At 42.7% G+C, this 120,000-nt stretch overlaps 2 protein-coding genes across 3 annotated transcripts in view; one reads left to right on the top strand and one right to left on the bottom strand.

The window, feature by feature from the left end:
* Positions 1–38,883: 38,883 nt before the first annotated feature.
* On the top strand, positions 38,884–107,561 carry Col4a6 (collagen type IV alpha 6 chain). The gene is given in 52 exon segments (XM_042054343.1): positions 38,884–38,940; positions 40,134–40,268; positions 43,874–43,918; positions 50,440–50,556; positions 53,325–53,393; positions 55,364–55,399; positions 58,158–58,220; positions 59,467–59,502; positions 59,686–59,727; positions 60,702–60,794; positions 61,816–61,869; positions 68,746–68,805; positions 69,900–69,944; positions 70,425–70,478; positions 71,196–71,265; positions 72,324–72,431; positions 73,539–73,688; positions 74,711–74,815; positions 76,033–76,193; positions 76,899–77,078; positions 77,610–77,651; positions 77,653–77,775; positions 81,292–81,296; positions 83,352–83,365; positions 83,428–83,499; positions 83,753–83,860; positions 84,882–84,895; positions 84,897–85,104; positions 85,472–85,525; positions 85,528–85,636; positions 87,255–87,348; positions 87,350–87,434; positions 88,246–88,295; positions 88,297–88,341; positions 88,343–88,372; positions 88,374–88,398; positions 89,253–89,378; positions 89,745–89,926; positions 91,749–91,812; positions 92,441–92,515; positions 92,862–92,969; positions 93,069–93,176; positions 95,423–95,494; positions 95,758–95,883; positions 100,146–100,262; positions 100,572–100,733; positions 100,883–100,981; positions 101,242–101,388; positions 102,392–102,508; positions 104,158–104,349; positions 105,036–105,322; positions 106,041–107,561. Coding segments are annotated over 52 exon segments (5,001 nt in total). The 3' UTR covers positions 106,302–107,561.
* A 1,448-nt stretch (positions 107,562–109,009) lies between these two features.
* Atg4a (autophagy related 4A cysteine peptidase) overlaps positions 109,010–120,000 on the bottom strand; it is a 52,070-nt gene continuing 41,079 nt past the window's right edge. For both annotated transcript variants that reach the window (XM_038316640.1, XM_038316641.1), the window contains 7 exons: positions 119,839–119,918; positions 119,066–119,253; positions 118,864–118,942; positions 114,567–114,712; positions 113,250–113,306; positions 110,652–110,760; positions 109,010–109,989 (listed from right to left, as the gene is read on the bottom strand). In XM_038316640.1, coding sequence (XP_038172568.1) covers positions 109,919–109,989; positions 110,652–110,760; positions 113,250–113,306; positions 114,567–114,712; positions 118,864–118,942; positions 119,066–119,253; positions 119,839–119,918 — 730 coding nt within the window. In that variant the 3' untranslated portion in view covers positions 109,010–109,918. The remainder of the gene's footprint in view (positions 109,990–110,651; positions 110,761–113,249; positions 113,307–114,566; positions 114,713–118,863; positions 118,943–119,065; positions 119,254–119,838; positions 119,919–120,000) is intronic.

Genomic DNA, 120,000 nt, shown 5'->3' with positions numbered 1-120,000 from the left:
CTTTACAGACCCAGTGAGCCCCTTCCTGATGCAATGCCTTCAACGTACACTTAGAACAGAGCATTGTGTTTTTGCCAGGTGTCAGCTACCCAGGGAGTAATGTGTTCCTATACATTTATACTCACAGTCAAATAGCCTGGGATGTGTTTATCATCCAGAAAGGTTAATATTAACATTGTCAAGGAATTAATCCACTTTAATTGTAAATGCCAAGAAGAAACCTGCTTCTTTGGGGCCCAGATGTATGCCTTTGGTTAAATATTTATAGATCAGTTGGAATGTTTACTCTTAATTCCGGAGCTAGATATTTACTTGCATAATTGCATATTCTACCCCATCTCTGGCCCTATTCAATGTCCTCCTGGTGTTTCTGTCTCTAACATACTGGCATGTTGGGAGAGGGATGATGGGAACATCTGGTCACTGTTCTAGAGCTATTGATACCAGTGAAAGATGATCACAAGCTAATGAAGCACACAGTAAAATTATTGTGGCCTCAAAATCAGGAAGCCTGTGTTCTAATCTCTAGTCTGCTACAAATAAGCTATGTGACTATCTCTAAACCTCAATTTCCTCATCCATAAATTTAAAGTAATGAAATTGAATTTTCAGAGCTTTTTCTAGCTATGAATTATCACAGCAGTTTATGAACCTCTGAACCATTTGGGAATCCATATCAATATGAGGCATAATTCTTAAACCTTCTAGAAGGTCATCATATAGTACAGCTTTCTGCAGTAAAGCAAAGGTTCTACATTGGTGATGTCCTACCAAGTAGTCTCCTGCCATATATAATCATTGACCACTCAAGATACATGGTTGAGGATTTGAATTTTTTTTATTTTTTGTTCCATTATAGCCACATACAACTAGCAACTATCACATAGGGCAACAGAACACCATTGTCCATTTTGATGGTGACTTCTAATTTGGGGAAGAGTTAGTTGACAAAAACTGCTTGGGTATGATCACTTTCTCCATTGTGGAAGGTAGAGTAAAGTCACATATTCTGGATGCACTGAGATTTTCAAGATACACAGACATAGGGCAAAAGAACACCATTGTTCATGTTGATGGTGGCTCCTAATTTGGGGAAGAGTTAGTTGACAAAAACTGCTTGGGTATGATCACTTTCTCCATTGTGGAAGGTAGAGTAAAATCACATATTCTGGTTGTACTGAGATTTTCAAGATACACAGCACCCAAGTTCTTAGTAGTTCCACTAAGAAGAGGAAGAGGTTAGCGAACCATTAAACTAATTTTCCTTTTCCTTTCCTGTCTTAAATAGTAATCCACTTTTAGTCACATTGTGTTAAGCATCATTGTAGGACATTTTGAGGCATATACAGCAGATTGCACAAAATCAAATTCCATCTTTCCACATTAATTAATAAACATTCTCCAAACAAAAAAATAATTTGCTTACCTAATTTGCCAAATGTTTCCTTTCATTTAATTGTTTATTGATCTGTATCTTTATGCATTGGCTGCATGAAGTTATTAATCCATCTGAAATAAAAAGTGACAGATCCATATTATACAACTCATTGAGTTGAAAATCAGCTATGCCAGATCAGATAGACCAGCAGATGCGTGGTCTCCCTTGACTTAGCCAAGAGTTTCTATCATAAGCTGTAGAGCAGTGGGTCTCAACCTTCCTGATGCTCGACCCTTTAATACAGTTCCTCGTGCTGTGGTGACCCCCAACCATAAACTTATTTCATTGCTACTTCATAATTTTAATTTTGCTACTGCTATGAATCATAAAGTAAATAAATCTGTGTTTACCAATGGTCTTAGGAGACCCCTTTGAAAGGGCTGTTTGACCCCAAGGGGCTGTGACCCACAGGTTGAGAACTGCTTTTTGAGAGTTTGCAGCATCCTTAGGTAATGATTAGAGCATTTGAAAAATAATACTAAAGTCCAGTTCCATAAACTGAGACAAGCTGTTGATTTGTGGAATGGTCACATCCAAAGCCAATATTTGACATGCTTTCTCATGAGTAGGACTTGAATATTTTGTAGACACATGTGTCCATCTGATTAGAAGGAAGACATAGCACCCCATTTGTTGAAACAATTTGTTCTAGATTAGCAGGGTCTTCTGAGAATATAGACCTGGTTAAGAAATACAGTCCTTGCTCTTAGCCTTAGGAAATCCCTGTGTGTTTGTGTTTGTTAATGTTCTGCTCTTCCTTTAATGGCTTGTTGTTTAGACTCATGGCTAAAACTCTTACTAGAGTTTCTATTCCATACCAAGACTATGTTGATTCCACATGGTAACACTGAAAGCATTGTCAGACAGTCTCTAATTCCTCGCAGTTTCAATAGGGAGGAGAGGAGTCTATTTCCTTGTTCTCTTAGAGCAGCAAGAGTCTTCGTTACTGGTTCTTTGGGTCATGTTTATGACCTAAAATTTACTTCCAAATTGATTCTTTGGATTTTCAGTGCTAAATGATTTGTGAGGTGAGAAATATTATTATTTATTAAACAGTATAATTATTACAAATGAACAATCAGGAGAAGGGTATATTTGTGCTCAATGACATTATCATTTTCCCGCCAGCTGCATCTCATCTACTTCTGAGCAAGCAGTGCTTCTGTTTATAAAACGTGTTTACATCCTGCTGTTGAACATTCCTATTAAGTTCTATTAGGGAGGATTACTAGCAACTAATGGTTGCTTTTTCTTTTTTTCCCTCCTTCCTCTCTCTCTCTTTTTTTAAGTTAGAGTTCTCACTATGTAGTATTGGCTCTCCTGGCACTCACTATGTAGACCAGGTTGGTCTTGAATTCAGAGAGATCAACCTACCTCTGCTGGGATTAAAGGCATGGACACCATTTCCATACTGCTCTCTCTCTCTCTCTCTCTCTCTCTCTCTCTCTCTCTCTCTCTCTCTCTCTCTCTCTCTCTCTCTCTCTCTCCCTCATTCCCCTCTCTCTTTCTTTCTTTTTTTAAAGACATAATAGTCTCTCTATGTAGCACCTGCTCTCCTGGACCTCACTATGCAAACCAGATTAGCCTTGAATTCAAAGAGATCAAACTGCCTTTGCTGGGATTAAAGGCTTGCACCCCATGTCTGGCTCGCTCTTCCTTCCTTCATCCCTTCCTTCCTTTCCTTTCCTTTCCTTTCAAAAATTACCTTGTGTCTTAAAGACAGTATTTGTTCTTGAAAATGGTTCTTTATGCTGCTGTAAATCATCTAAATCTCAGTGTGTTTAAAGCATTTCAGCTCCACTGAAGGCACCAGTCAGAAGTCTGGTCTCCAGGTTCTGCTGGAAGAGTTACTCTTCAGCTAGAGATATATACCTGTAATTTCCTTCACAAAACTGCCTTATCTCCTTCCATAACCTGGGGCCTTGACAGAAGTAGGCCTCACACACACCCCATCTCACTACTAGACCACGAATTGAACCTTGTCCTGTAGAATCCACACACAAAACGTATAGTATAAAGTGAGTCTTCCAAATGCTAACTTCATAGAAACATGATTTTTGTCTCTGAATTACCAAGGGAATCTGAATGAAGTGGATCCTCTGTTTAAAGCATCTGCAGTTCAGCCTCTGACAATCTCTCCTTTTACCTCCCCTCCCATTCTTTTCCTAAAGTTTCATCTCAAATCATTCAAACATGAAATAGTTTCAGAGTCTCCAGTTTCATAATTGAAAATCATAATTGAGAAAGAGTATTTTATTAGTTTGAGACTTTTGTGTTTCAGAGTTCTCACAGAACTATGATATGGAGAGAGGACAAGAAGGAACTTGTAAATGCTGTCTTGTAGTGGGCCTTTGGCAGTCCAGGCAAAGGTGCATTTTTCTACCTACTATCTTAAGGGAATCTCACCCTCTCCCTCTTTCTCATCTTCCCTCCCTCTATCCTGGGCTTCCCTTTGAGAAATGCTGCTTTACTTTTCAGAGTTACAAAGGTGCTAACAGGCCCTTCCAGATAATGGAGACCCACGCCTTGGTCCAATTCAGAGCAGAAATTTGTGGCCAACTCTCTTCAGGTATAAACATCCATCTTTCAGGGTTGCTGTTCTTCTTTCTTTTCCCTAGTGTGATTTAGTGGTTTGACTAAACAGCAAAGCTAACACTGGGGATTTCGTGTAAGTGTGCAGCTTCTGAAAGGCTTCCCTGGCATATCTAGAGAAAAATGTATACAAAACTTGGTCAGAGTTTGATTTTTACCCCTAAGACACCATTTTCCATTGTTGCTTTAAAAATCCACAAGAGTTAAGAAGGCCAGATTTTCCTAGATAAGGCAAAGTAAACAAAATGCTGCACTCCATCTTTGGTTTCTCCAAGCTTAACGTTCCCTTTTCCTAACCACTCCTATTCCCCCAGCCCAGCACCACCCCCTGGCTTATACCTAATATCTGAACCCTCTTTTACGCTACACAATTCCCCTGGATAAGGAAAGCTCTTAGGTATATATGTGTTCACAGTGCCCAGCAGTGGTACCACACCAGTTGAGGGAAGATTTAGAGACGTCTGAACTGTGTGATGTGGACGATCCAGACTGAAAGTTCTTTCTTAAGAAGGACTCACTATTCTCCTTGTAGATGAGAAAATTGCTTTCTCACAATATTAGGACTAGAATTTGTGCTAGTTTATACCAAGCATCAAGAGTTTCCTGATGTCTTGCAACTATGTAGGAATTCTAGCTCTAAAGTAGCTAGTCTGGCTTCTGACTACCTTAGAGAATAGTGAAAGTGATTTAATAAGATTATAGACATCCCTCTGAAATGCTAGTGAAAACTTGATGCACCGGTACTAATGCTACCTGGATTTTGTGGCATTATTCTTTTAGGAAGAACTATATATGATCAGGAAAATTATCTGTAAAGAAGTCAGGGATATAAGTCTGGAAGAAAACTAAGCAACATATAGGCAATGGAAAATTGTCTACTAGGAAATCACTCAGAGGCCCATGTAGTCCTCAAACAACCAAGAAAGATTTTGTGTCATCTCTGCTTAACTGTGTCTTATGAGGCAGGAAGGTTGCCTCTAACTATTTGGAAGGTCTTCTTTTTTAATAAATGTTTTCCCTTTAGGCTTTACTGAATCAAACAATTCTGTAAACTTCCACAGTCTATTCTGCAAGAGTCCTCATTAGATTTGTTATAATCTCCAATAACTGCCATGAGCAAATAAACGATAGGGCTCACAGAAACTCACAAATCGTTGAATAAAACTCCCGGGGGGCAGAGAGAGAGCTTATGGATCTATCCCAGCTTGGCCTGGACCGTACTGGGAAGCGTACATCATCACCATCTGTTCTTCCTGGGCTTTGCATGCAAATCACTGAGTGGCCTCAGCACGGGTGGTAGGGATCTGGGATTTTCATTTCAACAAATAGTTCTTGAACATCTGACTGGGTTCTAGGAATGCAAAGATGAGTCAGGCATAGCCCTTCCCTTCAAGTGGCTAACTACTGGGTGACATGAGGCCAGGATATTAATCATCACAATTCAGAAAAGGTAAATGTTATTATAAAGGTGTAAACAGTGCAATGTTTGGATCCCTGGCGCAACAACGAAAAAAAATAAAAACAGTGTTATGTGACTGTGTTTTGTTGACTGAACAGTGAAGATAGATTAAAGATAATTCTTTTGCTAATGACCATTTTGCTGTTATTGGCTAATATCAGATTTATTTAAACTAGAAAAAAGAAGAAATATTTAGCATTTAGTGAACATTATAGAATATTATTTGATCAACATAAAGCTTGTTGAAAAAAGTAGAGGCATAAAATTTCCCAGTTGAACTTTAATTCACTATGTCACTGTCCTTTGATCTCTCCTACTGTGATGACGGGGAACTTTGTCAGTTTCATTCACCGAGTTTGGAGCTGAGTTAGTAAACGCAAAATAAAGATCTGCCGATCAGATGGATAGATTAAACATAGACAAATTCTAATAACACTAAAGACCATACCAAGAGGGTCTGATAGGGGATAGTTGTCCCCAGGGAAGACACATGGGAACAGATGCATGAGTTTAACATGAGGAGTAAGCTAAGACAGGCGTGTCACCCTGCAGGCAGCTGAAATGATCCGGCTGGAAAATGACTCACCTTCCCAGAATAACCAGTTGGCGTGTTACAGCCAGTGGCCTTTCTTGTTTAAACGATATGCTCAGTCTGCTACCTCCCCATAAATCATAAGGCTTAAATCCAAGGAAGAAAAGTTGAGATTCCAGTTATCTTCTTGCATCAGTGCCCACTCCCCTGGGTAGAATCCTGGGTAGACCACACTCTGGTGCATTCTGCTTCTTGAAACTCTCTGGTAGAAGCTTGGCTCAGGAGGCCCTTCCTTCTTAGCTCGCCTGGCAAAAGATGGGCCCACCATATGGAGTGGGAAAAATAGCCTGCCATTCCCTACACACTACAGCCTGGGCTCTGAACAATGAGAATCAGGCAAAAGCCAATTCCCTTCTTTGCAATTTGCTGATTATCACACCCCAGAGTGTGGGACTGAACAGCCCGGACTGCTTTGCTCTGGCTCTCATCAAGGCAGAATGAACACAGACCCTGACAGGTCAAATCTTCCCCCAGACCTCAGAGGTTGCCTCACAAAAGACCAGGCTTAATCTCTGCCCAAGGGTGTAATTCATTCATCTGCATGGTCATGAATTCTGAGCTCTCAAGCCAGGAAGTGTGGGCATTGTGAGGGGTTCTACAGGTCCAGGGAGTCACTTAAGCCCTGATTGGACTACAGAGGGAAGGATTTTCTAGACAAAGGCCCCTGTCCTCCAGAGAATGGGCAGACTGGAAGGGGAGACTATGTGCACAAAGAAATGGTGCTTAAGGGAGGGTGACTGCCTTGTCATCAATGCCCAGGAATTTCTTTCGATCCTGGGAGTAACAAGGGGGTTGGAATTAATCATTTCATAAACTGTAGCCAAGAGCAACTGAGATGAACGAACAGCTCATCTCAGGGTGTTTGCCTGATGCTCGCCCACCACTTGGTAGGAAAGGAAAGATTTAAACACCTACAGGCCTTCTTCTCCTACTGTGTCCCTCTCAGGGAGTTGTTGGTAGTCCTTAGGCTTTGCCTGTAGCTCCCGGAGCCCCTTCGCCACCACCCAGAAGACTGAGCAAACTGCAGCGCGCTGCAGCGAGCCAATATGAAAGGTAATTGGAAATTGCTTGGAACTGTAGGATTTCCTGGCCTGCCCATTTGGCTTTCCCCCTGATTCTCAGGACAGAGCTGGCAAGGGACCGACTTCCCTGAAGTTTCCTTTGCACACCTCTCTTCTCCCAGTCCTGGGGTCTCGACCCACTGCGGCACATCTAGCTTCCAATTTAGAGTTCTTTGGGGTTTGAAATGCTGTATTTCAAGCTTCATGTCTTTCAGGACACTGCAAACCGCATAGAGCTTTGCAAGGAAGGATATCCTAGTCACAGATTGTGTTTTATACAACTGCGGGCTCCTGGGAAGGAGGCAACTGTCATGGGGAGGTAAATAGCGCCGGAGAGAAACGGAGACAATAGGGTTGCCGCGGCCGCTCTGATGAAATGTCCCCTGGTGTGGTGAGAAATTCCGGATGCCCTACTTACCTTTTGATACTCTTCATTTTTGGGATGTGATGGGAGGCACACGAGGAAGCACCAAGCCCAGTTTCCCCACCCCCCTCATATCTTGTCAGTGCCTACACTGATAATTCTCCATCACTCCAGTGAAGGGCTCCATTATGGTTTTCCAGCCATTATCTGGAAGGAGGTCATGCATTAAATACATTATCAGTCATTAATACTTTCCCCTGAAACACATTTATCGAATTAGTCTTAACAGAAAATTGAGACCCCTGGAGAAATAGACTGGAAGCACAAAGTTCTATAAGGTGACAGGATTTTGTTTACTCGGATTTTTTTTTTTTTTTTTTTTTTTTCTCTTTGACACCTGGTTTCTAGATCATCAGCGCTACTTCGCGTGAGTTCATTCACCTGCCAACCAATAGCCTTATAATTGGTAGAAACATGGGAGGACTCCAGCCCATTGCATAGCAAGCAGCAGCTTATTGCTTTGCCTCCATTCAGGGAGTCTTTGTTGAGCCCTAATTCAAGCTCTGTGGTAGGTCCTTCGGAGGATATGGAAAGTATTTCACAGTCTTTTTTAATGAGTGTTCTTCCTCCCCCCTTCTTTCCCACACTTTTCTGCTGTCCTAGCCTCTCTTTACAGGTTTCAAATGTTCTCCTCCTGCTCTCTCAGGGAAAGAACATATTTCTTTTGATCTTCACTCTTCTGTACTGGGTCACACGGAGGCAGCGTCTAATCATCTGAGCTTCCATCTTACCCAACACTCCACAAGTATACTTTCTAGTGGTAGGACATAAGTGTGTAAAGCACACAACATACACAGTTAAGAGCTGTCTGTCTGTATAGCACACAACATACACAGTTAAGAGCTGTCTGTCTGTAAAGCACACAACATACACAGTAAAGAGCTGTCTGTCTAAGTGACGTGGCGAGTGCTGCAGGGTTTTGCACTGGTGTTTCAGACGGAGCAGTCACACTGAGCGTTTTTATAGAGGTGGAACTTTTCCTAAAACTTTAAAAAATGAATATAATTCTGATGTTATAGAGAAGAGAACGGCTGTACACAGCACACAAAACACAATTTAGACCTGGGAATGAACCTATAATATATGTGGAAGACTCAAAAAAGAGATAAGGGTAGAAGCTGGAGAGGAATTGGCAGGTAAGTTTTCTGGGTGTATTTCTAAGGGACTGTGTTTGATTACAGTCCCCATATGACTGCTCCCAATTTTCTGTAACTCCAGTCCCAGGGAGGAATCTAACACCCTCTCCTGGCCTCCCTGGGCACCAGGCACACAGTGGTGCACAGACATATATGCAGACAAAACACTCATACATATAAAATAAATTTAATTTTTGTAAAGCTAAGGGTAGAAAAATACTTCATACCAGAGAGTGAAAAGGAGAGGAATTTTCATTTGATCCTTTATAGTATTCCCAAAACATTTTTATCAAAATAAGCATGCCCCAATTAATGTGTACTTATTTATGAACTAAATACTTATTCTAATACACTAGTACATTATAAAATTAATAGATTATCGAACATGCGCAAAAGTTATACCACCACCTTAGGTAATCAGTTAAATATGTGGTACCACAAGTTCCTTTGAGAGTCTGGTTAAAAACTATATATCCTGTCCTGTCACCAAAAATCTACACATGGATGCTCCTCTCCTTCATACAGTTTCCAGGGAGGTATCATAGGTTTTAAAGCATCTGAAGGCCACTTTCAGATCTCAGTCTAAGTTGCTCTGAGTTGACAAAGGCACCAAAGGTTTCTGAGCTGCTTTTTTGGCCTGGATAGTTGATGTAGGAGGGTCTTCTATCTATCTGTTGCTTTTATTGGTTAATTAATAAAGAAAACTGCTTGGCCTGATAGGTCAGAACATAGGTAGGCAAGGAAGACAGAACAGAATGCTGGGAGAAAGAAAGCAGAGTCAGGCAGATGCCATGAAGCTCCAGCCCAAGATGGACATAGGTTAGAATCTTCCCAGTAAGCCACCACCTCGTGGTGCTACACAGATTATTAGAAATGGGTTAGTCAAGATGTGAGAATTAGCCAATAAGAGGCTGGAACTAATGGGCCAGGCAGTGTTTAAATGAATACGGTTTCTGTGTTATTATTTCCGGGGCTAAGCTAGCCATGTGGGAGCTGGGCAGGACAAAAAGCAGGCCTGCTTGCCTCATCACTACAGACAGTTTTCTTTGGGGAATCTGAATCTGAATCTGGTCACTGTGTACAAAGTGTATTGGCAACAATAGGGGATAAGAGCAACAGAAAGCAGGAACAAGGAGATAATATTGTAAACTATTTCCACACCTTATGCCAGAAATACAATGTAATGGAAGTGCCATGTATAAGGCCTCAAGTTTTATGTCAGCATAGAAGAGCAATGATTATTTGAGATTGTGAACTGGTTCAAGTGACAGTCTATCATCCCTACAGAAATGGTCTGGAGGCAAGGAGAAGTGTCACGATAAAATTTAAGGGAATAATTGGTTTTGAAACACAGATTGGAAACTGGGAGTAGGGTAGTTATGAGAAGGAATAACCACAGTAGGCACTTGGGTACCAGGCACCCACATGAATCAGGCACTGTGCCAGTTCTCCAATTGCTAATAATCAGCTTTGTCATTACCACTGTTATAATCACCAAGAACTTTCTGTGTGGAAGATAATATGCCAAGAACTTTGTGGTGCATGCTAGATATTTGTCATTTGTAATTGCTTAGCATCCAAGTGTCTTTCAGCTTTGGAAAGATTCTCCAATTTTGTGACATTTCGTGGAAAATTGGATTCCGCATCTCACAGTAAAAGCCAGATACTCCCCATCTCTGTTTTTGGGTAATGAGGACGTGGGCACAGGATTTATACTGAGTCAACAGGATGTATTCCATAGAACTTTCAATCTGGAGCAACTGAAACCAAGACGATGAGGTGAAATTCAATCACAGGGATATCCGTTATCTGTAGTGCCAGTACTCTGGCCAGATTCTTCCTATCAAGCTCCAGAGTTTGCCCCATGCATTCAGCCGTTCTGGAAGTCTTGATCTTGCAGGTGGACAACTGCAAATCTAGCCTATTGCCTGTTTTTACCAAAATAAAGGGTTTTTTTTTTTTTTTGAAAAAAATACAGATTCATTTGATCGTTGTCTCTGGATGCTTTGGTGCTACAATGACAGAGTTGAATAATTGCAACAGATACAGTATGGTCCACAGGGCTGGAAATGTTTGCTATTTGGCCATTAACAGGAAAAGGTTTGGCCACCTCTTCTGTGAACCCTTTTGGGTGAATGTATTCTGGCTGAATACATGCAGAGTTTATTTCTGTTGCTTACGGTCAAGAACTTTAGCTGATATAAATAAAGTAGCTCATCCAGTCCTTTAAATAATGTTGACTAGTCCATGCTCCCACTATCTGCAAGCAGAAGGTTAGAAAACTGAGATGGGGAGAGCCTGTCCTTCCATGGTCATATTATCTAGGAAATGCTACTAATCGGAACTCTGAAGTGCTAATACAAATGAGACACTATCAAACATGAAAGAAATAGAGATGACAGTTGGTGGCTCCAGGTGTCTTTTGAGACAGTAGGAAAGACAATCCTTTCTCTCCCCTGCCCAAGTTTTTCAGAGAGACACTCAAACCATCAGCACTTCAGAATCAGGGGGAAAGAAAGAATAGAGACAGTAGTGGCATGGGTCTAAAAAGTTTATCTCCTTGGCTGTTTTCATACAGCTAATTGGCATGTTGGTTAGAGCCTCTGTCAAAAAAAAGTTACACTGACCTCTCAATTCTTAGGTCCTCGGCCAGGCTTTGGTTTGCTAAAAAAACTAGAATGTGTTTGGATTGTGGCCCAGACTATGCAATAGGCTGTGGTGGTTTTTTTTAAGGTCTTTGGGACATACAGAATTCAGATGACAGTAGCCAATACTAAAAGGTGCACCCTATGAGGACAAGGTAAAAGGCTTGCCCTTTAATTGCACCTATAAGTTGAAATGTGGAGCCTGTGCCTTCTTCTGAGGAGGCTCTTGTGCATATGCATCAAATATTTCACAGGCAGCCACGTGTTTTCACAGTGTGACTGTGGTGGATGATTGCCTTCATGGTATGTGCCGGGCTGTAATATTTTTGTTAAATGCAAAGATACTGGCCAATGAGCCACAGCTTTGGGGTAGTGGGGTGGGATCTATCTAGCACATGTAGCAGACCCAGAATTCCTTGAGTGTGATTCTTGCAAAATGCTGGCCATGGTATGTTCTCTGCACCATTTAGTTGACATCATTAATGACAAAAGCTGTTGGAAATGTCTGTGAGGAGAGAGAATCTGAATTCCGACTGAAGTAGGAAGCGTCTTAGAGAAGGGAGATTGGAAAGTTTTTGGACTAGTCTCATGTGTCTGCACACTCATAGACATGCACTCTTAGTGAAAATCAAATACCTCTTCTGTAAGAAAGGTGATACGTTTTGGAAGTTTTTTGTCTTATCTTATAATGATGTATTTTTCTTTGTGATTTCTGCTCCCAGTAACTTACTGCTGTCCCTGCTAAGGAAAATATCCTAACATTGTTGGTTGGGATCTCAGAATTTATGGGGGTCTTGCAATTTTGTTGCATGTGACAGTTCATCCTGGAATATCTTCTTTAACCGTCTCTTGATGCAGCCAGAATATATTAAAGGTATCTGAAAGTAGACATGCCTTTGCTCTGGGTCAAGCCAAGCTCTGTGACCATGTAAGCTGGATCTTTTTTTAGACGAGTGCCTGGGGCTATCTACCAAAGCATGAGCCCAAGAAATTTTATAAGAAAAATTGATAAGAATTTTCATTCTTGTTTCTTGATTATCTGCAGGCAGGAAAAAAAAAACATTTGTTTCAAATACTTGGGCCAGTTGAGGCTTACAAATCTGAACCACTTCAATAGCTTCCAACAATTTTGTGACTAATCACTATCCTCTTATCATATATAGCAAGTGTTGAACGCTTTTCCAAAGCGAAACTTCTGGACCTTCTCAGCATTTAAAAAATTCTATGATTAGGGTTACTTTGTAGCTCAGTTGTTCCGAAGCTGTGCCTTTCAGCACGTCAAGTGTATAGGTGTATAAGTTCAGATACCCTGAGCCTGAAATTTGAGGCAATGTGGTATTATTTGCCAGCCCAAGAATAAGCATAGCCTGAAGAAACAGTGCCCAGTAGCATATTTTTATGATTTGTGCCCAATAGTATATAGTAAATGACTGACGAGAGATTTGAACTCATTTGCTCTAATCCTTCACTTTGCTGTAGAAGTCTTTCAAATCAAGTCTATTCTTTCCTGACCATTCTCAATATTGATCCTGAATCCCTCATGTCAGATGCTCCTTGAAAGTGAACACATGCATGGGTAGTCATACATGTTACGGTAATACAGTGATGCCTGATGTGATCCGAGAATAGTGGGAAATAGCTCTCTCATTGTTCTCCTGGAAAGGGAGCAAAAATGTTAGCAAAATTTATGAGAACGGTTCATTCTCTGCAAGATTCCCACATGCTGAGTGGAAAAGGGATCCCGTCCAGAGTTAAGCCCACAAGCAGAAGATGCAAATCATAACACTGCCCACAGGCTTTCTCCTGAAGAGAACTAAAAGATAAATATGAGAGCTATCGCTTCATAGACATCGCATGAAATGTCAGAGTTGGGGAAGAGACTCATTTCCTTGGTGGATATGACTCCACTGTTTGAACAGGAAAGGGGGTTACTTATGTCTATCCTGGAATTAATCAGCGATGTGATTCCAGGCATGATAGTGCACCCTGCAGTCCCAGCACTTGGAAGGAGGAGGCAGGAGGATCAGGAAGGAGTTTAAGGTCATCCTTGACTACAACAGCTTGATGGGGGCAGCTTAGACTGCATGAGTCCCTGTCTCAGATACAAATTGGTGCTACAGATTGATGTTTCCCCAAGCATATTCATTAACTTTTATGTTAATGCGTGTGGGTGCATAAGTGAGTGTGCCTTTGAGAGTTCATTCACTTGGACTATTATTTAGAGTGGCGCTCTGGATGCTCTAATTACATTAGACTCACCAGGAGACCTTTGACGACTTCTAGGTCATAGCCTACCTTAGCTAAATACTATATGATTTAAACAATGGAAGTTAGTTTTCTCATAATCCTGAAGACAGTCTGTCCAAGACCAGCGCCAGCATGGCCAGACTCTGGTGAGCTCTCTCTTCCTGGCTTTGTAAGATGACTATCTTCCTGCTGTGTTCTCATGAACACAGCATGAGACAGGTCTGCTGCCTATTATTGTAAGGGCAGCAACACAATTGGATCAAGGTTCTGCCTTATGACCTCATTTTACCTGAATCACTTCGGTAAAGGTCCTGTCTTTTATATAGTCGCATTCAGGATTAAAAGCCTTAACATATGAACTTGCAGAAAACATCATTCAGTCCATAACACGGCTTAAGTGAGAAAATTAAATCGGAACCTCTAGAAATGAAACCAGGAATTTTTTTTTCAGGCTTCTAGGTGATTCAAGTATGAATCCAAGTTTTAAAATACCAGTTTCTTTCTTTGCTACTAGAGTGCAATCTATTGATCAGTAATGTCACCATCGCCTGGGAGCTTGTTAGAAGTACAGAATCGTGGGTATCACCCTCAACTTATTGAATCAGAACCTTGCTTTAATAGGATCCCTAGGTTATTCATGGGTACAGTACAACCTGAAAAGCACCAACTGAGAATATCTAACATGTCCCTACACTAAATCATCTTTCTCCTTCTTTATGTAGTCAAATACTTACAGCAACAGCTATATGATCCCATTAGACGCCAAAAGATTGTCCCCAGTACCAGGTAACTGAGAGGACAGTTCTCTGATGGTTACTCAATGAAATAGAATACATCAATTGGTATGCTGATAGGCTCATGCAGACCGCTAGAGACATCCATGCCAGGTGACTGATCACGCACTCAACTGCCGTACACATTGCTGGGTAACTTCCAGACGATATGTCAAATAAAAGCTGTAGGCTCTCTTCTAAAAACGGGTATCTTCTCCATGTTCTTCCTGGTGAATCTTTTTCTTTTGAATTAGTTTGACCAAAAAAATTGTCTTCGCTGAAAAACCATTTGCAGCTTCTTGTTTAGGTTGTGGATTCCACTCAAATGGTTTGCTTAGTTTATTGTTGCCAAAGACTTCTTTTTTTTTAGGACAGTTTGTCATTAAACGAATCTAGATGTTTCCACATGAACCACTCATATTTAGCTGTTTCCATGGTTCCCATATGAATCAATTTCTTTGTCTGGTCTTGTAGCAACTTAGTTGTTAACTGCATGGCAGTGTTTCTCTTTGGCTCCTGCTGCACTGGACTACATATTTTCTTTGTTGTTATAAAAATGCATTTTACTAGGTTCAGTTGGAGAACATTAAAAATGTGATGAATGGTCGTGATGGCTGCACAATATAAACGGGCTTAATGACACACAGCTATGCGCTTACGCATAGCTACGAGGATGTTCTGTATGTTTCCACAATTTTAAAGTGTAAAAGCTTTTTACTCATTGTGATGCAGAGTCCTTGTTTGGAACTTATAGGTCAGAAAGCGTTAATGTAAAACTGTTAAAAATCTAAATAGAGTAGAGTGTGCTGGTAATGGGATTATACCAGGGTTAACTTCTTAGATTTAGGAAATGTATAATGGTTATGCAAAGTTATGTCAAATGAGGTGATGGGTATGAGTCTGGTACCGGGGCTGTGTTTTCTGCATTTTTTTCTATAAGTCTAACATTCCTCTAAAATAAAAGCTTAAAAGGTGGACTCCATTTTGACTCATGATTTTAGAAAGACTGTAGGAACGATCTGCCTGAAAGACAGGAGGAGCCTAATTCTTTTCTTCTGCAGAGCTTCCACTTGAACACCCTTGGAAATGATGGCCACTGAAGTGAGACAAAACACCCCTCTCACACAGAGTCTCTCTAAAAAAGGAATAAACATGAGGATACTTTACTTACAGGCTTCTAAGCCTCTCTCTCTCTCTCTCTCTCTCTCTCTCTCTCTCTCTCTCTCTCTCTCTCTCTCTCTCTCTCACGCACGCACGCACGCACACACACACACAATAGTCCTGTTTACTAGAAGGTAGCTCAGCATGTCGATTGAGAATGCAGAATCTGTGACTGGAGAGGGTTCTGTGGTTAAGAGCACAGGATGCTCTCACAGAAGACTCAGAGTAAGTTTCCAGAATCCAACCAATAGCTTACAGCCAACTGTAACTCCAGTTCCAGGGGTTTCAGCTCCCTTTCCTGACCTTCATGATCACTATGTACATGTAGTACACATGCATACACTCAGGTATACACACACATAAAACAAACAAATAATATCTTTTTAAATGCAGACTCAGCAGTCAGCTCCCTTAGCTGGGGAAATGTTTCTACCACTTTCCAAATATATGAAGATGGATTTATCTAACCTTCTTTGCATCATTTCCTTCATAAAGTACAGAAAATAATAGTACTTATGTCATGAGGTATTTTTCAAACATTTAATAAAGCCTTCCTTGTGGATACTTAGTATCAACCTGATACACAATTAGTACTAGGCGTTATTGTTACCAGCCAGGAGACTATATCTGTATCTATATCTATATATACATCTATAACCTTTCTCTCTCTCTCACACACACACACATACATACATATTTGTGTGTGTGGGTGTGGGTGTGGGTGTGGGTGTGGGTGTGTGCTGGTAACCTCCAATAAGTCTCTTTCAAAAAACTTCTAAATTATATGACACTACAGATACAATTAACCAAAGTCATAAGTGTACAGCATAAAGAATTTTTATAGTAAACACCCATATAATCCCAACCAAATCTAAGAACATTCCCTTCATATATCTCATCCCAGTTGGTGTCTATCAGAGCTTACACCATTTGTTGCTGTTTCTACTCTTGCAGTGATCCTTCTGTCTCCATCCTTCATGATTTAAGCTACTTTAGAGGTTAAATAAAGGGTTAGCATGCTTTAAAAACAAAAATCATGCATTAATTAATAATTTAAAATTTGTTTTCCCCAATATTTAATTTGAAAAAAGGTAGGTAATTTAGCTTAAATGGAAATTACATGCCATTGTTGCTAGGAAGTTACATCAAAAATTATTTCAAAACATTCTGAAGTCCTTCCCAGTCCCCTCAATTCAATTAAGCCAATGTTTATAAAGTGTCCTCAACCAACATTAAATGAACAATTACTCTGTCAAAGCACTTTCTTTGCAAAGAAAAGTGCACTAGACAAAAGACCATCTTCAGATGCTCCAAGCTTTACTTGAAAAACAGACATTTTGAATTTTAGTCCAAAATACATTTTTAATGTACCTACATGTTCTACATGTGGAATGGCCATTCACAATAATGACAGAAAAGAAAACCTTTAACATATTTCTTTGTAACTAATTTTCCAGCAAATAGAACATTAGATATTTTACAGATACAGTTTGTAAATACCCCTAACGATAAATGTAAATGACCTGAATTATGGTAGAATATACCTTATTAACAAGTGGAATGATTTATCATGAAAAGTTGTCAAAAATCATAAATTAAATGTCATTGCAATACAAATAACAATACTGTATGCATACATATATGTGGAGGGTAATTTGGGGATTGGGGGAGTGGATGTGGGTTTAGTGTATCTATGGATACTTAAATTAGTTTTAAAATAAGAATAGATGGGTGCCTTACTCTTCCTTTCGTTTTAAAGATGATACAGAAATGAGGGGACACAGTGGGGACAAGGAGAAGAAGAGATGCTGCTAAGGGGTGGTGCAATAAAAGGCCAGTAAACCAAAAAAACGTATAAGAAACAGCCCTTACCTGTCAGGAGGAGGCAAAGGGGGTAAGAAGAGGGGCGGGAGGGAGAAGTGTGGTTGCAATGTAAAATAAAGAAAAATAAATAAATAAAAATAAAAAAGAAATAGATAATGATAATGATAAAATAAATAAAATTTCAAAACAACTTAGGTATGGGTTTGTATTAGAAAGAGTGGTTTAAGAAAAGACCAGTCTATGTCGCATTACAAGATGTAAATTGATTATAGTTGTGTGAAATTGTTGACCTTTTCGAGCTTTGAGATATCCAAGCAGGACCTGATGTGGCTGCTGCCCCAAGCCTGATGGCCTCCACTTCTGGCTAGAAGCAGCACAACCCAACCTTGCCAGACTTCTGCTAAGCATCTCCTGCTATATTAGCTTTAGTTATTTGTTTGTTTGTTTGTTGTTTGTTGTTGAGATGGTGTTTCTCTCTGTAGCACTGGCTGTTCCGGAACTAGCTCTTGTAGACTAGGCTGTCCTCAAACTCATAGAGATCTGCTTGCTTCTGCCTCCCAAGTGCTGAGATTAAAGGCATGTGCCACCACTGCCTGACCTGTCATATTATCTTGGTATCATGAACTGAAAAAATAGTAAGATACAGTAGTCTCTAGAGAAAAATAAAGTCAGATTGTCAATCCATATCACATTTTAGGTGAACTATCAGTGTATCAAAACATGAGTGTGGAATATAAAATTGTAAATATAAGGGTTTCTTTATCATCAGGACCAAGACAAAGCTGTCCACTCTCTCCATATCTATTTAATATAGTTCTTGAAGTTCTAGACAGAACAATAAGACAACTAAACAATATCAAGGGGATACATATTGAAAAGGAAGAAGTCAAAGTTTCATTATTTGCAGATAATATAATAGTATACATAAGTGACCCCAAAAATTCTACCAGAGAACTCCTACTACTGATAAGCACCCTCAGTGAAGTGACTGAATACAAGATTGTCTCCAAAAATTCAGTAGCAGTCATATACAAATGACAAATGGGCTGAGAAAGAAATCAGGGAAACAATACCTTTCACAATAGCCACAAATAATATAAAATTTCTTGGAATAACTCTAACTAAGCAAGTAAAAGATCTGTATGATAAAATTTCAGGAAAATAAATAAAATTTTGAAGAAGAAAATTGAGGAAGATGTCAGAAGATGAAAACATCTCCCATGCTCATAGTAGGATTAACATAGTTAAAATGGCTTTCCTACCAAAAGCAACTCCCATCAAAATCACAACAAAATTGTCTACAGACTTTGAAAGAAAAAAACAGGACAGCTAAAATAATCCTATATAATAAAAGAACTTCTGGGGGTATCAGCAACCCTTATTTCAGTTTGTGTAGAAGGACGGTGGACTGTGTCCTGCCACCCAGCTAGCTTTACCCAAAATAATTACATGGAAACTGCATTCATTTAAACACTGCTTGGCCCATTAGTTTCAGCCTCTTATTGGCTAATTCTCATATCTTGCTTTAACCCATATTTAGTAATCTGTGTAGATCCACGAGGTGGTATCTTACCAGGAAGGATCTTAGCCTGCGTCCATCATGGAGAGGAGATGCATGGCGACTGCCTGAGGCTTCTGCCTGACTCTGCTTTCTTTCTCCCACAATTCTGTTCTGTCTAGTGTGCCTACCTAATTTTCTGTCCTATTAAAGGGCCAAGGTAGTTTCTTTATTAACCAATGAATGTAACACATAGACAGATGACCCTCCCCCATGAAGTTTGCATGACAGAGCTACAGTGAAAAAACCCATGATGTTGACATAAAAACAGTCATGTCAATCAATGGAACTGAATCGAAGACCCATACATAAATTCACACACCTATAGACACTTGATTTTCTGATAAAGAAACTAGAAATATATAATGGAAAAAAGAAAATATTTTCAACAAGATGATGCTGGTCTAACTGGATGTCTGCATATAGAAGAATGTACATACTATATATATATATATATATATATATATATATATATATATATATATATATATATATCACCCTGCAAAAAACTCAAGTCCAACTGGATCAAGGACCTCAACATAAATCCAGATACACTGAACCTGATAGAAGAGAAAGTGGGAATTAGCCTTGAACACATTGCCACAGGAGACAGCTTCCTGCACAAAACACCAATAGTGCAGGCACTAAGATAAACAATTAATAATTGAGACCTCATGAAACTGAAAAGCTTCTGTAAGGTAAAGGACACCATCAAAGGACAAAATAGTAGCCTACAGAATGGGAAAAATCTTCACCAAGCCCACATTTGACAGAGGGCTGATATCAAAAATATATTTTAAAAACCCAAAAAACTAAATATCAGCAAGCCAAATAATCTAATTTTAAAAGGGGTACAGATCTAAACAGAGAATTCTCAACAGAAAAATCTCAATTCGCTAAAAAGCAGCACTTAAATAAATGTTCAATAGCCTTAGCCATTAGGGAAATGCAAACCAAAATGATTCTGAGATTCCATCTTAGATGTCTAAGATCAAAAACACAAGTGACAGTTTATGCTGGTGAGGATGTGAAGCAAAGGGAACACTCCTGCAGTGCTAGTGGAAGTGTGAATATAACCACTTTGGAAATCAACATGTTGATTTCTCAGAAAATAGGGAATCAGTCTACTTCAAGGCCCAGCTATACCACTCCTGGTCATATACCCAAAGAGTACTCTATCCTATCACAAGGATACTTGTTCAACTATGTTCATAGCAGCTTTGTTCATAATAGTCAACAACAGGAAACAACCTAGATGTCCCTCAATGGAAGAATGGATAAAGAAAACATGGTACATTTACACAATGGGCTATTACTCGGCTGTTCAAAAATAACACATAAATTTTTCAGGTGAATGGATGGAGCCTGAAAATAATCATTCTAAATGAGGTAATACAGACCCATAAAGACAAACATGGCATGTACTCACTCATAGGTGGATATTAGCTGTAAAATAAAGGATAACCATGCTACAATCCATAGACCTGGATAGACTAGGTAACAAGGAGGGTCTGGGGAATGGGAAAAGCTTGGATCTCCCTGGGAAGGGGAAATATGTAGATGGAACAGCAGGCTGTGTCCCACCACCCGGCTAGCTTTACCCAAAATAATTACACGGAAATTGTATTCATTTGAACACTGCCTGGCCCATGAGTTTCAGCCTCTTATTGGTTAATTCTCTCATCTTGCTTTAACCCATATTTAGTAATCTGTGTAGCACCACGAGGTGGTCGCTTACCAGGAGAGATCTTAACCTGCGTCCATCTCAGAGAGGAGAAGCATGGCGACTGCCTATGGTGACTGCCTGAAGCATCTGCCTTCTCTCTCCCAGCATCCTGTTCTGTCTACTCCACCCACCTATGTTCTGACCTATTGGGCCAAGCAGTTTCTTTATTAATTAACCAATGAAAGTCCTCCATCAGAAATAGAATAGATTTCATGTGTGGGCTGAGGCCAAATGGGATTGGGAACAGGAGGGATCAGGTTGTGGGGAGGGAGTAAAGACTGGAAGAAACTAATGGAATTGGGGGCATTTCAGCATGAGGTTGAAACCTTGTGCAAGGGAAACTCCACAGAATCTATGAAAGTAACCATAGCAAAGAGTAAGGGGAGACACAGAGCCTGAACCAGCCATCTTCTGTAACCAGGCAAGGCTTCAATTGGAGGGATTGGGACACCAACTCAGCCACAAAACCTTCAACCTACAGCTTTTACTGCCTGCATAGCAAGGCACCAAAGCCTAGCAGAACTGTCATCAAAGAGACAGGAGAGACCTCATCCAGAAATTGATGGGAACTGATGCAGAGTCCTGTCGTGAGGAGGCAAGCAGGTCTGCTTTTTGTCCCGCCCGGGTCCCACACGGCTAGCTTTACACCCGAAATAACAACACACAAATTGCATTTTTTTAAACACTGCTTGGCCCACTAGTTTCAGCCTCTTATTGGCTAATTCTCCCATCTTACTTTAACCCATATTTAGTAATCTGTGAAGCACCACGAGGTGGTCACTTACCAGGAGAGATCTTAACCTGTGTTTGTCTCAGAGAGGAGAGTCATGATGACTGCCTGAGGCATCTGCCTGACTCTGCTTTCTTTCTCCCACAATTCTGTTCTGTCTACTCTGCCTACCTAATTTTCTGCCCTATTAAAGGGCCAAGGCAGTTTCTTTATTAACCAATGAAAGTAGCACATAGACAGATGACCCTCCTCCATTAGAGTCCCACAGCCAAACATTAGCCAGAGCTTAGGGAATCCTGCCCAGGAGGGCAAGGAAAGATCATAGAAACCAGAGTTCATGTACACCATGAGAACACAGCCCTCAGAATCAATTAATCAGGACTCATAGGGGTCTCACAGAGATCAGAAAGACTATATGGGTCTGAGCTAGGTCCTCTGCATATATGTTATGGCTAAGTAGCTTGGTGTTCCTATAGGATTCTTAACAGTGGAAGTTGGGGCAGTTGCTGACTCTTTTGCTTACTTATGGGACCATAAAGGGATGATTTTCTTTTACTGGTATTTAAAGGAATAAAATTAAAACGACAGTGAGATGTTTATCTGTACTCTTAAGATTGACAACAGTGAAGAAGTTAGTGTTTATGAGCATGCAGGAAGAGAAAAGAAATCTCCACATATAGCTTGTGGAAATTTAAGCAGATACAGCTTTTGAAGAGAAATTTGACTGTATATATTGATAGAAATGATGAAAATATTCTTAAAGCCACACGTATATATATATATATATACGTGTGGCTTTAAGAATATATATATATATATATATATATATATATATATATCACTGGCTGTATATTTAGAGAAATTCTCCATTTGTTTAAAACAATGAGACACTTTCAATGATATTTGTTACGGAACCATTTTTTCAATCACAGAATTATCTGTAGCCAAACTAGTTATCTATTAGCATGAGTGAAGTATAGAAAATGGAATGAAATATAATACATATATCAGAAGCAGTGAAGTAGTTGTATAAATATCAATATAGATATTTAAGATATTCTTATAAAAATAAGAACGAGAATATAAGTAGCTCAAAGACATCTATCTTGATTTGAGCACTCACACATACAAAGATTATAAGTAGATACCTTGAAAGAAAGAATGAATCATAGCATTAGAAAAGGTACCTGAGAGGGAGCAGGAATGGAGATGAGGATGAAGGGGTATAACAGGGTTGATAAGATTTTGCCTAAAGGTCTGATTAATTTTGGTCTCTATTGCTTATTTCCTCCAAAAACAATCTTTTAAGTGATATGGTAGGGAAGACTCTACTCAGAGAAATCTGTTTGGAAGAAGTCACATTTGAGATGAATTTCTAAGGATGGATATAATATTGGTAGAGAGTTCTGGAAGGGAAAAGTATCTTTAGCCAAAAAAAACCCACTTGCTTTAAAGCCAGGCCATGGGAGAGTATGGTACAGGTCTAAATTATTATTAAAGAGTTATGTCTAAACTCCAATAGATAGAATAAGGCAATAAGGTAGATTATTGTATTTACTTGCAAACTAAAATAGCAACTATCAGTTTTAGATAATTTGCAATGATATGGATCCTTGTATATTGGTACAAATGTAAAATTATTTTTCTATTCCTGTTTAAGATAATTTGTATATTGTTACAAATTCAAAATTATATTTGTCATATTGTATATATGTTTCTACTTCTGTTTAAATTATTTTGTATATTCTTACAAATGTAAGATTATTGTCATGTTTTATATATGTTTATACTTCTGTAATGTAGGAAGTTCTTCTCTATATGTGTTGCTATTATTGGTTATTGGATAAAGAATCTGGATTGGCCTGTGATAGTACAGAGTAGAGCTATGAGGGGAAAACTAAACTGAATGCTTGGAGAAAGAAGGTGGAGTTAAGAGACTCCATGGAGATACCACGGGAGACAGATGCAAACTGCCATCCAGAACCTTGCTGGTAGGCCATGAGCCTCATGGTAAAATATAAAATAATAGAAATAGGTTAATTTAATATGTAAGGGCTTGCTAGGAATATGCTACAGTCATTGACCAAACAGTGTTTCAAATAATATAGTTTTTGTGTGATTATTTTGGTTCTGGGCAGCTGGGAACAAACAAGCAGCCTCCTACTACACTTATGTTTAGGATATTTTGTATATTGATGAATATTAGGGATATTTTTGTCATATTTCACTATACATTTCTACCTCTGATTAAGGTATTTTTGTATATTGTCACAATTTCAAGGTCATTGTCCTTAAACTGTACATCTGCTTACAGATGGTTTTTTTTTTATTTTTGTAATGTGAAACTTTAGTCTTTGAAGCTATATAGATTATTAAGAATTACAGGTTAATAGTCACCCACATTTGTCATACTTATGTTAGTTAGGTTTTCTAGATGCTCAAAGATGTGTTCCATATAGATAGGTAATCTTCAAACATTTCAAAGACCTACAGAATATGGCATTTAAATATTTTAATAACTTAGAATTCTGTTGACATGAGTTATGACTGTTCCTGGCAGCACTGCTCAGCTCCCTAGAGGATGATGGGCACCAAAGACACGCCATATAGAACTTTCTTTTTCCTGGAGGAACTGGCCTACTGGGCAAAGAACTTCCTTTGCCTCAACTTCTGACAGTACCACTATCTTATCTGGACAAGCAGGATACAAGGAAAGATGACTACTGAACCTTGCCCAAGACAGGATAGGACAGTCTTTCAAATTTTCCTGCTTCTGAAAATGGTCTGTCAGATATTCTAGGCCTATAGACAAGCTGGATGTCCCAACATTACAGAGAAACTTTGGCTGACTGTCCAGAAGCATGTACTAGCATATGACATTTCTTGCATCTTACAGAAGTTGCTTGCTTGTACTTCCTGCTTACTCGGGCAATGTTATTTTTCTTCTTAGGTCTTGGATGGAGTTGAAGACTAGATAGTCATAGTTGCAGTATTCTTGTATCTCAGCTAAGGGCATATTCAGTACAAAACTTGGATTCTTCAAGATAGAACAGCTTTTGGAGTGTTGCCTATGGTCTGAACATTTAAAATATGTTTATTGATTGATGTTGTTCTTGTCATAGTTTCAGTTTTGTTTATGTTATTACCTTTTCTTTCTTATGGAAAATACTTGATAGTTCTTATTGCATATAGTTTGTGTTAGGATTAGAACCTTCTTTATTAGAAAAAGGAGAAATGTGGGAGCTTGATCCATTTAGCCAATAACATTTGGAGGTGACTTTCCATGGGCAACGTTTTCTCTGATATAGGACTGGATAAGAACTGAAGTTGGGAGAGGGGTCATGCTCTCTCTCTCACTTGGATTTGGAAGGCTTCTGACATGCCATTTGGTGACCTGGTCCAGAGTTTTCTCTATCCTTCCATAGTGGACAAAGAGGCAATGGCATTATTTCCCACTGGATTTGTGAGTGTGTATGTTCCTTATTTCATCCTTTAATAAATAAGTTTTCTTCCCAAGCATCCATGGATTTCTTGCAATAGTGGTTAGTAGAAAATAAGCCTGGGAAGACAGGTGAAAGCTGAAGGATGAAGGGCTTTCAATGCCTGACAAAAGAGCCCAGGGTTTTTTGGAAGTAATAGGTGTGATTTGCAGTTTTGAACAAGACTACAATAGGATTATAACTAGGAAGGTGATTGTCCAGAGATGATAGAAGAATTACAGCTCTGGTTGGATAGTCTATTGCCACTCTCTGTGTGTGATCTAATTATGGACAAAGATAAGCTCTGATTATTGGTTCCTAATGGGATAATAAGGAAGAAGTTGACATTGGGAATTGACAATGCTTGAGAAACAAATGAGTATGGGGTCTTGTTTGTATAGTAGAGGTGGTAGAGTCTGAAGGCAGTGGATGAAATCAGAAGAGGGTGGCAAGATCTATTGAGCAGAATGGTGGGGGCCAAAGAAGAGGGCTATGAGAACCTAGCAGCCTGAAGGCATTGAAAGCTGTGGAGAAGATTTCAGAAAGGAAAGGTATTGACAAATACTGCAAACAAGGTCTATAACATAATGATTTAGCATAGTTTACTGCTTACTTATTCAGGAAGATTCTCAAGATAGAGGTGTTTGTCAACCTAGACTACCAGGAGTTGGAAGAATAAAAAAAAAAGGGGGAAAGCAGAGGTATGGACCTTTTACTAGTCCATCAAAAAGTTTGTTCTAGGAATGTGGTAGAGAGATGATGTGGTAGCTTATGAGGGGTAGGTAGTCAGAGACAGGGTTTTGTTTCTCCATTTTGTTTGTTGGTTTGTTTTAGTAACAAACAGATCAGAATATGTTTAAAGATGAACAGCAGGTAAAATACAAGGAGAAGAAATGCAATCCCTCCACTACCATCCTAAGAGGTTAAGAGCCATAGAGCAGCCTTAGAGGTAAGAGTCATAATAGAGCAGCCTTCCTGGTAAAAGGTCACTGGGAGCTAGCCCTGGTGTATCTCAGTGTACACCTTTCTCCTCCTTGTGCCCCTTGGCCTATTCTTCCCTTCCTGATGGACTCACAATAGCACCCGCCCCAACCCAATCCACTGCCTACACTTGTTTAGACTGGTTGAAACCAGACTAACAAAGAAGCCTGTCTTTGTCAGTCAGCAAGTCAAGGAGTGATTTAGCTGCTTGGTTTTCAGTCCAGAAGACCTGAAGCACTCAGAGCCTGGGAGGGGAAAGTACCTGAGGTCTGTTTTCCACTCAGCTGGAGGGGACAACTGTTGCTACTCTTGGCTAAGGCTGGCTTCACTGGGGACTTTATATGTACGGAATTCTCTGTTAACTTTTTCTGAAAGATTGCCAGCACCAGATCTAGAGGCTTTTAAAAATCCTCATAAAAACAGAGAATAAAAAAGGTAGATGTGAAGGGAGAGGGTGAAATAGTGGGGCCTCCCGACCAGTGAACCCTCCCAGGCCAAGCTCCTGAATAGCCAGCCCCCTTTGGTAATCTTTTTCTTCTAGAAGTCCCAGACTTCTGCCAGTTTTGCTTCCTTTCTTGCCTTCTTTAGCTTCCTGTTCTGGTCTTTCTGCTTACACCTTCCTTTGGCAATTTCCTTCCATGTTCTCTTGGAGTAGTTTCTACATTACCCCTAGCTCTGCTTACCTGGAAAGTAAATGACAAACAAATTGTTTGAGCATCTTTACTGCTCCTTACTCCTCAACAGTCAGGACACGGTGAGTTCTAACCAAAATCAATGACAGAGTGGAAGTGGGAATACACAGACCAAGAAGATCTCTGACAAAATCTGATCGTTTGATGAGCTTTTAGTATGTAAGCTGTTTTTCTACTGATACGGGCCATTGATCCTGACCTGGAAGTCAGAATCACTATTTCTACAGTAGCGAAAAGACTTCTCTTTGAGTGGACTGTTAAACTAAGCATCAGGTTCTTCAGCCTGGTTAGATGTGGCGTGGTATCAAACACAGTCTGGTAGATTGTCTCCAGCTACACATCCCTACAGTGCTCTCTCTGGCTCAAGATTCACTCAAATAAAAAAGTTGACTGAAATACTAAATACTGCACATAACTTTTATCTACAGATAGTTCAGACTTCTCACTTTTGGGGAGGCTAAAATTTCTAGTAAATTGTCATTTACCAGGAACTGCTAGCTCCCCTCTAGTTTACTCTTCAACCTGGGGCCCAATTCTAACTGCTTCCACAATGCTCCTATAACCCTCCTTTTGAGTATGTCCTCCCATTCAACTTCATCCTCCCCTCTGGGACTCCTGATGCATCTTGGGATCCCCAACTCCAGAAATCCCCATCACCTGCTTCATCTATTCTTCTTCTTGTTTGCCAGCTACTGTTTGAAGAACACATGCACACACACACATCCCCTAGAGCAATGCTCCTCAACCCTCCTAATGCTGTGACCCATTAATACAGTTCCTCATGTGGTGGTGACCCCAACCATAAAATTATTTTGCTGCTACTTCAAAGCTGTAATTTTGATACTGTTGTGAATCATAATGTAAATATCTGTGTTTTTCAATGATCTAGGTGACGCCTGTGAAAGGAGCATTCAAAGGGGTGGAGACCCACAGGTTGAGAACCACTGCTCTAGAATCAATGGTACTCAGTGCTTCTTGGCAAGCTTTAACACTGCTCACAGACATTTGTGTCATGTCTTCTGCAGCATCTCCTTGGCACTTTAGTCACCCTTGATTTAATTACTTCCAGTCTCTGCCTGTAGCCTGGATTCTTATGGTCACTAAGAAAATTTAGATGAATTTGAAACCAATTTCTTCACTTCCTTCTTAGTTACACAAAATTGTCCTGAATCTTTTCTTTACACATCTCTTTTCAGTCTACAACATGGAGGACTTAAGGATGCTGTTTCCAAGACAAATCAATCAACACTGCTTGGCCCTCTTTGGCCTTTGTGTATATAGTTTATCTTTCTGATTTGGACAAAGAGTTGTGTCTCAGTTAAGTTTCCATTGATGCAATAAGAAACCATGACCAAGGTAACTTATGAAAAGAAGTGTTTAACGAGGGGTTTGCTTACAGTATTAGGAGGTTAGAGACCATGTTTGTTATTGCATGGAACAAGGGAACAAGAAGACAAGAAGGCACTGGAGCAATAGCTGAGAGCTTACATCTGATCTGCACCCACAGGGCAAAGAGAAAAAGTCCAAACATCACCTATAGATAATTCAGAATTCTCACTTTTGGTGAGGCTAAAATTTCTAGGAAGTCATCATTTACCAGGAATTGCTAGCTCACTTCTAGATTACTTTCAACTACGGGCACACTTTTACCTATTTATCTAGGGATGGCATGGATTTTTAAAACCTCAAAGCTTATCCCCAGTGACACACAACCTCCAAAAAAGCTACAACCTGTTGTCAGAGGCCACTAGTTCATTTCTTGACCACCCTGACTCGAAAAAAAATCACACAGAAACTATATTATTTGCAATACTGTTTGACCAATAGCTTAAGCATAATTTTAGCTAGCTCTTAGATCCTAAACTAACCCATCTCCATTAATCTGTGTATTGCCACAGATTGTGGCTTTGGCTTACCAGCAAGGTTCTGTTGCATCTGTCTCTTGCAGGCAGCTACATGGCTTCTCTCTGACTCTGCAGCCTGGCTATATTCTGTTAAGCCATTGGCTGAAAGCAGCTTCTTTATTAACCAATAAAAGCAACATATATACTTAGGACAAGATCATTTTGACCATTAGATGGAGTCCTGAATATGAAAATACTTTTTGAAATCCAAAACTTCTCCAATACAGGCACATAGCTTTTATTCCCAATATTATGAATAGCTCTGGACCTTCTATGTGTCACATCTACTGTAGCTTCTGCCTTAATTTTCTTGTGCATACAGATCTCAATTTCAACTGTCTATCAAGTAAAGTGAAAATAAATCAAAATGTGAAGTCTTTTCCCTTCAGATTCCCCCTTCCTGTCTCCTCTTTGACCTATGTGTGTCTATGTGGATGCTTTTACTAGCCCACAGGAATAATTGCATACAGTAGGAACAAGGAAAGGCAAGAAGAGCTGTAAGTTATCCCAGTTTCTTGAATTTAAATTCACTGCTGGCTAGGAAGTATAATGTAAACTAAGCCAGAGTACCACCCAGCCTAATTGCTTTAGAAGACTCCTGTGCCCGTGGGGATATGTGTTTGGGTTAGAACATGCATCTTTTCATCTGTATGAGTGTGGATATGAATGCTGCTCTGGTTCTAAATGAACACAGGGCATTCATTTGCATGAGAACACCGAGATTATGTGACTACATCGTTGCTATCCTTTTCTTGCCTGTTCCCCCTGAGAGATCCCTGAGTTTTATAATAAGTGAGTCCTGGTAGAGAATTCCTTTCATCCCATCATATTCCTGTTTAAGAAGCAGTAGTTAATTGCTCTCTGTTACCTCTCAATTGCCCAAACTTGGTGGAGTCTCACAAGAGAATGCAGGAAGCCAACATTGGTCCAGACGCAATCATCTCACACCAGCTCAGTATTAGACCAAAGATTGTGTAGTACAGCAATGAAGGATAATTTATTATGTCAGAAAAAAGTGCTGCAAATATCCCTTATCTAATGGAATAGACACACTAGAGCAAAAATTATTCTAAAGTGAATCTCTGGCAGGTTATATTCTGCTGTGATTTTTATTATAAAACCATGGCTGTTTTGATAGGAAAACTGAAAGAAAAACGCTGGCTTTCAATGGTAATTAAACTATATGATTAAAAATAAACCACATATTTTAGCAGTAAGTCTAATCACTCTAACATTATAATGAAAATCCCGTGCCAGATCATTTGCCCTCACCTTTCACTACTTCAAATTCTGCTCCTAGTTTCACTCAATCTTTTTCTGATGAAACCTCTTCCTTGTGAATCTTTGTTCAAGGGCTTATTGCCTTAGGAGTCTAATAAATGAGAGTTTTGCTTTAAAATTGGAGTTTACTTATTCACTTTTCCCCCAAGGCAAAGCTTGGCAAATGGAATGAGTGCATAGCTCCTTTTCCCGTGTGTCTTTAGTAATGATCAAAGCACTCCAGGAACCAGGACAGATAAGAAGCCCATTTTGTTGACGAGAAGACAAAGGCCTAGAGATTAATCACCTTTCTCCAAATCCTACAGCAGGAAATTGAGAGTGAGGAGTTGAACTCAAATTTTAAAATCTGATACTGTGTAGAACAGGATTTTCAGAGAGGCAAAGGCAACACCAGTTCACGTGTGCAGGAAATTGTAAAGAGGACTGCACGATTGAATCATTCTCAACATCTAAGCAGGAAAAGAAAATTAGAACAAATTAAATATTCCAAATTTTTGCAACAGATATACTGGCTGTAGATTAAGTTGATGCCAAATAGAGCCATATGTATTTTCTCATAAACACTGGGACTCTTTGTATAGACTATGCATTCACATTCCAAGGAATGAACAAGCTCATTCAGCCATTTATAGTACTTCCAGAGGTGTTTATTTTGTTTCTATTTATATGGTCAAGTATTGCCTATATTTCCAATTTTACTTAACTTTTAGTTCTCATAATGTTCAATTATTGGAAAGTTGCTTCTGGTTAGGTTTCTGATATAGGACTTAGGAACTTGTCACGGAGAAGACTAACCTGCAGATTCTCTAATTATTTGCTGCTCTCCAGACATTCCTCCAGAAAGGAGAGAAAATGTGAAATTTAAAAGCTAAATCTTCCCATTTCTGCTTTACATAATGATTATAAAACAAGCATATCACATCAATAGTCCCTCATCCACTGACAAATTAATATGTGATCATTGGAACACTTAGAGCATCAAAATATGTCTACCAGAGCCAGGAAAACTATCCATTACCCATTGGCCTATTAAAGAAGACATTTTGATTACAGAACAAGAAGAAATCCTTTATATTTGTAAGTTTTAAGCAGTGCCATTGCTTGAAGTACATTTTCTTACTTTATTAAATTCTATTAGCATATTTGTGGTTCTTAGTGCTAGTTTCAGTGAAAAGTTTTGGTGATGTGAGATAAAATTCTTTCATATCAATAAAAATTAACGTTTTTCTGTCCAGAAGAGCTCTTATTATGGCTTTCTATTTCTCTATTTAGAGCATTGTTCAAGGCAGAGAAGTGGTACAAGGAAGTCATCACTACATTTAGAAAGAGAACTGTGAGTCTCGAGGTAGAAGAGAGTGATGGAAAGAGTTGCCTAGCAAGAGTTAAAATTATCATTCTGGGATTTGTCTCTCCCAGAGTTCCAACATGCTGACAACAGCCGATGGAACGGGTATATGTGTGTCGGCAAACAAAACTTGTAGATACATGTCTTCCTGCCAAGCTGGCTCTTTCAAACACTGATTACAGCTAAAGAACTAGAATAGAAATGTTTTCATCTATGCACAGAGAGCCAGATTATGATACTTGTCCTTAGCGGTGACACAGACAATTTGGAAGATTGAGTCTTTGAAAGATGCCCATAGCTATCTTTCTACACAATCCTTGTTATGTTGTTTCTTTGTTTGTTTAGATAGGAAGGGTTCTTCCTCTTGATGGCTGACAAAATGTGGATGATGCTAAAATTATCAAATCAAACTAGAGCTTTGTGGGTTGTAAAATTCTGTATGTCTTCATTAGGAGATTTTTGTTTATGTTGTTATTATTTGAAACTTTTAATTTTTTCATGGTTTTTGTCTTCTTATCTGTTTGAGTCACGGTCTCTTGTAGCCCACACTGGCCCCACATGACCTGTATAGCCAAGAACAGCATTGAACCCTGATCTTTCTGCCTCTAACTCTCAAGGGTTAGCATTACCAGGTGTATACTACCAAGCCCAGCTAAAGTCTTTAGTTGCCAAATACTACCAATATCCTTCCACTGCCAGTATACTTACTTCTTCATTCCTTCCATCGACAGTGGTACTCCTTTAGTGCTAGTACTAGGAAAATGGCCTCAAAAGGTCCTGGATTTGCTTATCTCAATTTGTTCCAATAAAGGAGCATAGAATTGATTGGAAAGCTCTAAAACTAGCTGTACCACTGAGCACCTACTGGGCTTTAAGTGCCATTGGTTAACTGCTTCTCAGTTTGATACTCATGCTTGCATCTGGAAAATATTGCAATGACTCATAGGAAAGGCAAAAAAGGGAAGTGTTGTTCTGAATTCCCAAAGTATCTCTGGTCTTGAACATGTATTCGTTAATATGAGCCTTACTATATTGTATGGCTAGTCTCTTTCGGCCAGATTCTGTCAAATTTTTCATCCCCCAAACACATACCCTATAACTAAGATAAGAATAAGAATTACAGTTGTAGATTAAAGATGAGTTGTAAAATTCAAGCCAGCTAATATCTAATATCTGCAAAGGAGCTCAGGGATCTTTGTACTCCAGTTCATGGGAGCTCCTGGGGACATTTCAAGCTAGCAACAATTATTTAATCTCATTTTGCCCCTAGTTAGTAAGACTTGGAAAGAACCTTCTAAATAAATCCATGTGTACATTTTTTTAAAAATATATTTATTAATTTTCATCCCGACTACAGTTTAAACTCGCCTCCCTCCTCTGCTTCCATACCCTCCCCACACCTCTCCTCTGCCTCCCCCATCCACTCCTCTGTTTCTGTTCAGAAATGGTCAGGCCTCCTATGGGTATCAACAAAGCAGAGCATATCAGGTTTCAGTAAGGCTAAGCACCTCCCTTTGTATTAAGGTTGGGCAAGGCAACCCAGTATAAGGAATAGGTTCCCAAGAGCCAGCCAAAGTGTTAGGGACAGCCCCTGCTGCCACTGTTAGAAGTCTCACAAGTAAACCAAGCTACACGACTGTCCCACGTGCACATTTAATTCTCTATTTTCATTTATTTCACCGATCAGCTTTTCTTTAACAAGTATGTTTTCAGAGTCGACCACACCCGAGATACTGCATGTCCAAAGACGCAATGAGTAAAACCTGCCTCATCCCTTGACTTCTCAGATCTTCCAGGCTAGTGTAAAAGCATCTTTCAACCTCACCCCAGCTGTTCCCAGACTTCTTAAATATGGACTATCCGAACAAGAACTCCTCATCTCCCACCAAGGGTTCTGCATCTTCTAGGCTTCCTCAAGTCAGTTGTAGAAATCCCTCAAAGGCCCTATCAAATAAGATCAGAGTCAACCTTTGCACCTCCCTCAGTTTTACTCATCAAGTTCCGTCTAACACAAAACTGTGTCAGCTTTAGGCTCTGAACTATTGCTCCATGCTGCCTTCTCCCCATCCCCAGTACTAGCAATCTAACCCAGACCACGAGCATTTCTAGCCGAGACGTCACAGCATCAAGACTCTGGCTCTGGCTGCGCTGCTCATACACTTTGTTTTCTCTTATATTGTGGCAAAATGAGAAAGAAGTTGAAGTGCCTTGAGCCGTAGGAATAAAAGAATTCTGGGGGAGTTCCTGAAATTTTGAACTCCTGCTCTGCACAAGTCATAGCAATAGAAATATGCCAATAACTATAAACTTGGATTGCACAGTTATTCTTCTAGGCACCATGCAAAATGATTTTCAGAAGGGATTCTCTAGTTGTGGTCCTCTCTCCAGTAGCATGAGTGTCACCTGGGACCTTATTAAATACACACCTTCTAAGCCACACCTAACAAATCTGAAATGGAGCGTGGGGTGTGGCTGTCTGTCTTTTAACATGCCCAGGTGAATCTGCTGCATTCTAAGTAAGAAAACCCATGGTTTCCATTAATTATTTCAGCATACTGTCTGTAAGTGCCCAGTGAGGTAGACACTGACACTATTATCTTTATTTAATACAAAGATGAGGAAATTGAGGCCATCCTTTGTGCCTTGTCCTACAGCAATGAAGAGGCGAGGCAAAGCCAGAACTTTTTACTCTAAATCTTTGTCCCCTCAGCTACTATGCCAGGTGGTCTCTTGAAACTCCAAAGTCAACTGGGAGACAATGCAAGGCTTAGAACATAGCTTGTGGATTATAGGAAATACTTTAGGGTCCAGAGGTTTTTACAGCTACTCCCTCACCCACTCTGCTCCAGCTAAGCCTAGCTCCTGCTCACAAAAGCTGATTTCCTAATTTCCACAAGCCTGTTGTTCTCTTTATTTGGAATACATTCCCTACCATGTTATTAAAGCTTTCCTTATGTCTCTAACCCCCTGCTGGATCACACATCTTTGAGTTCCTCTGGCACTCATGCAGTACAATTTTTAAAATTTATTGCCTACAACTTCATTCCCAACCACTTCTAACGATGAGCCTTCTCATTCCCAAGAAGCAGGGTGGGCCGTGTGACGTGTTTTCCTGTGTATTATCACTTCATTAACCACACATCGCTACATACATGTCTAGTGCAGACTCTGCCTGAGATGAAAACTGCTGAATGAGCTTGTTGCTGGGCCATGCACAATTGCTTTCAAGTAACAAAACTGTAAGCACCACAAATACAGAAACCGATTCTTGCTCACCATCTTCACCTGAGTGCCTGGCGCAGGGTAGGTGCTGAAGAAATTCCCTGTTGTGTAGAAAGCTACCATTCCATATCGGAAATAAAATCATTGCACTCAGAGCTCAGAACAGAGAGTGCTCAGGAACTATATATCACATATAAACGAAATCAACCTTTGAAGGCTCTAAGAGGTTATCATGTTACTGTGTTTCTAAAAGTCTAGAGCTGATATTGGATGAACTCAGGTAATTCTCTTTTTCCCAATCCTGAACTGGGTAATTTCCAAGTCCTATGCAGCTCTCTTTTCTGTGGTCTGATGAGAAGTCATGTCTTGGTTGTACTCTCTTGCAGCTGTCTAGATTTCCCACGAATATATTGCCCTTTCTGAGCTCCTGGATTCTCAGTATGTATACTCATCCATTCATTTTCTTCATCCATTCAGCTGAGAAGAGCACTTGACTAGTCTGTGGGAAGTAAGACATGGCTCTCAAGGAGTTCATTCTATTTTCAACAAAGGGTATTGGCATATAATCTACAGCATGTAAGACATAACCAAGCCACATCGTGGGATAGGAGTAATGATGGAAATCTCCCTGAAGAAACTGATGAATATCTTTGCTAGAACCTGCAGGATACATAGGAACTAGTCAGGACAACAGAGACATACCACATCCAATTGCAATGTGTCAGGATGCTCAGTGAGAGCAAAGCAAGGCTGATGATGGTAAGCTAATGTGGAAACATTACATACAGGTGAGAGAGGAGGACGTCCTGATGCAGAACTACAACAGTAGAGACAGACACATATGATTGGCTTATATTTTTGAAGTTGGGTTGACAATCCTTGCTGATGATGGGTTGAATGTGAGAAAGGAAAGAACGTGGAAGAACCCTGGCTTTCTAGATTTACTGAGTTATATCCAATCATTCTGGAGAAAGGAACAAGTACAGGGGATGAGACTGTAGAGAAAACAATACGTCAATAAGCTCTTGCTGTGGTTGAATTGGAACCTCACAGTGCAGAGACCAGCTAAAACATTGGTTGTAGCTTATGGCATATTCAGAGGAAAAATGCAGCTACAGGTTCTCACAAGCTACATTTCAATATGAGGATAAAATATGAACCGACACTGAAGACCCCAGTGTCTGGGAGAACTAGGACACAATCTATACGGAATGGAGAATTGGTCTCACAGATGCTGTCTGTCAGTATACATGTCTCATCATTCCCTGGCACCCCCCCCCCGCCCGCCTAAAAAGGCTTCTCAATAACATCCATGCATCTTCCACTTAAACTTCAAGCCAAAGATAAAAATTACTCAGTTCTAACTTCCCCATTCATGAACTATACCTAAAGAGGAAAGAAAGGGAAATGATATTTTTGCTCTAGGGACCAGGTGTGTTGTACAATCATTGACTCATTGAAATGCTAACAATAATCCTACACAACAGTGAGTATAGTACGCAAACCCTTGACACTCAGAATAGCTGAGTAACTTCCCTAAGAATACAACAGCATTGCCTCTGAGGAGCTCTGACTCCAGGACCACATAGTAGTGCTGATCCGCCTCACCACCTCCTAATGTACAGCCAGATCCTCAGGACGGCTGCCCTCTTCCTCTCCCTGCTTTGTAAATAGCACTTGCATCTCTGGCCTAATGTTTTGCTCTCCATTAAAGGACAAGCCTCCCTTTGGGAAAAGCAAACATCAAAGTTGTCAATCCTTCATGCCTCAGTGGGAAAGGGTTTCAGAATCTTAGGACCAAATTTTAATTTTATGAGAGAAGACCACTGGAATCTTGGGGGAGGGTAGATAAAAAGGCAGAAATCCACCAAATTATGCAGTCAAATTCTTCCATCAATTTTGCCATCCCACTTAGTTTCAGGTATGTTCTTCTGAGAGTCTTAGATGCTGGTTTTGCCTATTTCTACTATGGTATGGGCACCTCCCTTAACAGGTTCATTACTCTTGTTGTCTGATTCTAATCAACGGTAACCTTAAGCTGCATACCGACTCCAAATCACCATAATCAGGAGGAGATCGCCAGCTTGAGCTGTGGACCTGTAGCTCCTGGCCTTAGACACAGTTCCCAGCCCTTGAGAATTAGGTCCTGCTGTGCACATTAAAAATACTGAGCAGATGGAGGCAGGAGAGCTTGTTGGAACAACGTAGAGGAGTCCCTTCTGCCCTGGATGGGTCCATCTGCCAAAATAAATGACATGTATCAGGGCATGGCATTAGTCCAAGCCCATTGAAATTCTGCTAGCCATCCAAACAGCAACGGCGCTGCGGACTGGGTCTGTGATCAGGGTTAGGAAGACAGGAATGATGAGGGAGCATCTAGCTGCTGCAGCCTGCTGATGGGGACAGCCCCAGAGGAGGATCTAGGGTAAGCAGGAGACAGTCTCCAAGACCCCCTAGGAAATCTGCCCCAGCTAGTGAGCAGAGAGCCTAGCACCGAAAGGAGATGGCCTGGTTTAAATCTCATGCTGTCCCTACTAGCTATGTGACCTTGAAAGAAAGAAAGAAAGAAAGAAAGAAAGAAAGAAAGAAAGAAAGAAAGAAAGAAGAAAAAAAACTTCTCTTCTCTCAGTCTCCTCCGCCCCATATAAAATAAACCCTGGGCTAAATGGTCTCCAAGGACCTTTCCTTCTTGAACATCCTGTGACTTTTCTGACACTGGTTTGATTTCTCTTTCTGTGTGAGAAAGGCCCACCCACCCACTTGTTTATCTTCAATCTCTATGTTCTCACACTGTCCTCTGCTGGCCATTCGAAAAAGTGTCCTAGCTAACTGCAGGGGGAAACAACAAATCATACTGCAGTCTATCAGTGATTCAGGATGAAGCTTGAACAGCACACTGAAACTCTAAGCGTTGGAGATGAGGGTGGGGGGAAAACCCAAGCAATGTTAAGCACAAATCAAGAACCCACCCCCGCCGCCACCACCACCACCCCCCCCCCCCCCCCCCCCCCCCCCCCCCCCCCCCCACCCACGCCAAAAAAGCCTCTCTCCTTTCCTCATGGCTGCTTTCATCTGTCCGCGGTGCTCTGTGCCACTGAGTGAAAGAATTTCAGTGGGTGGGAAGGTTCCTTGTCTCGAAGCACCACAAGGCCTTGGCACCGTGCTGGGAAGGCAATTCAAGATAAGCATCCATCAGAAGCCTCCAGACACCTACCCGGCAGGATCCTGTACTGAAGTCAGCCTGAGAGATTTCCTGCTGGGCTGCCGATGTAGCCAACCGACCTCAAGAACCTGAGCCCAGCTGCAGAAACCTTGTTTCTCCAAGAGATTGCCTCTCCAAAAAAAAAAAAAAAAAAAAAAAAAAAAAAAAAAAAACCTTTGGGATTTGCTTGTTTGTTTGTTTTTTAATCTTTAGGGGACTTCTAGGCAACATTCTGGCTAATTTAGCATGCTCTCTCAGACAAGAGAAAGGAAGCAGCAGGCTGCTCAGCCAGCCTCTGCTGAACCAACTCAGAATTCTATTAAGTTCGTCACCATTTCTCAAGCCTAGTTTCCCTGGGCTGATGAGCACCTGTTTAGAAATATAGGCGCGCAGAGGTGGATCGCACTCATCCATGTGCTCACACCGGCTCCTGCTTGAGCTCCCACAGCAGTACAAGGATGGGAACTGGGCCACAAAACAACCCCGCTCTCTTAGTCGTTGTCCAGTGATTGACCAGGTACCCCTACCCTTGATGGAAGAACCTCTTTAGCAGGGCTGAGATTTGAGCCAAACTTTCTGTGGTCTGACTGGTCTTCTCAGCCCTGTCAAGGCCCACCCTGCGCCGTCCTCCCCCCAAACAGCCCTCTCCTCAAATAGCTGCTTCTTCTCTGCCTCCCTTGTTCCAGCCTCAGGCAGAATGCTCTCGGTGATGTTCATGCTGCTCCTTAATGAGCGACAACACTGAACACTGCTTTCTGCCCAGCTGCTTCTCCAGATCTGACCACACATGCCGGCACCTTTCCTGCTTAATTTGCCAGGCCCATTCCAGCTGGAGTTTGCTTGGCCTCCCCAAGTAGCCACGACACCCACAGCCATGGGCCAGGTGTTGTGCTCCACAGACCTCCTCAGGCAGCCTTTCCACTTGAAGCTCTTAACTCCCTGGTCCACACTGTACTATCAGGGTACTGTTACGTTCATCTTGAAACCTAGGTCCAGTTCCCCACTCCTAAACTCATCCTTAACAAATGTTAGCATAATGTCTTTAAAGCATTGCGGGTTTTTCCTCTCTTTAGTAGTACTCCTGCTCACGCATATATGCGCACGTGCGCAAGTTTCAATGACAAACACGAGAATGATTCTAAACAAAATCCCAATGACACATAAGAGTTTAAAAAGTGAATAATCATGGGGCCGTGGTGGTGCACGCCTTTAATCCCAGCACTTGGGAGGCAGAGCTAGGTGGATCTCTATGCGTTTAAGACCAGCCTGATCTACAGAGTGAGTTCCAGAACAGACTCCAAAGCTACACAGAGAAACCCTGACTTGAACAAAACAAAGAAACTGAAAAAGTGAATACTCAGTATCTACCCGTCACTCCCAGAGGTTTGTCAAACAGTTCCTGGCCTGCACCATGAGCATAGGAGAGTTTGAGGAGCAGATAGTGTTCCAGAAAGTTGCATCTCTTTGGGTAGAACATCTTTTACTCCTTGGCAAGAGTTCTAGGTCTTCACGGGCCTGATTGACACTGCAAATTATACCCCACAGGAACAGCACAGCTGGTGGGCGCTTGCTTTACCAGGACATAACTCTGGGCACAATTGTTCTGTGCTCAACCTTTTAAAATGCAAAGCTTGAAGGTGATGAGAAAGGGCATGTTTAATGGGCTTTTTCAGAGTTTTTGCAGATTTTTAGGAAATTATGGACAGTCACGAAAGGGGTGGGGAGAAAGGACTGGAAGCATTTATGAAAATAGGCTTTCTACCAGATGCAAAATTCTCAGATAGGTAATGCACATTGCTAATGGTTTTTACTTTTCAGCCAAAATAAAATAAGTCCCTACTGAGATTTGTTCTAAATGATAGTCCAGGCTGTCTGTTTTGCACCTACTGGGGTTAATTCTCAGTCTCAGTCTGCTTTAAAATGTCAGCCTGAACTCTCAGGCTTAATTGTTACAGACATTTTATAACCAAGGCATTCAAAATCTTCAGGCTGCTCACTCCTGCTACCGTAATTGATACTTAACAGATATGTTCAGGCTCCCTGTGCTTCACACATTGGGTGATTGCAAATAGGGGGAGGGGGCTGAAAGGGTGTAGGAAGAAAGAATGAGCAATGAGTTTGGGGGGGGGGGGTCCCTGTGAGTATCCGAGTATCCGTTGCCAGGTACAATGAAGGGATCCTGAGATGAGCTGAATTTTGAACATTGTTCATTTCTGGAATTACCCTCCTTTGGCCCCCTGGGCAGTATCCGTTAGACATGGCCATTTCTGAACTTCACTGCAGGCATGTAGTTGGCCATGATGCTCTCCAGTGTTCTGTTCTTTCACTATTTTGACATTCTGATGGATGGCCTGGCATTAACTGGGAAGAGGACAATATTATCCAGCCTGAATAACTAATCTCCTAAGAAGTACAAAGTTGAAGAATCTGGGTGCACATGAATCTTATTAAATGTGCTTATAAAATGTGTTCTATCCAAATAAGCTTAGCAGCCCCTAAAATAGCCTTTTCTGATCCATGTCTGGAACATTGGCATGCCTCACAGGTCTCTAAGCCAAAAGTGTTTAGTGAAGTGGTGCCTTACTTTGTGCCTGAGAAAATTGAAAATGTTGATGGTAAATCTTCTTTTGACTAATTTTCAGTCATTCTGTCCATCTTTAGGGACGCCCTGGACCAATTGGAACTCAAGGTCCAGCAGGTCCTCAAGGATTTGCTGGTCCCACTGGTTTATCAGGGTTGAAAGGAGAAAGAGGCTCGCCGGGCCCTCTGGGACCATATGGATCAAAAGGAGATAAGGTAAAATGCATTTTTGACGCAAGGGCTGTAAGTACAAAAGTCAAATGTTCTGTCTCAGTTCTCAGGGGAATATTGTTGTCCCTAAATATCCTGGTGTCAGGGCATATGCTTTAAGAAAAACTGAGCCAAAGTACAGCATGTATTTGTATGAAATGTCTCTGTGAAACATAGCACCATATGTAATGACTATATTGAAATAAAATAAAACTATGAAGAAGAAAAAAAGGAAAGGAAGGAAGGAGATGAAGAAGAAAGAAAGGAGGAAAGGAAGAAAGGAGGGAAGGAAAAAGGAAGAGAAGAAAGGAAGGAAGGAAGGAAGGAAGGAAGGAAGGAAGGAAAAAAGAAAGAATGAAAGTTGACCTGAGTATAGTGGAGGACATCTGTGATCCCAGCACTCAAGAGGCAGAAGCAGGCCCAGGCCAGTGACCTCTGTGAGAGCAGGCCCGAGACAAGGTTGCGAGCAGACCTGAGACAGGGTTGCAAGCAGGCCCAAGACAGTGACCACCACCAGAGCACGCCAGAGCAAACAACCTCTGCTGGACCATGCCACCAGGCCCGAGCCAGCAACATCCACCAGAGTGAACCCCGAGGGAACAGGCCTGAACCAGTGACCTCTGCTGGACCAGTCCCCGGGCCTGGGACATCCACAGACCAGACCCAAGACAGCAAACTCCATTATTCCAAGATACTTTATGTTATTTAAAGTTCTTGTCATACAGTTCTTCCACTTGTTTGGAACATTAGCGCTCAGCAACCTCTGGGAATGCCAAGTGACCTCCAGGGTAACTTTAAATCTTTGAAGAAAGAAATTGAAGAAGACACCAGAAAATGGAAAGATCTCCCATAGAAAAATGGCAATCTTACCAAAAGCAATCTACAGATTCAATGCAATGCCCAGCAAACTCCCAGCAAATTTCTTCACAGACCTCAAAAGAACAATATTCAACTTCATATGGAAAAACAAAAAAAATCCAGGATAGCCAAAACAATCCTGTACAATAAAGGAACTTCTGGAAGCATCACAATCCCTGACTTCAAACTCTACTACAGAGCTACAGTACTGAAAACAGCCTGGTACTGGCATAAGAACAGACAGGAGGACCAATGGAATCCAATCAAAGACCTGGATACCAATCACCTACAAACACCTGATTTTTGACAAAGAAGCATATATATATATATATATATATATATATATATATATATATGGAGAAAAAGAATATTCAACAAAGGATGCTGGCATATTTGGATATCAACATGTAAAAGAATGAAAATAAATCGATATTTGTCGCCATGCACAAAACTCAAGCCCAAATGGATCAAAGACCTCAACATAAAACCAACCATAGTGAACCTCATAGAAAAGAAAGTAGGAAGTACACTTGAACACATTGATTCAGGAGATGACTTCCTAAATATAACCCCAGTAGCACAGACATTGAGAGAAATGATAAATAAATGGGACTTTATGCAACTGAGAAGTTTCTGTAAAGCAAAGGACACAGTCAACAAGACAAAATGACAACTTACAGAATGGAAAAACATCTTTACCAACCCCACATTGGACAGAGAACTGATATCCAAAATATACAAAGAACTCAAGAAATTGTTCAAAGAACAAATAATCCAGTAAAAAAAAATGGGGTATAGACCTAAACAGAGAACTCTCAACAGATGAACCTAAAATGGCCATCAAAGAAATGCAAACCAAAACAACTCTGAGATACCATCTTACACCTGTTAGAATGGCCGAGATCAAAAACACTGATGACATCTCATGCTGGAGAGGATGTGTGGTAAAGGAAACACTTATTCATTGCTGGTGGAGTGCAAACTGGTACAGCCACTTTGGAAATCAATGTGGTGATTTCTCAAAAAAATTAAGAAAGAAACTACCTCAAGACCCAGCAATACCACTTTTGGACATATATCCAAAGGATGCTCAATCATACCACAATGTCATGTGCTCAACTATGTTCATAGCAGCATTGTTTGTCATAGCCAGAACCTGGAAACACTCTAAATGTCCCTCAACTGAAGAATGGATAAGGAAAACGTGGTACATTTACACAATGAAGAAAAAATTTACACAGCAGAAAAAAAATAATGACATCTTGAAATTTTCAGGCAAATGGATTGATCTAGAAAACATCATATTAAGTGAGGTAACCCAGACACAGAAAGACAATTATCACATGTACTCACTCATAAGTAATTTTTAAGCATAAAGCAAAGAAAACCAGCCTACAAACCACAATCCCAGAGAACTTAGACAACAATGAGGACCCTAAGAGAGACTTACATAGATCTAATCTACATGGGTAGTAGAAAAAGACAAGATCTCCTGAGTAAATTGGGAGCATGGGGACCTTGGGAGAGGCTTGAAGGGGAGGGGAGAGGCAGGGAGGAGAGCAGAGAAAAATGTAGAGCTCAACAAAAAACAGTAAAAAAAGAAAAAAATCTATCTGACAATAAGACAGAAGATTGTCACAAGATCAGAGGAACAGTCTTACCTACCAGCTACAAAAAAAAAAAAGTCCGTCTCAAAGGAAAAGAAAGAAAGAGAAATATAATGGAGTGAGTAATAGTGGTGGAGAAAACCATTTCTGGAGACTGTATCAAGTCAACATATTTGTTGCTTGCAAAGTTGGTGCACTCATCAAGTTATGTGGGCTTGAGCTGTGCTCAGGTAGAGAGAGTAATCAGCTGCTCAGTAGAGATCAAACATCAATGGATGAGACTATCAAGCAAGAACTCAGAAGACTTAAAAGCATTCTGGGCCACAAATATAAGGGAATGCACTACAAAAAACACATATGGTAATAACATGGTGACTGGCTTATTGAATTTAGAGACTCCATTTAGACCCTCTGTTATTTTCATCAACTCCTATTAATTTCTCATTGTGGGAAAGGGATTGCCAAAATAACTTTAAGGGTAGCTGAAGCTCTAACATTTATCTGGACACAAGAGGTTGATGGCAGTTTCCTACTCATGGATGGCATGGATGGAAACCCATGAATCACATATATTCACATCTTAAGGAAGGGATTATTTGCACAGCATGTAATGCCACACAGTTGTACTTAACAGAGTGAGCCAAGAGTCTGCAGATGACAGGCTTTATCATCAAGACGGTGTGGTGCCCTGGTTTCTGAATGAACATGTGATTTGTTTGTTTGCTTAAGTCAGTGGCCTGGCCTGCACTAAAACTGTCATTCATGGATAAGCAAGAATTACACGTGTCCTCTGATAAGAAGGGTTGTCTAACCTAGAACGCTTATCTGAAGGAGCAGAATGGGAAGAAATTGTTTGTTAGATTAGTCAAAACCCTCTGTTTATAACCCAGATGTAAAGGTTACTTGTAATATTGAGCATTAGTTTTTGGTTTCTACTATCCTGCTTAACACAAGAACTGGTCTCAGAACATAAGCGTGCTCAGGACCTTAGATCAATCCCTTCAACCTGGGGTCTATGGCAACACAGCATGAGGAAGGAGATGTAAAACATCAACAACTTAACTCATCGAATCCCATCAGCAAACATATTGAACCCAACAGACATCGATTGGATTGTCTCACACATTTCTCTTCTCCTTTCTTCAGGGTCCCATGGGAATTCCTGGCTTTGTTGGCATCAATGGGATTCCGGTGAGTTTGTGCATTAAAGCAACTTTTTTAAAAAATGTATTATTTTACATCTCAGTCACTGTTTCCCTTCCCTCCTCTCACCCTCCTCTGTTCTCATCTCCCCCCCCCAATCTGCTCCTCTTCTGTTTCTGTTTAGGAAAGGGCAGGTCTCCCATGAGTATCAACAAAACATGGCATATCAAGATGCAGTAAGACTAAGCATCTCGCCATGTGTTAAGCTTGGGCAAGGCAATTCAGTATGAGGTGTAGGGTACCCAAAGCCAGCAAAGAGTCAGAGACAGCCCCTGTTTCTACTGTTAGGAGTCTCACAAGAGGACCAAACTACACAACTGTAGCATATGTGCAGAGTCAGTACCATGCTCCCTGATTGTGGGTTCGGTCTCTGTGAGCCCCTGTGAGCCCAGGTTAGTTGATCCTACGATTTTTCTTGTGGAGTCCTTGACCCCTCTGGCTCCTCCAACCCTTCCTCCCCTCTTTTGCAGGATTCCCAGAGTTTGGCCTAATGTTAGCCTGTGGGTCTCTGTTTCCATCAGTTGCTGAATGAAGCCTCTCTGGTGACCATTAGACTAGGCACCAATCTATGTGTATAGCAGAATAACATTAGACATCATTAAATTGCCATCTTTTTCCTACACTCATATTTGGTTCTATATTAGGTCTCTGTGTCATGCAGCCTGTGAGTCCTGGTGCACTGGGCAGTGTCAGACATGGGCTCACTCTCCTTGCACGGGTTTTAGGCTAGACTGGTCATTGGTTGACCACTCCCTCAATCCCTAGGCCATCCTTACCTCAGCACATTCCTTAGGCTTGACAGGCTGTAGGTCGAAGGTTATGTGGCTGGGTTGGTTTTCCAATCCCATCACTGGAAGACTTGCCTGGTTACAGATGACCAGTTCAGGCAACCTATCCACCGCTATTGCTAGAAGTCTTAGCTGGGAGTTTTCCTTGTGCCGGGTTTCTATCTGACCCTGAAATGCCCCCATTTCCAGTAGTCTCTTTCAGTACTTCCCCCTTCTTCCCCCAACCTGATCATTAATGTTCCCACCCGCACTCACCCACAGTCCACTCACACAATCCCCTGAAGCAACAACATTAATATCACCTTCTAGGTTCTGCCTCCTGGCTCAAGTACTTTTTCCTTAGACACATTGTGTCCTGTGCGAGCATACTCAGAGCCATGCACTGCGGTAAGTGTGGTGAGGTGTGAAAGGCAGGAGTCCCACACATTTAGCCTTCAACTCAATGGTTCTGGCAGCTATTGATCAGATGATTTAAGAAGAGTAGGTGGCAAATCATCCATACAAATATGGCTATGCCTTAACTTAAGTAAGCAAATAAATACAAGGAAGGTGCTGAAGGGAGCTTCAACTAGATGTAGAGGGGTTGCCTTTGAGTCTGCAGAGGTATTTAAGAACATGTATGTACTCATTACAGGAAAGAAATAAGGTGCAAAAAATTGATAAAAAAAAAAATCCTTAGTGATAATGTGGTCATTTTATTTCAGTAATTGGTTCTCATCAGGCTTACTTCCTTTCAAGGGGAATTTACCTTTAGGTTTTTGTTATTGCTGTTTGTTTACTTTTTCAGACATAAGTGGTGGATTTGAAGCTTGTAAACAGTCCCTTTCCCCATCCCATCCAGTCCAACCTCTTAGATTTCCCATTTGTATCCTGTATTCACACTTAACGCACTGATTCTGATTCCGTGGCGCCAGTCCACCAGCCTCCGAAATATAACGCTTGGCCCTCACTGCTATCACTTTCTGCTTTTATCCATAGCACCTTGTCTTCTACCTTTAAAACATAACCTTGGCCATGTTTGTCTGAAAGGCTTTTCAGGCTTGTTGAAGAGACCAGAAAGGGTATGGCCACTTGGACTACACAATAAAGAAAAGAAAAGCTTGCCCTTATCCTTATCCTAACAACCCCTGAGATGTTCTTCGAACCTTATCAAAGCACTATTGGGGAAATGTTAGACTACCCATTGTCTTATGTTATGTTATACAACCAAAGGTGTTTGAGATCTCTTTGTTTCAATCTCTAGGTAATAATGGCTTGAGTATCTTCTATGTGCTCATACACTCCTCTGAGGATATACAGGAAGGATATGGTTTTGCCTTCATAGATACTGTCATCTGGTCTATTTTTCTCTCAAGTCTAGTAGACATTTGTAGATCTGGAGACTGCAAGACTCAGTTTATTTGTATTTCTGACTTAAATTGCGGCACCCATCAGATATCTGCATTTTTTTCAACTTCAGTGTCTAGAAAATGTCCAGAAATAGTTCAATTGAAAAATTAAGTGAACTGGGATAGCCATTGTTTTTTGACATCCACCTACATTTTCTGATAGCTGTGTACCTATGGCTGAAGAGAGCAGAATCCCTGCCCAGAGTGCATCTTCCAGGCTCAGGAGATGAATATAGCTGCCAAACCAGAGGGTAGTGTTGCACAGGGGATTGAAACTTGCAATGTTACTATTCTTCCCCCTCCCCCCACTTTCTCTCTTGTGAGCTAGAACTGAGAACAAGTGAATAGGATCTTGTGCTGCCTAGGCTATCTCTAAATGTATGCTGGAACTGGTCCCCAAGTCCAGCTGGCCACTTATACCCCCACCTTATGATCAGTGCAGGTATTGATCACTCCTTTTTGTGGTTTCATCGCTTAGGAGAAAGAGTTACAGCTCTCCAGAATCCTCCAAATGAGCTGGCTGCTCCCAAAAGATACACCCACTTCCTTGCCTTTTCCTTGACTAAGCGTTGCCTGTGTTTCCTTTAGACTTTTGATTTTTCTAGTTTCTGACTTCCCCTCTCCCAACTGTCCAGGAAGTAGCTGTGGAGAGCCTTTTGTTCAGTACTTACCTCTTCCTTCCCTCTAGAAGATCTCAGGAGTCCTTGACGTGTGACTTACTACTCTAGTTCCACGATGAATACATTCCCCTGGTGTTGATTGTTTTGTGTGATAGTTTCATCTAACTCCTTAAAAGTACAGGTAATGTTTTCTGTTCCACCCTGAGGCCCAAGAGCCCCAGTAAGCCTAACAAAATTAAAGAACTAACTCCTACTTCTAGTATCGGTAAAAGCTGGAGTTCTCAGACTGCTGGAGCTACCTCAGACAGAAAAACACAGACCCCACAGGCTTTGTGTCACTAATCAATCTGTTCATCTTTTAGCAACACATATTAAACCATTCAACAGAAGCCAACAGCTTCTCTGACACCTCTTACTAACCCGGATCACTGCACAGATCTCGTCCCCTCCAGACAATAGCTGACCATCAACATGTCACTGGATCTCCAAATTCCATGTTTTGCTATTATGTAGACAATTTCAACATGGTAACCCAATTCATTGGACCAAAGGGCCCAACAGCCAATGGAGAGCAACCAGAGCTTGCCTGCCTACTAGGATATTCAACAGCAGCACAAAACACACTGGGAATGGTCCAACTCGGGGCTTCGAGATATCCGGGCTGTGAGTGAGGGCTGTTGGCACTGCCATGGATGCATATTTACAAAATATATGCAAAACATTTATTAAAATGAGTTGAGAGAAGAAGTCTTCAAGATGTACTTTGAAATGAGGTTTTGCTTTTCCCAGGGTGTCAATCACAAACTTTTCCCTGTTAAAGAAGCACACTAGATGTATAGCCTGAAAGTGAACACATAACAATCATCACACAGGAACTTCTCCCTTTGGACATGGGTCTAGGGAGCACAACTTTTCTGGATCTGGAGCACAGCAGATCCGTTTCCTTGTGGATATATAAAGCCATGAGATCCCCTCAAAGAGCTATGCCCTTAGAATCTGGCACACATCAGCAAAATCATCATAGCCAAGGAGGGCACAGTGCCAGAAATTCTGTGGTCCTGATAATTACGAGGCGGTAGAACTCTGCCTTATAGCTTATCCTATACAACTTTCCTGGATCAAGACTTATTAACCATTTACCCCTTTGTTACTTCGTAAACCTAATATCAATTGATGTTAAGCATAGCACAATGGTGTTTTTAATGTTGACAACCCCCTACAAGTTACATATTATTTGTCACCAGTTTCCCAATGGAGGAATTGAATGCTCCGGCTGGAAAGTAATGCTGGATTAGACTATAAGTCTGACTGCTCAAAACTTTCACTGTATCAACAGAGGGAAAAAGAGGCAATAAGTCTGAGTTGGTGGTGGTCAGAGGTTAATTCCAGAGAATTTCATTAAGGTGAAGGAGTAAGCAAGTCCCCAACCAGTGAGAGGTGTTAGGAGTTTAGATGAGAAAACCAGAGAGCCATAGCATGTGGATACCAAAAGATAAGAGTCTAGATAAAAGTTTTAGCAGCCCAGGAGTAAGGAAGATCTTTGGTACTGATCTAGACTATTACTTTAACTTATTCCTGCTACATAGCTGAAAGATAACCCTTAGGAAATCCGGTACCCCACCCGCAGAGCTCGGCTAAATAGAGTTGACTAGAGTATATTTAGAGGATATGGCAGGATTAGTGGAAACAACAGTGCATTATAGAACAAATGACTCCAAGCCATTAATACAAAAACATTACAGAGCTATTATAGAGCTGTTGTTCAACAGGTCATAAGACTGTAGGGAAATTTGGCTATTTCAAAAAAACAACCACAACTCTAACTTTCTGTATGGAAGTTCTACATGGGAACTGAAGCTGGGTCTTGGTTAACAGAACAAAGTAAGTTCACACAGCATATCCTCTATGGAAAGCTGCTCAGCCACAATTTAGCAAGTCTTATAAAGTCTCTCTTATACTTTCAGTTTGTCTCAATCATGTGTCAGATAATTGCTTCAGTTAAGGCTCTGTCTCTTCTCCTCTTCTTCATATGCACCACCGGGGCAGTGGTTTAGCTGGGGAGTTAGTATTTTCATATAGCCCATTTGATTTCAATAAGTTTCAGCATTGGAGTACATAATGTCCTAATCTAGTAAAAAAAAAAGGTAGCATTTGATATTTGGGGCATGGTGCAAGCAGATGAGCTTAATAGATTATCTGGACAGGTCAATGAAAGGTAGGTTCTTACTTTGCCTTGAACATACTTTGAATAGGAAAATGTGTATTTAATAATTTGAGGGAAATGTGTCATGTGTTCCACCTGAACCTTTCAAATTACCAGTAGTCCCTCATTATCCATGGAAATAACTCATGAATTCTAAATTGCACATTGTTCTGAGTGGTATAATGAACTCTAATGCCAGCCCACTCCATCCTACCTGTGATGTAAATAATCCCCTTGTCTAGCATATCCATGAATATTTATGCTGTATTCTCTAGCAGCCTATTAGTCACTAAGTAGCTATCTTTATCAGATCAATGTTTACAGAAGTATCACAGTATTGTGCTCAAATGCTCTATATTTTACTACTTAATGATGGTCCTAAAGTAGATTAGTGATGCTGGCAATTCAGGTATGACAAACAGAAGAAGAATACTTATTTTCAGTGAACATGTAAAGAGCAAAGAGCAAAGAAAAGACTCGTGTACTAAGGTTACTACAATCTAACACAAGACAAAATCTACCCATCAAGTTGTGAAGCAGAATAAGGACATTGTGCTAGTTTTAAGTTCTAACCTCAACCTGCAAAAGTTATGTCAACAAAAGCACAGGCCTGGGGCTCTTCGCCGGGAATGACACTAACCATCCCAGCTGACAGTAAGGAGTAAGGACTCAACCCAAGTCTGCTGAATGCTTCCCCTGCAAAGTTGAAACCATCACTTTAGGAATCTGTTTACCCTCTACAAGTCTAATAGCAATATAAAATGAGATGGAATTCTGTGGCACATTTTCTCTACAAGAATATGGTTAATCACCCTTTCTCTGGTATAGTAGCCTGCCTTATTTGTTTGGGATGTAGTCTAAAATGCCCAATGGTTGCCTGAAAACATATGAAAAGGCATGGGATTATAAAGTTTGCTGCTATCTAGGTTTTCAGGCAGCTACTGGGAACTGTACTTTTGTTGGTACGGGGGATAGGCTATGCCACGCAGGTTTCCTAGCTGTATGTAGACTTTTGTCTCCTAGCTGTATGTAGATTTTTGGAGGCTTAGGCTGGAAAGAGAACCAGAAAAAGAAAAGGCACCGTTGTCTTAATTTTCCCTTGTTCTTCTTCCCCAGAAAGTTATCCCAGGATCTGTGTGGTCTGAGAAATCTGAAACCTTGGGATCATTCTCTATTGATAGCAGTTTAGCTGCTGGACAGCTAAATCCCATTTTAGTACTTCTCTTTACTCAATGAAGGTGAAGTTACGGTGCCTTAACTTCGTATCTGTCCGCGCTTGAGCCCTTTAGTTGCAGCTTGGATCTTATTAAAGTGCCAGTTGTCTTTTTGAGTGGGATAACTTGAGCTGCGATTGGCAACATCCATCTGTGTATAAAGGGAAAGTGTGATGAAGCTAAGGAAACTAAGGAGCCAGAATTTAGCGGTGCCCTTGGTTGTTCTCATTGTGGAGCCTTTTGAACTAGCTGACAGTCCTGTGCCTGACTTGATCCCTTCTTTTCTTTTGGAACAGGGTCACCCTGGACAACCAGGTCCCAGAGGTCCACCTGGACTAGATGGCTGTAATGGAACTCAAGGAACTGATGGATTTCCAGGCCCTGATGGCTACCCTGGGATTTTAGGACCACCCGTATGTTACCAGATCCTTGTACCGTAATGCAAATGCACTTCCAAAAGTCTTCCTTTTTGTTTCCTTGGAAACTTCATTAAATCTCTACAGATAGTCACTGTGCCACCTTGTCCAATGCAAGAGTTTCCACTGGTGGCACCACAACAGCAAAATTCGAAATAAATGCCAGTTGCGGGATGCCCATGTTACATGGCTTTAGGTTACTTTTTAATGATACTTTTGGAATTGTCAAGATTATTAAAAACAAACAAATAATAGCTATAGTACCTTTCAAATTAAAACATGTACTTGGGCTATTTGGCATGTTCCAATATTAGGTAGCACTGAAATATGCTTGGAAGCCCTTGTGATCATGAGCATATTAACAAAAACCTAGAGGCATGGCAAGCTTGGTCTATACCAAGTAAATCTTTACCAGGCTGATTTTGCTTCTTAGGAAGTATTTGAATTAGTATTGATAACTTTAGATGTCACAACTAGGGCACAGGATAGCACACACGCTGCAACATCAACAGATCAATTTGTCCATTGTCAGTGATGCTGATGTTAAGGAACGCTGTATTTCCTTTGTTTTCCACCCCACATCATTATTCTGGGTTCTAAGCTTAATAGTCTATTTGTTGGTCTCATGTCTCCAGTTTTGTTTAATTTCATTCATTCCGAGAGAGCTAAGATATTCAGGTATCATGCCCTTTACAGATATCATGCAAACAGTAGATACCATGCCTTTACAAGAAGTTAATTTAGGAGTGGATGGAAAAAAGAAAAAGAACACATCTCAAACTCACTATTACCCTAAATTGGAAAACCTAAATTTCTAAGAGTTGTGATATGAGACTTTCTCTAAGCTAGAAATCAGGTCACCAATTAGACAGATCTCCTAGTTCCAGGTGTTGCCTTCCGTGACCAAGTTGTGAGGTGTGACAATATTTGTGAAAAGGCAACACAGAAAGACTGGCAAAGTACAAGCTCCAAACTTGCATAAGGACCCCTACACCAAACCAACATACAGCAGGAGGGAACAGGGAAAGCTGTATGAGTCATAAAGGCCCATGAAAACTGTCATGGCAACAGAAAGGGGGGTAGAATAGATAATGCAAGTCTGGGAAAGCAGGACTTCCACACCAAGAAATGGAATCAATATTTTGAGGTAACAGACATCCTCTGAATGACAGAACTCCAGAGTGGAAACCTAACTCCTGCCTAAAATATCGCCTTAAGCTTAAACAGAAGTTTGGGTATGTATTTATTAAGTTGAACCTCACCTCCTGCCAAACATCCATTCACTAGGCATCTTTAAAGCTTCTTGGGAAAGAATAGGAACCACAAGAATAAGGGAAAGCAGACAATGTTAAGAAATTAATTTGTATTACTAGGCCCTCGATGTTTCAATACACCAGTGGTCCCTGAACTTTAGGAACTCATCATCAATCAACAATTTAATCTCCAAAATGTTCCCCCAATACTAATCCTTGGTGTAGGAGGTTCTTCTGTCTATTTGTTGCTTTCATTGGTTAATAAAGTAACTGCTTTGGGCCTATAGCAGAGCTGTAGGGGAACAGAGCTAGGTGGGGAAAACTAAATGGAATTCTGGGAGGAAGAAGGCAGAGTCAGAGAGAAGAAGCCACGGAGCCACAGGAGACAGATGTTGGGAATTTTACCCGGTAAGCCACAGTCACATGGCAATATACAGATTAATAGAAACATGTCAAATTAATATAAGAGTTAGCCAATAAGAAGTTAGAGCTAGGGGGGCTGGAGAGATGGCTCAGTGGTTAAAAGCACTGACTGTTCTTCCAGAGGTCCTGAGTTCAATTCCCAACAACTACATGGTGGCTCACTACCATGAGATCTGGTACCCTCCTCTGGGGTGCAGGTATGCAGATAGGAAGAACACTGTCCATAATAAATAAATAAATCTTTAAAAAAAAAGAAGTTAGAGCTAATGGGCCAAGCAGTGTTTTAATAAATACAATTTCTGTGTGGTTATTTCAGGGCTAAGCTAGCCGGGCGGCTGGGATGAACAAGTGGGCCCTCCTCCTCCAAATTCTGACTCCCCCTTAGATGTAAAATCATTCATTTATTTCCCCAAGGGGGACATAATGGTAGCAGATATGAGGCAGCATTTGCTACTAAAACAGGGGGAAAATCTGGCTGAAAGACTGGAACCAGGTACACTGGACTGTTTTCCATGATAATAATGAGGCACACCAGCCTCTCCAAAGGTTCAAAGCTGAGTTTTTGTGGTAGAAACTCAGGATGAAATGGGTTTCATGATTATCTTTTAGACCAACGACCTACATACTGGCCCAAAAAAGCACCTTTGTTGACCTTTGACCTAGACCAAGACCCTGTCAGTAATGTAGAACCTGTAAGGGGAAGAGCTTTCTTTAAAGCAGTGTTCTAACTAGATCTAAAGTCTGCTACTTTCTAACCCTCATCCCTTCACAGAGCCTGGACATAGAGATAGAAGAAAAGCAGACAACCTCGAGATGAGCTCTGCATAAGCTGGGCTTTGTTCCTTAACACGGCCATTTTTTCCCAGCCCAATAAACATACCTTCAGGCTATCATTGCCCAATCCTCTATATAATCAGTTCATATTGCTATCAACTCTCTCTCTCTCTCTCTCTCTCTCTCTCTCTCTCTCTCTCTCTCTCTCTCTCTCTCTCTCTCTGTGTGTGTGTGTGTGTGTGTGTGTGTGTGTGTGTGTGTGTGTACGCAGAGTAGAAACAGAAATTTCTCACACGTTTTTCACATCTTACCCAGGGGCTTCCTGGTCTCAAAGGTTCAAAAGGAGAACCTGCTGCTTTTCAAGACAGCGTCATAGGAATGAAGGTAAGAGCTCCTAATGCCGGCAGCTGTTGGTGGGAAGTGAGGTCCCCCGGGGCTGAACCCCACCTTAAACCAATTCATTTTCAGAGCTAGCACCTGTGTCCCTTCTTTTTTTTTTTTTTTTTTTTTTTTTTTTTTTTTTTTTTTTTTTTTTTTTTTGGTTTTTCGAGACAGGGTTTCCCTGTAGTTTCTAGAGCCTGTCCTGGAACTAGCTCTTGTAGACCAGGCTGGCCTTGAACTCAGAGATCCGCCTGCCTCTGCCTCCCGAGTGCTGGGATTAAAGGCGTGAGCCACCACCGCCCGGCCTGTGTCCCTTCTTAAGGAGCAGTTCTGGCTGCTTTAAGAGGGCTCCCAAGCTTTCTCGCGGTGGGATCGTTAGCAGAAACGTTTGCAACTAAGAGATTTGCCTTCCAGAATCTGCACCAAGAATAAGAGACAGATTGACGAACAGTTGTGCATAGTTATCATTTTCTTTGACAAGCCAAAACCTTTTCATTTTCTACTTTTTTTTAAATTAATTTTTATTGAGCTCTAAAATTTTTTCTGCTCCCGTCCCTGCCTATCCCCTTCCCCTTCAACCCTCCCCCAAGGTCCCCATGCTCCCAATTTACTCAGGATATCTTGTCCTTTTCTAGAGGCAGACACTTCCCTGTTTCCTCTAAAGTTCTTCATGTCTATGCACCATGGTTTGGATCCAGATCATTACACAGTTTAGTGTGGCTACCACCCCAGCATCCTGTGGCTATAACCCCAGCATCTTGGCCCCACTCTTCTCTAGATCCCTGAAAGTCTAGCAAAACTTGCCCGCTCTCTCTGTAATTGATCAGAATTTGATCTCTTGTCAGGAATCTTCTTCTGTTGAAGCTTACTCTCTCTATGCACTAACTGGGGGTTTTGTGATGTCTCAATAAATCCTGGTTCCAAATGATTCCTCCCCAGACTGGGAGAAGAACCCATCACTGCCCAGGTAGCAAATAGGAATTTATGTGCCCACAATTGGAGGGGAGAACACACCAAGGTTACTGAGATAATTGATACCACTCTTCTGTCTTCCATCTGGGTACAGGGCTAGAACCATTGGAATCTGACTGTAAACGCAATGATGGGAATGGAACAGCTGGAAAACTAGAGAAGAAGCAGGAAGATTTGGGTTCTTGATTGTGGGTGCCTTAGCAGAAGACAGAACATTAAAGCTGGCAAGGGCCTCGTGGTTCTTGCACTCATGTCGCTCATTTTACAAGTTGCAAATCTAAGGCTATGTGACTTACTCGGAGCCAGATGGCCAGACCTCTGAAGAACTAAACCTCAGGCAGTATTCTTTCCATGCTACCGGGAGTTTAGAGGTTTTCACTATAAGCCAAGTGGGGCAAGACTAGCAGGTGTCAAAATACAGCCATTGTCTTAGTAAACATTGATTAAATGGTTTTGGCAGAAATCAAAGAAACCTTGGATCCAGTGGAACACAGCAATTTCCACAAGATGGTTATATTACAGATTCATACAGTGGCTTAAGATGCTGCAAAGTAATTAAAACGTAATCAGAGTCTGTATGCTCTGTTGATTTTCCCTTGAAATGTCTGATTTGCATTGTATACATATAGGCACAGATTCTCTGGGGATGGAAGCACATGGGAAGGTAGCTTTGCTTTCCTCCAAAAAGAGCAGAAAATCACCAGCCTGCAGAAGTCGTTTCTAATTGATAAGTTCCTAGCAAATGTGGAAATTAATTAATCTAGGTAAAATAGGAAATCTTGTTCCGCCAAGGCTGTCATATTTGTTTTCTAGAGTCCAGAATGTTCACAGGGAAACAGCAAATGGTTAGATGCAACCAAGTCATGCATTTTAAAACAGCAGACCTTGACAGGGGCCCAAGTTGCAGCAATGTGTTTCTATGCCCATGAATCTTAGGTTGGTTATCTGCAACCCAGTGGACTTGATTGATTGATGTCTTCTGTTTGTTCTTTGTTACTCAGGGGGTTCCTGGGCTGCCTGGACTGGATGGAATTGCTGTAAGTCATGCTCCTTGTGCTGACCCCTTGGTACTTTGTCAACTCCTAAATGGTTTCCTTTCCCTCTTCTTGGTGGTATCAAAAGGTCTCTGGAGACTTACTCAAGGAAAATCCATAGTGTTGAGATAGAACAAGTTATACTACCTGCATTTTCCAGATAGAATATCCTGAGAAGATGACCTGGCCACCTTAGTTTTAAGACAGGATCTGATGCACCCCTTCCTTATTGGCAGGGGATATGTTCTCCAAGGCCCCTAGTGGATGCCTGAAACCATAGATAATTCTAAGCCTATATAGACCATACTTTTCCTATGTACATAGGCCTATGATAGAGTTAAATTAGAAGTTAAGCACAGTAAGATATCAGGAACAATTGCTAATAAACAATAGCACACTATAGTAAGACAAGGAATAAAAGTTGTCAGTGTGATCCCCCACCAGCAACAACCTGAATTCCTTCTCAAAGGAACTTAGTGTACTGCAAATAGCATTTCTCTTCTTGTGAAGATGTGAAACAGCACGAAGCCTATGTGATGAAGTGAGGTGAACAATGCAGGCTATGAGACATAGCATTGGGTGACTATCGAAAGGTGGCTTGAGCATAAGCACTTTCCCACGTTTCCTGTTTACTGGGATAGATGGGGAAGCTGGAAAGGAAAACAATGGATGAGGAAGCCCACTCTATTCTCTTGATGTATTAGGAAGGCGCCGTGCCTTGCATTCAGCCACCATCTACTAAGTGTTCCTCTGTGTGTTCAGTGTTCCATACACACTTCTTTCAAAGGTATTGCATATAGAAATTTATTTTAGGGCATTGATGAAAAGTCCACAAGTTGCACTCCTAAGAAATTTCTGTTTCCTTGAGATTCCACCTTGCTACTGCTTCCTTTTGAGGAAGCCTAAGAACCATCCCTGATTTCTTGCATGTGTTCTTTCTTTTCTTCTTTTGTCTTATTAGTTTTCAGTACATCTGGAGTACCCACTATGAGCCATGTGCTCTGAGTGTTCCCGCAGGCAATCTAGACACTGTCCCTCCCACAAAGGATGTAAAAATTTGTAAGGGTAGAATGTGTCAGAAGAATTCCAGAAGTCCTTAAGGAAGAACTATGTATCTAAAATTCTGGTAGGAGATATGTATCTATGAAATAAAATGTAGTTTCTGAGAAGTATGAAGTTTAGACTTGCTAGCAGTGGATATTTATAAAAAATATGAAGTATGTAAGCCCCCCCACACACAATAAAAAAACAAAGATAACTAAGGATCAAGGTACAGAGGGGCCCCAGAGCTAAACAAAATTGCCCTTAAAGGTGCGTTCATTAAATTCATATAATAATAACCACTCTGTTTGCTTCACAGTTTCTCTTAGGGATTCATCCCCCTCCCCACAGACATACAGTGTTTACCTGTCAATACAGACATTGATGCCAAAAAAGGACTTAGCTTTGAGGACAGGATGTTTGGTAGCTAAACAGCAGGTTGGTGATTAATAAGGTTGTTACTGGTTGTCAATCCAGAATTCCATTAAAGTCACAGAACATGAGCATCACCCCATCCCTGTCCCACCCTAAAGATGGACACCATTGTAATTATTCTGTGTAGCTGAGTAGATCGTGGCATCTTCATTTCTAGGTAATCTTCTAATTCCTCTTTCTCTTCCGGTTGTCCATACCTTGACCTCTCTTAGGTTGTCCATCCTTTTCTTGGGCATGTCCCACCTGCATCCTGCTACCACTCTGAAACGGAGCCTTCCATTTCCCCTCAGCACCTTTCTCCTCATTTCAATCTGGCTTTCAGTGGTGACACTCACTTCTACACATTTTCTCATTTTCCGTGTGACTTTATTCTCCATTTGACTCGTGGAATATTTAGAAGTGTTTTTTCATTACCAAGTATTTGGTTACTTTCCAGCTACCTTTCTATTATCTTGTGTTTAATCCTGGGAAATTTGCTGAAGTTGGGTTTATGACCAAAACTTGCAGGCAACATATATCCAGCAGTTGGTGACTATAATGACTTAAGCAATATTTACTACGTCTATGTAGTTGATGGCGTTTTGATAGTTTGGTAACCTGACTGTTTCTGTAAGTTCTATGAATTACTGAGAGAAATATCAAAAATTTTAGTGATAACATGTTTTTTGTATAGTTTGTTTTGCCTGTATTTTTTTTATCAGGTTTTACTTTGTGTATATTGAAACTCTCTTGTTATGTATAGATATAAACAATACTATGATGTCTTCTGGGATTGACCCATTTTTTCACTATGAAATGCCCCATCTTTATATCTAGTTAATAATCTTAACCTTGAAGTCTGTTTTATCTGATACTAAATAACATTTTTTCCTTTTAAAAAACTTTAATAGTAACAATTCAAATACAGAGCTAAGTATAATTAATTTTACAATAATTCTTGTTGTGATTATTCTTCAGCATAGATCAGTTTTTACTAATCCTAGAGAGTCATATATAGGGAATAATATCATATATAGACATTTGGGTCTAACTCCTATTACCACAGTGCTTTTGAGAGTCATCCATATTGTTCCATATGTAAATAAATTTGCTGCTTTTCTCTCTTGGATGTCACACTTCATTTATCAATCCCCATATCAGTGACTACTTGGAACAGTTCCAGCATTTTCTATTATGAATAAAAATACTGTAGCAACTCTCATACAGTTCTTGTGGACATATATGTTGTTTTGTTTTGTGAAAAGCTACCGTACCTTTTGACCTTGATAAAATCTTCTGTCTCCAGGGTCCATCAGGATACCCAGGATCTCCTGGAGATGCAGGACCCATAGGACCACCAGGCTTACAAGTAAGACCAACTTAAGACTAGTGTGTGTTTGCAGTATTCCCTTTCTTCACCGGGCCATGGATTAAATACAGGCCTAAGTAATTTAGGCTCTCTTACAGAAGATTATGCTGAAACATGTTCATTCTCTTTATTCCTCCCTCCCTTTTCTCTCTTTTCGACACAGGCCCTCACTATATAACCCTGGCTAGCCTGGAACTCACTTTGTAGACCAGGCTGGCTTTGCAATCATAGATATCCACCTGCTTCTGCCTTCTGAGTGCTGGGATTAAAGGCCTATCACCACTCCAGTCTTGAAACATACTCCTGCTAAGAGTTATTTGTTGTCCTTGCTGACCAGGTTTTTGTTTTGCTTTCCCTGACCATCCGTGCTGTGCCCCCAGAGCTTGCTAGTATAACTCACCCTGAGGTATAGCCAAGAGAAGACAGACACTTGACACATCTGCTGGTGCTGTCTGCTCTCTAATTATGCCATGCATTGTTAATTAATCAAACCAACCTCTATCATCACCAGTCGAAGAATACTTCAAAATCTTCTCAGCCTTGCACCTTGGACAGCTGTACCTACCTGGGTTTTTTTTTTTTTTTTGACACTGGAACTAAGTATCACTGATAAAGAAAGGCTATAGCTAGGCATCTTTGCTTCCAGGAAGGCCTTATCCCCAGGTCATTCTCAACAATGCCTAAATCCTGCTACTTCCTACTTCCTACTTATGGCTGAACTTCACCAAGTCCCACTGAAACATTCCAAGCATGTTATGAGGAATAACATGCTCTTTTTACTGCCTTCACATGAATGGGACTAGCAGGTCAGTTTGGGAGATTTCAAGGAAGAATAAAAGAAACAATGACGGGTACTGGAGAAATGGATCAGCGGTTAAGAGCACATACCACTCTGACAGAGGACCCAAGTTTGGTTCCTAGCATGAATACTGGGTAACTCAGAACAACCAGGAGCTCCATGAGATGCAATCACCATCTTCTAGCCTCAGCGGGCAGGCACTGCCCTTGTGAGTACAAACCCACACTCAGGCACACGCGTATACACAGAATTAAAAATAAAAAATCTTTTTAAAAGAAATCATGAGAGCCAGAGCTAGAAGTCCACTATTGCAAAGCTAATTTGCATTAAGCTGGGAGCCAGCATATCCCTGCTATTGCCCAGCGTGGCCGTGGTTCTGTTTTGTTTTATTGGGGTTTTTTGTCTGTAATGAAGAAATGCTCACTCTTTTATTACTTGTTAATCTAGGGTCCCCCAGGCCCTGCTGGACTTCCTGGTCCAGATGTAAGTATGCTTTGGGAGTATTTATGTCCAGCCTACCACTAAGTTCTCTCATTTTTTTCCTACAAAGATACTGGCCGAAATCTGTTTTCTAGTTAAAAAATAAAAATAACACATTCCAATTTAAGTTGGTAAAGCTTGTTAGTAATTGATTTTCTTTTTCTTTCCTGCACCCCTGTGCCCCAGGGAAATATGGGGTTAGGTTTCCAAGGAGAAAAAGGAGTCAAGGTAAATAGATTCTCTAAATACAGTCTGCATCCCACACGCTCCAAGAAATGTCTCTAGGTTACACATCTATGTATGCTTGTGTAAATGGGTTTGTTTTCCACCTTAGAAAATGGCCATTTCCCACCTCATATGGTTCCTATATGCGATCCATTGAGAGCTACATGTACACATGCCACACACATGGACTTTTGGAGTGAGTCTTTTCTTTCAAAAAATTTCACCCTGATTCCTATGTATAAGTCTACTTATACTGTCTACAAGTATACCCTCTTAAGATGTATTCTTTCCTTTCCTTCCACCTAGGTATTTATCTGCATTTTGCATATTCTATTGCCTGCATGCATGAATGCACACATGCACACAAACACTCATACACATATTTCCTAGCTCTTCTGTGTCACTTAATGTCTCCTTCACTATTCCCTTTTCTTCCCTGCCTTCCCACCTTTGAACCAATCAGACATGTCCAACATTTTGACATTGTGGCACAATTTCTGTAAGAGAAAAATTACAGAAAAGAATCTCATAATGTTTCTTTAAAAGTTGACAAGTTTGTGTTGGGCCACACCCATAGCTACCTTTGGCTGCATGAGGCCATATGCAGCCTATGGACTACAGGTTGCACAAGGCCAATAGAGTCTTATCACTGTGGGCAAGAGGTAGCTGTTCCTCTTGCCCAAATCCCTTGTGGCTGTCTTCTCACTACCCTTTTGTATATGAGCATGCAACTGGGAATTTTGTTTTCTCTCACTCGTTTGCTTTTTCCTTCTACAGTGATAGCACAAAACTTACTCTTGGGCTTAGAATTCTTATCCCTTATCAGTGAAACTTTGGTTTTCTCCTTGGCAAGGGTAAAGAGAACAAAATAATGGACAAATTTTTTGTAGATCATAACCAGAAGACTAGCTTACCTTTTGCAAAAAAAAAAATGGTCTGTATAATTTCCTTTGTTCAATATCTCTTTGATTTTACAGGGGGACGTCGGCCTCCCTGGCCCTGCAGGACCACCTCCATCTACTGGGGAACTAGAATTCATGGGTTTCCCCAAAGGGAAGAAAGGCTCCAAGGTAGCAAACCTTTATTATAGGAAAAATTACCTGACCCTTTCCTGTTAATACTAGAATTCAAGTCTAATAATTGGACTAACCTGAGCCTAGGTTACATTTCATAATCTGCCCGTTTCCACCAGGCTACGCTGTGTGCATGCTGGTGCTTCAACAGTTCCATTCTGTTCAGCTGCACTGATAGCTTGCAGGAGCCTGCATTCCCTTTCTTCCCGAGGTTCCTTTGAATTTTGCCATTCTGTTTCCATGAGGAAGGAGCCCAGATGGAAACGTTCAGAGTCTCCTCCCTTAATATTGCCTTCGTGGACAACTCCATTCCTGCTAGCTCAGTGGTTCTCAAGCTTCCTAATGCTGTGACCTTTAATACAGTTCAGGTTGTGCTGACCCCCAGCCAGAAAATTACTTCATTGCTACTGTATGGCTGTAATTTTGCTACTGTTGTGAATCATGACAAATCTGATACGAAACCCCTGTGCAAGTGTTGTTTATGGCCCACAGATTGAGAACCGCTGCTCTAGCTTTGTCTAGGGGAAGTTCTTGATTTGGGACCAATCTAAGAGTGTGTAGAAGACTATCTGCACCTCCAATCCCTCCTAAATCATGAGGAGCTTTTTCACGGCCTTTGTAAGATAAATTTGCACTACAGGGAGAGAAACATTAGAAATGTTATGTGTCTCTTTCCAAACTTTGATTCTTAGCCTTTGCTTGATAACATTCTCTTCTTCATAGCCTACATGTTCGAAGCGGCTTCTTCCACAAGAAAGGAAACAGCTATCCATTCTCCTGTCCCGATTCACCTGAGTTTTTGAGATTACGTATCAGTCATTGACCTTCCATAGGCCAAGGGGCTTCCTAAGCTAAGACATCACGGCAAGCATATGGATCTATGCCACAATCCCATGCTGTAATTAATACTCATACTTACTGGTTCGCTACTGGGTAGCCCAAGTACTTCAAAGAAGCCTGTATCATTCATGTTCATTGTTTCTTGCTGCTACTCATTAGCCTTTGGTTAACTTTCCAGGGTGAACCAGGGCCTCAGGGGTTCCCAGGCATGAGTGGCCCTCCAGGGTTCCCGGTAAGTCTTCTCACTTGGTAAACATATATTCCTGGGTCTTATTGGATAAAATGCATCATGTGATTAACAGGAAGACCTCTACCCATGCTTATTGTTGTGAATGCTGTCATCTTTACTGAGGGCCTTGAAGGAAATATTCTTGTTTCTTGACCTCATGGAACTTTGAACATGACCCTCCATGCTCAAATTTCAGAGTTAAAAACAGACCTAGGCTTGCCTTCTGGGCCAAGAATTTCTTACTATTTCTGACTTTTGTTCTCCTGGCCCACAAAAGAGGGCAGTGATAGAGTATATCTGAAGATGAAATGAGATAAGACACATGAGAGAAAGCTTTGTACATAGCTGGAGCTTAGCAAGTGGTCAGTAAACAATATCTGTTCTGAGTAAACCCTATCTTTACTTCACTATCTGTCTTTCTGGCTTAGATTCTTTTTTTAATTTTTATATTTTGGTTTTTCGAGACAGGGTTTCTCTGCAGCTTTAGAGCCTGTCCTGGAGCTAGCTCTTGTAGACCAGGCTGGTCTCGAACTCAGAGATCCGCCTGCCTCTGCCTCCCGAGTGCTGGGATTAAAGGCGTGCGCCACCACCGCCCGGCTCTGGCTTAGATTCTTACGCTCAGCAAACACTCTTGGAAGGCTTCTGTGTGCCGGGTTTTCTACTGACCTCAGAGGCTATAAGAACACCTAAATAAGAGTTCCTCTCTGTCCTCGAGATTACGTTCTAATGGAAACGTGATAAAGAATGTAGAAAGCATGAATCAATAGCACATTCAAGAGCTGTGATGTGGCTCAGTGGTCACTGTTGGCTTAGCATGCCCAAAGCCCTGGCTTCTATTCCTAACGACACAAAGAGAACTGAGCTAACAAGAAGAAGTCCATACAATGGTGACATATAAAAGATGAAAGATAAATGTAGTGGTGGAGTATAGGTGGGGAACCACTCGGGAGAGAATGGTTAGCAAAAGCCTCTCTGAAGAAGTTCTGTGTAAGCTGAGGCCTGGATAAGATAAAGGAATAAGTCGTGTAAATATGAGAAAGAGTGCCTGGAGACTGAGGGAACCATAAGGTCCAACCCCTTGAGGCTGAGAAAGCTCAACACATGAGAGGCACAGCAGGTGAGTGGCCAAGGTCTGCACAGAAGCATATAACCCTAGTCCTACCAAGTAGGAGGCTGAGGCAGAAGGATCGTCGTGAGTTCTCAGCTAACATGGGCTACACAGCAAGACCCTATCTCAAAAATCAAAATAAAGCAGTTGAATGGAAAGGAAAGGACAAACTGAGAGACATAGGAGTCCGGTCAGAGCCAGCTTCAGAAGTCAATTGTGGCTATTATTTGAAGTGTCATAAGCAGCTCTTTGTGGGTGTGTGCATGTGTGTGTGCGTGCGTGTACATGTGCATGTGCATGGTATATACTTATGGTTGTGTATGTGTGAGTGGACCTTTGTATGTAAGTGCATATTCATGCACGTACACATGTGTGTGGGAGCCCAGAGATGACATTGGATGTTGTCCTAGAATGCTCTTCACAGTATTTGCTGAGACGGAAGTCTCTGGCGGAATCCAGGGCTGTGCCCGGGATACGCCCTCTGTCTTCTGAGTGCTGGGATAACAGGGTGTCACCATGCCTTCCCATCTCTTAAGTGAGTTCTGGGAACTTGCACTTTGCTCCTTGCAGCAGCATTGCAAGAATTTCGTCCCACCTCCCCATCCCTGGCTTGTATTATGGAGATCATACTGGCTGGGTGAGGGACAGATGGGAGGATAAGCACAAGTTGTTATGGCAGCCCAGGTAAATGATGGTGGTAATCGCTCAGGTCATGGTGATAGCAATGGAAAGGGAGAGAAGTGGAAAATATGAACATGCTGTATTTTTTATGATGGAACATTTCAAACACATACAAATAGAAAGACAATGGCATAATGGTCTTCCTGGGTACTCATTACCTTGCTTCCAGTTAGCAGCCCATGGTCCATCTGAAGCATATAATCAACATATTTCATCCTGAATGCTTCAGTACTTCTCAAAATAGGGATTCTGGGAACTTGCTAACCAGCTATTATTTAATGTCAGTTAAGAAGGCAGAAATCTATGATCGTAAAAACACACAGTTTTCGGGAGCCTTGTTTGTATAAGATCTGGAATGAGGGCACTGCATTACAGTTGGTTGTTTCTTCCATGACAAAATGTGGTTTGAAGAAGCTGACAAAATTTTCACGGATTGCTGTTAGAGACTGGGAGAAAGTGGCTAAATCCAGGACAGCCTGGGGAGCCAATGGCACAGATTGCTTCCTCAGGATTCCTGTTACCCGACAAAAACAAAGAGGCATAGAGAATCATTTGTTCTACTCCCTTGATTTTAATCAGCGGTGTTGAAGGTAGAGCCCCCTCACCTTAGACTCAACTCCAGCTTCTGGGGCTTGGACAAACAGCTGAATTGCTTTCTGTATGTGCAATGTGGCAGCAGCTGCTGCTAGTCTTCCTTCTGAGGCCCAAATTGCACTGTATTGAAGATTCTTTACAAAGCTTTCCTATGTGACGTCATAATCCGTAGCTCCATAGGGCTACGGAGCTCTTGAAATGAGACGAGCTGTACTGTAAGCAAATACACACTGAAATCTCAAAACACCAGTATGGAAAGAGTAATTTTAAACAGCTCGTGTTTCTGATGGATTTGGATAACTGTTAAAATCTCTTTCTCATTTTTAAGAAACAGCTACTAAGAAACTGCAGGTATCATACTGGCTCACATATTTCTATCAGATGGTGTTTTGCTAGGAGGTTTAGGAATAAGCATGGCACCTTTCTTTGTAGAGCATCTTGTTCAGACTTGTCACCTGGCATCATCCTTGTGAGGTGAGCAAGTGAATCCAGGTTTGTCCCTCTTGCCCAGAGTCACTTGAGAGCTGAGACTGCCCTTCATTGTTTCTGTTTTCTTGTTTCTTTCCTCCAAATGTGTTGTTTAATCATTTTCACCAATTATTTTTTCTTTTATTGAAAATAGTTTTTTTTTCTCACATAATGTATCCTGATTACAGTTTCCCTTCCCTCCACTCTTCCCAGTTTCACCCCCTCCATATACAGTCCCTTTCTGTCTCACATTAGAAACCAAATAGGCTTCGAAGGGGTTCTAATATACTCTAATGAGATAAAACAAAAACTAACACTTTGGAATTGGACAAAACAAACAAGCAGAAGGAAAAGAGCCCAGGACAAATCACAGGAAACAGAGCCCCACTCAATCGCACACTCAAGAATCCCATAAAAACACTAAACTGGAAGCCATGATAAATACACAGGAGATCTGTTCCAGACCTGTGCAGACCCTGTTTGCCTTTCAATACTGTTGAAAGCTAGCTGGTTCAGAATTTATTTCCTCATACCACACTGCCCCCTGCAGTCCAGTTTACAAAAGTCACCCAGTGGAAGAATTTTGGCCCTAAAATCGCCAAGATTTTGTGATCCCCCTCTGCTGCTCTGGGATTTGGGATTCCCTGGCTCATGCTGCCTCCTTCCCCCTCTTTTCACGTAGACCTGGAAGGATTTCCTCCGCCGTGATATCATCACAATCCCTTCCCTCCTGTAAGAGAGACCGACTGAAGACAACATGTGGTGATAAATCACAGTCCTGTTCCCAGCTCAGTGCTCTCAATGTTTCACAGTTATGGTTGTAAAAACAGAAACCTGACTGGAAAAAAAAGTATCAAAGTTGGGGAACATCTCCTTGTACACAGCACACTGGATTGCATAGAATGGGAATAGAATGGGAACCAGGGAAGCAGTTCTCAGCTCACTCCTACACGGATTCAGTGGGGGACAGAAGTCAAATCATGTAACACCTTCACGCCTAACTTATCTGCCTGCTTTATGGGAACATTCATTAATACCCTAATATGCCTGAGAGCAAAGTTAGGAGAGGAAAGGGGATGGCGTATGGGAGATATCATGAGCTTTACAGAGGTGCATTTCTCAAAACTAAAGCCTCCATCAGACCAGCTTTCGATTACCCGGAAAACAAGACCTTCAGGAGACAGAAATCTCTAGAGATTCCAAGTTGTTCCCTTTCCTTCCCATTTTAGCCCCAATCTTTGCAGGAGATAAAATGCACAATCTGATGGATGTGTGCCCCATGTTCGTTCTCTTGTACCTTTTGTAGTTTAAAAATAAATAAACTAATTAGCTAATTAAATGTAAAAAGCCCTGATTTTCTGGCTTGGTCCCAGCTTTAATCATTTTTACCTCTCTTGTCCCCAGCAGCAGGCTCACAATTGTAGGCCACAGGTCCCTCCATGAAGGCTGTCAGAACAGTACACACATGTCCGCGGAATATGGACACATAGGGGAAGGTAGACCCGCAGTGGTTCAGGGCGAGAGCAGAGATGAAGCTGGCAAATCCTGAATGTAACTGTTCAGTAGATCTGAGGGAACTCCTGGGTAGTTGAAGCTCTCCGACTGAGTCTCCTCAGAAACGAAACGCAGCAGGAGCCCCGAGGTCTGGAGAATAAGGCTCTAAAGAGCTAAGCTGGTACCCTAAGAAGGCTCCTGGGGGGGGGGGCGTGCCTGAGTAGAAGAGTGGGAGCAGCCATGACAGGACTGCTCACAAAGGCCAACAGTAATGGATCAGGTCCCGGGATAACTAGTTAGAACAGCTTGTTCAGCAGGGTCTCTGAACAGTGCTTCCCTGTGTGGTTTGCCAAGCCATTTATCTTTTATTGGCTCTAACACAGAGAGAGATTTCCTTTTTACATTTTCACATGTTTATTTTTGTATACATACTTTTTGCAAACTCTGGGCCTCAAAAATGGTGTACAAATACAGGTTCTCTCACTTTTTGAAGAAATAAAAGACTTTCTTGTATTTATCCTCCTGGGAAAGATGGACAGGGGCATAGTAACAGTTCCAGGGCGTTTGTTTGTTTGTTTGTCTGCTGTCTTTTGCCGCAGTTGTATTCTCTGCATCACTACTGCCTTTATTCGGCAAGTATTTTCTGGATCACTTTGCATACGTGCCCTTGGTAATAGCATGCTTCAGAGGCAGATGGGAATGGCTGTGAGAGAAGTCCCCCACTTGGAAATTTTTCTTTTATAGAAGATTTGGGATTAATGAGTTCGGGGCAGCCCTAGCTGCCATAACACTTTGGGACAGGTGGGGGGAGGTTGCTGGAACGACTCAACTTCTCGGGCCACTAGACACATTCTGCCAGGTGGCAGCATACTTTTGTTTCCAATTTGAAATACGGGGTAGAGGAAGTTAAGATTTCAAGCAAGTTTGCATTACATTTGATTTTTTAAATATGACTTTATTTAATCTTTGAGGATCTCATAGAATATATTTTGATCATATTAATTCCCTTGGCCCCAACTCCTCCCAAATTCTCCCCCACCTCCTTATACGCCCAACTTCATGTACTCTTTAAAAATGGGTGAGTCCAGATGGTGTTGGCTGACCACAGTCCGTTTAAATTATACACCGTATTCAGCATGAGGGCTGAAGTCTATCTATAAGAGCAGAGAAGAAAACAGAGAAGTAGGAGCCAAAGCCCCGTTTCACCTGCACCTCTCAAAGACGCCTTCCCCACAATGAAAAGGCAATGGAAAAGCCCACATTTCTTTTCTTTACATTCCTGAGTCTATGAAGGGATATTCATTCAGGTTGCAGTGCTTGTAATAATACACAGATTCTTTAAGACAAAGAAAAGGATACAAATGGGATCAAGACAGCATCCTCAGACAAGCTAAGTCAGCGCCCATCAGGGGAACAATGGGAGATACGCCACAGCAACAGTTAGCATCTTTGACAAGCTTATATCTGAGAAACCTTCATTCCTCCTTTACTCTTACAACAGGAATACATACTATTTGCTAACAAACAAAAGAATATGTACAATTTTAAACAATTACAAATAGCTTCAGCTGAGTTTCCCATGAAAGATTTTATTCACTTTGGTAATGAACATTTCTATAACTTAGAGGTTTGGATGTTAGCCCTGGACTCAGGCTTGACAAGGCTCTTTCTCCATCTGCTCTTAGATTTCCTGGTTGTCTCTACAGAACCCAAAAATCAAACCCATGGCTCTAAATGCTCACTTCTTACAGCAAGGCAAAAGGAACTGATTGATAATCCCTTTTGATTTATTCCTAGGATGTGACGAGATACTTAATAGTATGAGTGGGAGACTGTAGGTAGAAATATTCCTTTCCCATGGAAAAGGATGTTGTGGTTCTCATGTGTATCTGAAGGGGGAAATGTCTTCCATCTAGTATGAATTCCCAAACATCTACACAACCTTCCATTGTTCTGCCAAGTTCCTCGGTGGCAGAATGTAGCTGGCTCTTGTAGAAAGAGCTCTGGGATCACAAGACTCAACTTACTCATTGATTCTTACCCTTCCTGGATGTTTCTCCTCAAATGTAAAATCAGTATGGGGGTTTCGGCACTTTATTATTCCCGTGCTACTTGCTAATGATGCCACAAGTACGTGTGAGAGTGTTTGATGGAAAAGCATTATTTCTAGAACCACAAAGCAATACTGAATGAATGGCCTAGCACATATTCATTCTCTATGTGCTTTTCGGCAAGATGCTCACTATAAGATTACCCAAGCACTCAGTAGAGGTGGTTTGAAATGACTTCATCCCCTTGAATGTAGCCATGCAACCAATGAGAAAATAAACAATTAACTGACTGAGATAGAGCCTTGCTAAGTATTAGCCTTGGCTGACCTGGAACTTGCTATGTAGCCCAGGTTGGCCTCGAATTCATGGCAGTCTTCCTGTCTTAGGCTCTGAAGTGCTCAAATTATAGATATGTGCCATCGCACCATCCCGTTGAGAAAATGAGTGTTATAATTTCTGGCTTTTGTTTTTTTTTCCCTTCAGGAGTTTGGATCTATTGGAGAGAAAGGAGAAAGGGGAATCCTTGGTTTGCCAGGACCTAGGGTATGAACTTGGAGTCTCATTTGCCTATGTTTATCAAGTCATCTGACCCATTTTCTTTTCTTTAATGAAATGTAGCTCTCTTTTTCTTCATTTTTTTTCTTTTTTTTTTTTTGGTCCCTTGATTGTATAATTTGATGGGCTAAGCTTCTCTTATTTCTCTTCTCGACTTTCTGGCAGGCTCGCCTCTCCACTTACCCCATTCTCTTGACTGGCTGGCTCCCTTGAATAAGGAATGATATAACTGCTACACCTAGGTGGCTCCCCAGCCTGCTTGGGCTTTTGACTTTCGTATATAGTTTTCTCCTGAGCTGAAGAATGGTGCACATACTTTCTTGCCTTTATTCTTTTATACTCCAAGGGAGTGTGAGCAAGAAGGATAACAGGAATGGAACAGAGCCAGGTGTAATCTTCACAGGACAAAAACAAGTCTGGAAACTTCTAGAACATCGCGAATAACGTTTGGAGTTAGCAGCTTTCCAAAATAATCTTATTTTGAATGAAGAAATGATTATCATTCCTTCTGATTCCTAGCTTTCAGAAACTGAGACCTTGGGTTAGAAGAAGTTGGTCAACTTTTACCTTACACAAGCACATTTTAGAGAATTGTGTTTTTAGTTTGTCCATGAGGATGTTAAGTCTCTGAGTATTGTATTTAGCAATATTTAATTATTGTTATGCCATTACTTTTTCTCCTTTCCCTTATCCTTTGTCCTCAAAACACATACTCACCAACAAAGAATATGTTTAGGATAGCAGACAAGAAACAAGAAACAAGAAATCATCTAAAAAAAGCATCTGACTTGAAACCAATGTAGCTAAGTATGATGCCATCCAACCCTCCTACTAAATTCCTACTGCTACTTAAAATGCTTCCATTTATTTAGCTCTTTAAAAATGTTTCATAAAGCTATTCATCCTGGTGGATTGATGCCTAGAAAGAAATCATTAAGCCAAGGCTAGGAAGGTTTTCTTACCTGGCTTTAGCAGCTCCTAAATCTTGAACTCAGGTGGATAACTTTGTTATATGAGTCTAGCAGCATTTTTTTTCAAGTGTGATCTATTCACTTTCCAAGGTATGGTTCTTCACTTTACAGGGTCCCATGGGTTCCGAAGGAGAACAAGGACATCCGGGGAGACAGGTATTTTGATTAACATCCATAAAGCATTGGTATACAATGCTAATCAAAAGATCACCTTGCTTTACTTTACATGGCCAAGTGGGGACATTGCTTATAATGCAAATATAATGTAAATTGTTTATTTCTAATCATGTAATTTTACAATCCTAGTCTCTCCCCCCTTCTCTGTTTTCACACAAGAGGATGGATAACCACTGTTACACTACATTTTGTGTTTTGACATGCCAAGGTGCGGTAATATATCATGGCATGTTATCAAGGGTCAACAAGGCTAGCCTGCTTGTATCCACACCCCTGTGACTCTTATGCACTTTAATATGCAAGTTAACTACCTAATGCCATATTATCATCTGGAAGAATTGGCAAAGCTGTCCACACTCTGAATGACAGCAAGATCCCTGTACTATTTGCCTTGGCATAATCGACAAAGCAGCTCACCTTATATATTTGAACTTAGTGATAACTATGTTTCTATCACAGGGAAAGAAGGGGACTTCCGGTTTTCCAGGGATTAACGGGGTCCCAGGAATTAAGGTAATAAATATCGTTGGGAAGTACAACTCCAGGATTTGAGAAGTGAAAAAGTGAAGAATTCCTATTAATGGCTACTTAGGATAAGGAGTGTTTTTAACGTTTTGATGCTTTAGATGTCACAGTTTTCTTAAATGCATGTGCCCTATGCTGTACACAAAGCTGATGAACATTCAGATGTTACCAACACTTAGTATTTAAAAAGCTCTGCTGACAGTGCATCCTGCCTACCCTAGTACCCACTCTCGGTATTCTCCTGAATCAGATTCTAGTCACTGAGTCTGTCTTTGCAGAGAATTAGGATTCTTTAGACTTCCTTTGCCATCATTCAAACAATAAAGGTGGTAGGCGTTAGAATCTCAAGCCTGCTGAGAATAGAAGAAAACAGTTGAAATCTGGTGCCTCCTTGGCTGTGTTATCTGTGATTGTGATCCACTTCCCGGGCCCAGAAACAGGATGCCTCATAGTGGTGTTGCAAAACAAAATAGAGATCCCTCATCCTTGACAAATTTGCAGATCACATTTGTAGATCCAGCTACCTTGTGTCATCTTCATCTTCGGTTTCTTGTTCTTGGAAATTAACCTCTGAACTAGATGATCCTGGAAGACAGGGGTAAAGGAGGCACTTGCTACTTTCCTGTGGTTTTGCTTTGAAGGCACATAGATCTTAGGTTATGTAATCAAGAAAATTTTTGTGTTCGATCTATTTCATCTTTACAGGGTGAAAAGGGTGGCGTTGGTCTGCGAGGCCCAGACATTTTCACCAATCCAGATGGTGCTGTGACCTCAGGTGCAAAGTGTTAAAACCTGTGTCTCCTGTAATTGTTGAAAGAATACATTGTCAGCCACTGCGAGAAGACAAGACAAAGTGTTAAAATCTATATCTCCTGTAATTGTTGAAAGAATACACTGTCAGCCACTGGATGACTGACAATATCAAGGGCCACTCAGGAGTCCTGAGCTTGGTGAATGAATCAATTCCAGTCTCTTAGACAGACAAGCCAAGTGCAGCCTCCCATTTTTGTATTAATCGGTCAGGACAAGAATCTGGGCTTTCCTAGGCCTGAATTTGATTAACAGGAAGGTTCTCCTGTTAATGCTTAAGGGAACGGCTGGGCTGCCTTTAGCCTAAGGCTGTAGAATACTCAGGGTTTCATGGAGATGACCACAAGCATGCTGCTGATCTTAGAGCCCAAAGCAGTATTATGATATTTAGGAAGTTTGTCCTCCTCTGTCCTCATCCTAGTTACTGGGTATGTTCCACCCTTCCTCTTCACCTTTGCTAAACATCTAAATGAGCAATGTTAATAGTGGCCTCCAGAGTTCTACTCCAAAGAAACCTATAGTGATAATTATTAACCACTTTAATACCGACAATAAACATATAAGGCTGTAGCAGTAGAAGACCCTTCCTGGTACTTTTCAGGGCTTGTCAGAAAAGTAAAGCTCTAACAAGACCAAGTTTGAAGCATTAGTAGTGACTTGGTGTGATGGTACACGCCTGTGATCCCAGAACTTGGAAGTCTGAAACAGGAGGATAGTAAGTTCAAGACCACCCTGGGTTACATCTTGAGATCTAGTTACAAAATAAAATACTGGTGGAGCCTTGGCTCTGGAAAACCATTATCACTAAGGTCATTAGCAACTAGGAGACCTGAGAATAGCAACAAAAACTGCCAGGCCCGTAACAGTTCCCTTCACCTCTTCCCCGGCATTTTGTGACAAGTGTGAACATCCACTGTAGTGTGAACATCCACTGTAGTGTGAACATCCACTGTAGTGTGAACATCCACTGTAGTGTGAACATCCACTGTGGTGTTTTACTCTTCTTTTTCATTGTAATGCCAGGTTATCCTGGAGACCCTGGTGTGCCAGGCCTCCAGGGCCCTAGAGGAGATGAAGGCATGCAAGGCCAACGTGGCCCTTCTGGCACCCCTGGCCTCCCATCGTTAACAGGTAAAGCAAACTAATCCGCTCTCTGCATTGATCAGTCTTCACTGTGCTCCAATCCCTAGCATCTCCCTCTGTAACTTGGGATCCAGGAACCTACCCAAGGTCAAAGGAAAGGTAGACTGGTCAGTAGGTTTTCCCATAGCTAGCCTAAAGCTAGAGTCTGCATAGAGTCAGCCTAGGTCAGTAGCTTTCCTTTGAGTTAAATGAGCACCACAGACAGAAAGACAATTCCAGACTAGCGTAGAGGCTGGAAGTGATCAAGTGGGTGGAACCCTCTCACTCTTCCCCTGCATGTGTCCTTGGATCTTCTACTTGCTAAGAGAGTTTAACAAAGGAGAATCTGGCTATGCCTGGATCCTCAAGGTGGCTGCTAAAAGCCTTCATGAGGGGTGGCTAAAGGTGTAATCTAATTAGAGTTTCTTGGCATATACAAAGCCATGTGTTCTATTCTCAGCATGAGATAAATAGAGACAGATGATTGATAGATAGATAGAGAGAGAGATAGATAGAGAGATAGAGAGATAGATAGACAGATAGAGATAGATAGATAGATAGATAGATAGATAGATAGATAGACAGATAGACAAAACTGTACCTAGACCCTCTTCTAGGCTTAACTCTAGCACAGAATGGCCCCAGGATCCTATGGGTGATACTATTGAATCAGTCTCCATAGGAGAAAACATAGATTCCATTCTACAGGGCAGGGAAACAGCATGCCAGAGTCTGGCAGGCAGGGCTGGTCCTAATATAAACACCCAGACATGACTATGAAAGTCACTAGTTTCTAAATTCCATAGAGAGGGTCCCCTGTAAGGATATTTGTGTTTCGAAGGCTGCCATTCATAGGAGGTACAGCTGGGTCCAGCACTGAAGTAGAACCAATGGAGTAGTCAGCGGCTGAAAACCTAGCTTTTCCTCACAAGTTAACCACAGTTTCCTAGGCGATTGGGCTCATCTATTCTCAAGGGAAGTTCCTGTCATGAAAGAGAGGAGCGAATGATTTCCCGAATGCTTTCCTTGCGTTGGTCTGTCTCTACACTGCTGATCGGAATGTGCCCGAACAGTAGGGTGCTATGGTGAGCATTTCGTGCGGGCTTATCTTTCCAGGTCTTCCAGGTGCCCTAGGGCCTCAGGGAATTCCAGGCCTGAAAGGAGACCATGGAAACCCAGGGCGCACTACCTTTGGGGACGCGGGCCTGCCTGGCAGAATTGGTTTGCCAGGTTTACCAGGCTTACCAGGCCCCTCAGGCCCACCTGGTAAGTTATTCTTTCCTTCCTTTGGTGTTGAGACCTAGGTCTGATTCAGAACCTTTAGGATTTTAACAGGCCCCCTCCCAGGAGAAACAGTTCAGTGAGGACAGCGAACGGCAGTGGGGGCAACAATGAAGGCTCTATCCCCTCTGAGTCAGCCCACCTCTACTGGCAGTAAGAGTAGTGCAGTGTGTGTTGCGTCATGAAATGGGCAGGCTGATGATGACGAGACACTAACTTCTGTATTCATCACCCTTCTGTCCTACACGGCTCTCAGTGCCCACACACCTACCACCCCTGCCAGGACTTAGGCTTTTCAGATCCCAGGGAAGTGGAATTGGACTTATTTTCCGAGTTTCCGGAGCTCCAGTGAGGTAGGCTGAGGATCTGAGAAAGAAACCCTGCCTTCATCCTCACGGTGTCTGCCAAAAGCCTTCATGGGGAGGGGGCTAGAGGTCTGGCCCAGTTTGGTGGGATTTGGGCACGTGCAAGGCAATGGGCTCTGTTCCCAGTCTAAGATAGCTCATCGAAAGACAGACAGAAATATAGATAGATGACAGACAGACAGACAGACAGACAGACAGACAGACAGACAGATAGCACAATATGGGTATCTATGCAGTGCTTATTCTGGACAGTGGGAGAGAAAAGCTGGAAGTATTATTGCCCAGCATGTTTCTTTGCAGCCTAAATCCCCTGACCACTGCAGCTGGCACCTGCTTCCTCTTTGCCCAAATGAGGCTTTCTTGGCTAAAGCCTGGCACTGCTGAGTTATTGAATTACTTTGTTCGTCTCGGAATCTAGTGCAGTGTGCGGCACGTAACAGTCATTCTGCTAGTACAGTGAATAGAGCCAAATGAGAGTCCTGTTGGCTCTCCCGCGGCAGGCTTGGCAGAGATCCCAGCCTGGAATTTTTTTCTCCTGCTCTGCTCTGTACGTTGGCCCTCAAGGATCCAGCCTTTGAGACTAAGGTGAGTCCTTAGGTTTATACCAGCCTCCAACCTTTTGTGTTCTTTCAAATCCTGCAGGTCGCACATTTGAGACTGGACCCTTGCCTAGCATAGAGTTTGGGTTCCCCGGTCTCCGAGGAGAACAAGGTCCAAAAGGACATCAGGGCCTCAAGGGAATAAAAGGTGAATTTTGTCTCTTAAATGTCTTTGTCCCCCCAAATCCCTAGAGAGAGTTTAAGGGGATTGATCAAAACAGTGGCCTTAGGAACCTGAACAGAAGTATTCTGGGCTATGGAGAGAAGCTATGGGAGTCGTGAAAGTGTTTTAATAGGGGTTCTAAGAGTGAAGCTGGAAGTTGAAGTCACACAGGACAAAAAAGAGGCTTATGTGCTGCTCTCCCTCCCCACCCCCGCCTTGAGCCCACGATTCAGCATTTTAGAGTGCTAACCAGCCCAGATAATCACAGTTCACAAGGCTTTGTTCAGACACTGCTTCCCAACACCATTAGCCTGAGAACTCTGTAGGTCTAAGACCTGAGGTACTGAGAAGGCCAGCTAGCTCCAGGAAAACAAGTGAGGTCTCAAGAGCGGCCTCATAAACCAGCATCCCAGGAGCTTCATTCGTGAGGTCTAAGGCCACACTTGAGAAATGCAAATTGACTATGCCTGTAATGCTTGGGATCAGAAGTGCTTCTGATTTTGTGGCCTTTGGATTGTGAAATATATTACATAGATTGTGCCGGATAAGCATCCCTAATCTGAAGAATCCCAAATCTCCCTCGCTTAGGATTTCAGAGCGTTTGTGGTCAGTTTTCAGTGATCCGAGGAATAGACCATTCTCTCCGAGTTCCCAAGATCTCAGATTTCTAAAAGTCAGAAGAGATCCCTCCGGATCATAGGGAAATAGAGCCAACCACGTTTGTCACCAGCTGTCATTGTGCAGACCGTGCTCATGTTCCCATGATACTTGTAGCTCCTTTGTATGTCTTCGGAAGTGCTTTGTTGAAAATGAGTTTGGGGGCACATGCCTACGTGAGTTTGGGACCAACCTGCACTGGATGAGACCTGCCTTTGAAAATGCACTTCGCTGAAGCACCTGCCATCATCAGTCACACCAGTACGTGTGAACTAAGTTCTAGGCCCTCGGTTGTTTTAGTGGCCATTGGTGGTTCTCAACATGAGACTCGATGGTAGCTGGACCTCTTCCAAGACTAGTAAAAACTGACACGCAAGCCCAGATGTCTTCTGATGGCCTTAGGCTATTTGAGTCTCTGCAGAGCCCTTTGATTTTCCCCCAAGGGCCGCTTGTCAATCATAGGTAACCACTCTTGGAAAAAGAACCTCCTCCATGAGTTGTTGTCATTCGCACTTTTCTTCACTTGTTGTCTCTTTTTCCTTCAGGAGACTCTGGGTTTTGTGCTTGCGAAGGTGGTGCGCCCAACATTGGACCAAATGGGGAACCAGGCCTGCCTGGGACACAAGGTCTCATCGGCCTCCCGGGTATTAAAGGGGTTAGAGGAGATCCAGGCTCTCGGGGTGCATCTGGCCCAGCTGGGGCTCCAGTAAGTCTTAATTAACTTTGATCCAGAAAGGGGGATGGAGGAATTCAAATGTTCTTCGCTTCCCATCAATCATTTTTCTAATGAAGGATGGGGATAAAATAAATATATGATAACGATCTCTGAAGATTTTGCTTACATTTCTGCAGTTAGCCAAATCAATTCTTGTTTCCCATTGACAAGTAACCAATCACAGTGGTAATTGGGGGCACAAGAAATTTTCTCAACAATTGAAAAATCAGAAGCATTCCTTTTGTAAGCCTAGGCTCTAATTGGGAATTCTGCTGATGAATTAGTGGAGAAAATCTTCTGCAGAGAATAAATTAAGAGCAACGTCGAAAATAAGCAAAAAATAAAACACAACCATGGGCCTTTGTCACATGAAGCAATCTGACCAGATGGTCTCGAAAGTCGCTTTCTGCTTTAACCTACCATTGCCCCCTCCTTCCCTTGCACACAGTAACTTAGATTTGCCTGGCTGAGTGATACTGCTTAGAAACTAAGAGGAAGCCCAGTCCTCATAGATTTCAAAATTTGGAAAACATACAGAAAATGTGAAGTAATTATCCAAGATAGCTACATAATCACTTGCCCAGAACACTGTGAAAAAATACCCTTAATCACATACTTTAGGTCATATCTTTGCTCAGCACTGGAATTCTACGAAAGCCTGCGTTTGCTGATTGCTGCCGTTTGTTTCGCTATCAGGGGTTATTTGGATCTAGAGGCCATACAGGCCTCAAAGGAAAGAAAGGAGAACCAACCATCAGTAGAGGATCAAAACTGTCAGGAGACAAAGGTGACCCTGGTCCCCAGGGGACCCCAGGTATGGCAGGAGCTCCAGGCAAGGATGGAATACCAGGTTTACCAGGCCTCCCAGGCATTCAGGTAAGTAGTTCATTCCTAAATGGTTAGCTCCATAAGCCGTCTTACTGGACTCGGGGGAAACTTACTGCTCATTACATTATGGAATAAGATAGAACTGCGTCTGACTCCCCCCAACATGTTAACTCCATGCTTTAATTTTCTGTAAATAAGATTTTTTTTCTCAGAATACTTCTCTCATTTGATAAGCACTAGAAATAATTAACCATATCAATTTCAAATGATTCAGCTTCCCAATGACTTACTCTCAAGTAATCCAGTCACTTTCTTTGACTACAAGGGTTGTTGGTGCCATTCTCATTCCCTACTTTTCTCCCCTAGCCTCATCTAGAACCTCTTTCAAAGTTGGACCGCCCAGAGTTGGCAAGATCTCATTTCCATCAGCAAACTCAGAGACTGGTTGATAAACTAGAATGATGGAGAATGTTCACAAAACACAAAGCATTGGTTCACTGACTACCTCGTTTCTCTGGTTAGAAGCCTTTTCAGATGATAAGTCTTAAAATGATATTTCTCTTTTCTTTTATTGTTTAGGGAGACAGTGGATCTGGCTTCCCAGGTGAAAAGGGGTCACCAGGGACTTCCTGGTATAAAGGGCATTGATGGTCCAACTGGACCACCAGGAATTGGGCTGCCGGGGGCTTCCGGGGCCCCACGGACTTCCTGGAGATAAGGAATAGATGGGTTACCAGGGCACCAGGCCTCCATGGAGCTCAATGTGAGTCTACAATCAGATGGTTTTCGACTTGAAGTCGGCCTTTGTGACATGACCATGACTCATAAGCATGAAATGCGTCAGAGAAAGAGATCTGACTAGTTGTAATCACTCCAGTCAATCCTCAAGGGGGTTTCAAGTAGGAAATGACTCATCCCTGTATTGTGGTAAGTTTATATAGGTAGAACAATGTGGATTTCGGCTCTTCTTAATGAAGACTTTCCTAATTGAGCTATCTGAAAATGTCACGGAGCTGCCTAGGTAGGTTATGAGCTCACAGTCCAAAGAAAAGTTCGGGGAGAGGATGGATGGCGCTTTTGTAAATACCATCAAAGTAGTTAGTGGAAGGTTTGATAAATAGTTATCTAAGTTGTATGGTTGTTATGGCTTTAACATCAGGAGACAAAGACCTTTCCCAACTGACAGAACCTCAGATTGCTCAGGGACTCTAACCTACCTCTTATATAATACTTAACTCTCTTTCGATAAGTTAGTTTTCCCACTTGAATTTCAAGGATTATAATAGGCAATATTCCTGCTTATATAGTCTGAAGGTCCCATACCATAACTTGTCTTTTGTGCAGTCGAAAGACCTCTTCATCACAGCTCTCGTGGTCTGTGACTTTTCCATGAATGGCACCACACTTCTGCTAGTCATCGAAGTTTGAAAATTTAAGGTGATCTCATTCTTGGAAATGCCTCCCATGATTACTTTGCTCTTCTTGCTGATAAGTTCTCATTATATCATGCCTAGTTTATCAAATGCCCAAGTGCTTTTGGAAAAGATAGTTGGATGGTTGGATGGATGGATAAGTGAGCAAAAGACAATTTCCTATGGAGTTTTTCTTCTGTTCCTTGCTGACTTTTCCCATTTAATTCTATGTATGCACAGTGCTGACAATTACTCTTCTCTTCACTTTTACACTGTACCGTTATTACTTAAATTATACCTGCTTCTATTAATGTTTTTTTTTCTTTACCAACAACATTGTAAAGTCTCTAGGTACTGAAGAAGGTGATGCTTCTTACCCTTTCAACCTGCCTAGCAGAGTACAGCATTCCTTGAGAGACCAATATTTACATACAGAAGAAAAGCCCTTCCTAATAACCTTGAATGGTTAACAAATAAACATAATATATCATGTCTTATATGTTCATATTTTAAAATCTATTTTGCTTAATTTCATAAGCACGGTGGCACAGGCTAAAGCCTCATTCGAGATTCTTGAAACCAAGTCAGGATTTCATTCCACAAAGGTTTATGGAAGCCATGAGAAAGGTCTGCGTTTAAGTGCGGGCCTTGGACAAGCTAGGAAAGAGTTCTTCTTCTCTAGTCTGTATCTTGTTAACTAATATCAATTTTCCTTTGAGAAGTTCTGATTTCACCTCTATTCCCTGGGGTTATCAGTTACAGTCATTCTATTGCTCTGTCACTGGTTGCTCTCAACCCTTTTTGAGGCAAGTCGGTTTTAAATTTGGTTACAATGCATGATACCTATAAACTTGTACACCCTCAAACCTTTTGTATATTATCAACAATCTTTTTGTTTGGAATGAGGCTGCATCAAGGAGGAAACCAGTGGGATAGTTTCGATCCCAAACTAGTAAATATAGAACATTCTCAGGAATACAGTGCTGGTAAGTCTAGTCTGGAAGGTGTCTTATGTAGAGAATGTTCTTTTGAAAGTACCTGGATTTTCAAATAAATCTTTATTTAGTTTTGTGTTGGGGGTGTTGTTTGTTTGTTTTGAAACAGGATCTCTCTACATGACCTTGACTATCCTAGAACTCACTATGGTAGACCAGGCTGACCTTGAACTCACAGAGATCAGTCTGCCACTTTTTCCTGCATGTTGGGATTAAAGGTATATAGCACCACACGCTGCAAGTACTTCATTTAGAATACTACATTTCTTTTTATCTTCAGTAGCTAAATATAACTCACTAAATATAATATTCTTTCCAATCATTTACAAACACCTTTATGCATATAACCAGTTCTGTTGTCACTAAAATGTAAGATGGTGTTCCTAAGTGTTGCCTATTCCTACCAGAACCAGACATTTGTAGCGCCAGGGAAGGGCATGCAGTCATCAGAAGCTGTTCAACTTAGTGGTATGAGTTATTGCAAACTCTGGGAACACTGACAACTGATGGTCCCTATAGAGGCTCTGGCTCCAGATTTTCAACGTAATCTATCACCCAGGTTATTACTGTGAGTGGTTTCGTGGTACTTGATTATGTGTGGGTGGGCCATGCACCTCCACTCAATGCCCATGATGAATATAGTTGGCTAGTAGATCTGGTCTGTTCACAAGACCTCCCTTAGGACGCAACGAACATGTGTCTTGGTTTCATTTTTTTCCTGCCCATGATTGGTCTAGGTGATTATTGCTGCAGCAGGGAGAAAGATGGTTAAAAGACACTTAGACATGGCGGGAGGCCAGAGCTCGCTACTTCTTCAGGTTCTCAGCCATCAATGTTGGTGAAACACCTTTTCTCTTTTGTTCACCTTTGCCTCTGCCACTCAGAATGCCTTAAATACTACATTGCACCCTTTTGGAGGCAGGGTAACTGTGAGACTGGGATGCAGAGGCTGCCACTGGCCACTGATACTGCTTTAAGGGCTCCTTAGTACCTAACTACAAGGGACCGCAGGAGGAAGTGGTATGCAGTCCCTGAGAGGGGCTGATTTCCTTCACCACACGTGTTGATGCATTGACCAGTTTCTCATTGCGTTTTCTGAGCTTTTAGTGGGTTCTAACTTGCCCTGCAAGGTGCATGTGCAAGGAGCCACTCATGTCTAGTCTCTATTATTTAGTCTCAGAATAAATGTAAATAACAGAGTCTTGAAAACTAGAGGTACTTTATATTCTAAAGATGAATTTTGGTATTCATGGTGGAAATTCTGAACAATGTAGTCATCTGTCGCACTTATAAAGCAAAACCTGGCTAAAGCTGACTCCTGCTTTATTGAGACTGGTCGGAATTCAGGAATGTGAAGCCAAAAACATGGCAATGCATAGTAAAAGCAAACACCCATATAAAGTGATGTGAAATCCTTAACTTTCCCATCATTTTAAAGACCTCCTTTCAAAATATAGTGCAGGGCAGTCTGTGGCAGAAGGGTGAGGGGGATAGTGTGGAGGGACTCGTTGCCCTGATTTCTTCTGGTTTCTACCTACCTTCCTTCGTCACCAGTTTCCTTTCCTAGAATGGATGGCTAGCCTCAGTTCCGTTTTATAAAAGCTTTTCTCTGATCTGGTTCTCACGGGTGAAAAGAATCTATGAAACTCATCCGATAAACTGGGGACGTGGGTGGCTTTACATTCAAACTCCACTCGGGGATATTTATATTTTATTTAGTTTGTTCTGTGGCACATGATTAAGGCAATAGAACTACAACAGTATGATACAGACACATTGAAACTGATGGGCTCTGGAGGTAGTTGGGTGGCAGAAAAGTCTTTTATAGGTCTCCTTTCATGACACCAGTTCCAGGGACTGTCTTTCCCTTTCATTCAAAAACTCTGGGCCCCAGCAGAATACAGGACTGGAAGTTCCCTCCCAGTGGGAACCGTCTCACTCTGAGGTGCCTGTCAATAGCATACATTTCCACAATGGAGAAAGCTCTGCCACCTTCGTGTTTGACATGGTGGAGGTGTTTGCCAGAGCACATGGGAGAGGATTCGCTGCTTAGGGCCATCTTTATACCCACGGGGAATATGACCAGAAGAGCACGAGGTCTGGAAACCATCCAGGACCATCACAAGACTGCCTACGGTGAAACACAAGTGGGCTCAAGTACAGAAGCTCCTCTGAACATCACACCAGGAAGATACGAGCTGCCATTCGCTGAGCAGGCAGCAGGGAGCCAGGCCACGGCATCAAGCGATTCTCTCTCTGTCTGATGTAACTGCTCACAGACACTATTGGATAGGTAGCTCCCCTTTGACATACGAGGCTCAGAAAAACTCACTACAGGTGTGTAATAACCAGAAATAAGACACCAGCTTAAGTTTCTGTCCAGGCTGCTGAGCCCAGTATAACCAATACATAGTAACCATTCAATTCCAATGTTGAATGAAGAGTTAAAACAAATGAGTCTGTTCATTTGTTTTAAATTTTTTTTAAAAAACAAGACTTTATATTGGGAGAACAGAAGTTGAGTAAAAGGAGAGATGGCAGCTTACGTATGTAAGCAATCTGTAATCATAGGAGCTTTTATTACACAGATTTGCAAAAATAATCCTACGCTGTACTCCACAGTTTTTGTAGAGTCAATTTTTTTGTTACTGTTTTTTAATCAAAGCTACAGAGTTTTATTGGAACCAGTGACACTGTGGTTTAAAGAAAGACCTTGGAGGATTGTTTTAATGAATAGGGGCAAGCTAATGTTTAAATTAGCATAGCAATTGTTTGTAAATGGGCACTCGAAGATCCACAAACAGTCTGTCACCGATAGTTTATTAAAGTTCCCCCTCGTGATCCTACAGACTATTTGTCTGCAATATGTGAGTGGAGTGCAAAGAAGAAATGTCCTACAGGAAATGCTGTGAATGCTAATCCCAGTCTTGACTACTGAAACTGACTGTCTCTGTTCCCCGAGTAACCAGAGTTTACAGTTTCCAAGAAGGAGCTGAGGAGTCTCAATTTGTCTGTCATGACCAAGGGAGTGATCTGAGTGTTTGTCTGGTTTTTTAAGATTTATTTATTTATTATGTATACAACATTCTGGTCTCCATGTATGCCTGCACTCCAGAAGAGGGCGACAGATCTCATTACAGATGGTTGTGACCACCATGTGGTTGCTGGGAATTGAACCTTTGGAAGATCAGCCAGCGCTCTTAACCACTGAGTCATCTCTCCAGCCCCTTAAGTGTTTTCTTAGCTTAGAGATACACATATCTGAATAAGGACAGTCAATAAGTTTTAGTAGACTCAAAATGAACTGCTTTAAAAGAGGCCCCCATGCTTTGAAAGACAGCCTTTCTGGAAAAAAAAAAGAAAAAGACTTCAATTCCCAGCACCGACACGGAAGTTTCACAGCCATCTGTAACTCCAGTTCCAGGGGATCCAACAACCCTCTTTCGGCCTCCACGGGCACCAGGCACACATGCGGTGCACACGATACAGGCAGGCAAAACAACCAGATCACTACAATTTTAAAATAAACATATAATTTTGTGAAAAGAAGAAGTGTAGGTGTGAACTCGAATAGCTGTGGCTTCAAATTATCCACTCTAATAATGCAGGACCACGATCCTTAGCGCTGGAACCTAAGTGCAGGGTGGTTAGAAAGAGATGCTAAGTGAACAGCGAGCAGACAGTTGCTGCTCACGGCTGCTCCTGCATGGGTAACTCCTCTGCCTAGATGGCAGCTTGCCTATCAGGCACGGATGGTTTAATAAGTGATACGATACTCTGGCACCTGAACACTAGAGCAGGATAAGGATTGCGCGCAGCCGTTTGCGTCTCTCAAGAGATTCGGAGGCCAAGCTTCTGTGTGTTCCTAGATTCTGAGTGGGGAGACCAGGGCTATCCACTAAAAAGAATCAGAGGAAAGGAGCATGGGGTGGGGGGGGGGACTCTTCTCTGACTTGGTGAGCTCACACTTCCACGTGTTATCATTTACAGGAGTCACCTTGCCTTGTGTTATTCCTGGATCATATGGTCCGTCGGGATTTCCTGGAGCTCCTGGATTCCCAGGTATGTAATGCGGCCAGAGAAAGTAAGCACTCTTTAAGGGCCTTGAATCAAAGGAAGCGGAGGATCCCTTAGTGATGAGTGTACTGCTCAGGGGCTTCTAGGCGACTGAAAAAACAGCGGTTGGTGACTGTGGTGTTGGGAGGCGGGACTCAGGAAGGCCGGCCAAGAGAGGAGGATTGTTGACTAAACATCATAAATCTAGCCTCTCCTTGTTAGTATCCCTTTCCCCTCACTACCTGCACTTGGTTTTCAGGCTCTAAAGGAGCTCGGGGCCTCCCTGGAATTCCAGGCAAGCCTGGCACTCATGGAAGTAAAGGAGAGCCCGGAAGTCCGGGGTTAATTCATCTCCCAGGATTGTCAGGTAAGGAAAGGAGGCGCCCCTCGTGTGGATGTTCGGTTGGGATTCTTTCCACTCTCCACGGGTGTCAGTAAGCTAGGTCTGCTCCCTGGTGTGACTGAGATGGTTTGAGTTTACTCACTTCCTGGCAAAACGCAAGGGAGAGCCATAGAATGAGGGCCTAACGCGGCAATAGGGGACATGTCAAAACAACGGAGACAACCCCTTGACTCTCAGATGAGGAAACCAATACCTCGCAAAACCCACTGTGGCAAAGCCAGGACTCTGCAGCTGTCTGCTTACCAGTCTTGTGGCAGTATTCCAGATGAACTACTTAGAGGTCAGAGAGAGTTATTCAGATCAGCCCCAAAGAAGCTGAGCTTCAGGCCTGCAGTGTACCACGGCTTCTCGACTGTGTCCCCTGGGTCAGCACCTGCGTCACCTGGGAATTTGGTAGTCATGTCAACTCTCAGCCTCTTCACAATATCCAGTGGGCAGGACCTCCAGGATAGCGCTAGCAATCTGTGTGTCATAATACGTTCTGAACTGCCATTGCTCTAGCACTCGGCGCCTCTCCTAGGCCGTCTGCTCTAGTGTGTCGTGTTGAACTGCCATTGCTCTAGCACTCGGCGCCTCTCCTAGGCCGTCTGCTCTAGTGTGTCGTGTTGCTGCAGGTTTTTCCATTACTTTCTGCCCACTCAGGAAGAAGGAGGGCATGGCAGCTGGAGCTCAACAACTGCGAGAGGCTGAACTTTGACCAGAGGGGCTTGGTATGACTTGGGTCTATTAGCAAAATACTGAGCCCCAGGAATAGGAGGCAGGTTGCTAAGCTGTGCCTATTCCAGCCTCCCAGAACTAGAACTTTCTGCCACTCATGTGCCGTAGTCCCTACCTCTGCACAAATCCTCCATGTAATAGAGACTGCTGATCATTATTAATATATTAGCTTTTTGTATTAGAAAAATCTGTCTCAGATCACTATCCGACAAATTGCTTCTAGACATCATTGGCCTATTTTTTTTTTCCTTTGCTTCTTTACATTTAGGATTTCCTGGAACCTCGTGGGGAGAAGGGATTGCCTGGGTTTCCTGGGCTTCCTGGAAAAGATGGCCTGCCTGGGAAGGCTGGCAGTCCAGGTTTACCAGGTTCCAAGGGAGCCACTGGTGACATCTTTGGTGCTGAAAATGGTGCTTCGGGGGAGCAAGGACTACAGGGATTGCCAGGGGACAAAGGATTTCCTGGAGACTCTGGCCTTCCGGGGCCCATGGGTGATTCTTCTTGACCCTTTACTTAACAATGAACAGAAAGCTTTATGATAACTGCCGCCTTTGCATGAACACAAGCATGAAATGCATGACTGAATCTGAGATAATTAATTGGGAAGCTAAAATGACATTCTATTCTGTCTCTCTGTGTGGGGGGAGATTTTCCTTATGTGGTTAGAGTCTATTTTCCTATCCTAGTAATACCAGGAGTAGCTGTAACCAATAGTCAAATTTTTGCAAAACTGCTGACAATAGAGGGCAATTCACCTGAGCTGAATCCTGGGCTAAAACTTCCATTGGAAGATGGTTTGGTGACCCAGTGCCTCCCTGTGATCCAGGCTATAAACATCTGCCCCCTCTTTTTTATTAGGTTTGACTGGGAAGTCTGGTATGCAAGGCCCCAAAGGTGAGAGGGGCAACCCTGGACATCAGGACCACCAGGAGAGCCAGGACCCTCAGGGTCTAGTGATGCATTTGGCGTCAAGGGCACATCTGGACTCCAAGGAGGCACCAGGCTTTCCTGCACATCAGGTAGGTCCACTGGAGGAAGAACCCTAACTTGACCAACTTTGGCTAGGCTTACTTAGGGTTCAGGCATCTTGGGAGACGAATAGTGACATGATCAAAATCTAGGAGATTTCACTATCCTAATCTCTCAAGTGTCAAATCCCAAATCACCCTGGCTGTGCCAGGCAGAAGGCATTGCTATGTTTAGCTTCTGAGTTATGACAACACATCTCTGTCATTTCTCTCCTCCATGGCCTCCTGCTCCTTTTGATGCTTTGGCCTGCCTCTGGTCTTTCTCTATTTTTTTTTTTAAAAGCCACCCTGTGTTGAGTTGTGTTGTAACACTCACGGGGCTATGGCAAGCCTGCTCTGAGCTACAGAGAAATTGAAGCTGAACTCCTCCCACCCCACAGTGGCCTGCCTGTCAGGGGAACAGACCTCTGAGGATCCGTAGGCTAACAGTGGCTTTCACTCAGTACCAAGGAATTCTATACCATCATCCTCACTCTGTCTGCTAGACTAAGTGGCTGAAGCTGAGTTATTGGCAGAGCCATTTATTATATCCCACTTTTATCTCCTTTGTCCTTCTGTTTCTGGGGTCTCCGTATAAGATGCTGACATGAAGAAAACGAAGAAAAACAACAACTCACAAGCTCACCGACTAAGACTCCCCACTGGGGAATTATCTGATTAGCCACTCTAACATGGCCTTGCTTACAAGACCAGGGATCCCTGAACCCTGCTAGAGAGCTGGCTCCCATTGTATTCCTCTCTCTTGTTACAGAGCTCTCGTCCCAGCTTCCCATTGGAATCCTGGGGCTCACAGCTACTTGATGCTTTTCATTTCATGGAAAGCTAAGTCAGCCTTTCATTTAGGTCCTTGGGAGCCCAAATACTTCTGTCTCATTGATTTAATCCTTTGGTGTTTTTTTTTTAAATTTCTTTGCTTTGTTACCTGGACATTCCACTTTGGCAGCAGCTCAGGAGGTTAATCCCATTTGACCAACTTAAAAGCGGGTGGTGAAAGGCGACTCGGAGTACCCAGGAGATCAAATGGGCCGTGCGGGTCTCTACAGAGCTTGGCACTAGGGGGCCTTTCAAACCTAATGCCAAGAAACTGGCTGATTTAACCGCTTGCTTGAGGGATTAAAAGGGCAACCCTGTATCCAAGACTCCCTGGGAAGTTAGGAACAACAGCTCAGCTTTAGCCTCTGCTTCGCGAATTGGTCCGGGAAACAACCATTGTAAACTTGATTCGGGGTGCAAGTGCCGGGAAACTGGAGCCCAGCTGCCACCCTGGCTTCCAGAGCTCGATTCAAAGGCCTCCGGTGGTAAACCACATTCATAAAAGAAAGAAGTTATAGTCTCAAAGGGGTTGCTTTTCCTGCCACACCCACCGTGCCATGCTTGAAGCAATATGCATTTAGAGTGTGGTACTCTGGGTGGTAAGGTAACTGATGCTTCCCACCAACGTAGCGACTCCAGATAGCTGGCCAGCTCTCTCGCTGGGTATTGTTAAAGGGCCTATGACAAAGCTCGACAAACCAGCAAGTCAGAACCAATGGAATAAGCTAAGCCGGGTGGCCCAGATCTGACCAGAACCGTCGGCTCTACTAGCTGAACCTATGTTTCTCTATTCAGGGAAGCCTGGAAAGAAGGGCCCAAAGAGGATACATAGGTTCAACCTGGGTCAAACGCGGAAAACGAGGGTCTAGCCCCGGCGTAAAAGGCCTTCCCTGTGTTCTCACAAGGGTTCAGCTGGTTTCCTGGGAAGGCCCCGGGGTTGCCAGGAGTCACTGGGTTGCCAGGCATCCCAGGCCAAAAGGGTAAGTAATTGGGAAGATCAGTGAAGTGGGCAGGGGCTACCTAAAAGGAGCATTCATTCTGAGCCACCCAAATTGTTCCCTCCTCTCTACCCAGGAGCAGAAGGTAGGCAGGGCTTTCTGTAGCAAGATCTTTAAACCAGGCTGGTACTAAAGGAAGAAAGTCACCTAATGTGAGTTACCCAAACTACTTGCTGTGTGGAACAGTGGGGTGATCGACATGGCCAGAAAGGGCCAGGGCAATAGCAGCTGCATCTAGATCACACTGCATGACGCTGTACCAAGGAGCCTGACAGCTCTCACTTCTTACGATTGTCATTGCAGGGGTTAGGTGTGTGGCATCTCTTTTTTAAACAGGAGAAAATGGCTAGTCTCAGGGCAGGACACACAACTGGTTAGCACAAAGGGGCAAGGGTGTGCTTTAGCTCTTTGCCTCTCTTTGCCTCCTGGACTCAGGTGAGGGTTTTTTTTGTTGTTTGGTTTGGTTTTTTTTTTTTTTGGGGGGGGGAGGGGGATTGACACGTGGCTGCTTGAACTTAATGACGTAAAACAACACCACATTATCACTTTTTTCTCATGTTTAGTGCTGTGTGTGCTTGTTCCGAGAGTGTCCTTGAATGGGTAATAACTAACCAGTTTGTTTAAAAAAATACTTACACTTTAGAGTTAGAGAAACCTGTGTTCAAATCCCTTCCTCTGCAACTTCTTAGCTCTGTGACATTGGAAAGGAATGAGATGCTCTTCTGTGCCCCCCCCCCTTTGTCTCCTTGTGTGCACTGCAGACATGATAAAGAAAGTCTTGCTTTTTCAACAGGTGAAAAGGGGTCCTCTGGGCCAGCAGGGTTTCCTGGCTTACCTGGCCTTCCCGGGTATTCCATGGAAGGCTGATGGATATAAGGGATCTTCCGGTTTTATTTGGAAAGGTGGGACAACCTGGACAAGGCTGGTACTCCCGGTAATGAAAAAGGTGAGGGTGTGTGTGGCGGGGGGGTGAGGTTGGATGGGTGGGTGCCTGTATTAGGACAGAAGAGAAGGAGACAGAGAGAGATTCCAAAGCAAGCCCTTTGGTTTTTAAAAGTGTATTTGCTTGTCACCTTTGCCATTTGTGTGATAAATGCCAACTCTATATTGAACAAAAATTTGAAACACTCTTAATTAAGTCCTCTTTGAAACCAAAAGCCTATTCACTTCAGAGGTCAACACTACGTGTTATGGACTATGTTAATCAGCTTTTGAGTACTGAAAAAAAAAATGCCTAGCATCAAGAGCTTGTAAGACGGCAAGGGCTAACTTTAGATCTTAGTTTCAGAGGGTTCCAGCTGTGGTCAGGTGACCTTGTTGCCTCTGGGCCTGCGGGTGGCGCAGTACATCATGGAGCAGAGCTTACTTTCATTGCAGCTGGGAAGCAAACCTTGAGGAAGTGATAAGAATGAGAGCCCCATCATCCCCTTCAAGAACCTGTACCCGCTAATTTGACTTCCCCCACTCCACCCCATGCATCAAAGGCTCTCTCACCTCATATGAAGTCAGTGGCTGAGAATCAAGCCATTACTACCCAGATCTTTGGGGGACACTTATTCAAACCAAAATGGAGAATTTTGAGTAGGGTCTAAAGTTACTGATGACTTTCGGGTTGGAGAAAGAGAAAGCATACACAGAAATGTCAAGTTCAAGAACAGGATAGGGAAGAGGACAGAAAGGCCTAGATACTGGGCTGGGGGTGGGTAGTGTGGTAAGAAACAATATGAAACATCAGACCCAGTGTGACTTTATGTGTAAACCGTCTCTCTCATCCTGACCACCTGATCTTCCTTCCTTCAGGAGACAGAGGGGATCCAGGGTCAGTTGGTGCAACCAGTCCAAGACCTCCAATGCTGAACCTTTGGTTCAAAGGAGAAAAAGGCTCTCGAGGTTCTGCTGGATCAATTGGATTTCCTGGGCCCAGAGGTGCTGAGGCAGGGGATGTTCAGGAGTAATTCTCAAGAAAGGATTTACAGCTATCCTAGGCTTCCTTCCCATGAAAAGCCAAGTTTACCCCCAAGAATGGCAATATGGGGTTCAAGGAGGCTACCTTCCCTTTTGCTGCGTCTGTGGTACCCCAGAAAGAGACTGGTAAAAAGTGAGGCATGGATACTGAGCTACTTGCCCAATGTGAAAGCCGGCGTGACATCAATGGCACCTCCCCAACCCCACAAACTAGCTTCCCCTTCACCTGAGAATACACTTGGTATATGACATTGGGCACCTGCACCTAGACAAACAGAGTTTTTGTTGCCTCTAGCCTTTTTCTAATAGGTTTTGCTTCTTTCCCAGGTGAAAAAGGAGAGTCTGGCATCCCAGGGTTACCAGGTCCACCTGGAGCTCCTGGACAGTCCAGTATCATCAAAGGACTCAGTGGGAGTCAAGGTTCCCCTGGATCTGTGGGAAGAAGCGGATTACCTGGCCTGAAGGGGTCCCTGGGGATCACAGGTTTCCCAGGAATGCCAGGAAAAAGTGTAGGTTTATCCAGATTTCCTGTCCCTCTTCACCACCCAAAGACCTTTCACTGCATAGGCAACAGGCCCCAGGGTCCCCATCTTTCTGATTTTAGCCTACTTCCCAACCCTTACCCTCAAGATACCCTCTGGGGTTTTGTTCCCATTACTGGCCCCTTGTGGTAAAGAGGTGGGGTAGGGGCTGGAGAGATGGCTCAGTGGTGAAACGTACTTGCTGTTCTATTTTGGATGGCTTATAACTTCCTATGAACCACAGCTCCAGGGACTCCAAAGCATTCTTTGGGCCTCCATGGACATATGCACACATGGTAGCATGGTAGTGGTCTTCTCTCTCTCTCTCTCCTCTCTTCTCTCTCTCTCTCTCAGGACACACACACATACAAACTTAAAAATATAAGTAAGAAAGAGTAAACCAGAGTAAGTTTGGGCAGATGGACTTTAATTTGAATGTTGGTAGTCTCATCGCTTATTTGCTCTGTGATCCTGTGTACCTTGCTTAATTAAACTTCACTGAACTTGATTTTTCCATCCGTTAAAATAGAAGACTAATAACAAGTTTCTTTCAGACGGTATGAAGATTAAATGAGAGGAGACATGCAAAAGGCCTTAACATTGTTGTCAAACGCGTGGAATGTTCCACATAAATAATAGTCCTGATCAAATGAATTGGGCCCAGAACACCTGTACTCCTACAAACAAAATTACTGTCTTTCAAAGTGTTAGTTTATCTGGTAGAGAGGGTACACTTGCATGGCTCAAATATTCGCCCAAGAAATCCTTCTAGGGCTTAAAGTCCTGACAACTCACAGAGGGAGAGGGAATAGAAAGAAAGTGGGAATGCATTTAGGGAGGAAGGGATCCCGGCATAAGCAGAGACTCCCATTAGGAACATCTAGATCTACAGCAGTGTGCTACAAGAAGCCAGGCCAGGAAGCAGGCAGAATGGTGGGGATGCCATTGAAGGCAGCGGGCCAACAAACACAGTGGCCCAGGCCATCATTACTCAGTCTCCTGTTTAAAACAGCAACTGGCTGCCTTTTTCCTGGGTCCATCTCCAAATACCTCAAGCCGTACTAGATACCGTGAGAACAGCTGAGAGCCATTGACAGAACCACTGCCCAGATGCACTGCTTGAGAAAGCTGCCACTGTGCTCGGTTGTCTTTCCTTGTGACTATGGAAGCTACTCATCCAAATGCAGATCCGCACCTGCGCACTGACAGCCTGCTACCTGGTGACGGGGCAACCTCTCGTTCCTCATGGAGCCCTGCAGCAGAGGTCTAGCCCTGCTTAGGAAAAGCGAGACTGCGTTATTGATTGTTTTCCAGTTTTGAGGCAGGGTCTCACTAGGCTGGTCTGGAACTTGTGAAGTTCCTGCCTCTGTTTTCTGAGTGCCGAGATTATAGACATGTTCCCTCAAACCTGGAGGAAGCAATGATTATGGGGCATGACTCTAGGGTTTTGGACAAAGTGTTGTAGCTGAATACCAGCAGAGCAGACTGAGCGCCTCGTCTAGGGTTCATGTCCTATGTTTTCTGAGACTTAGTTAATGCAGCCATACACTGATTCACCAAGATTTCAATTCCAATAGGCTATGATAACATGACTAGTAGTAATCTACAGATGAAATATCTCCCCCCGTAAACCCTAAGTATGCATGCCTGTCCCTGGCTCAGCACCTTCCCATATGCAGGCCTGTCCCACCTAACACAGAGTATGTAATCAGCATCTCTCAGGCGATGGCTGGGGGTTGGGAGAAAGGAGAAATATGGTGAGCATCTCTGAGCTCTAGGCAAAAATAATGATTCCTCTATTGCATTGAAGGGTTCACAGGGTCGCACTGGAACTTCTGGCCCACTGGGAGCAACTGGTATCCCAGGTTTAAAAGGTAGGGGACATTTTCTCTTTTGGTGTGTTTGCCTAGACCAACATAAGGTTTTCTACCAATTCATAACTCAGGGCTGGGCAGAGTTGTGTTTAGAGGGAAAATGAATTTGGTTTTCATTTCCCATTTGGCTAAACACCTTCCACAGTTTTTGTTCTCCAAAGGCACAACAGTGGTACCTGCCAAAATCTCTTCCCAGTGTTTTCATGGCAAAAAAATAAGTGTTCCTTTGGCTTTCTATTTTGACTCATCTGCTTTCAAAACAGCAGGGTAAAAGAACTTCAGGTCAGGGCAACTCTTCCGCTGATGAGCACAGGCCCCAAGGCAGGAACAGTTCCCATCTTTACAAGAATCACTGTTCTATTCTGATCACATCTCAGGGCCCACTTACCATCTTCCCACCCTTCCTGGGCCTAGTGATGTGTTTCCAATGCTCTGTATAGGAACATCTCATGCCAGTAGCTTGCCAGAATCCTAGGTCCCTTTACCCAGTGGGTGGTTTTGTCAAGACACTCCTCTGGCCACAATGAATCTGAACTGAGGGAAGAAAGGTTGAAAAGATTATTTTAGTGAAAAAAAATGAACAATTGTTTTTCCTGACCATTTGAAAAATTATTTTTTATACCTGCAGGAGATCAAGGCCAAACATTTGGCATTTCTGGAAGCCCTGGACCCAAGGGACAGCCTGGTGAATTAGGTTTTAAAGGTAATGCTGAGACATTTTTGCGTATACCTCACAAGTGCTTTAGAACTAAGGACTAGAAGGAATTTTGGAGACCAGCTCCCAAGTTCTTCAGCATCCACTCAGGGGATGCTCACAGTTTTCCCAGGCAAAATGATTTGTACACTGACAAGGACCTTTAGCATGGTATACACCTAATACAGTTTTCAACATGAGAATAGCTTCTAGAATCTTTTCCAGTACTTCTTCATTGAATCAAGTTCCCATGCCATCTCTAAATGCTTTCACCTTCCTACTCAGACTTTCTCGTGGAGGATCTCAATTCCAGCAATGGGTCCCTAATCATCCAGCAATTTTCTTGACCTTATAGGTGTTAAAGGAAAAGATGGGCTAGTTGGTGACAGAGGTTACCCAGGAAACAAAGGCGATGATGGAAAAGTTGGTATTGCTGGAGATCCTGGCCTTCCTGGATCCCCAGGTACTACTGTCTGCTCCTTAACAACTTTATTCTGAGAAGTTATAATGAGCTTGAAGACATATGCACTATTCTGAATGTCTGCCTTGGACTCACATTTAGGACTTCAAGGGATTTCAGGTATGAGAGGAGACCCAGGCCTCCCAGGTTCCCCTGGCCATCTGGGGTCAATTGGCCACCCTGGACCCACTGGCTTAATAGGACCTAAAGGTATGTGTGTCTGTGAGGAGGAAGTGGGAGGGAGTGTCTTTTCCTCAACAACAGATGGCAACTATTTCATCTTAGAATGTAGCAGCTAGGCTACATACTAATGTAGAGAGCTGGCTCACAGGTTAAGAACACCGACTTTCCTCAGAGGACCTGAGTTTGATTCCCAGCACCCACCTGGTAGCTCACAACCAACTGTAACTCCAGTCCGAGGTGATCTAATGCCCTCTTATAACTTCCATGGGAACCAGGCACCTGTGTAGTACAGAGACATACATGCAGGCAAAAATCTCATATACATTAAATAAATAAATATAATTGGGGAAAAATGAAGAAGGGTGGTGAGCAGTTATGAATAAGGATAGAAGAACGTGAAAGCTACAAAGAAAAATATTAGCAAGAAAGGTATATTAGTTTTCCATTACTATGGTGAACTCCCTGTGGTTGGTTACTTAGAAAGAAAATAGATTAAGGCTATAGTTTTTGAAGCAGTAATTCCAAAGAGCTATAGCACTGGCTTTAAGAAGAACCATACGATAACTATGTCACCTCATGGGGGATACCATCATGGCAGATTGTGTGTGTGTGTGTGTGTGTGTGTGTGTGTGTGTGTGTGTGAGAGAGAGAGAGAGAGAGAGAGAGAGAGAGAGAGAGAGAGAGAGAGAGAGAGAATAACAATTCAATAGGAGGTCAAAGTGAAGGGTAGGGCCAGTCGTACTCTTCTGTAGCAATTCACAATTATGAGAACTCAGGGTCTATAATAACTACCTTATTCCTTTGTGCAGAGTCCCAGGGACAAAACCAACTTTCACTAAACCTTACTTCTTCAAGATCCCACCAGCTCTCATTATATCACAATACAGACCTTGGGGAAAACAATAAAACCATATCCAAGTGAAATGGTTAATAGTGTTAACCTGGTAAGATCTATAATCAGCTAGGAGACAAGCTTTGGGGACACCTTTTAAGGGACAATGTAGATTAGGTTATTCTCTGGGCATGGCTGTAAGGAATGATCTAAAATGGAGGTGCTTAGATGCACCTTAACTATAGGAAGTACCATTCCATTGGCTGGAATCCTGGGATGACTAAAACAGGCGAAAGTGAGCTGAGAACCCACATTTATTATCATCTACTTCATGATTATGGATGCACTAGAACCATTTGCCTCAAGTTCCTGCTGCCAAGTCTTACTCAGCATGATAGATGGTACCCTCAAATTGCCAGCCAAAATAAACTTTTTCTCTTTTCAAGCTGCCCGTGTCAAGTATCTGATGACAGAAATGAGCATCGTAACTACTATATGAAGCCATAGGGAAAAGTTATTGCCTAGCATAGGCTACCTTACTTTGCTCTAATTTTCTAGAACCAGTTTCTGGGAGAAGACAGCTCAAGGTGCCGGTATTGCTACTCCTACATTCTATTAAAAATACCCACTGTGGGGTAGCTCAGTTGGTAGAGTGCTTGCCTGGCATATACAAAGCCCTAGGTTCAATGCCCAGCACTGCAGAAACCAGAGTGGTGCCACACACCTATAATCTTTGCACTCAAGTTGTGGATGCAAGAAGATGGGAAGTCGAAGGTCATGCTCGATTACATAGAGTTACAAGCATCCTGGGATACATGAGACTAACTCAAACAAACAAAAAACAAGACAGGTGGAAGGACCTATTGATTTGGGCTCTTGATTTTAGCTGTTTTAGTTCCCAGTCGTCATGCGGTTTGACTATAGCTAGACCTTTGGTAAGGAAGAATATCATGCTACGGAGTTGCATGAGTTGCAGAGTCACCTCAGGGTGATCAAGAAGTAAGAGTCACCTCACAGTGATGAAGAAGTAAGAGTCAGTGCCAGGACAAAATACACCCGTTCCTGCCGTGCCTTTAGTTAGCTACTTCCTCCAATTAGGCCCCACTTCATAAAAGCTCTTCCATCACTCAATAATTCAGTTAAGTTTTGAGTCACATTGAATGAATACATTTCTAAAGTCAGAATCATTGTAGTCTAATGATTTCCTAGAGGCTCTGCCTCCTTCAACACTTAGGCCTTTGGGAGACACTTTAGATCCAAACCCTAACAGCTAATTAACTGCCACATTAATCTTAAAGCGGCAGTGATCCTTTATAAGAATCATAAAAACCCAAGGTGCAAGGTGTATGCTAGACACTGGCTATTCTTCCATAGAGTAATGAGTAATGCCTCAATAAAGATAAAGATGGCTGGAGCCATTTCTGATGCTTTCTACCCTCAGGATTCTCTGGACCTCCTGGTTTACATGGACTGAATGGACTTCCAGGCACCAAGGGTACCCATGGCACTCCAGGTAAGAAAAGCCCTGAAAGTCAAGTTTAAGGACGTAAAGCCCTTCCAGATGCCTGGAAGATGTCAGCCATGACTGTAGCTTATCCCATATCATGGTTCTCCTCGCCAGTCTTCAATTGGAGATTCTTAATATGAGGGGGAAATAGGATGTTTTGTCTTTCTGTGGGAATGAGCTTTTCTTCCAGGCCACAGGGAAGTCAACTATGACAACCTGAGGGCTCTCTCCCCCTGAGCTCTGTCCCCTCCCTCTGCATTTCTTCCTAGGAGGCAGCATCACCGGTGTTCCTGGGCCTGCTGGCCTGCCTGGTCCCAAAGGGGAAAAGGGAATACCAGGAATTGTCATTGGAGATCCAGGAAAACAAGGTTCAAGGGGGAAAAAAGGTGATCGAGGTATGTTAGCCCAAGTCAGACCTTGTAGAAACTGAATGAGGTGCTGGCAGAGGACCAGGGTTTGGTATTGATCAGGGCCACGTGGTTCACAGGGTTGAATTGTGCTTGGCTGTACATCTTTGAACGTCTAAGAACCCTTATATGACTACTAAGAAAAGGATGATGGGCTATTCCTATGGCTTCCCGGCAAAGAATGCTGGGAAGCACTCTTCTAAGTGCCCTCTAGCCCCCAGTTTCCCTCAGGCTCTTTCCAATGAAGCTCTGGACCTCCTTTTTCACACCTGTCCAGAGCCAGGATAAATGCTGCTAAGAAACAGAGTTTGTATATCTAGTGAGATCTTAACTACAATTTCCTGAGTGCTCCTTGAGGATGGAAGACACCATCTGGCAGAAGAAACCCAAGACAGAGAAGGACCTCCTGAGGCCGGGCCCACAGTCTGTACTCTATCAGAATGGGTTACCTATTTTTCTTTTTTCTTTCTTCTTCTTTCTCTTATCTATTCTTGTCTTTCTTTCTTCTTTCTTTCTCTCTTTATTTCTTTCTTTCTTTCTTTCTTCTTTCTTTCTTTCTTCTCTCTCTCTTTCTCTCGCTCTCTCTCTCTTCCTCTCTCTCTCTCTCTCTCTCTCTCTCTCTCTCTCTCTCTCTCTCTCTCTCTCTCTCTCTCTCTCTCCCTTGGTTTTTCAAGACAGGGTTTCCCTATGTAGCCCTGGCTGTGCCGGATCTCACTCTGTAGACCAGGCTGGCCTCAAATTCACAGAGATCCTCCTGCCTCTGCCTCCCGAGAGCTAGGACTAAAAGCGTGCACCACCACTGCCCGGCCTTCAGTTATAGTTTCATAAATCAAATTCCACCCTGATCTCAGCTCCCCACGCTGCTTGAAGTCTTTCTGCATGTCCCTCTCAGAAAGTAACAGCGAATTACCATTCTTCAGTTTCCTCAGCCGTGTTCTGGAAGCCCATACTGACTCCCACTTACATGAAGCAGGAAATGAATGCAGTATAGCCTCATGATCTAGAGGATGACCGTTAGGTTCAAATTTCAGTTCTCCCTTTCACTAAGCTGTATGCTCCTGAGCAATAAAGTTACATGCCTTTCTGTGAAATGGATATAACAACAGAACTGTGTCACAGGGTTTTTTTCTGAGGATTCTGGCAACAGTAGGGCATTGTGTGTCCAAGAACCTATGTCAGTGTCCTGCAGATGCCCCGAAACCCCTGGGCACTATGCTATTACATGCTACTTGGGAAGTGATATCTGCATTATATTTGGGGCCTTAGATCTCACCACACTTTCCACTAGATTCACGTATTAATACATTTCCTACTGCACTTTGAATTGGGGCAGCTGTTGTTTCTGTGTTTAATCTTTCCATTGGTCAGGACAAACTTGTCCTTTTGGGGAAGTCAGGAGTTTCTCCAGGGGAAGGGCTCAAAACGGTTTGAGCCTGCAGAGCAATTGTGGCTTTTTCCCCCCAGGACATAGAGAAGATGGGACATGAGAGAAGCATATGGCATTGCTTCTTCTGTTTGTAAATCTTGACTGTGAATTTCTGGTTATCAAATTATTCATTTACTTTAGCTGACACGAAATCATAATTACAATTGCAGAAAACAGCACACATCAAGATGGATATATTATAGAAGCATAATTATGAGTAGCGCGGCACATCACAAAGGAATACATTAGATGTTCAAAAATAAGCAAAACAACCAACATACTGTTTAGGGATGCAAATATTCATGAACAAATTATGATGGAAAGGAAGGAAGTGAACACAGAATATTCGGGAATGGTTGTCTCTGAGAGGAGGGGGTGAAATCGATGGAGGCAACACAGATAGTTAACAAGATGATTACATCTTCGCTTTTCTTTAGTGTGGCAATGGAGGGCAGATGTGTTCATCATACCTGGATTATTCTTTATTGAACCAATTTGTTAAAAAAAAAAAGAAGAATAACGCATGTATTGTACCCACAGACAAAACCGTCTGTCATTTGCTCGTGGAAGTAAAGCAGACTCAGCCCAAGAACACTCCATTCCCTGGGCTCACAATACCTTTAGCTAAATGATTCGCAATTATACTGTTGTTTTCATACTTGCACTAAGTCCTTAGAGCCTACACTTATGTAGTTAGAGTTTCTCAGGCTTTGCCTTTGGAATCAGTTAGCAAAACAGTCATCTTACATTTGCAGCTCCTCATTTAGGACATTTTAGTTTTCATAAAAAATACATACGAGGGCTTACAAGATGGCTCAGTGGGTAAAGGCACCTACGTTACAAGCCTGACAACGGCGTTTCACCCCTGGTACCAAAGTTAGCTGATGGAGAGACCCAACTCCACAGAGCTGTCCTCTGAGCTCCACTTATTCCCTGTTGCACACCACCCTGAGCACACACAATAATGCTAAGTTGTTACCAATATGAGATTTGGGCACTACTTTAGGTCAGTAGTGTATTCATTTAGCATTTGATGACATATTAAGACAACTGTAAAGTCAAAAGGCAGATAAAGGGCAGGCAAGTCTTCACGAAACTGACACGGGGACTCAGAATCCGTGGGCTGCTTCTGCTTATTTCATTTACATGTGGTTTTATGGTATTGTCCTTGTCTCTGCGTAATTTCGGCTGATATAAAATGCATGTCTAAAGCTCTCTTTCCCGGAAAAAGCATGCACTGTATCTTTTTTTCAGATACTTACCTTAATTAAAAAGAGAAGAACTTCAGAGAGTCATCGTGACACAGTTGACAATGTACCAGTAGCAACATGTAATTTTTTTGTGCTTACTCGTGTGTTTTCCCCTTGTACAGGACCTAAAATTAACCAAAGCCTCTCATCTCCAGTGTTCTTTGTGATTCAGTACATTAATGAGCTATTTTTAAACACCTGCTTCGGCTACTCTACCATCTATCTCTCTTTACATGTTTTCGTGGATTTACCAGTTTCTTTTTAAGGTAGACATATGATAGGAAAATGAGTGCTAATATTTTTGGATTTTTCTTCTCTCACACGCACAAAGAGAATCTCAACCAAAAGCTTTCATCAAGCAGATACACTGAATTTTCTTATTTGACTCTCCATTAGACTATGCCAGCTAACACATCTGTTCCATGCGTACTGGGCAGCAGGAACTTCCCCACAGGTGTTGGTAGTTTTGATCTTTCCCCAACAACACTGCCATATGTGTATTTCACATGAATTAAATAAATATGCTGTCATCTGATGAAAGTTTTCACTTTTAACTTATGGTAGAAATCATTCCACAAGTCAAAAACATGTAAAGTAGTATGGGAGTCTGAGCAGAGGATTTTGGTTTTTTGTTTTTGTTTTTTATTGATTTTGAGTTTTTTGTTTTTGTTTTTGTGTTTGTTTTTCGAGACAGGGTTTCTCTGTAGCTTTGGAGCCTGTCCTGGAACTAGCTCTTGTAGACCAGGCTGGCCCCAAACTCACAGAAATCCACCTGCCTCTGCCTCCCGAGTGCTGGGATTAAAGGCGTGTGCCACCACCGCCCGGCTGAGCAGAGTATTTTGTAAACGCTCTATTACATAACTATTCACTTTGAACAAAGGGGAACAAATACCTGTTACAGAGACGTGTGTTCAACAGGCACCTAAGCGGTAATTCCACTACTATGACACCTATAAAAGACGGGTTTTTTTTTTTTTGGTTTTTGTTTTTGTTTTGTTTTGTTTTCCTTGTTTTTTTTTTTTTTGTTTTTGTTTTTTGTTTGTTTGTTTGTTTTGGTTCGTTTGCCTAGAAGTGCCAGGAGATAGCCCAGAAACCAAGGATACACAAACAAGGGGATCCATAGTACTCTTGCTGCCTCCCTTCGGGATGGTCTGGGTTGGGTCATACAGTAGCCATAACTCTTTGGCAGCATCAGAGAGCTGTTGGGAAAATTTGTTCGATGGACCGGTGTGTTTAATAACAACACTTGGGAAACGTAAAATCCAGCTGCTTGGCCATGCCTTCTTTTGTTTATGATTTGGAGGAAAAGCAGCCTAAAATATTTCCATCACCAGTAAAATCGGGGAGCTAGAAATTTCCACAGCTCTGTCCAGATAAAATGAAGCTCCAGCTGGAAAGAGCCGGTCTTACTTACTGTTGTCTGCTCGCTGGGAACGTCGGCTGAAGACAGAAGAGCCCTCTGCTGGTGTCCGCTGGTCTTGCAGCTACCTTAATAGCTTCCATTTTCTGAGTGCACCCGGTCCTCTCTTGAACATGGGAAGCCCACCAAGCCCCATTTTATTTATTCTTTGCAGGTTTCCCAGGTCTCCAAGGTCCTGCTGGTCCCCCCGGAGCCCCAGGCATCTCCTTGCCCTCAGTCATAGCAGGACAGCCTGGTGACCCCGGGCGGCCAGGCCTAGATGGAGAACGAGGTAAAAACAAGTAGCCCTAAATAGAACTGGCCACCCGAGTTTGATGTTTGCATACATGATTTATATAGTGCAGCCCTTTCCCTGATGCTGAGCATGCATGGATCTGCTGAGCCGCAGCTTATTCCCTTCCTCCGAGATCTGAGGGACTAGAACTGCCTACATTTTGCTTCAGAAAGCCAGGGTGTGGGGACTCCATGGACGGCAACAAAAACCCCTCAACTAGGAATGGGCTTTGGCTACTTAAGTACCTAGGCCTTCAACAGCTTCCCATATTCGTACACTTCATGTCTTTCCTAATCTTATCCCTAGGCCGCCCAGGCCTTCCAGGACCTCCAGGTCCCCCTGGCCCCTCTTCAGACCAAGGTGACACTGGAGACCCTGGCTTCCCTGGAATTCCAGGCCTTCAAGGGCTCAAGGGAAACCAAGGACTTCCAGGTTTCTCTGGCCTCTCTGGAGACCTAGGGCTGAAAGGTAAGTCTGTTACACCCACTGTAAGACCCATCAATCACCACTGCATAGTAGGGGGGTCCCGAAGCACAACCTGTGGATGGGTTTCTTGTTGTCCGGTCTTCCTCATCACCATGTCAACACCTGACCTGTTTTCCTTTGGCCCTTGCCAGGCGTGAAAGGAGAGCCTGGCCTCATGGGGACTCCTGGCAAGATTGGGCCACCAGGAGACCCAGGATTTCCTGGGATGAAGGGGAAGGCAGGGCCAAGAGGTGAGTCTAGGCCAAGCCCGAGCTGTGGAGGGAAGGGGTGAGGCATGCGGCTGAGGTTCTTTTAGAAGCCATGCTGTCCAGCCACACCGCAAAAGCAAATGGGGATCGTCTTCCCCCAACCCAGGAGGGAGTTTCTAGACTTTGGAGATGCCTCTGTCCCCAGCTGATCCTAGGACTGAAGGGCCTTATTGCTTTGCTGCCATGGGTCTGCCCCTCCTCTGCTCCCAGCCTGACACTGCTATTTCACCCCCTGCCTTCAGGCTTTCCAGGCCCCCAGGGTGTGCCAGGACACACACCAATTTCCGAAGCTATTCAGGCTCCTCCAGGACCTTTGGGTCTTCCAGGCATTGATGGTATCCCTGGCCTCACAGGAGACCCTGGGCCTCAAGGCTCTGTGGGTCCACAAGGTAAGAATGGCACCAGAAAAGGGGGACTCCAAGCTGAAGATACTGTGGCTTGACCCAGTTCCGTTTTCTTTTTAAGATTTATTTATTTAATGTGTACAGTGTTCTCCCTGCATGCATACCTGCAGGCCAGAAGAGGGCACCAGATCTCATTATAGATGGTTGTGAGCCACCATGTGGTTGCTGGGAATTGAACTCAGGACCTCTGGAAGAACAGCCCGTGCTCTTAACCTGTGAGCCATCTCTCTAGGCCCTGGCCCAGTTATGAAAAGGCACCTTCATCAAGCATTTCTCTTGCTACTTCACAAGGCTCTCATACTCCATGCCAAGGAACTGAAAGTCCAGAAAGCCAATGGGGCAGTGTTTATACTTGTCTTTGAAAAGTTTCTGAACCCTGGATCTGCTGATGCAGCAATCCAAATCAGAACAAATCAAATGAAATTAGAAAAAGCCCAGATTTAATGGATTAAAATGCTCCTGGATGATTTTCCAGCCTCTCAGTGAGAAGACAGGGAAGAGAGACCGAAAAATTAAATTTTGAGGGGCACTTTAATTACCCCGTGGAAGTGGTCTTGAGCATCTCTGGGGGAGGGCATCATCATTGGTGAGCTTCCTGAGATGTGCTAGGGTTTGGAGAGAAATGGGGGAGGGCTCTTAGGGTGAAAGTTCCATCAGAACATTCCAGACTCTTTGGGTATATGGATGTCAGGGATGAGGTGAAGTTTCCAGTAGAACAGTTTTCAGAGAACATGGGAGTCTCTCCCCTAGATAGCTTGCCATCTCTAATGTTCTGTTTGGAGATAGAGATGTGTTGAGTGACAAAGGAGAGCACACAATAGTGGAGAAAGCACAGGGCTGGGGACAGAGACCTGGCTTCTAAGTCCTAGCTTTGCTCCAACGGGGGTAAGTTATTTCTCTCTCTTGGACTTCACATGAGTCTTAGGAGAAAGACTCTAGACCTTCCACACTGAGCCTCCCCTGCCTTGTGGATTTTTCTCTCCTACAGGTTCTAAAGGTCTACCTGGCATCCCTGGCAAGGATGGACCCAGTGGGCTTCCAGGCTCACCTGGAATTCTAGGTGATCCTGGTCTCCCTGGACTACAAGGACCTCCGGGATTTGAAGGTCAGGTGAACAAAACTTGGAGGCCTAGTCAATCCTGTGGTGAATTTGCCACTATGAAGGGGCTCACAAGCTGAGTTCTAGTCTACCTTGATGTTCTATTGCTGTGCAGAGACACCATGACCAAGGCAACGGTTACAAAAGAAAGCATTTAACTGGGGGCTTGCTTACTGTTTCAGAGGGTTAGTTTATTATAGTCATGGACTGAGCATGGTAGCGGGAGGGTAAACACTGGAGTAGCTGAGAGCTACACCCTGATCAGAGAGAGAGAGAGAGAGAGAGAGAGAGAGAGAGAGAGAGAGAGAGAGAGAGAGAATCCCTCAGCTGGGTTTAAGCTTTTGAAATCCACCCTCAGGGACACACTTCCTCTATAGGAAAAAGAGAGAGACAGAGACAGAGAGAGAGACAGAGGGAGGGACGGAGGGAGGGAGGGAGGGAGGGAGGGAGGAAGGGAGGGAGGGAGGGAGGGAGAGAAACCCTCAGCTGGGTTTAAGCTTTTGAAACTCACCCTCAGAGACACACTTCCTGAAACCAGGCCATACCTCCTTATCTTTCTCAAATAGTGCCACTCCCAGGTGACTAAGCAGTCAACTGTATAAGCCTATGGGGGCCATTTTTATCCAGAGCACGGCATTGCCCTTCTACCCTGCACAGTGCACAGCCTACGAAACTAAGTCCTGCAGGACTCAGGAAGGCAACAAACTCTTGCAAATCTTCGTCAAATCCTTGCCTGGGTTCTCCAGCTTTGTTATGGACCAGTGTCTTGCTGCATAACCCTGTTTGCCCTCAAACTCACTATGTAACCCAGGCTTACTTCAAACTCCTGATCTTCCTGGCTTTGCTTTTCATGTCTTTTTGTCTTACTCTGATGTGGATGGAGAGGTAGCTCAAGTAATACTGTTGGAGATGAGTTATGTCTGCCCATTGTTTTACTAGTTATCTTTTCTACCAAGGACAACAAATCGTTTGTCCTTGGGAGAAAATACTTGTAAGGCTCAGTAGCAAAACATTGCAGTTCATGGCCAAGAGAGGGGAATGAAGCTTTATCCTTCTGTTTTTAAAATTTATTTATTTATTTATTATGTATACAATATTCTGTCTGTGTATATGCCTGCAGGCCAGAAGAGGGCACCAGACCCCATTACAGATGGTTGTGAGCCACCATGTGGTTGCTGGGAATTGAACTCAGGACCTTTGGAAGAGCAGGCAGTGCTCTTAACCTCTGAGCCATCTCTCCAGCCTGAAGCTTTATCCTTCTAAAGCTAATGTTATTTATAATGCTTCTGATTCAGCAGCTAGTTATGTCCTGGGAGAGACTTCAAGGCTGTGCATGAGGTTTCCACTAGACTCACCCTTAGAATCCAAGGCCAAGTGGCTAGAAAGGGGCAATGGTGTAATCTTTAAAAACGGGAACTGTGTATCTGGACACACGTGACTTGGTGTTCTAGCTTGCTGATCTTGTAACTATGGCAGCTCAGGGCTCAGTTTTCCCATCTGAAGAGTAGGCTGATAATAGTGCCAGCTCCTGGGAACACCAGGATCATGTGGCTCGGTACATATATGTGATGTGCCTTACACAATGTTTAGGACCAAGAGTGGCTAGGGTCACTGTCATCTGTGCCGTACTTACTTGTATGTTCTTTTCTTCTCAGGCGCTCCGGGGCAGCAGGGTCCCTTTGGGAGGCCTGGGATGCCAGGGCACAGTGTGCAAGTGGGCTACACACTGGTCAAACACAGTCAGTCAGAACAGGTGCCGCTATGCCCCGTCGGGATGAGCCGGCTGTGGGTGGGTTACAGCTTACTGTTCGTGGAGGGGCAGGAGAAAGCCCATAACCAGGACCTGGGTAAGTATTGGCTCTGACATCCAGTCTTTGTTACCTGTCCCTACAAGGACTGAAAACTGACCTCTTATGTTTCCCAGCCCTTTAGACCTGTGGTTGTGAAGTCAGCCATAAGCACCAGCTCTGGGGTCAAAAGGAATTTGACTCAAAGTCCTACCACTTCAAAGCCACATACCCTAGCTAAATTATCCAACCTCTCCAAGCTTTTATCCTCCCTTAATGAGGCTGAACTATTTCTAGTACGTGTCACATAGAGTGGTGTAAGGAATTCATGAATCACATAATGTAAAATATATTTAAGCCTCCATTAAGTATCAGTGATTAGTTATAACAATAGTAGCGTGACCTGCAGAGCAGCGGTGATTACTCCAGCATTAATTGCATTAGCAGATTAAAACTCTTAAATGTGAATTCCATCTATTAAATATTGGTTTGACAAAGCAGATTAATTAGGGAGCGATTATTCACTTTATCAAGAGATTCTCATCATTATTCAACTCCCCTGGTATATTTCTGAAATGATTTGATCCTCGGGCTCCAGTAAATACCGGAGTCACCCGACTGTAGGAGAGAGCTCTCATGCTCTGGGAAAACATTTAGGTGGAAAGTCACATCGTCAGCTACTCAGGCCCTGTACCCCTGGCCTTTGGCCACCACTTACCCAATCCTTGCCCATCTTCTCTTCCCAGGGTTTGCTGGCTCCTGCCTGCCCCGGTTCAGCACCATGCCATTCATCTACTGCAACATCAATGAAGTGTGCCACTATGCCAGGCGCAACGATAAATCCTACTGGCTCTCCACGACTGCCCCCATTCCCATGATGCCTGTGGGTCAGAGCCAGATTCCCCAGTACATCAGCCGCTGCTCTGTTTGTGAGGCACCCTCGCAAGCCATTGCTGTGCACAGCCAAGACGTCACCATCCCACAGTGCCCTTTGGGCTGGCGCAGCCTCTGGATCGGTTACTCCTTCCTCATGGTAAGGCCTCGAACCACTCTGTCCCCAAGTGAAGACAGAGATAGATGGTGGGAGAGAAGCGCTCAGGGCAGGCTTTCCCATGGATCCCAGGCTCCAGGGACACTTAGAATTCAACATAGAGATGAAGGTGGGAATTCCACCCCCTTGTGGTTGTGGGGGAAAGTGCAATTTGAACCTGGTGCCCTGGACTGAGAACATGGATGAGTCGCAAGCCAGGGCCCTACTCTGTGTGTTCTTCCATTTTGTCAGTATCAAAGGAAGAATATGACACATTATAATCTGCACTTGTCACTAAGCCAATGTTTGATTCCAGGACCAACCTGCACATAAAATAAATAACTCTAATTTAAAAATTGTCAAGGTACACATATCTGCAGAACACGGGAGTAAACGGAAGGCAAATCTCACATAGCTGGGAAGCCTGTGTGATAGGAACAGGTGGGAAAACAACGGGGTGAAAGGTGATCACTGGCCACGCAGCATGGTTAGGAGGGTACAAAGGAGCCAGGAGCGGGCGGCTCATCCCACAGCTCCCTCAGAGGGGATGGCCAGTACCTGCTCCCAAAGCCCAGGTTCAACATGCTGCCTAGAAGCTGAGTGATTTCAGGGTCCAGACTTCTGGGATGCAGCACATATGCAGTCCTTTAAGAACAGGACGTGCGGCACGTCCACTCTGAGTTCTGGCACCGCCCCCACGGTCCCCTCCCTTCTGTTTCAGCACACAGCTGCCGGGGCTGAAGGCGGAGGCCAGTCTCTCGTCTCTCCTGGCTCCTGCCTTGAGGATTTCCGGGCCACTCCTTTCATTGAGTGCAGCGGTGCCCGTGGCACCTGCCACTACTTTGCCAACAAGTACAGTTTCTGGCTGACTGCAGTGGAGGAGAGACGGCAGTTTCGGGAAGAGCCTGTTTCAGAGACATTGAAAACCGGGCAGCTCCACACCAGGGTGAGCCGCTGCCAGGTGTGCATGAAACACCTGTAGGGTGTTGCCCGTCATACGGCCCCTGCCCTCCCTACCCCCTCACAACACTCACCTCACAAATCTGGGCTGTCTGGGAAAGGAAGGCCTGAACCCATTTGCCTGTCAAGTTGTATATCCGAGTCTCATTTGGACTGGACTACTGGACACTGGGCATCCCAACCCTCAGGCCCAACAGATGAGCCCACTGTGCTAGGATTCGCAGCTCTGTGTTCATCAGTCTGGTGCTAATGTTCCATTTGGACATGTGTGTGATTATCCATGGTTACCCTCAGAAAAATGTGCTGGACCGCCATCTTCAAAGACCGCTAGAGTTCTCCTCACTGCCTTGACCAGGAAGTTCTTTATAACAGCTAAGTTATTTCTTTATGATGAGATGTCACTACACATTATTTGACTTAAACTAGAACTCAGGGTTTCTACCCTAAAAGTATGGCTCTGGCTGAACATTACAGACAGCTCAGGCCTGTCTAGGGCTAGCCCTGCCTACTTAAGGCAGCCTGTTGTATCTAGGCAGGCAGTAGGATTGAGATGAGGAGCCAGCTATAGCCAGAACTGAGCTGTGATCCCTTCTAGAGTTTGTTAATTCTATGCCCCGTCTTGACTAGGAAAAGCTGACATAGCAGCATTTGGTCCTAGACAAACCACTGTCTCCTGACTGGATCTCTCCACAGCCAGAGAGATGGAGAACTTGATCTGGTCCAAAGTAGAACCAAGGATGCAGTAAACGTGACCAAGTTCTCAGCAGGAAATGAGAACCACTTCTCTTTCTTCTTGGCTTAGGGCAGAGGGATGAATAGATATGGAACTGTCAGTTTTGCTTTTAACTCCAGAAACAAAAAGGTAAATCTCATGTCCCCATTTCTCAGAAATCCCAGATTACTCCAAACGCCACCCAGATCTATGCAGGGTGGCAAACTAAAGCTGCAGTGTGTTGGCTCCTTGCATTCTGAAGCTATTCAAGACTTTCCCATGAAAATGGCCACCCATCCAAGTACTCTTTCACAGGTAGCCTTTTAAACTATTTGCAAGTTCCCCCCCCCCGCCCAAATCTCATAAAAATCTAGCACACACCACTGTTAGCAGACCCAAGGCACAGTCTGAGTTGCCCACGAGGTATATTTTGCCCATACTATCTGCTGTTTGAAGCAATCTATTTTAATTAGCGGTTGCCTAGAACACACTCAGTTACATGAACACGTAGCACTCCCTTCCGGGTGACTTCACTTCTTTGGTACTATATAAACTGCCCACACACGCAAAACATAACGAGTATAATCTGAGCTGTTGTCATTATCACCTCCTACATAAGTAAAGGATGGTGTTAGCTTTGTACATAGCAAATAAAATTAATGAAATGTGAATGTTTGACTTTTGAGACTCTTTTAAAACCTTTTTCTAATGTCTACTTTCACTCAACTTTCTAACCAAACATTGAACAGGGAAAATTGGAAAATGATTAAGTCAAAGGGCAGAAAGTTTTCCCTTGGTTAACAGGCCCACAACATACTTTATAATAAGCATACAGGTGCTTCTATCTTTATCCCATGCTAGAGTTCAAGAAGGGACTTTCTATTCTTCAGTGGCCTCAGGATCATTTACAGATGAATTAAAAGTAGGGAAATACTGAAGTCAAAGAAATGAAATCTTGCGCATGCCTTTAATCCCAGCACTCGGTAGGCACAGGCAAGCAGATCTCTGTGAGTTTGAGGCCAGCCTGGTCTACAAGAGCTAGTTCTGGGACAGCCAGGGCTTCTACACAAAAAAGCCTGTCTCTAAAAAAGCAAGAAAAAAATTAAAACAAAATGAAATCTTGTGACTGGAGAAACTGCTCAGCAGCAAAGAGCGGCCGCTGCACAATCTGAAGACTGGAGACAGGATCACAATACCCACATAAAAAAAAGTCATGAGTTCTGTGCATGTCTGAACCCCAGCTCCAAGGGAAGTAGAGACAGGAAGGTGACTGGACCTTACTGTCTTCCACCCTAACCAAGAAAACATGAGCTTCAGGTTCAGGGAGAGATCCTCTCTGGAAAGACTAGGGAGATAATGATAGAAGAGGATACCCGAGGCCCTCCTCAAGTCTCCATCTGCTCTCCCTCCGAGCTGTGTGCACACGCATAGGTGCATATACTCACATATACACAAATAGATACTGAAAAACTGTATCTAAACTAGATGTCTGCACACATGTGTATCTTACAAGTGCATCTAAGTTAAACATGTGTGTATGTTTACATATGCATAAAGCAATCCTGGGGAAGGATAAACAAGAACATCCCAGGAGTTTTCAGGGAAGGAAACTGACCTGTGGGAGGGAGAGATTTCATTGAATGCCATTTTGCATCTTTTGAATTTTGAAGCTATGGAATACATAACATACTGGCAAAAAGAAAAAGGATGGAAAAAAGGGAAAGAAAAAGATGGAACCTAAGGAAATAAGTGGGTGGGACAGTGCTAGTTTCAAGACTCCGGATGCTGGCCTCCTGTAGCACTCTTTAAAGGATGAAGATGAAATGCAGACCCATGTGAAACTGAAAGGGGCAACGAGAGGAAGACGGAGAGATGCCGTGGAGAACAGCATCCCCCACAGCACACGTGGAGTCTTAGAAAGCTGTTAGTCCTCAAATGACTTGGACATGTATTTAATGGACAGGTGAAATGTCACCATATGAATAATTCTTTCTAAATATAGTTACCATTCAGAACAATTTAATTCAAACAATTTATTTCATCCTTCAGACAAAAATGAACACTAAGTGAGCAACTGGTAAGGCCATAGCCAGCCCTCCACTTACTTTTGTAAATCAAGTTTTATTAGATTACAGCCATTCTCAGTCACATGCATATTGTCTAGGGCTGTTTCTACAGCACAGAATAGTTACGACAAAGGCCACATGGCCTACAAAGCCTAAACTATTATCTATCTACTCCTTTACAGAAAGAGTTTGCTCACCTCTGATTCAAGTGATCATGGTTTGACTTAAGGATATGGTGACATCAGACAAAAGTATCAGTAAGGGTGGCGACTGTGGCCTACTGAATAGGTTCCTCCAAACTGGAAGGCAATTAAGAGGTGTACATTTGACATCTTCTCTTTGACAAACATTTTGGTAAAAATTATAATTATGTGAAGTACACATTCAAATAATTTAATAAGAGTATTTCTCCCTGGTTTACTTATTTTATTATTGGAGCAAGAAAACAGGCTTCTTCTTAGTACTTATCCCCAAAGAGGTCACACCTGAAAGGATGAAGAAGAACAGTATAACCATCTCTCATCTGCTGGTGCTTGCAACAAGATGGAAGCCGCTGTCTGTCTTCCAAATGCTCCCATTCCAGCTGCTGAAGACTTGCTGCCCCCATGTATGACAAGCTGGAAGAAACAAATTCCAAATCTTTCTTCTAGACACCATGATTTTTTTTTCTTTTCAGGGAAGTGTTGTTGCCACTGATTTTTTTTTTATTTCTGAAAAATCATGATTGGCTCAGTCATCATTGCTATTGAGTTTGTATGCTGTTGGCATATCAGGCACTTGCTGACCAAAAAAGTTTTATGTAACAAGTTTTTGTGGAGTCAGATGGAAGGCAGAAGACCTTCACATTGAGTTCTCGCTATCTTACACACTCAGAATCTCAAAATCTTCCTCCAGGTCAAAGTCCTCCAGGTGCTCAGTAGAGTCTATGAATTCTGTTGGAATACAAAGACGAGAAAGTAGAAACACTTGACACTTGGGCTGATGTTCTCAAGATACTACCCAGCCACTGCCGCTTTGCCTATCTGAATCAATTTCATAAGGCAAGGTTTGTCTGGAGGAAATGTACATTTAGGACTACTATAAAGTATTAGACATTTTCTATAAGACGTGAAACAACCAGGCCTGTTTATATAGACCTGCTCATGGTGGTCTGGTTAAGGCTCACTATGGCACCCTCTTTGTCTTTCGACCATTTTATTTAGTTGTTGAGACCAGGTCTTGGGATGTAGCTTAAGCTGCCCTGGAACTTACGATCCTCCAGCCTCATCATTCTGAGTGTTTGCAGGCATACAACTACCAACCCAAACCTCAAGGTACTTTCTGAGTTCCCAGGTCTGGGATTCGCTATTCTAAAAACAAATTCTAGTCATCTTGAGTTTGCAATGACAAGTGAACATCCTACAGCATCTTGTGTTCTTTTGGCGAGCAGTCTTTAAAATGAACAAACATCAGCTTCTTCAAAGATGAAAAGAATCAGGCTAGACAAGTAGAAATTTCACCTTTTCATCAGCAGTATGAGCTACAATTGCGTTTATCTCGGCAGACAGTTGTAACATATGGGTCTGCTGGCCGAGAGCTTACAGAAACAGCTTACCTGCACCTGTGGTTGTCACTTCCGGCTTGGCTGGAGGTACAAAGGGAGGCCAATGTGATGGATGCTTCTGAACTAATTCAAACATCCTCAAATTCTCCTTTAGAATTTCCTGGGTAGGCAAAGGAACAGCTAGCTGTAAATGCCGTGGAGCCACCACACTTCTGCTTACTTGCCAGTTCAAGAGCCTGAACCCTGAGAGTAGTCCGGTAGCTGGCAGGTGGGACCTAGCAAACACATTCATCCTCCGCTTGCATCATCTGAAGACCTCAATGAAGGCATCGATTCTGGATCCGGTTGACAAGGTCAGAAGAACACTGGAGCAGACAGCTAATGGAGCCCAGTGTGAACTGATCCAGTCACAGGGCCCAGGGAATTCACCAGGTATACAGGTTCAACCAAATGTAGTGGGGAGGTATTCAAAAAAGCCATTTAATCAAAACAAAATATGCCCCAAGAGAATTCTGGTACACATCTGCATGCCTTTAGTTCTAGTCCAAATTTGTCTTGGTTAAAATGATACAGTCACCATGAAATTGTCATTCTGGCTTTAAGCATGAATATAGCGCTGATACATTATGAAATGGAAACACTTCCTTTAGAAAAATAATCTTTGGAGCTGAACACATTGCTCAGTGGTTAGGGGCATTTTCTACTCTTCCATAAGAACCAAATTTAGCACCAAGTACCCACAATGGGCAGGTTACAACCCATACCTAAAGCTCCAGAGGATCCAATGCCCTCTTCTGGGCTCCATTGGCACCTGCGTACACAGGGCATACTTACACAGACACGTAAGTAAAAGTAATAAGCATGGATCTTTAAAGAATAACTCTCTTGATTGCATGTGGGGGGGCATATTCCTCAGTGGAAGCCACTGGTAAGTTGTTCTTATTCAAGTAATTCAGGAAACCCTAATTAAACATAATGGCTACAAACAACAAACAAAAAGACGTGAAGGCAGAAGGGGAACTTGTTGAGAAGAGAAGAAAGAATTTGATACGAAGGGTAAGAGAGGATAATGGCAGAGAATATGAACAAAGTACATTGTGTATGTGTTTGTGCACGCGCGTGTGTGTATGTGTGTGTGTGTAAAATAAAACTTTGAAGAAGATACATACATGTATATATAAAACACATTACATGTCTTCTTTGTGAATAATATTTACATAGCTACAGCAATAAGACCACTTGTTTTTCCCATTAGAAAGGAATACTGATTCTCTTGGACTGGGGATATAGCTCAGTGACAGAGCACTTTCCATGAACGTGTGAGGACATGGGTTCAGTCCTCAGAACTGCAGCAATAGTGATAACAAACCATATTTTTCTTGAACTGGGCATAGATAGCGGTGTATATCTATAATCTAAGTATACCAGAAGTTGAGGGAGAAGTATCACAAGCTTAAGGCCAGTCTAGGCTTCATACTGAGTTCCAGGCTAGCCTGAGTCCTACAGCAATAACTTCTCTCAAATAAACAAATTCTTGTAAAATCCCCATTTTGTTTCACTAAGCTATTATCTGAGGTCACCGATTCAGTTAGGGACGTCAGTGTTAGTCATTTGTTCACTGTAAAGAAAAAGACTCCCTCCATTTGTATACAACACGCTGGGATCCTGCAATCCCTTGGTTTTGGAAGACAGAAATTCATGTCTGGTATCCCACCAGACACTTTAAAAAATATTTTCTATGATCCCCCTTAATTCATTCAGTGAACACATATCAATAGATAACATCTCATTTGTATGTGTTAGAGACTGGCAATGAGGGGAACAGAGATTGGTGAGTCAATACAAGAATTCTCTTCTACACAATCTGCCAAAAGGAAAAAGGAATCACTCGTCATGGACTTCTGCAAATGCTGATCTCTTTCAGTGGTCACATGCCTGTATCTTAAATAAATAGCCCAGTTAGTAGAAGAAAATGTCCTCCAAACCACAATGGTATATACTACATTGTAAATGAACCACTAAACACCTAGAAACATGTTAGTCTGTTTAACCATCTCAATGTTACAAACATGAAAATGAAATTTTGAAATTGATGCCCTGGCACTGCTGAAGTGCCCATTTATGGCGGTTCTGTTGAACTCATCCATATTGGGTTTCATAGTCTAAGTTGATAAGGACACCTGACCAGGTCTCTTTCTCAGGAGGGCACCAGATCTCATTACAGATGGTTGGGAGCCACCATGTGGTTGCTGAGCATTGAACTCAGGACCTTTGAAAGAGCAGTCAGTGCTCTTAACCGCTAAGCCATAACATAGTAGGGAAGAAATTGCAGTTTGAGGTTAAAACAGCCCAATGTTAGCTGAACGTTCCTGGTGCCACATGGCCTTAGCGAGGTGCAGCGTTCACCTTCAACACTGAGTGTACCACTTAGCTGACACACTCACAGGCTTGACTTTCTTCCACTTGTCCCAAATTTATGCAGAGTTCTCCACAACTGACAGGTTTTTTGTTATCTTAGTTTCCTCTTCTTACAACCAAATTATGTCAGAATGGTTTTGTTATTATGTATAAGTAATCTTTAAAAGGAGTCAGACTTAGTAGCTTTCATGTTTACACATTTTTTCTTAAAAAAAATCCATACATCCTTACCTTCTGAACAAGGCTACACCAATTGTCAAAGTCTTTCTCTTCTTTGCAGAAAAATCCCTTGGGTGAGGAAAAAGAACACTATTTATAATTTCCCTTTACAAAATGGAGCTATTGTCCCAGAGTTAGGAGGTGGCCACTTTTTTTGCCACACGTTTTCCTGGACTGACTGGCTGGGCCCTCTCTCCCTAAAATCACTGACTTACATATGCACATTCTGTCTCTTTCTTCCCCTCCTTACTTCTCTTCCTCCCTCCCTCCCTCCCTCCCTCCCTCCCTCCCTCCCTCCCTCCCTCCTGTCCTCATTCTCCCCCTTCTTCCTTCCTTCTTCCTCCTGGTGTCTGTTTCTTTCTTGCCTTCTCCCTCTCCCATCAACATTGTTAGACACTGTAACTTGAAGGTCAGTCTCCAAAGCATGGGGTTAATTTCATCACATTCACACACGCATGTGCACAGGCACACACACACACACACACACACACACACACACAGAGAGAGAGAGAGAGAGAGAGAGAGAGAGAGAGAGAGAGAGAGAGAGAGAGAGAATAAAATATTTTATTGCAACAGGAGACAAGAGCTTTTACTTGTATTTTTAGCTGGATAGTACTTTCAGCTGGAAGCATTACTTTAAAAGGTGGTTGACTCTTCAAAAAACTGTCTGTTAGAGTTACAAGAAGCAGCAGTATCCTGCCCTGACAATCACCACTCAGTAGGACAAGAGTGGTCCAAAACAAAAGGGGAGTATCAGTCCCTGGTCACTGGTGTTCTGATGGGTGAAACAGGAAATGAAGATGCAGAAGGGCCTAAGAAATACTGACTGCTTCACAGGAAGGAGCCCTTTCAATATGTGTTGATAGCAATCCCACTTTCTAGAGCAAACCTGAGTCTTCCTGGATTTGGGCATCAAGAAATAGATACCTCTCAGGGAGTCCTCCTCCCTCAATCGCTTCCTAGTCATTTCCCACCTTATATTGACATGGCGAACATTTGAGGGCAGGAAGGAATAAGAGGAGAAATGCTAATGCTACGACTAACATTGACACCCTGATTGCAGTGTCCTGCTCCTGTGCTGTGTGTGTGTGTGCTTAGATATATAGATACATATATAGATATGTAAATATATATATTAGTTAAGTAGCCGAGCTTGGGTCCTAACTTGATCAGTTTGGACCCAGGGTCAGTTTTTTAACCGTCATATCACAGTGCCTCATTTTGGGGGTGCAAAGCAAATGCACTGTTGCTATGCTACCTAACAACTTGGGCAACTGCCAAGGAATCGATGTTTAATAGCTTGCCACCAGAGCTCCTTCAAATACCCACCAAGGCCACAGAAGGATCCAAGTTCAGGATGCTCATTCGCTGTGGAGACTGCAGGCAATGGAACGTCTGATCGTCTACAATTCCACTTTCTTCAGTGTCCACAAAGGTCTGGGTTGTGTGAGGGTCCAAGAAAATCAGCTCATCGCCTGTTTTACAAAGACGTGTTTAACCTTTGAAGAACATCTGGCCCTGGCCCCACTGCTATCCCAAGGATGCACTTTCCCTGACGCCACCCATAGCTCTAAAATCCCCTTCCCTTGCAACAATGAGAATGGGATGATAGGAAGCCCAAAGCCAGGGTAAGCATGCTTGAGAGAAGCCACATGTGCCAAAATCTAATCAAAGAGAAGACCTAACACATCTTCCCTGAGTCCAGAATGCAAAGGAATAGGTTTGGGGAAGGTGGGAATGAGAGAACACAGGATGACATGGCAGGCTCTGTGAGCAGCAGTTGCAAAGAGGTGCTGATAGGAGAATCCCTCAAGCTGTGAGCTCCAGTGCTACTAGGGGGCGCACTGCCTCTTTCAGCATTGGATGGCATCTTGAGATACACAGCTGGTTCTCAGAACCAAACTCAGAGAGCATCTCTCATGATGGAAAAAGCCTTGGCCTCCAAAGGAAATTCTACCCGTACACAACAGGAAGCTAAGCTTTGTGGATCAGAACCCACTAAACTGATGCCTGTTCATGATTAGCAATTAGCTAGTGGGTTAGTCTTTGTGAGCAGGTCTGTCAGTTCCCATCAGAAAAGACAGCCTTTGTCATGTAAACGATGGCATAGATGAACATCACTGGAAAAACCTACTTGGAATGACTGATGTGTGTGTGTGTGTGTGTGTGTGTGTGTGTTGCTGGAGATCAAACTCAAGACTTTGTGTATTCTGTGCAAGCATTCTACCACTGAGCCAAAACCTAAGTCCAAAATGACTAACTTTCACACAAAAGAGAAAAGCCACGTTTCACTGAACTGCAAAAGTTCAGCTTCAAAATGACCTTGGAGGAGATTGAGATGATAAAGTGTATACCTTGGTCCAATGTTTAAAGAGCAGAAGTTCTAACGCTAATAAGTAGACATAAGTACCTCAGGAAACATCTGATCTCACTGTCCAGGCCCAAGGTCATCTGGGTCTCTGTGTCCTCAATTCAGGTGACAAAAGATTTACAGTCATTAAAAAAATGTCCTCAAAGTCTTTGGAATTCCATTATGGAGGGTGCGTCTATGTGATTCTACTGGTAAAGAATATGTTATGAATGCCTGGTAAGTTTCACTATTCTGTTTCATAGACAAAGACAAACTGCTTAACTCATTTGCCTTTCAAACACTCTCATTTTCAACTGGGGTCATGGGGCCTGTTCTAGTACGTTAGATGCTACATAAGAACCAGAGATGTTCACCTCTGTGAAATGTATGCAATACAGTACCTATTATAAAGCTATTTTAATGATCTCACTTTGAGCCAGACATGTTTACTCACAAATATATAGCTAGGAAGTATGGAAATCAGTGTCTCCGTATGATTTGCCACATGAAAGTCACGGCACAAATTCCTCACTAGACCAGGGTGAGTAAGATCAGTAACCCAACAGCCTCAGATCACACTGAAGAGCAACAACCAAGATGTTCAGCATGAAGCTTGTCTAAGGCCTGACAAAACAGTAGTTGGAAAGGGAAGTTGGGGACATAAAGATAGACATCCCAAGAGGGATAAACCCAACCATCCACCAGGGTGCTTTAAGTTGGGTGTTGGGAATGATGATGGCTTGTCATCATATAGCCATAACCTTTCCCCATGAGTGGAGAGGGGACAGCTTTGCAGGCTGCTTCTTTTCTGAGAGTTTCTATAAGTGATACAGCACAAGACATATGACGTCCAAAAATCGATGCTGAGACTAACTAAGGGTCTCCACCAAGGCCCCTGGAGAACAGGCAGGCTGCTCAACCATCTGCACAGATGGGCCTAATGCTGTAGATCTCCACGTGGCAGCCTGTACCCAAGAACAAAGAACAAACAGTTCCTTCTTCCTAAGCAAGCAAAATCTGACAGGCAGAGTATTAACGTGGCCAGAGCCTCCCACACCTACATCGTCTCCAGCTGCCCACCTGGCAGGAGGGCCCTGGGGAAAAAATGGGAGGTGGGGAGAGCAGACAGAGATAGCCAAACTGTGATCAAGTCCTGAGCCAAGTGACACTGAGAAAACAATCTCTCTGAATCTTCATTTCACTAGGTGTAAAACGAAAGTAACAGTCTTTCTCACAGGGGTGCTAATGATGGGAAAAGTATGGGCACATTCAGCACAGACTTTTCCCCAAGAATGTTGCTGATCCATGTTTAGGCAGATCTATCCATGGGAAAACCCACAGACACTAAGATAGTGATGGCTGTATATTTTTGTGTCACTTTGTTTGACAAGGACTCCAAAGTTTAAACAAAGAGGGCATCAAACCGGTCTCCTTGAACATGGCAGACAATGAGGGCTGCTGAGAAGCCAAGGACAATGACACTGGATTTGGACCCTACTACTCATACTGGCTTTGGGGGTCCTGGCCTATTTGGATGCTCACCTTCCTAGACCTGGATCGAAGGGGGAGGAACTTGGACTTCCCACAGGGCAGGGAACCCTTACTGCTCTCTGGACAGGAGAGGGAGGGAGAGTGGAGGAGGGAGGGGGGTAATTGGGAGGCGAGGGGGAGGTGGAAATTTTTAATTAAAAATAAATAAATAAAAACACAAAGAGGGCATCTGAATGTTCGTAGCTCCAGATTTTCTATTAAGTTGTAATTTTAAGGCTGGATCAATAGATGGCAGCATTACAGAAACAGAGCAGCTGTGTGACAAATCCCACAAGAAAGACAGGAACAAAGAACTAAGGAAGGACCGCGGTGGGTGGCTTTGGGTGGGGCCATCTCTCACTGAACACTCACTTACTATATGTCTCTTTGTCAAATAGTTTACCTTGAGATGACCTAACAGAGAGTCAAGTGCTGGCTTATTTTAAAGGAGAGAAACATGACCCTAAGTTATCTTTCTCCAGAATTGAAGCCAATACCTAGTAAGAGACTCATGTGCAAAGTCAGCTATGTATGTTACCATCCTACCTCCTGGTCTCCAAAGAATGGTCTGGGGAGGTGAACAGCAACCTCTCTGCTTTATTCTCTCGTGGAAATTGCTTACAGCTATTCTAGCTCTTCTTGCCTGGCAAGCAGTCTAGGTTCATGGCTTTCTTGAATCCCAGTGTCTGAGCACTCTATTTCCAGAGGAGACTGTCCTGTGCCTAATGTCTGTGGCAATATCCCTCCTCTTTCCACAGTATGCAGTACTCGTCGGCTATCCGGGTCTGGTTCTTAAATCATGGTCTGTGGGCCAGCAGCAGCACTGAAAGCCCTTAGAAAAACATGTCTTGGGTCACATCTTGAACTCGTGAGTCTGTACCTTAGCAGGTTCCAAAAGGGATGAGTGAACAAATGAAGTAGATGGACCCTCTAGCATGCCATGTGCTAAGGGCCTTAATCGTCTCTGGTCACAGCTAGTGAGTAAGGTGGCAAGATCCCCACCACATGCATACAATGATGAACTAATCATTAGGGCCCATATTAGAAGATTAGTAGGTTTGTTTGTTTTATTTTTGAGACAGGATCTCACTATGTAGCCCTTGCTAGCCTAGAGTTCACTAAGCAGACCAGGCTGACCTCAAACTCATAGAGATCCACTTGTTCTATTTCCCTAGTGTTGGGATTAAAGGTGTGCTCTACCACATCCAACTTTAGAGGACTACAGAGGTTCATATTTTTAAGGCTTAGTCACAGAAAAGGTACAACTCTGCCTTTGCATCTTCTAATTCCTACCTAATCATGGTTCTGAATAATAAGACAGAAAGTATATTCATAGTGACTCAGGAAACCAGTGGATGCTTCAAGGCTGTTGCCTGAACTTCAATAGGAAGGAGATCAGCAAAGGCAGAGTGCTAAAACCCAACTGTCCTGGGACCCACATGCAGGAGAAGACTGCTCCGAAGCGATGCCGTGACCTTGTGTCTAACCAGAAGAAAAGAACAAAACTATCCCATCAAGAGGAAAAGAAGTAGAAGCATGAATGGGAACCTGGAGACCATCAAGCACAAGGAAGCAAGAATCACTCTGTATAGGTCAGGTTGGAGACAGAAGGAGCTGATTAGAGGCCACAGTATCCCTAGGCTAAAGCAATGCCCACTCACCGGAACTTCTTATATCCCATGAGCACCTTTGCCCCACACCCTTCCCTAGCCCATGACAACTTACTTGCAATCCATCCTTTCTTACCTAAGAATCCTATGAAATAATAGGCGTTATTTGGCTTTCCTCCTAAAGCCCCTAAAGATTGTGGCATCTTAAAACACTCCTAAAGGGAAAGAGAATGCAAGATTCTCAACTCACTTGTGGACTGCTGCTCACGGATCTCTGTGCTGGCATGGCAGTGAGATGGGCAGGCAGCAATGGGCTCGAGAACAAAAAGGAGACTTACTTTGAATGCTTCAATATACACAGGATTGATTTGGTTTATGCCCAGGCGAAGGGGCACAATGAGCAGCAGGGGTTTCCAAGCTGGGCACGTGGTAGAGGGGCCTTTACTCTGATTGGAAGCCGTCAGAGAAGCAGGAGGGCTCTCATCAGCCGTGTCGGCTCCCACAGGAAGAACACAGCACATCTTCTCTAGAAACAGAAGGCAAGAGATCTGGATGAGGCAGGAGTATCTAGCACTAGGGCCTTCACAAAGGTAAAACAGAGGGACCTTGCATGCAGCCCTTCATGCCTGGAAAGGCCCTCTCCTTTGCCACCACGGACTAGTCAGCCCCGTTTCCCACAGGAATGCCATGCTGCTATTCCTTCAGCTTGTCACTCTTCATATTGGCCAGTGAGCGCTTGCTTAGTGGCTAACAGGTATTCGTGGCCTGTTTCAAGGATCTCATTTCTAAATTAGTCTTTGAGGGCCTTGGAGTCACCAACCGTGTTTTCAGTTTTCCTACCCTTCATGGCAGAAATAGCAGGCCTGGGCCAGAGCAGGCCTCTATGATCCATCTACTGTGATTTGACAGATCATACGCATTTTTCACTCCTGCAGCAAAAGCCGTGGCACACCTTTGAGAAGACTGAAAAGGAAGGGGACAGAGCCACTCTGCTCTCCTGGGCTTCCCTGTCCTTGTGGGGCAAGCGGCGGTTATCTTTCCAACTCCAGATTTCTGAATTAGAGAAGGGACTGCACCCACCAATGAGAAGGCTAACAGTCTACGGACTCACTGATGTCTTCAATGACCACTGTGTTATCCATTGACACATAAACAGCCAAGGAATTCCATTCGTCAAATAAAGCGAGTTTTCTGTGAAGCAACATACGATGAAATCACAACTAGAGAAGATGAAAACATCAGTCGGAAGTGGTATGCTATACTCCCAGCATTC

The sequence above is a fragment of the Arvicola amphibius genome, chromosome X (genome assembly GCF_903992535.2).
Source record: "Arvicola amphibius chromosome X, mArvAmp1.2, whole genome shotgun sequence".
Taxonomy (NCBI): Eukaryota; Metazoa; Chordata; class Mammalia; order Rodentia; family Cricetidae; genus Arvicola; species Arvicola amphibius.
This window is presented reverse-complemented; position numbering and strand designations above follow the sequence as displayed.